Below are 138,152 nucleotides of genomic sequence, written 5' to 3'. Positions count from 1 at the left end.
AAGAGCTAAAACCAGATTACAAGTCTCAGAAATCAGAGAATCCTCACTTAGGGTTTTGGTGGCCAGTTCACACACTTTGTCTTCCTCACTCTCTCTTGTCTCTATCCTTCTCTATCACTCTATTACAAGTCTACACTTTTTTACAACTGCACATTATCATCATCTACACATAAAGTTTGCCCTAGCTCTACATGTTTATACATGGGAATAAGTTATTATTACTTGATAATAATAGCAATTAATTAGTCGACTGATCGACTCGATTGTACGACCCACAAGTCGACAATCCAGTCGATTCAACTAACCGACTCTTGTGTCGGCTATCCAGTCGGTCTAACTGGCAGACTTTGTCATCGACCATCCGGTCGGCCCGACTAGTCGGCCTAGTCTCTCACTTGGATTATGCATCCAATACAATCGACCTCCAAATCGTCTCTCTGTCTGGTCAATCAGGCCGATCGACCAGATTTTGACTGTCGATTCTCTCAATCGATTGCCGACTTCTCCCATTAGGAGGGACAAAATCTTAACAGATTTGTGGTTGTTCATTTTTGTTGTTGCTATTGTAACTCTCGAAGAGAATAATATAGTTACATACTATTGTGCCTACCTTGGTGTACTTCTTTTCTCTACCTTTCTTGTTGATCTTGTCTTATGACTCAATTGTCTTGTGTTGTCAATCTGTTTCTTTGTATTCACTAAAGATTTTCATCTAAAAGAGCGTTGAGTTTTTCCAACATCTTGAAGGTTGCCTCCAACATATGCTATTTACAGAAATAGCCTAATCTAGTTTGTCCAATGGGATAAATTAAATGTGAATATGTCCATTATATGATTGTATTCGACATCACTACCCTCTACCTCACGCTCAAGGTTGACAAATTCCAACTTGCACATGTAGCCACCCTCTACCTAAGTTTAATTTGAACATGTGTAACTACACTGAAACTATGGCTTTATTGATATAATAAAGTATAAATACCGATTGGAATCATTGAGAAGTTATCCTCCACATCTCTAATTATAACTTCATTTTTCTTACATATCTCAAACTTAATGTAAGAAGAACATATTTCTCATTATGTTACTAACTCCAAGGCTAGCCTTCTAGTACAGAATTCAGCACTCCAATTGGAGTCCATAGGACTCAATAGGTAGAATAACATTCAATCATATAAACGATCAAACACCCATGAATCATATGACACGGGCCATATCAATTGCATGACAAACCATATACAACATTGTTTCTTGATGGATGTTTAGTTTACTTGTATTGAAAATTCAAAGGATTGGACAAAGACATTATAAACATGGTTTGGTTTTCTCCTTTTTTTATGACAACATCAACCATAACCAACTAAACCTCAAATGCAACCAAGAAGTCTCAATGGCCATTCATTTTTCGTTTACAAATGAATATGGTACAAGGAATTCGATGTAATGTTATGAAAATCCTGTATAGTAAGGTTCAAATTATTTGAGCACAATATATGACTTTAGTAATAGCCAAGGCTTGGGCCAAGGAATTTGATGAAATGTTATAAAAAATCTATATAGTACAAGGTTCAAATCATTTAAGTACAATCTTTGACTTTAGTAATAGTCGGGGCTTGGGACACCGGCTTGGTAACTACCTGGGGCGACCCCAATACCGGCAGCGGCCGGGATGCCACTTTGTTTGTAGTTGGCAGTAGGCATTTGGATGTTGACATTGTTGCTTTGTCCAAATGAGTAATTGGTGGAGGATGAATTGGGGTTCGCAGTGATGTAGAAGCAAATGGCAGTGCCTGTGGCAAAAAGGCTCAATATGCCACCTGCCACAAGCGGCCATTTGGGGGGATAGTAGCAACCAAGCATACCATCAGTGTAGACTTCCAATCGCATGTGTAATGACCCCGAGTTGTACACCCCACCAAGGAACAAAAATATCGAGGACAATATGGTTAATACCCTACATGACAAGACATGATATAAGTAAATATGGGTAATATGTTGATTTAAGCATTCGCTTCTTGTTTTAGTCCTTGTTTTGTGGAGAAAATACATGATCCCAATAGAAGTCATCACTCAAGGAGAAAAGTGTAACTATTCACGTGTGGTCATCTTCGTGATCTAAAGCATTAAATCATGAGGACTTCTATGTTGTCACAAACTTAAAGCCGTTGTCTCAAGATTATCCTTCTCTTAGACTTGTTTTTGAGTTAGATCATTTCTCACTTTGGGAGGTGAGAGAGAAGGGATATTGAACATGGATAAAAATTACATACCATGAGAGGATAAGACACAAAATGGCAGTAGTCTTGGAACCCGAAATGAGAGGGTGCTTGATACAACAACAAACACAACCTCCCCCGATGTTGCTAATGATTTGTGCCGCAAGCATAAAGAAACATCCAACAATCCCAAGTCCTGTTGCTGGAGTCGAAAACCACGTACAATAGGAAAGATCGGTTGCAGGCAAAAACGGATCCGAGCTATCCTAGACCATGCCAATAGTGTGCATCAATATATAGCAAACACTTAATAAATATATTGTAAGGGTTTATCTATATAGATCATCATCCATGTCAAAATAAACACACTTGGTAGATTATGTAGTATGAATATATGTGCACAATGACATGACACGCTCAAACAAGGAGTTCACTTGATCTCAATCACAATAGATAAACATTGTTGATTTCTTATAACATACTATTACATATGTAACACTCCACCAAAACCCAATGAAATTCTCAACATATTATTCATCATGATAATCCAAACGATATAATCGAAAAAAAACTATAAAGAATTCCAAATATGTATGTGACATCTTTATTTACAATGATGATACCTGGACACCTGAAAAGTATCCTGCAACTCCAAATATGAATGCCAGGCCACCGAGGACTCCCACAATGCTAGATATAACCACCTTCTTCGAAACCATGTTATCTATATTATGTGAAACAATATCAACTTCGCTAATTCTTGATTGTTGATTATTAATTTGGGCGATTACCAAATATAAACTATAACTTAAGCATCAAATGTGAGAAAATCCTCTCGAACATCTACTTATATATGCTATCCATCACTTGAATGATGCCAACATCCCGTCGGTATCCTATGAGGAAAAGTCTCACTAAAGCTAAGCTCAAAGTTTGACTTGGAAATTAAAAATGGATTGCATATTAATATGTGTGTGTGTGTGTGCGTGTGCGTGATACAAAGCCTATAACAAAAGTCAACCAATTTGGAAATAGTCTGGCAACTTAATTTGTCTCATATAAAATGCTAGGAGAGTGGAAAGCATCACTAAACTTATTATTTGACAAATTGTAGTGTTAAAAATTTAAAATTGCTCGAGCTTAATAGTAGTTCACGAGTTTACATCTACTTCATAAACCATACCACACATTACATCAAGGATCCATCCTACAAAATGTTTTGTCGTATACAACATCTAGAGTGATAATTTCAATCGTTGAGATCAAATATCGTAGTAACAAGAATTCCACCAAACTCTAATACCCCTCTTGTTGTTGTTGAGATGCCTAATGATTTTGATTGTTCGAAGAAAGTACAAAAAGGGTTTTAATAGACCATGCATTATGAACATTTTATGTTAGCTTCATCAATATCCACTGAATCAAGGTTTAGGGTTTAGGGTTTAGCCTAAACCCTAAACCTTGTTAGCTTTGTCAAAAGACCACATCTAAATTATGGTATGCTACATTGTCAAATTTAAGGTTCATATTCTCATTTGAGAGCATGTGTAGCAATTTATCATATTCTTATTGGTAGTACTTGCTCTTGATGTGGACTATGTCTGGCCCAACCATGTTCATCCTATTGATAGGTGGTGGATATTCACATGGTAGATGAACAAACAATGCTATAATGGTGTTCTAAAGGAGAATTCCATGCATCAAATCCACAGTATTTTGTTGATGGCATTTGGGAGTCCCAACACATTTCTAACATTTGCATGTGGCCAAAACATGTCATAGACATCTTTTAAGCCCTTCTTGATTATTTGTATTGATCACTTTTAAATTTCAACCTCGTAACTCGAGCTCAAGGCCCACACAATTGCTATTTGCACACGTAACCACCCTCTACCTCAAGTTCATGGGCCACACCTATCGCCACCCTCTATGTCAAGCTCCAGGACCACAAATTGCAATTTGTAGACATAACCACCCTCTACCTTAAGTTTAATTTACACACATAGCTACACTCAAACTTTGGCTTTATTGATTTGCGATCATAAAATATATAAATTGATTGGAATAATTGAGATGTTATCCTCCACATATCCAATTATTAATTTATTCCTCTTACATATTTCAAACTTAATGTAAGAAGAAAGTATTTTAATATTATGTCACTAACTCCAAGGCAAGACTTCTAGTACAAATTCAACATTCCAATCAGAGTCCATGGGACTCAATAGGGACAATAACATTCTATCACATAAATGAACAAACAATATGACATAGGCCAAATCAATTACATGACAAACCATATGCAACATTGTTTCTTGACTGAAGTTTAGTTTACTTGTATTGAAAATTCAAAGGATTAAACAAAGACATCATAAACATGGTTGTCGTAATTTTCTCCTTTTTCATGATAACATCAACCATAACCAACTAACCCTCAAAACATCTTCAACAATAACATATAAGAACAAATCACACAATTATACATATTCAATTCATTATGTATATTATAAGGAAACTATGGGTTGGTATGATTGATTGTATTTATAAGCACTTGGATCACAATGCCGGAATGGACGCTTGGGGAATAATTTGGTTACATTCTAGTTGTAAGGTCATCATGATATGATGAAACTTTTCAAGTTATAACCAGTGAAGTGACTAGCATTATAATAGATGCCCATGTATGACCACAAAGATAAATATTGTAAGAGAGGTTTCTCCACGATAGCTATGTTGTTAAAAGTTAAAATGTTAAAGTTACATTATAACATCAATTGAGAAACAAAGAAGCACTTATTTTCTAGCTATATATTGTAATAAACTTTAATCAAAAAGCTAAATAAGATTGAATATTAATACACAAGACAATAGAAGATACTTGTGTATGCCAATATTGTTTTTTTCCCTTGCAAAATCATTACATTTAGATGGTTATGTGTCCACTATGCACTTCTAGTCTTGGAATGGATGCATAAGGAAGAGGGAATCAAAACTTGTTCTTTTTGTGGGTTTCATTTGGAATCAATGCAACATGACTTATGGAATTGTATGGTTGCATGTTCTGTTTGGAAACGTATGGTGCGCCTCATTGATGTTGCGTATGGACCTAATGTGCTTACATGGGGAAATGTCTTTTGGATGGATGTAAATGTGGATAAGAATAATTATGAAAGGGAAAATATATTATTTACCCTTCAAACTAGGGGAAGGCAAGTTAAGGACATACCATATTCAAGCTCAAATCGGTTGACTGTGGATGCCACAATATGGGCTACGATATCATAGGTGGTTCTATGGAATATTTGGATAGATCGATGCACAATTGTGTTTCAACAAATAAAGCAAAATCCTATTCATTGTGTGAAGGAAATTTGGTCTATGCTTATTTCAATTTTAAAATGTCAATATGACACCTTCACGGGTAATGAAGATACCATTTTTCTGAAACAACAATCCTTTAAAGGCAAGTGGAAGGATTTGTTCGTCTTGATGGCAATATGTACCCCCTCGATGGTTGTTTCCTCCATAGGTGGAGTTTGGTTTCAATTATGACATAGTGGGGGATATACCTTTTCTCTCTTATCTTACCCTTCACTAGATTGTATCATTATATGCTTTGTATACGCTTATTGGATTGGTAATGGAAACTATGGTGTAGTTTTTTGTTTTTAAAAAAATAGTTTTTTTCCAATTCTCAACTCGTTAGACTTATATACCAACTTTCTAGGCATTTATCCTCAATCTCGAAACAAAGAAACACTTTAAATCTCTTTGAACCACTATTCACCAATATATAACATACACAAACTTTATCTCCCCAAGAGCCACATATACACATAAATATGCTTTCTTCACCTTCTTTTTTTCCGAGAAAAAACCGCTTCCCAACAGTTGGGTGAATCGCATATACAAATCAACCTTTCATATATATTTGGCTATAGTTGTGTGACACCTTAGATAAAAATAAAGTAGGGCAATTGTTGTCCACATAACACCAAACATCTACCTTAGAAAACCTGTTATTTTTCAACACACCTCACGACACATATTGCAAGATTTTGAATGCAGTTAGACATTGATATCAATGATGATTTATTCGTCTCCTATTCAAATGACTATCTAGATGCATATGTTCCAAAGTCAACACTATTTCAAAACCATATTGACACAAATTCAACCATCTTAATTTCCGCATACCTTGTGATTCAGACCGACCCTTCTTATGATCTCCATAGCATTATCAAAATCTCATGAAATCATTCCAATCACTAGGGTCAAGCAATGTTACTCATTAATGCACTTGGATCCAATATGCACCAAATCCTCATATTGTTCCCTTGACTCCTCATTGTCATTGTCGTCATGTGTGGTGGGTGACTCTAGGTTTGTGATTAACCTAATAAAAAAGATCATTCCCTTTAACTTCCCTTTCTTCTCTATTGTGTAATTAACATGAAAAAATATTAATCTCTATTAGCTTCCATCCTTCCTCTAATATATCTCTTCGTATCTTCCTTATGCGCTTGTTTGAATATCAAGCTACATTTCATCAATTTGCATAACATCATTCACCAAATTTTCATATCAACAACAATGCCATTTTATGGCTTTTTTTATGTTACTCCCTTGGTAGTACCTTCCAAAACTACTTGCCACTTATAATTGTTATATGTTAGTGGTACGTTCACAAATTCCTTATAAATTTGTCGCCTAGATATATATAAATTAAGTCTTCCTTGTCTCCACAGAATGATTTTCCAACATCATCAAGCATTATTCTCCACATTTTTTATCTCAACCTACATAATATGACAATGCAACATATGATCAAATTTTCGAGGCTTAGGTTAGAGTTTTTATTCTTCAAAAACATGTTACTGACATGGCAGGTGTTGAAATTTGTCCCAACAATCACTCTTTTTTTTTTGTGTACCCCACATTATGGAGTGACAGATTTCTTTTTATTATTGAATCTATACAATTAGTAAAGCAAAAGTGTTATTGGTTTTCCTAGTCTTTTTCTAAGTGACACAAACCTTGTATATCAAGTTGAACTATGAAACCCATCTTGTGGCCATGAATGTGGAGATTGCAATCGAGGATGATTCTCGTTCTACCGAGTGTGGATAGTGTCATTGGATCATTAATTGTTGCGAGCATAAACGACACACAACGTACAAGAATGATATTGGATGAATAATTTGAACTTAGGAAATTAATCACTATGCACATAAGGGCAAGAGAGTAGCTCCAAAACATATAGTACAAGTATTTATTCCAAGAACCCTCTCTTCACATAGGCACTAAACCTTCACAAGGAAACATGGTTAGGATGGGGGGGCCAAAGATAAGAATTGGGAACCAAGCGATAAGAACCAGTTCACATGCAATGGCTGGATTTAGTACAAGACCGAGCGATAAGAATCGAAGGGCGAACGAACAACAAGGACCAGTTCACATGCAACGGCCGGATTTAGTACAAGACCAAGCCGATGCGACATAGAGGCTAAGTTGTTTCCATCCAAGCTTCAAGACCCCTCTCTCTTCACATAGAGAATAGCTATCACAAGTAGACATGTTAAGCAATAGGTTTGCTTGGAGTGTGGCATTCCCCGCGAGTGACACTTGAGTGAATCCATACTCTCTCATCTTTTCCCTCCAGTTGCCGAACTTTTCCTCGCCACTTCGTGCGGGACCCCCAATGGCTACAATGTTCTTGATCTCGCTCGAAAGGAGTTGTTGCTCGATCGTGTATCGGTCCTCGCAATTTGATAGCTCATAGCTAGCCCCTAACGAATCGAACAAAGCCGAATAATAGTGTAGAGCTTCCACAAACCTATGGGAAAAAGAGCCCCCATGGTCCAATTCTTGCTCCACTATCGTCACGATGTTTGGCCGGAGCTCCCGAAAGAGCTCTAGTGTCCGGCTATCTGACCCACTCACGTCGTACAACGAATGCTGGAGCCAATGTATGGCTAATGCATCCCCGTGTCTAACCTTGAGAGCATCTAATGTAAGGTTTCCTACTTTATCCGCCACTCCGTGGAACTCAAACGGCAAGCGAAGAGTAGTGGCGAAATCCGAGAGCCTCTTGCCGGTTGCATCCAAAGCTTCTAGGCATGTGCCGAGGCCTGTGATTCGAACATTCGGAGGGCCATCAGGACGAGATGCGAGGATATGAAACAATGCCGGCCATTGAAGCCCTTGCATTACATCGCAATCTATGATGTGGACACTCCGGTGTCCTTCGAAGGCTTCGAGTATAGCTTGATTTGCAGTGAAATGTGAGAATTTGACATAAGGGCAAACTCCATTGAAAAGCTGGAATGCCGAAGAAATGGCGTGATTTTGGAAGCTATGGGCGGTGCGGAAGGGAGCCGAGATACCCAAACATGTGTTGATGATCCTTGTGGCCATACCTTCGGTAAAATAAGCAGCTATCCTTTGGATAGGGTTCCCGTGGGGCGAAGAAACCTCGTTCAATAGAGGGATTAACGAATTCGCTACCCCTACATCGTCTTGTGACACGGCCTCGGCACATTGCAAGAGGAGAGAAAGAAGCTGTAGGCCTTCTTTATCGGAGGAATTTAGGTCCTTCTCTGGTAAATTGGCATTCACACATGGATCGTTGGTCGGATCGCATACCCGGGCTGCAATATCCACATAAGAGCCTGATGTAGAGGGGACATGGAACCCTAATCCTTGAGCCATGGATGGCAATGGAGGCATATGACAAGAGGATGGAGTATCCAGAGGTGTTTCATTCGCATTACTGACAATACTAAACACCCGATCTTCGTATGGATGGCTGTTATATGTTAGAAATCCACTCGAAAGGTGATCGATCGGCCCCACAATTTGTGCACTTGTATCGTGCTCGAGAGCGAGATCGGAGAGGCCGGAGCTTTTCGCTCCCCTGCTCATTTTCATTGCTCGATAATCGGAGCTGGCATCGCCGTCCTCGCTCATAATCGAGGCCCGCTTCCTACTTTCTAGCCTAATCTGGTCTGGAAATTCCTCACATTTTTCAAGCTCCAGTAGCAGCTCCCCATAGTCATGTTCTTGCGATGCAATGCTGTAGAAAGTGGTAGGGTTTTCCATGGTATGCTTCCTCTCCAAAGTGGCAGTAGGAAAGCTTAAGTAATGGCCATCGAGGGCATTACTGGGGTGTTCTAATTGAAGGTTCCATGGGGATGGATAGATGAGCAGATCAGAGAGCAATGGCATGTTAGGATCGATCTCATTCACCATGGAGGAGGAAAATGGTGCATGTGTTGTTAGATCCTCCATGGCATTTAGAATCAGATACTCAAAGTAAAAGGTCGATTTGTCACATCCATATATCGATGACTACGAAGGACGAGGAAAAGTGGTGTGCCTCTCCCTCTCCATGAAAAACAAAAGAGAGGTGAAAATATAAAAATAAGTTCAACACAAAGAGCTTTGCTTTATGTCAGGGGGGGGGGGAGGAGAGAACACAGGGATGATGAAAAAGCAGAAGACATTGATTTCGTATGATTTAAACAAAACAAAACAAAACAAAACAAAAAGGAGGCCACAATTGATGCCCATGCATTGATGATGATGATGGGCATTGTGGGCAAGAAGGAAGAATGTCTGCAAAGTGAACCCTAGCTTAAGGCTCTGATATGTATATCATATATGTATAGTAATACATGGGAATTCTAGTATTTATCAGAACAGGGAAGGGAGGAGCTCCATATGGTGATTGATGGATACATGTGCATGAGGAGTTCCATGCATGATTGATGATATATCATATATGTGAATTGTATGCATGGATGGGAACCATCCATCATACCATGCATGTGAGCCCTGGCCCCTAGCTTAGCTTTAAGGCCCATGTGATGTTAAATGCAACCCAGATTGATGCACACATTCATAGATGGATGGATAGATGTATAGATAGATAGATAAATCGATCGATCGATCTATCGTTTTTTAAAGGGGAGACCCATTGCGATTTATGAGATGGGGCCTAGTTGTCCATGTCCTAGGATCAAACTTTGGGTTCTCTCAAATTCCATGACTTTGGGTGGTGAACGTAGCAAATGTTGAGAAGAGAACATTTCGTCTCCGTTTTCTCTTTATTATTGATTGATTGATTGTGTGTGTGTGTGTGTGTGTGTGTGTGTGTGTGTGTGTGTGTGTGTGTGTGTGTGTGTGTGTGTAGAGATAGAGATTCTAACGGTATTTGATGTTGATAGAGAGAACATGAAAATCCCCATCCACACAACAAGAAAGGGAAAATAGAAACAAAACCCCAAGGATTGCCCTCCCCTCACCTTTTCAACCCCTTATCCTTTTAACGGTTACCAGAAATAACTTGTCCCATGTAGCCATCTTATAGGCTAAAGGGATACTATGGTAGATTTAGAAGGTCAAGGTGATGATATATTTTTCGTCCCACCATGACTTATTGGACCATACTCTGCGTCAAGAAAAGAGTCGAAATTGCTATCACATTGGATATTTTACCATAAAGTTCATGTGCTCCAAAGGAGAGAGCACCTTGGCTTGTGCCTAGGTGGTTGGAGAGCGGAGTCTATATGTATACAAAATGAGATGGAGATGAAATGTTTCGAGGATATAAGTTGGAGTTAGGAGATAATTCATGTGATCAAGAACAAACCTACAAGTAATAAATAGAGGAAGATGATTATAACATGTTAACATCATAGAAAAAAAGAATGAAAGATATATTATCGTCTTCAAAGACCAAATTTAGCCCATGAGACAATTGATACATCATACAATAATGGGATGTGTACCCAATCATCCAAAATAAAAATAAAAATAAACATAAATAAAAGAGTTATAGAGAGAACATGTATGTGAAAGAGAACTTAATGAAAAGCATGTAGCGCATATAGAGATAGACAACTTTTTCTACTTGCAAACTTCTTATTTCTTCGATAATTGACCGTCTAGAGTGACATTATATGAGCATTTATATCAAACTGTAGTTTGTCAAGCACTCGTTACGTTCGGTAGACATTTTTGAGAATCTCTTGCTGAATCATTGATTTCCTCTTTTTTGTATTCTGGTTTGCAATGATGTTTGTTTCTTCAACATGTTTACAATGTTTCACTACCATGAATGTTCCTCCACTTGATCCCATACTTGTGAAAAAATATCCTATGAACATTTGTGTGAAATCCTACCATTTAGGTGATTGCAAGTCTTCCCAATTTTGCCTATTCTCTATCTCTATGACATGATAAACCTAGTATACCGGCAAACATAGACATTCATATTGTCTCATTCAACCAAATCTACTTGGCTTGGTTTGCTAAATCAAATTTAAGATATCTTATCTTTCCACCATTTATCGTAAAATGATTTTACCATATAATTGGCAAATTTATTTTCCTACCATGTTGTATTGAGTAAAGCTTCTTTCAAAAGCATTCATAACCTGGGCCATTTTCTTCAATTGATATTCAACCATTTGTTTTAGGTCATCTTTTAACTCACATGTGTTTTCTCAACTTTCACCAATGAGGCAAACTTGATGTTTCGTTGTAATTACTTTGTGACAGACATTTACATTGCGAGTACTACAATGAGGGTAGATTCTTCCAACTACTATTCCAATATAGATGGGCAACTTTGTCGTGAAAAACTCTTTTCCACATTAACTCTTTTTTATATTTATTGTTTATGGGGTTTCAATATGACATTAAGGTACATGAGTATCTACAAGATTATAGGTATAGTGTAACAATAATTAGCATGGGATACTTAGCTTTAGCAATAAAGAATGGTAGAGAGCCTAGGTTTTACTGTAACCGTATATATTGTTTACACAATATTTACAATAGATGGTTGGGGCATGTTACTAGGCCAGGTTTCTAGGGTGACTTTGTGGAGTTTACACCATTTTTTCTTTTAGTTGGATATGTCTAAGGGGTTTAAAAAAGCTTAGGTATAATCGATCTATGCCATATAAGGGTATGCTATAAAGTTGTGTGGTTGCTTTCTGGGTCTACAAAAGGAAATATGAAATAGCTCTCACACATAGATGGACAAAACCCTTAACAAATCAAAGTAATGTATCACATCTTCAACGTATGCATGGTCCCATAGGTCTAGATTATCTCTACAAAAATGTATTGTATCTTACGCACATGCATCCTCAAACTTTATTTCTCTCTCCATTGAAGTTTTGTGCAACTGTTGATATTCATGAAACATATGTGCCCTCTTTGATTATGGAAAGTGGACTAGGTCCTCTTTGGTTACGGAACATGGATTAGTATAACATAACATGTTATAAAGTTGTTTGCCAACTTCTCAAATGTACACAATAAACAAGCAGTATGTTGAATTCATGTGGATGTTAAGTGAGTAACGCATATTTTTCTGTAACTTCACACTTTTCTTCTTATTTGTTGACAATCATGATCAATTGAATTCACCAACGATTCTTCTCAAGTTGCATTAAAGGATTTGTTATGAGAAAGTTTGATTGATGTGAACCCAAAAGCTACAGATAACTTAATTGATAAAATTTCTTGTCAGGGTTCAAATATATGCAAGCACTTGATTCTTTTCTGAAAAAGCGAGGTCCAATGGATGTATGCATGCTCTTCCCAAGTTCCACTGGACTACAAATTGAGTTCTTTTTCTTTACCTATATAAGCATACAATTGACGAACAATCTTTTCTCACTTTGTAACTAACCGCTAGTAGCACTTGAAAGTGTTCACTTGTTTCGTGTTTTTGATAAAAAGTCGACAATAAATCACATTGGTACGAATTCCTTTACCTGTATCGAACCAAGATAATTTAGTATCTTTGGATTTCTTTATTGTGCCTCTTATGTTTACAACAATTCATTGTCAAAGTATACACCTCTCGGCGCTCACCTTCCACATATGTTCAAGCCCATTATCACATTTTCTACAGTTGTATATTTCATGCCTTGTGGAGTTGCATTTTCCACCATTCATTGTTTAAATGAATGGAGACATGAGATGAAACGAGATGAACCGAATTCCATTCAACAACACCAATATGCAAGATTAGGACGACATGACAAATGTTGCACCATAATTTGTATCCTTACCACAAAATCTAAGTTCTTGATGACAAACCTTTTTTAGACTGGCCCACATTCACATGGGATCCTAAACATGATGTGTGTCAATTTGCTAATCAACACAACAATTATAATATTCAACCACATGGCAAGTTGCATCTACACCAATGCCATCATGTTATTATACATTGATGTATCTAGGATATATCATGTCAATGAACATTATAACATTATAAAAGGACCCAAATCAATCGAAGACTCATTCTGTTGTTGATAAGCCAATGGAAAAGCCAATATCTAAATACTTTTGTCATGAATCTTTTGTTGTTTAAATAAAAAACGTTCATTAAACAAGTATGTTTCTCTTTATCTAATTGAGCAATTGTCATATGACTTTTGATTGGAAACTACTACTCTACCATATTTGTTGGAATGCACAAATAGGTATTTGTTGGAATGCTCAAAGAAGACCTTTAGTAAAATTTTAAAACACATGCACACCCACACACACACACACACTTGTAAATGCTAGTAGCTACTACTCCATGTAAAGTGGTCTAACAAGTTCAAATCTTCCTAATAATGCTTTACTTTCTGGTATACAATAATTACTTGAAATACATATTGATTTCTTTTGGGGATGGCAAATAATGGGATCAACGAACCTTGGGGCTTTTTACCTTGAGACAATTGACAGTACCACATGAAAATGGTTTTCATACATCCAAGTGATTCCAAATCCCCTTAGATATTCCAAACCTTAATATAGAGATGAAATATTATTCCATACACAATTAAATCACAATTGTTGATCTGACATAAGTTAAAAGCATGAATAGGTGATATGGTCTTTCTAGCTTCAGGTACACTTACGTGTACACCGATACTAATTCATGCCATTAATATGGTACAAAAAAATTCAGCTTAAATAAAGGTAATATGTCAAAGTACTCCCAAATACAATCCTTTTGTTCCGTCCAATAATCAACATAAGTATGCATTGGTTCATATGACCAATTGCTTTTAAAAAGTGGATATGGCATGTTTTGAGGTGGAGTAGGACAAGTAAGATGAACGAATTGTTGAAATTTTTAGTATAGGAAGAGATAGAAAGTTATTCACATTAAATCATCGAAATCATTTCAAGAATATTCAAAGTTCAAACAAAAAGAATTTTTCATTTCGAAAAATAGGCTAAACACATGTCATTGTCCAATCAAGAGTTTGTTCCACCACAATAACATGAGGGGATTAGTCTCGGTAGTCGTCTTATAAGCTAAGCTTCACTTCACTTCGAGTAAACAACACTCACGTTAACAACTTAACAATGTAGAAAATTGCAACAAGTGGCTAACCCCCCGCCATATTCGATGGGCAATCCCACAAAGCGTGTCGTATTGATTCTACTACAGTTGCCACGTTGCCATGCTCCCACCGGTAGTGACTTATGTATTAATAGCCATTGGAACTTGGTAATTCGCCTCGCGTGTTGTTGTTTCCAGATTTTCACCCAAAACTTGGTGATAATTGTGTGAAGAACTTGATATGTGTGCCAGACCTTTGCAACAGCCGGCTCTCAGGTAGTTTGAGCAGTTAGGATGTGGCGACCTAATCTAGTTGTGAATTGGAAGAAAGGGATGGGTTTGCTTCCTTGCTCCGCATAAGGATCACACCATGTCCATTGCAAAGGGTCCCAACTAACCTTACGTAGCCATGTGTTTTCATGAGTACATATGTGCCAATCGGGTTGTACTTTGATCGGATCAGGATCTACAATCCATTTATGACTAGTATACGCGAGTACTCGAATTGCGTTATTCTGTGTTGGTGTCTCATTGTCTCGCAATTCAGAGCCTTCAATCCTATCTGGTGATCCCCTACCTCTCGAGATCAAAGATCCCTCCTCCTCGTAGCCTATCCATTTCTCCATTGTCGTCCGATGAGTAGCAGCGTCCCTGATCAGTAGAGCGTTACTGATTTATGATCTCATAGTCCATCCGCCCCTGATTCCATGGAGTATGTTGGCTTGATCTTGTAGTGGCAATGACATAAGTCGTCTCCAACATTCTATACTTTTTCCCGAACCTTCTGCAATGTATCGTCATGACAACCCCTTACTTGATCCAAGTAGTTGATTAGATTCATCCTTGATACATGGGTTCCATAGGATACGTTGACTGAGCCAAGCAAGTTCGGAACTCGGTTGATCGCACTTGAGCCCTCGTCTAATGTCATACCATGCCTTCCACATGGATGCATTGAATCTATCCTCCAATTGGCAGGAGAAACTAGGTTTGAGATCCATGTTTAGAATCCATCCCGTTTGGGGGTCCAATTAACCCCTTTTCGTGGCCTAAAGTAAGCGAAACGTAACCGCAGTAGCATTTTCCAACAATCATTTCCTGGTTGGAGTCCTCGCACCACAAATTTGGCAAGTAAGGCTTTTGATTGTGAGAGGGGATCAACAAGACCCAATCCTCCTCTCGACTTAGGTGTTGTGAGTATAGGCCATGCCACCTTGGCGCGAGTTACATGATCTTCCTTACCATACCAAATGTAGTTGCGTACCAGTCGTTCAATCTAATGTATACTGTCCTTGGATATATTTGCAATTTTTTCTTAATAACTATATGTGAATTGATGACATCTTTGTGAAGTTGGTATTGATCAAAGGCTAATACCAAAAGTATTTGGTCTTCCCTTTCTTCTTGTTCAAAATCAACACCCACCACTTTTGCCCCCACATCTTTGTAAGACATGATACACCCAATCCCATTAAGACCTTGAAATGTGAAAAAAGAGCAAGTGATAAGTCAATAAAGATTGTTGAAAAGAGAAAGATTGCCCTCATATCCTTTTTTCCCAAAAAGTTATCCTTTCATTAGTATAAACAATTTACAAGGTTTTGATTCCTATGTGATTGGCAGAGGAAACAATCATTCTAGTGGTTGAACTGCTAAAAAGAGTGTCATTCTTGGAGGTCATATGTGGAGTAGTTGTCCACAAAGTTAGAAACGGATGGCATTGAGCAGTTTTATCATCAGAATTTCCAACAATACAATCCTAGTGACCCTTCAAAGTATGCACCATGTCCAACCAAATACTTTTTACCAATTCGGTTGGTAAGGCTCTAACGAGTGTGCACCGAGCCTTCCAGACGTAATAAGCAGTAGTACTACTCAATATCACTCATAATGGTTGGATCTCCTTCCTTATCCCTAAAAACTGCATAAACACTAACACGAACACTTCCAAATTTGGTGTAAAAAACCATGGTCCATAGGTTCTGTCGGACTTCCGTGCTCGGCCACAACCGAGGAACAGGATCGATTCACAGAAAACGGGAAATACAACAATGCACGAAAAACAATAGAGAGAAAGGTACACTGGATGTTTTACGTGGAAAACCCTAAATGGGAAAAAACCACGGGAGTGCAAGACTCCAACTATCACTATACGCGGGAATGTACAATGGCGAGCTGCAAGGCGACGACCTTGAGCTCGCTGTCCTCGCCACAGGCGGCGGTATTACACAGAGGCGTCGACCTCTTCCTTCCTCTTTCTCTCTCACTCTCTCTCGGCTGCTCTCACTTCGCTCCCTCTTAGTGGAAAACAGAAAAATGAGCAACAACATAAACTGTTTGCCCTAAGTCATATTTATACACATATGACTTTCGGGCTATTTACAAATATAGCCTCAAGGGCTCTTGGCAAACATATTCACAAATATGTCCCCGCATCCGGATCTCCCTCCGGGTACATTCGTCATCCGGCTCCGTAACCGGGGTCTTCAGCATCCGGCTCCGTAGCCGGGGTATTCATCATCCGGCTCCGTAGCCGGGGTCTTCATCATCCGGCTCCGTAGCCGGGGTCTTCATCATCCGGCTCCGTAACCGCAACCGGGCTTGCCGTCATTCATCTCCGGACATCCCATCCGGAGGGACCGAAATCCCAACAAACTCCCCCTTCACTTCGGCATGGGATGTCTCTCCAATCCGACCCTCTTCCGGCACGCTTCCAGCTTGTCGGGTGTGAGCACTTTGGTCAGCATATCTGACCCGTTCTCTTCCGTGTGGATCTTCGTCAGCATGAACTCCTGGTCTTCTATCCTTTCCCGGATCCAGTGATATCTTCGCTGGATGTGCTTCGTCCGGGAGTGATAGGCCGCGTTCTTCGCAAGGTGGATGGCACTCTGACTGTCGCAGTAGAGTCGGTACTCCTCTTGTCGGATACCGAGCTCTCTAATGAAGTCCTTCATCCATATTATTTCCTTGCCGGCTTCAACAGCCGCCATGTACTCTGCCTCCGTGGTTGACAACGCAACCGTCTTCTGCAGCCTCGACTGCCACGAAACAGCTCCCCCTGCATACGTCATCACATACCCTGATGTGGACCGGCTGGTATCTTCATCAGCCGACATATCCGAATCGGTAAAGCCGTCGAGTTCGGGCTTACCGGAGCCGAATCGGAGGCACACGTTTGCCGTGCCCTTCAGGTATCGGAGTATCCACTTGACCGCGTTCCAGTGGTCTTTGCCGGGATTGCTCATGTACCGGCTCACCACTCCGACTGCATATCCTATGTCCGGTCTTGTACACACCATTGCGTACATTAAGCTTCCGACGGCAGAGGCATATGGTACTTTCATCATGTCCTCCTTCTCAGCCTTTGTCTTGGGGCTTTGCTTGCTGGACAACTTGCAGTTTCCCGGGAGGGTTGACCCGACCGGTCTTGCTTCCGACATGTTGAACCAGTGAAGCACCTTTGTCACGTACTTCTCCTGTGACAGCCACAACTGCTTCTTCTTCCGGTCCCGGATGATGTGCATCCCTAGTATTTGCCTCGCCGGACCCAGGTCCTTCATTGAGAAGGTTCGGTGAAGCGCTTTCTTCAGCGTCCGTATCTTGACCTGGTCCCGTCCGATGATCAACATGTCGTCCACGTACAGGAGGAGTATTAGAGAGTCTCCTCCTTCGAACTTCTTCACAAACACGCAGTGATCAGACTGCGTTTTGTGGTACCCTTCGTCGGTCATGAAGGAGTCGAACTTGCGGTACCATTGCCGGGGAGCCTGCTTCAGTCCGTAAAGGCTCTTCTTCAACCGGCATACCAGGTGCTCCTTCCCTTTCTTCTCGAATCCTTCCGGTTGCTGCATGTAGATCTCTTCTTCGAGGTCACCGTGAAGGAATGCCGTCTTCACGTCCATCTGTTCTACCTCGAGGTCCATGCTTGCCGCTATGCTCAGCACCGTCCGGATGGAGGTCATCTTCACTACCGGGGCAAATATCTCGTCGAAGTCGACGCCCTTCTTCTGCTGAAACCCCTTCACCACGATCCTGGCTTTGTATCTCGGGGGGTTTCCGGCATCTCCCGGTTTCAGCTTGAACACCCACTTGTTTCGAAGTGCCCGCTTTCCTTTCGGCAACTCCACAAGTTCATATGTGTGGTTCTCATGCAGGGAATCCATCTCGTCCTGCATGGCACTCAACCACCTGCGGCTCTGGGTGTCATGCTTTGCTTCTTCAAAGCTCTCCGGCTCCCCTTCGTCGGTTAGCAGCACGTGCTCTGGTTCCGGAAATCTCCGGGGGGCCCTTCTCTCTCTTAGAGGATATCTCCGTTCCGGAGCTTCGGTAACCGGTTCTTCCGATTCTTCTTCATCCGAATCCATTTCGGGATCGGGGCCGGTTCCGGTATCATTTTCATCTTCTTCGGCCGGTTCTGTTTCTTCACCGTCTTCGGCCGTATCCTCGAGTGCTAACCGGTCCCTTGCCGGTCGGGACTGCTCCTCGTAGAGTTGATCCTCACCGGTCGACTTGGAGCTCTTCATCTTCTTCTCCGACTCCCAGTCGGCGAGTGTCTTGTTCTCCATGAAGATGATATCTCGACTCCTGAATATCTTCTTGTCGACCGGGTCCCATACTCGGTAGCCGAACTCGTCGTCGCCGTAACCGAGGAATATGCATGGCCGGGTCTTTGGATCTAGCTTTCCTCTCCGGTCCTTTGCCACATGCACGTATGCGAGACACCCGAACACCTTCAGATGCCGGTAGGACACTTCCTTACCGGTCCACACTTTCTGCGGCGTGTCTCCGTCCAAAGGTACTGAGGGTGATCTATTTATCACATACGTCGCCGTCGACATTGCCTCAGCCCAAAACCCCTTGGGTAATTTCGCATGCGCCAGCATACTCCGGACCCTCTCCATTATGGTCCGGTTCATCCTCTCGGCCAGCCCGTTCAGTTCCGGCGCCTTCGGCACAGTAAACTCGAGCCGGATCCCCTTCGAGCGACAGTACTCCTGGAACTGCCCCCAGTATTCCCCTCCGTTATCCGCTCGTATCGCTTTCAGCTTCTTGCCGGATTCTCTTTCCACTCTCGCGTGGAGTTCTTTGAAGACGGACAACACTTGGTCCTTTGTCTTCATCGGTGCCGTCCACAGTCTTCGGCTATGATCATCTATGAATGTTACGAAGTACTGGGCTCCGCCATGTGACTTCGTTTCTACCTGACACACATCGGTGTGCACCAACTCCAATGGTGCGCTACGTCTCGTCGGTGGCCTTGAGTGGAAGGAGGTTCGGTTCTGCTTACCGGCCAGGCAATCGGTGCACTTCTCCAGATGCACATGCTTCACTGGAATGAGGTTGTCTTCTGCAAGCCTCTTCATCCCCTTCTCGCTCATGTGGCACAGTCTCTTGTGCCACAGCTCACCGGCAGTGTCGGCTGCCACATTCAGCTCTTCCGGACATAGCCGGGAGTTCATCAGGTACAGTGTGTTGACCTTCCGGGCCCGAGCCACTATCAGGCTCCCCTTGCTGAACTTCATGACACCGTTCCGGATGCTACCCGTGTAGCCTTCATCATCTAGCCTCCCGGCCGAGATCAGGTTCAATCGGACCTCCGGAACGTGTCGCACATCCTTCAGCAGCATCTTGCATCCGGTTGATGTCATCAGCCACACGTCTCCTATGCCGGCAATCCGGCATGTGCCTTCATTTCCCATCCGGACACAGCCATGCTCACCGGCTGTGTAGGATGAGAAGTATTTCTTCTCCGGGGTCAGGTGGAACGACGCTCCGGAATCGACCACCCAGGTCATCTCTACACCGGCAAGGTTCAGCTCCCTCTCTTCGGTAATGAGCATTATCTCTTCTTCACTTGCCGCGAGTGCCGTCGTTCCTTTCCGGTCCTGCCCTCGCCGATCCGGACCTCTCCGGTCCGTGGCTCCCCGGTATGCACCGTTTCTCTCCGGTGACTTCTTCAAATCGGTGTCGTCGGCTCCGTTGTCTTTTCGGTAATGCCGACAATTCTTCCGGAAGTGCCCCGGCTTCCCACAGTGGAAGCATGTGGGTCTTCCTCTTGACTGCGACCGGGTCCCCGACTTCTCCCGTCTTTGCGGACTCCGGTTCCATTGTCTTCCCCGTTCCGATTCGGTAAGCAGCGCCTTCGAGTCGGAGGCCGGTTCTTTATCTCTCCGACGCGCTTCTTCGTTCAAAATACTTGTCTTTACCGTTTGTAGGGACAAGTTATCTTCGGTGCAGGAGGTGCTGAGAGTCACCACCAAGTTCTCCCAGCTGTCCGGCAATGTACACATCAGGATGATGGCTTGCATTGCATCCTCCAACGGGAACTTAATCGCCGCAAGCTGGTTCACGAATCCCATGAACGTGCTTACGTGTTCCACCATACTCTCGCCGTCCCGGTACTTGAGGTTCACTATCTTTCTCATCAGGGAGGTCCGGTTCAACACATTCTTCCTTTCGTAGAGGCCCGACAGCTTCCTCCACATCTCATATGCGTTGGTGTCGTTCGCCACGTGTTGTAGAACGCTCACGTCGACGTATTGCCGAATGGTTGCAACGGCTTTCCGGTTCAGAAGCCTCCACTCCGTCTCAAGTACCCCCTTGGGTATTTCCGACCTGTCGATCGGTTCATACAGGTCCCGAACAATGAGCAGATCCTCCATCTTTATCTTCCAGTCGGCGTAGTTCTGCGCATTCAGCACCATCATCCCCGGCTGCCCGCTGCTGCCGCCTTCCATTTTCTGTGTTACCGTCGCTCTGATACCACTTTGTCGGACTTCCGTGCTCGGCCACAACCGAGGAACAGGATCGATTCACAGAAAACGGGAAATACAACAATGCACGAAAAACAATAGAGAGAAAGGTACACTGGATGTTTTACGTGGAAAACCCTAAATGGGAAAAAACCACGGGAGTGCAAGACTCCAACTATCACTATACGCGGGAATGTACAATGGCGAGCTGCAAGGCGACGACCTTGAGCTCGCTGTCCTCGCCACAGGCGGCGGTATTACACAGAGGCGTCGACCTCTTCCTTCCTCTTTCTCTCTCACTCTCTCTCGGCTGCTCTCACTTCGCTCCCTCTTAGTGGAAAACAGAAAAATGAGCAACAACATAAACTGTTTGCCCTAAGTCATATTTATACACATATGACTTTCGGGCTATTTACAAATATAGCCTCAAGGGCTCTTGGCAAACATATTCACAAATATGTCCCCGCATCCGGATCTCCCTCCGGGTACATTCGTCATCCGGCTCCGTAACCGGGGTCTTCAGCATCCGGCTCCGTAGCCGGGGTATTCATCATCCGGCTCCGTAGCCGGGGTCTTCATCATCCGGCTCCGTAGCCGGGGTCTTCATCATCCGGCTCCGTAACCGCAACCGGGCTTGCCGTCATTCATCTCCGGACATCCCATCCGGAGGGACCGAAATCCCAACAGGTTCAACGTTGTAATGGAAAGGAGAGCAGATAAGCAAGGTCCAAACCACCATGCCCCATGTGAATACCAATGGGGGAAAGTAGTTAGCAAATATTCTATGGAGGTGTTTCCGTACCAATAAAGACTCAATGCAATCCCATAGACAACGTTTCTGAGTTTCAACTTGTAAATGACAGCAAGCACAACTAGAGGATATGTCCATCTTATGCAACTATCATAATTGAAAGTAGAGCCGATAAGCAAGGTCCAAACCACCATGCCCCATGTGAATACCAATGGGGGAAAGTAGTTAGCAAATATTCTATGGAGGTGTTTCCATACCAATAAAGACTCAATGCAATCCCATAGACAACGTTTCTGAGTTTCAACTTGTAAATGACAGCAAGCACAACTAGAGGATATGTCCATCTTATGCAACTATCATAATTGAAAGTAGAGCCGATAAGCAAGGTCCAAACCACCATGCCCCATGTGAATACCAATGGGGGAAAGTAGTTAGCAAATATTCTATGGAGGTGTTTCCATACCAATAAAGACTCAATGCAATCCCATAGACAACATTTCTAAGTTTCAACTTGTAAATGACAGCGAGCACAACTAGAGGGTATGCCCATCTTATGCAACTATGTGCCAACAAGAAATGCTCAATGTACAAATAACCACTATACATGCAATATTTGTTGTGGTTGTTTTCTTGCCCATAGGTTAACCCAAAACTTAGCAAGAAACTTCGAAGTAATACTGTGTTGACTCCAATATTGAAACGTAGTTGGTAATACATCGCGTCTATTCGAGAGCACATGTCTTCCCAATTGTACAAAATATTGGAAGAAATTAAAATTGTTAACAATAAATGGATCTATCCACTGATAATCTAATTTGAACAAAGGTTGTTTAGCCAACACCCACAACTTCCAATGTGACCATATATCCTCTATTGGTGGATCAATATATCATTTACAATCAACATATCTGATTACCCTTATCTTGTGTTCAATAGCATAAGGATAATCGATTACCATTTCCTACAACTAAGACAATTGATTTGCGTTATCCACCTCATATTCTATTTGCTACCATTGGTGAACTTGCTACATGTGATCATTAAAGTTAGAAAAACATAGATTGTTCTTATTGAATTCCACTTACCATCATTTAGTGAATGAAAGGATCGAAACTTTGCTACTTTATTGGTGTTGCATGAATTTTTTGATGCATTCTAGGGTGGAACCAAAGTGGGAGAAGTGTGGAATAGAAAGTGATGATCGTGGAATTAGACAGAAATTAAGGTTTTCATTAAGGGTGGAACCAAAACTATTAATCAACCTAAGATTAAATTAATTGATTCAATAGAGGTTAAAACAAAATAATGTAAATCCCTTGATTAAATATTAGAAGCTCCAAAATTAGAGGTTCTTCACACCTTGAAAAGGTGAGAATACAACCATTGACCCCTAAAACAAAACATTCATTAAAAAACTTCTTAAAATAGCTCCCTACCAATCATACATGATTAATGTGGTGCATAAAAGCACTTCCCTCCCCTTTAATTAACCTTTAGCCGAGATTCTTACTCTTTCCATACAAACCATCACAAGTTGTATATTTGGCTTGGTTTATACATTTTACATATCTTGCATTAAAAGCATTGTGACATTGGTGAAAGTAAAAGAAATGTTGAAGATGGAAAACAAAAATCAATCAAGGTGCCCACCCTTTACAATTAGTTCCTTATTGACATTTGTGTTTCGATCCCACATGAACATTGTTAAGTACACCTCTACACTATTGTTTCCATAGAATCCAAAGAGTTATTGGGCTGACCAATTCCAACACAACTTGAGATTTGGCATTGATAAGAGTTGAGTGGACATTGTCGATGGTGGAGAAAAATACCTCTTGTGCTTTTATAACCAAAGTCATTCCCTCTTATTGATGCTCATATCTGTCAACTGGGACCTGCCATGATAGCCAACATACATTCCCCCACTTGATTGAGCCTTGCACCTGGCATAATTGCAATAAGCAGCCAACCCCCCGCCATATTCGATGGGACTCTGGGCAGTCCCATAGAGCGTGTCGTATTGATTCTACTACAATTGGACACGCTACACAATTAGGAGAGTTGAGGTTCCCACGTTGCCATGCACCAACCAGTAATTACTTATGTATTAATAGCCATTGGAAAGTGGTGATTTGCTTTGCGTGTTGTTGTTTCCAAAGTTTCTGCCAAAACTTGGTGATAATTGTGTTAGGAACATTATATGTTTTCCAAACCTTTGCAGCAGTCGGATCTCGGGCAGATTGAGCGACTATAATATGGCGACCCAATCTAGTTGTGAATTGAAAGAAAGGGATAGGTTTGCTTCCTTGCCCCGCGTAAGGATCACACCATGTCCATTTGAAAGGGTCCCAATTGACCTTACGTAGCCATGTGTTTTCATGAGTACATATGTGCCAATCTGGTTGTACTTTGATCAGATCAGGATCTACAATCCATTTATGCCCAGTAAATGCTAGTACTCGAATTGCCTTATGCTATGTTGATGCCTTGTTGTCCTGCAGTTCAGAGCCTTCGATCCTGTCTGGTGTGTCCCTACCTCTTGGGAGCAAAGAGCCCTCCTCCTTGTAGCATATCCATTTCTCGGAAACGTGAACTTTGACCATATCAATGATGTTCTATTTCGTTTGAATGTACCTTCACATATGCATCTCCACCCAATGCTCCACATCTCACAATTAGAACCCTAAACCCTTTTGTTTCCATTTCAGGTCAGGTTGTTTTTGCCCCCACCCAAACTTTCATCAACAAATCTTCATAAGATGAGTTCTAGTTTGCGCATCGCAACTTGAAATTCACTGAACATTTGTGGCTTGGCTGATTGTTTCAACTTTGGTCTTCCCACTAATACTTTGCATTGAATTTCAAGTTTTCTATTGGAGAAACGACATACTATGAGGTCCTTACACTTTCGCCTCATAGTACTTGAGGTACACTATCAATCATTAACTAAATACTTAGGTGCATAGGTGGTCACCTTTAGTCCCATAAAGCGACCAGAATTCAAACACGCTATCCACACTTTGTAATGGTAATGAAATTTGTCAAGAAATATCCATGAGGCTATTACATTCTTTGACCAGACCTTCCAAGTTTTTCACAATTCCTTGAGGAAGGGAATGGGTTCCCACCCATCCCTTTATTGCAAGTTCTCCCTTGCAAGGGGCTAGAGAAAGCGGGCCACCTAGGACTCCTTCCCTTTTCTTTGCCTAATCCACTTTCATTTGCTACAACTAATAGAGTCGTAGTCAATTTCCTTCAATTTAGCTTCAAGGTATAATATAAAACATAGTAAACATAAATATGATCTTCCAACGATCTCTAAGTAGGGAGGGGCAGAGAGATCATTAATGTTATTCTCACTAACCTCAAAATCACGACTATGCATAGTCATGAAGATTAGCAAAAATGTTCAATGCAACTTATGAAAGCTCTTCAAGTATGGAGTGAGTCTGCTAGAAGCAGCTCTGCACAACAGTTAAATAATTAAAAGACTTGGCTAGCTACGTTAGACGCAAAATTTTGGAATCACAAAATTTAAGAGAATGCAAATTAAGGCATATCTTAGGGCCATTTAATTTTCTCCACAAGTAATGCTATTTCTGTGAGGCACAAAAGAATGTAGCGAAGAATGAGTGAAACTGGACACAAGCTGCAACAATGTAGCGAAACCGCTTCTTGGTAATTGCCTTGAACAATACATGGGATGTATACATACCTTTCGAGCTGTGAAATCAATGCTCTTTCTTAGGAGGTAATATACAAAGAATGGAACCAAACCTGGTTGCAAATATCCTTTCTGGCTTTCGTTGTCTTGCCTCAAGGATATATGAAGTATTGAGGGAATAAATTTATTCGAATATTCAAACTTAGAAGACAAGACGGATCAGATATAAAGATGCCAAAACTCTCCTCCATAGCATCACTGAAGATAATGTGATTATTTACTATTGCTCCAATATCAAGATGCCAAAAACCCTCTTTATAACATCCTTTTACAATAGAAAAAGGTGATTTCCCATTGTCAGCATCTAATCCCGATCACTTCATGGAAATTAGATTTTTGTGTTATACATCCTCTCCATTTCATGCTGTCAAAAATCTTTAATGCATTTGAAAGGTCTCCTGCAGCATGAAGAGATTTGAAAAACATTCTTTGGGTTTCGATACTGATGACCAACTTTTGTTTTATGATATACTTAGAAAGCTCTACAGCATCATATAGTAATCCTGCATTGCTCAAGTAGTGAAGAAAGAAATCACATATCTCGGTGTCCGCCTTCAATCCGGATAGGAGCATTTCTTTGTAAAAATGGACAGCTTCTTTTGATCGCCCATTTTGGCAAAGTGCACGAATAATTAATGAATATGAATCAATATTCGGACGGGGTCCATCTGGTAAATTGCCATTTGATACATGTGCATATCCTAAACCCAAGAAAATAAACATAATTTAGTACCTATGCAAAATAAATGAATAATGATGCCTTTTTTCATGTGTGGCTATATCCCAAATGCAAGCAAATAAACATCCTTTGGAACCTATACAAAATATACATAACAATGACACCTTTATATGCGCATTACCCTACATGTAGGAAAATGAGCATCATTTAGTACCTATTCAAAATATATACAATGATTTCTTCATATCTGCACCCCTTACATGAAAGAAAATGCACATCTGCACATGACTTCGTACATATGGCCAAAAATATAAAATGATGATTCATGTATAAGTACGTACCCTAAATGCCAGAAAGTGTACATCAATAAAACATGCCCAAACACACACACACACACACATATATATATATAAAGATGGTGCATGTATGCATGCCTACATTAAATGCAAGAAAATGTAAATTTTATTTAGTACATATGACATATCCAATAATGATTTGTGTATTCTAAATGCAGATAATTCCAAATATATAAATGTTTAAGGATTTACGTGTGAGTATACTAAATGCAAGGAAATAGATATCATTCAGTATCTAAATAAAATATAAAACGATGATGCCTTTATGTGCATGTACCCAACTACAAAATGCACATCATTACAACCTGTATAAAATGAGCATGCATGTATATGTGCATACCGTAAATGCAAATCATATGCCAAACATGTAGATAAATATGCCTCCATGAAATAGAGGAAATTATCACCTGAAAATCTGCCAAAGATTTTGATCGCCTCGGAAAGCATTTGCTTATCTAGGAGGTATTGAAGCAAGTTATTGTATGTGAAGACGCTGACAACATGGCCTTTAGTCTCTATATCCTGCAAGAATCTCTCTATTTGTTCCATTGAGCTCATCCCATGTAGGGCACACCCCAATTCAAGTCGCGAGAGGACTTTTGGCAAACAATTGTTTCGTATCATTTCAGCACAAATACTTTTTCCACCTTCAAAGTTTCCTGCTATAGCAAAAGCGCGAATAAGGCCAACATATGTGACAGTATCAGGAAAAACACCATGTCCTTGCATCTCTTTAAATAGACAGAGAGCATCTTCAATCTTTCCCGCCCTTCCAAATCCAGAAATCAGAAGTCCATAAAGTTTAACATCGGGCTTTAAACCGAGTTCCCGCATCTTTTTATATATTCTCCGAGCTTCCTCAAGACGATTATCCTTTAAGATAAGCTGAAGAGCTGAAGTATATAAAGGAACAGTTGGGATGACATCAAGTTGCTTCATGCTATCGATAGCCTTGACCACTCCATCCACCATTTTTGCACTTTTCAGCCTATGTATAAATATGCTAAAGGCATAATCCACATGAAGTCCATGTTGTCGCATGAATTCTAACACATTCCATGCAGCAGCAAAATCCATGTCTTTGCCAAGTCTTCCAATCACCTTGGTAAAAGTGCCCTCTTGGTGTTTATAATTCTCTTGGTTTCCAGCCCACTCCAAGAAACCCATGGCCACTTTTGCATTCTTCAGTTCACTAATGATATTGTTCGCGAGCTCTGGTGTTATTAGACCAGAAAACCGCTGGACCATGTTTTCAGTTTTTGGGCTCCATCCATGTTCATTTAGCATAAATGATATTAATGAAGCATCGACAAGAGGGGAAGCATCAGAATCAGGTCTTTGTTCTATTTCATGCAAGGCATCTGAACTTGGCATTTGTCCATGTTGAGCTTCATGCATGAAAAGATGATCTTGAGGATGTGTGATATCTGGCACATGGTCACTTCTATCAATGGCATTGGCATTTGGCATTTGTCTAGGTTTAGTTTCATATGTAAGAAGACTATCTTGAGGATGTAGAATGTCTGTCATTTGGTCAATTCCATCAACAGCATTAGCATTTAGCATCCTTTCAAGTTTACCTTCACACATAACACTATCCTGAGGATTTGTAATGTCTGTCATTTTCTCATTTCCATGAACAGCATCAGAATCGAGCATTTTCTCGAGTTGAGCTTCACATGCAAGACTGACCGGATGGTGTAGAATGTCATCAAAAGCTACATCATGAATTTCTGCCTGAGCACTTCCTGATAGATAAGCCACTGGTGTTAAGCTACCATCTGAACATCTCTTAATCTCCTCACCGTGTGAACGTCCCTTGAACTCAAAACCATGCAAGCATCCCTTAACATCACCATCGTGTAAACATCTTTTACTCTCAGGACCATACGAGCAACTCCTTAGCTCCCCTACATATGAACATCCTTTAAGATCACCGCCAGGTGAATATGCTCTAATCTCTTTCCTTGGATTTACTTTGCATTCTATTAATGGGAGCTCAACTTCATTCACATCTTTTCTGTCTCCAAATGCATCAATCGCATAAAATGTGCTTCCATTTTCTGCCAATCAACTTTCTTTATATCATTAAATCAATTACCCTAAACAGAAAAAATAGTGACCAGTCTAAAAAAACTAAACATTACATTCCTAAACCAATACCTCAAACATGAAAAACTAGTGACCAAAAAACATTCAAAAAACAAATTTGAACCAAAAGAAACCAACCTTTTTCTCTTCCTTCACAGTAGCATCTGATGAGCCACAAGCCTTTTTGAGAAGGAAATAACAACTGTACAAGGACAGAGAGATGGAAAAATGAGCTCTCGGAAGCAGAGAGGCCTCTGCAACCCCTTATCCGGGACTGCTGATGATTGCAAAGATGGATGAGGTGCCTTACTGCACGATGCATTCTACCATACGAACAGAGGCATCTCTCTGTTTCTGTCTGTATCTGTATATAAATATAATACACGTGTGTTTTGTTGAGCTAAAAACCTTAGAGCCAGCCGGTATTGTTAAACTTAGCCTTACTCTTTCTTTGCCTCCAATTGAAAGTGGGGGGATACATATGTGGAGCCAAAAGATTTATATTATGGTATATCTCTCTCCTTTGGTATCCGCCACGAATCGGCAACGGCTCGGCTCAAGCCTGAACCGAACCGTTAAACCGTTGATAATGAAGATTGGTTGGAACTAGACTCACTAACCAAGCATGTCAACAATCCACCCACATCTCGCTCACATATGTCTATTTCTGAGTCTTCGATTGTGAACATCAGATCAAAAGGTTTGAGGAAGAAGCTCAACGACATAGGCAAGAAAAACATTGCCCCAAACAAGGTTTTTGTTATTTTTGTTATGAGGATGTTGTGTGAGATTTTGATGAAGGAATCCTACCTAGTTGCCACTCATATCAATAATTTTGGCACCAACATTTATGTAGTGGTTGAAGGGACTAAAAGATGAGCTTTGAATCATGAGATACATGTCATCGTGCTCATGTGCAAATGGCCCAAGCCGTGGGACGCATTTAGCATAATGCTCGCCCTAAGTGCAGCAAACGTGCTTACATCGATGCATGTATGAATTCTCGAGGTAGCTAGAGGTTGGTGGTGAATGCACAAGATGATACAACATACAATGTGCACAACTCTCGTGGGAAAAGACCCAAAACAAAGTCAAAGTAGTGGAAGAGAATACTCACATTTGAAGCAAATCATGACCAATGATCATGGAGTGTTTTTTGAGGCACGTGTGTTAAAATTCACTATTGACTTTATTAATAGGATATGCCTTTGCATTGACTGAAGTGAATGTTCAATTATCTCACTCACTCTCACACAATTATTAGATTGATCTTAACTTCGACGTGGAACGAAGTTCCCCTCTTTTATAAAGTGACGATCCTAGATTGAGAAAATAATATTTATTGTGTATGGACCCAATGCTTCATGATCCACTATAGCGATGTACTCTCACACAATTATTAGATTGATCATAACTTCGACGCACTCATGTCTTTCATAAATGAAGTTCCCCTCTTTTATAAAGTGACGATCCTAGATTGAGAAAAAAGTATCTATTGTGTATGGACCCAATGCTTCATGATCCACTACAGCGATGTACTCTTCTAAGGAGAAGATACATCAAATGCTTGCCAAAGAAGAGGCAATATGAAGGGTTATTTATACAAACCATCCGACCGAGAATCAAGATCTTCTACTTCAAATAGGAGCTACAAACATTGATGCCCTAATTGGTATAGAGTAAAAGCAAAATGTCGAGAATGACCAAATGAGTAGGCCAAATGGTAAGCACTTGAGAGTTTTGAATAATCTCAAAGTAATTGTGTTGAAATGGCCTATAGTATTGTATCTTGACATCATAACAACGAAATGGAGAAAGCCATGGTAACACCATGGAGGATTTTGGGGAGTGCTGAAACAATGGGATCAAATGGGTTAGAAGAGATCCAAGTAGACGATGGTTGTTTAGTTAGCTAGTTGCACAAAATATTATGTAGATGACTAGAACTATAAGATAGAAATATAAAAAGGGCATTCTTTGTAGTAATAGAATTAACCTACGATGGGTATACTAAGGGTCCACATTAGAATAAACATCCATTTGAGGGTCATTAATAAGTTGCATATGAAGTAATGATGATGAAACCACGTGCATGATGATGGAGGCATGATCTCCCCTCCATCATCTTTGGCTATAAAACTTACAAATCAAATGATCCTCCAATAGGGGAAGAATAAGATAATTAATTTAATGTTGCTATTATATCGTGTTGACCACCTTCCGTCCACTACTATTTAATCTAAATAAAAAGATTTACAATTTGATTATTTGAGTGATTATGTGTTAATTTAATATATAGATGTAACTATGTGGCTAGTCGGCAAAGTAAGACGAGTAGCGATTGACCTTCCTATACCCTAAGACAAAGTAACATTTCATTATTATGGCCCTTGCAATTGATTGAAGCAAACTATTGTGATGTGGCATCTTGCACCCTATGATAATAGTGTGATGCCTTGGGTTACAAAGAAAAAGTCATGATTTGACAAACCCTTCTAATGTCAATTAGATAGTCACCCTAGGCATACAAGTTTGTCCTAGACAAGGATCATGTGGTGTTGATAAATGTAGAACTCTCTTACTACAAATAAGCCACGGGTTTCAAAGATAATGAAATTGAGTTCTTCCATGAAAAGAAAAATGGAATTGATTTGGAACAATCACATTTGAGAATTGATACCCTTACCCAATGACAAGTGGGCTTATACACATCAAACAAGAGGAATCTGAAGTGCATAACATGGCTGATACGACATGAAGCAAGTACCTTGATAGTGGTACCCAAAGTTCAATCTATTCATGAATTCATTTTGATTTTATTTCCGACATCAAGGATTTATGCCTACATAAACAGATCAGGGATGTTAGTATAACCCTCCTTGTCGTGTATTTGGATGATATGTTAATCATGTTGAAATGCATGGAGGATCTTCAACTCATTGTGTTCGGAGTAGCCATCGGATTCATGTCAAACCTCGGCAAAAAACATTAGGAAACAGTAAAAGAAATTATGCATTACTTGAATAAGAAACCAAGGCTTGGATGAAGTGATTGTAATTGAATCCTTAGATTTTGACTAATCTGGATGAGTGAGCAACAAGGAATCTACATTGGGATAATAGATTTCAATTTGTGGGAGGAATGATATCATAGAGATCAAGATTTAATGAGTGTACAACTATATTGACATCTTGTAGCTCACCAATTATGGCTTTCCCACTTGGTAATAATCCGTGTTATAGGCATGCCGCATAACCATAAGGACCAATTGTAATACATATACAATGCAAATGAGTTTTGGTTACTGTATTTGTTGCATATTGTGTATTGTGGTGTCTTTGTTAAGCATTGTTGTCAATTCCCTACACCGATATGAACCTTCTTTATAATATACCTTTCAAGTTTTAATAATTTTATGTGGCATTTACAACAAAATTATCGAATTTGTTTGTTAAAATGGTTTTTCTCCAAATTTCAAAATTCAATTTAAAAATTTTAAATATTTCAAAAAGGTTATTCAAAAAACCATCAAACCGTTTAAATCACGGTTTCAAACAGTTTGAACCGAACCATTGACCCCCAAACTAGATCGAACCGAACCGAACCGAACCGCGTAAACCATTAAGTCGTTAAACCGCGGTTTTGCGGTTCGGTTGCCGATTGCTAGTTGCTTTATGCTTATGGAAGGAACATGGTGTTATGAAGATTAAGTCATTTTATGCTGAAGTGGGTTCAAAGCACCCAGTCCAATTCAGTCCTACTCTGTTTCTTCCAAGAACTGTGTAGGACGCAACAATTATTGTGAGGTCTTCTACAGAGGATAAAACAGATTTCACCACAAGGAACCCATTATCATTTCCCTTAGAATTCATGTTCAAGCTTTCCATTTCCCCGCAGGGGATGTGCAGAGACTGATTACCATTATGGGTCTCATAGAATCAGTTGCTCGAGAAAAATTTCATGTAAGATACTGAAGATCTCAGAACCTTTTTGTCTTTATTTTCCTGCTCTGATTTTGGTTTCGACCTATTACTGCTGAGAAAAGGAGTTCACTTGATCATGATATTTCATCTGTTTTGAATCTCGTAAACCACCCGTTTGTATTAATGTTTTGTTTCTGCTTATTATAATCGTGATGATAATGCATATGATTTGAATGTCAGAAAATCCACTTATATCAATGTTATCTTTTGCATAGATCTCTCTGTTCTGTGCTCCAATTCATAACTGTTTTGTGAATATGTTTCGCAATATCGGATATCCACTTGCATCAAACACTTGTTTTGCATAAATCTCTCCTTTTCCTTAGACCCATCAGTGATCACTAACACATACAATGTGGAATAACCTTGAGTAGATTGATGTTCTGGTGTTCTAGGCGAACATGTACACGTCACATATAACTGCAATATTTAAACTCCACTCACATTTTGCGGCCTGTTTTTTACATACCTTTTCTTTAGGAATGATCAATACACCTCATGTAAGTGATCTTGAGTAGATAATGCTATGCACGTGATCTAGAGGAATGAATCTACCTTAAGAACATGGCCAAGATAGCGTTTCGGTGTCTGGACATACAAAGTACACATGACATGTATTAATGGTATGCTTCACATAGATGTCTCCTTTTCTCTGGACCCATCAGTGATCACAAATAAATAGTATATTGATGACCTTGAATAGACAGGTACGATTAGCCACCCTTTCCAAAGAAAGAAAATCCATTGTGTCTCATAATGCTTTTTATTACAGGTACACAAGGGAGTCTCAAATGATTAAAGCCAAAATTTGCTTAATGAAGGAGAAATCTGCATGTAAGTGCTTGTGGATTGCATTAGAAGAGTTACATATATACTTATGGAAGCTGGTCTTTGCGCTAATTGTTGATCTGTACACCAAATTTAATATCTTGCTAGGAACATTATAGATTTTGTTATGTAGATTATAGTAATGACTTGAAAGTGTCTGCTTCCAGTTCTATGGGGCAAAATCAGAGTGTTGGGAGTGGAAATCAAAGCTGTCAAGTGCAGAATAATCAATCATCAAATGGAAGAGAATGCAATCATGTAGTGCAAAGACATGCAGTGGACAGAGTTTATGAGCCTCTAGTTTTTCAATCTGTATTGCCACTCTTACCTTACCCAGTACATTTGTTTCCTTCCTGGGCAATTGGGTTGATTCAAGCTGGAGGATTTGGAAGAGATGATGGGATAGAGGATTATCACGATCTTCATATGAGCATTTCTCAGCGAAGGGGCCTACAGGAGGTTCCGGTTGATAGGAAAGATGAAGGTTCTTCAAGGAGAAGAATGTATAGAAATCATATGAATAATGAGATACACACGAAAGGTGCTGGATTTTCAAGGGGAATAGAACATAGGAATTATTTGAGAGAGGAGATACACATGAAAGATGAAAGATTGTCATGGGTAATAACACATAGAAATCATTTGAAAGAGGTACACTTGCCATCGGGTAGTTCCACTCAATCTTCTGCTTTGTCAGATATTAGCAATCACAGGTGGTTTCAGACAAGCATGAGAGAAATTGAAGGTAACGATGTAGAGGAGGAAATTCTACAAAGAGCAATTGAAGCTTCCATCATAGAGAGGATGAGATTGGTAGGAGTTGAATGTGGACATTATAGGTGAAGTTTATTTATCAAGGTGAGTGAGTTCCATATCCACTAATGTTATGGCTGGTTTGCCACAGAATGCTGCTAATAAAGAGGATGATCTTGAACAGGCAATTGCAGAATCCTTGAAGGTTTTTTGAAGTCTCGTTGCTAGTTTATATATAGTATTCAAACTTTTGTGTTTAGTGTATAATGTATAGAACCCTAATATTTTGAAATGGAAAACTTGTCTCTGGCAGACTGCACAGATAGAGAAGGAAATCCGTTTAAAGAAAGCCTATGCTGAGATGCTTGAAGATGAGATCTGGAATGGGGATCTTAATAATAAGAACAGTATTGGAAACAGGTGATTTCAGATTTCCCTTTTTATATTTTCACAAATTTGGTTACAGCCTTAGGCATCTTCAGTTTTTCTTTTATTAAATTAAGTTGTTGCACATGGGAATATGTTAACATTATACATGGAACTGTACTATCACTCTATAACCAGGAATGGGGCTATTCCAGAAAGTTTTGGCAGAAGTTATTTGCAAAACACTTCCGATACACTAGCTGGTTTTGTTAACGTAGCTTCAAGAAGAACTGAAGAAGATCATGAAGATTATGAAGTTGAACATTTAATAAGGACGAGATTGGCTCACGGTCACACACATATGGTTTCTGTATCACCTTTATCAGAACCTGATGATGTCAGTAATGTTCTATAATTACTATTGTATTATGGCAAGTTAGTGTAATAATTATGCATCTGTTAAGTCAGTATAAGTGAACTTGTCAGCACGTTAATGCTGATCTTAACGTGAAGAATTCAGTTGGCAAATGCTAAAGACCTAATTGTTAAGTCATGTGTTTTCCAAACTAAATAGACTTCCAGTTAAGATGACAATTAAGGTGCCAGTGCTTTTTTAAATATTGATCTTCTTGGGTGGAAAAGGAAGTTTGTGTTCTACTTTTGTAGTGGGGAGGTCTTTCAACTGAAGAACATCAAGATGCAATCATGCTTGAGGCAGCTATGTTTGGGTCACTACCAGAAGAAATAGCTCTGAAGTTTGGCTGCTTGTCTGGAGAGCACATTCCAGCACCAGCACCAGCACCACCATCGCCATCACCCATTGTTATTGCTTACCGGCAACTACGCGAAGAACAGGTATCATGTCAGATATTCACTCTCAAATTCTATCCACAATACTTGTTATTAACAAAATATGAACAAATTTCAATCATTTGCACAAGACCCATGTAAAATATCTACAAAAATAGTTTCAATCATTTGCAATGCCAAGAACTATGAGACATGATGTAATAGCCATCGTGTGCGTCACTCTATGATGCATATGGAACCTTCACTATTTACACATTCTTTGTGTTGAGTCTTCTTTTTCAGACAAGACATCGTAGCACTTATGGACTAAGCTGCTCCATGATCTTTGGGGTTAATTTCTTTTCCTTCTTGGGTTGTCCAAGAATGGAATTACTATATCCTTGGACGCGAGTCCATAGAGGAAGGACATTATGCTGTCTGTATGCATTGGCAATTTGATGTTCTTGTAACTGATTCCTCTATATGAGCTATCCTGATGGAGTAATAAATGTAAATAGGATAATGAGTATTTGGCTTCATTGCAAGCTGATCTTGAAAAAGAGGCAAAGGCAAGAATTGATGAAGAGGCACGCCTGCTAAAGGAAGCTGAAGATAGAGCTGCTGCTGAGGCAGAAGAGAAACGTCAGCAGCAAGAAGCTTTGCACAAGCAACTTGCTGAAGAGGTCTGTTCTTTTGCTTCTATGATGTGTTAAATTTGTTTCCTCACAAGTATATTATTCAAGTCATAGTATGAACCACACGTGCATTCGCATTCTCGAATGTTTCAATCATTCGAGTATGGTAAACACCCTCGAAGTATGGTAAATACTCATTATTTATTATAAGGTTTTTTTTTTTAAGGTAAGAAAGTTAAGGTAAAAAGTGTAAAAAAAAAGCATAAGAATGTTTTGATAACATACACATTCGTTTGCATTCATATGAAAAAGAATGTTTGCCAATGCATTCGAGTATATTATGTACTATGATTCACGTTTGTCTGAAATATCTTACTTAAGCTTGTTGGAATTTGGTCTGTTTATTTGTCTGAAGTATGCTATTTTGCAGGAGCTAAAGAAACAAGTGGCTGCCAAACAAGCCTCGCTTCCTCAAGAGCCTTTGATGAATGATGAGCGTGCGATTAAAATCATGGTTCGCATGCCAGATGGATACCGGCAAGTTAGAAGGTTCCATGTATCAAATCCACTTCAGGTATACCTTGGCCCACAAACCATTACCTTTAATGACATGAATATATCCCATTTTGTTATATCCCAAGACATCCAAGTGGGCATCTTCAGTGTCCGGTCTAATGCAAAAGGCCTGTACAAAGAGACGGGACATCTAGCATGTGAAAGAACACATAGGTGGAGAGAGTATCTCGTAGGCATGTATCAAGTGATGGCACTTCCAGTTATGATTTCATGAGGTAAGTATTCAGAAGAGAATTCAGCCTTCGGGAAGTCTAAAGGTGGGTTTTGTCTAAAGGTGGGTTTTGTTAGGCTTTTATTGTGTTTTGAACCTTTAGCATGTGAAATCACTCTCCATTTTAGGAATGGAATGGTATTCAGAAGTGAATGCACCCTTGGTTGAATCCTCAAAGCAAGTTTCATTAGGCTTGTATCATGATGTGGAGCCCTCAGCGTGTGAATTCACTTTTATTCACATGCTAGAGTTATGAGCACACTTCAACATTGGGTGGAGATGGCACATGCGCATCTGGATGTCTGGGGAGGCAACACATTCTCCGTCATTAAATACAATCCTGTGTGTGTCATTGCAGTGCTTATATGATTTCATGGATGTTACATGTGGACTTGTGCCTGGTTCTTACAAACTGGTCAGTTGCATTTACCAATGGGGCAGTATTTTCTTTTAATTTTGATATTATTGATTTCAAGGATAAGAGTATTGGTGATTTACTAGTAGATCAATTGTGCAGGTGAGGGCATACCCTCGGAAAGTGTTCAGTGTTGACGAACGTTTTCTCTCTTTCCATGATCTAGGATTGAGAAACAAATCCGAGGCGCTTTTCCTAGAATTTGTTGAGTGATTGATTTGAGTTCTTCTTTTCCTACCCAATAAGGGAAAAGGGAACATGGAAGGATGTGTTGTATGTATGTGTAAATGTACTGTCTATAAATGCTTAAACTTTGTTTGTATAATACCAGAATTAGCTCTTGTGGAAGGATGTGTTGTATATATGTGTAAATGCACTGTCTATAAATGCTCAACCTTTGTAGATATCACAATTAGCTGGTTTTACTTTGGAAATTACTATTATGTTCCTAGCTTTCTGGCCATTAGATTAAGAGAAGTGAATTCGACCCCACGTATGTAAATTGTGAACAGGAGACATCAATCTTTGAACGTGACAGCAAACTATACTATGATTATCAAAATAAACCATTGTGACTGCTTACATAATGGTTGTGTGACTCTTTTAGTAATACTAGATTATTTATAACAGCAATCCATTGATAGATCACACGTATACTTTGATCATGAAGACATTGCTTCCTTAGAGAATGAATTCAAATTGTGTGTGAGCTGACACCCATTGCATTGGAAAGTCTTAGTGTAGTTATTTGAAGATAAATGTTTGTAAAGTGACAACCCCTATGTAATTGTAATCCTATTCAACACTTGCTTAATGTTATCATGCAATTGTATATTTGGAAATCATGTGTTATCGAAGGACTGAATTTTGGAATTGATCAGTTTTGGCCAGAATATTGCAAGCTGTACTAAGAATGATATGGTTTGCTTGGATTGAGCAAAGTAGAGCTCCTTTGGGATTTTGATTTTGTATGTAACCTCATGCATGCATATTATAAGTTTTTGTACACATGTTGAGCTCCTTATCAAATGAAGACTTCATGAATTTGAGGAAGTTTAAATGAAGTAGGCCTTAATGAAATGTCGATTTTGTTATTGATACTAGGTCTTGAGACATCATACACATAATGGAAATATCCATGCATATGCTTCCACACACAATATATATGCATACATGAAGTTAGCTTCTTTAAGAAATCCCTTAGGCAATCTCTATTTGATTGTCTACAACTTAGAGACATCACATTGCAACTTTACACTCTTTACTTTTGAGTGTTTCTAAGGTCATTAGTGTCTAATCTACACTTGTATACTTCTCTTTATTCTTTGTGGGTTTTCATCTAACTTTGAGGTTTTCCACTAGTAGTAGAAGTGTTACTAAAAAAAAGCATACATATTCCATTGAAAAAAAGAGCAACAAAATTATTTGTAATCAAACTAGAAAGCCAAACTTTCATTTTTAGTTTAATAGGACTTAAATCATCGGTGACTAAACTTGAGGGTATTTATGAGAATATGCCCAAGGTTTTAAAATGAAGACACAAAATACGCCTTTCTTGAGGAGTAGTCGTAGCAACAGTAATAGTAGCAAAAAAAAAAAAAAACGCTGACAGGACTACAAAACAATTCAATCGTGTATTTACAAGATTGCTTGCCCCCTACGGATTTTTTGAAAAAAGGACCATATGATACAAACCCACCCTCATTCGTCTCTTCATCAAAATCGAATGCAACTACGAGTTGCCAATTTATACAAGAATTTGGGGCGATTTCGTTTATCCACATATATATGTATGTATATATCTGATATTTAGAAAAAAAAATGATCCGAAAAGCTTGTTGGAGGTACAAAAGAAGGACAAAATTTGGTTTGCTATAGGACCTAAATTGGTGTGAAGGGTTGGGATGGGGGGGGGGGGGGGCATCGCCGTAAAAATATCAGAAAAGAAGTAGGGGTATGTTTCAGAATTTTGGAAAAGAACAAAAAACAGGGCTCTAATTCCTTAACCGTATGACGATGGAGAAACGCTTCGTAAGACTTTACACCCAAATTCTCCACAACAACAGAGCCGCAGAGAATCTAGACTTGATCCTGAGAATCTACGCTGAGAATCTACTCTGATCGAGACCCGTTTCTTCCGATTCTTCCTTCTGGTAAGCGACCCCTCCCTCCCTCCCTCTCTAATTTGCTTTCGAAAAAATTGTCCCCATGGATTCCAAGTTTTATCCCATGATCATTTTCTCCATTTTAGTACAGAAAATTTCCAAAACTTCTTGTTCTTGATTTTATTATACATGCAGAGAATTTTTTTTGTTTTCGATGTACAGAAGATTGTTGGGAAACACAAAAAGAAATAGATTATGATGTGATGAATCGATTTGATTGAATTGAATAGATAAACTTGAATAGACTGGATTCCATTGGATCAATCCATTGGGTTCGATTAGATGGATACAGTGATAAGAGTTCTAGGCTACACATTTAACACTTTCCTCGTACAATCTTGCACATCCACGCCCTCAGGATTACTGGCTTTGAGAGAACATTATCCTGCCCTCTATTAGTTACTCAATGGCTTGGTATTCTTCTTGCTTGTAGATATGGAAATTTATGTTCCCTTGGAAGAGCAGAGGAAATATTTCATAGATTAAACCATCATATCCATGGAATAAAGATTTCTTCAAAAGTTTTTCCGAGACATTTAGTGACGATTCATGTGGGCTCACGAAAATTGAAAGATGTTTCCGAGGGTGGCAACATAATGCAAATGCGATGAATTTTGCGCCTTGTCCCCAATGTATAATATATGTGGTATCTAGATTTCATTGAGATTCTATTCTAACATCTAGATTTCATCTTTTGTAAGGAAATCATAAGATTTTCATGCACATTTGGGCATTTGATGCATATGTACATTGTATGAACACATAAAATTTGAGGTTTTCTTGTTTACAAAGAGAACTGTAGACATGTATAAGGAATTAAGACATTTTGATGCGATGTTTTAAGCACTCCAGGTCAACCAAGCCATTTACAACGGATTCTTCATCATTCTCAGGCAATTGTGAAGGAGGTTTTGTACCAAAAGTGAGGTGCTATTGCAACTGTAAAAGAATGAGAATGCCTAGAAGTGAGCTTGAGGAATATACGTTAGAGATTATACAACGTGCTTTTCTTTCTCTATCTATACCCTCTTAACTCCAACATGTGCATGTAATACTTACCATTATAGGGAAAAGCATCATAATACCCCTAACTTAGTGGATAATTTATAAGCATACATCTTATGTTTTCGAAAATAGTGGAATACCCCTCAATACTAGGACTAAATTTTGTTCCTAGTGGGGCTAGTGGGGTACTCTAATTATTTTTTGAAACCTAAGGATACTATTATAAATACTTAGCAATTTTATGGTATTTTGGTGTCTGGTCTTATTAGAGGTATGACACTGTTGTGTTGCATGATTTAATTCGTATGTTCATTACATCGAAGCATAGACACATTTCATATACTCAATTAATGTTAACATTTTTCTTCTTCAAAGAATATTAACATACATTGTAAAAAAGAAACTTTTTGAAACTTTTTTGGTGATAAAATGATCCAATATTTGTTAAAACTTAGCCAACTTTTTAACGATCCTTAATAGGTATCGATGATCTTCGAGAGAAAAGAAATGAGCTTGCTAGCATGTTACAAGAAGAGGAAGAAGAAAAGGCCCGCATTCAAAATGACATGGTTGTCCTTACTAAAAGGCTTGCAGAGATTGATGAGAATTTGACAAGCAAATATGCATACATTAATGAATATGACAAAACCATTGAAGATGTAGAGGCAGCCTATGGAAAGGTATTGCCTGACTGGTTTTATCCATTTTATAAAAAGCATGAAGAATTGTGGTTAGTCACAATGTGATAATTAGCAATGTGGTTATATTGCCTTGTTACAATGCTATACCCATAGTGCTAATTACCATATTTAGAGCTAATTATAGCATTGCTGATTGTAATTAGCACTAATCACGTTGCTAATTTCTTTAGCTAGCATTAATTTCTTTAGCTAGCTTTTGTAGTTAGTGCATCCCTCCAAATGGATGAATGCTTTTGTGGATTATTAAATTATGATTTTAAGAATGTGGGGTATATCTACTTTTTTACCAAGGGCGCGAAGTGATACTTCTGAAAATACAAAGGGTAGGACCAGTATGACCCCCTAATATTGGAAGGGTAATATTGATATTTTCCTTAATTTACATTACTTCGATTACCATTTTATTGACGCAATCTATACATGAGCTTGACTGTTCTTGTAATGACTTTTACATATTTTGTGAGTTTCACAGATAGTGGAAAGCTCTCAAGTTTTGTTGCATGTTTTGAAGACAGATAGTTTGCAAATAGGAAATAACAGATGAAAGTCACACCTCACAAGCATGTATTATTATTAATGATTGGTAAAAGCTCGCAAGGATATAAAATGGATCGCTCTTTTGCATCAAGGATCTGCAAAAGACTAGATTTTGTAGATATAATCCCCATGCACTTGATGAAGTTAAACATACATAACATCCTTGATTGTAATTCTAAGAATGCAACGCAAATCATTTCAAACAATCAAGGAAAAAGAGAGCATTTGTATCCAACCAAAGTTCATTCTAATCAATTAGAGCTGTTATATGCATGCTTATTGATGGCTATGCCAAAGAAAAGGAGGTTTGTCTACAACTATAGATATCAAAATATGGATATGTATAAGAGAACCATAACTTAATTTGCTTAGACAACATGACCCACAATCTCTTTCTATATATCTCATAATCAAATCCCTTCTTTAAGAAAATTGTGCAATCTTATTTGATTTTGATCCAATCTATACAATATTAATGTTTGGAAAGTGATGGAATTAAACATTGTTTCACATATTGTGGAAGATAAAGTTGAATGAGTAAACAAATAGTGCATTTTGTGAAGAATTGTATTTTAGCCAATGTGGGGAAAGTGTTATAAAGGATCATTTATCCCAATTTTATATCCTCAAGAATGTTAATGCTGGAATGAACGTTTTGGCAACATGGTTTTCATGTAAGGAGGGATGTCAAACAACTAACATGTGGAACTCTAATTTGTATGTTAAAATTGGACTTGTTCCTCACTAATGATTACTATGTGATGTGGGCCTTGCATGGTTAAATATGCTAATAATAAACTGCCATTCCCCTTCTAGGCTCTCTTGTTTGCAATCATATTACTATGTGGTCATGGTTTTTGCTTCCGCGAGGTTGAAACGTGGTCATCGACAAGAATGTGTAGCAAAGAGAGATGATGATGATATGGGGTGATTATTATGACCGATGGGCCCAAAAGGAACACCACAAGAGTCTCCCAAATGGGCAAAGGTTGTATGCATGTGTGGCTCATGGGGTTTCCTTATTCATAAGTAGCGAGCATGTATATGTGCCCAACTTGGAGTAATGCAAGACTTGATTCATATACCCATCTTGACCTAAGCCCACCACACATGCATGTACGATACAATAATTAAAAGGCGCAATCAAGAAGTTGATACAAGACCAAAGGCGAAGAAACAAAAGAGAAGAAAGATGTAGAGTTTCCATATCATTTCAAAGGGGCCATTGACTAGTTGCATTCCTACCAACCACTTGAAAAACACAAATCTTGGGACAAGCCTTTGACATTCGCAGACCTCTATGTTTGGATCTTTTGTTATTGTAATTGATGTATCTACACTATAATCGAGAAATCTCTCTTCCTTTAGATGTTTATTTTTGCCTAATCTTTACTTTTTTTTAATGATCATCCCTTTTGTTCCTCTACTTGTATGTGAATTGATGGTAGGTGTTTAAATATGTAAGCGAAAAGTCACCAAATTTGCAACAGTTCATCTTTGCCTTTCATTGTATTGGCAACGTCAGATAACGATGAGACTTGCAAGTAATTATTGAAAGGACCAAGGTAGGGGAATGCTAACTAACGAAGTCCAAAGTTCCACTATATATATATATGTCTTGCCGAAGAGATGATGATGAAACCATAGAGAGTTGAAATAGCCCAAACGACAAGCAAAGGAGGCAATCGATGCTATGAGAAAGAAAGAAAGAAAGAAATTTTAACGTCTTCTAAGGCCAAAATTGGTCCATGAGAAAAATGGTTTACAAAAAATGGGATATTTACCCATTCATCGAAAGTAAAAAAATCAAAATAAGATAAAAATAGTGTTTACACTAAATAGGTCTAAGAAAATAAAAAAAACATGTTCTATATAAAAAACATGTTCTACAATGAAAAGATGTTATACTAGGCCTAATTTCATTTCCATCCAAATCTCTCGAAGAGAAGCGGGAGGTCAAATAATAACAAGAGTGATGGGACATTGAGTATTTATATGTATGTGAGGACAGGGCGACACGATTCTCATAGAGAAATAATATGTACATTACACATGTCACAAAGAATATCCCCAGGAACTACACACGAAAAAACAAAAACAACACAAATATGTATGTATGAACCTATGTATGTATACATGTATCATGTATGTATAGGTAGAGTAGTATGTATGTATGAATGTATGTATTGTAAATTTGTATGTATGTATTATGTTGATGTATGGTGTATGTATGTATGTATGTATGTTATGTATGTATGTATGTATTATGTTGATGTATGTTGTATGTATGTATGTATGTATGTATGTATTATGTTGTATGTATGTGTATGCATGTATCATGTATGTATGTATTATGTATGTATGTATTATGTTGATGTATGTTGTATGTATGTATGTATGTATGTATTATGTTGTATGTATGTGTATGCATGTATCATGTATGTATGTATTATGTATGTATGTATTATGTTGATGTATGTTGTATGTATGCATCATGTATGTATGTATGTATGTATGTATCATGTATGTATGTATGTATGTATGTATGTAATAATGTATGTTTCATCCAATTATTAATAAAATTTAGTTGCGGTTAAAGAAGAAAGAAATATGTGGGCGGCGGTATGGAGAAGAAGAACATGGTTTCTGCTTCCTTCCTCCCTTCTTTCCTCTTCCTCTTCCTCTTCTTCTTCTTCTTCTTCTTCTTCTTCTTCTCTGTCCGTCTGCGAGAAAACCTCCTCATTTCTCTGCATCATAAGCATCAGCCTAATTTGGCTCTCTCTTTTATTCTACAGGTATGTTTTCTCACACCACTCTCTGAGAGAAAGACAGAGAATCAGTGATTCTCTGTTTATTGAATGATGAAGCTAATTCAATGCATATGAAGAAATATGTAGTAGATGCGCATATAGACGTGTGTAGGTAGGTGTATGTATGTGGATGCCTGTATGTGCGTGCATGCTACATATAGATGCGTATGTTTACCGACGTATGTATATATAAGTATGTGGATGTCTATGTACATATTTATGCGCATGTGGATGTCTATGTGTGCATGTATGTAATATATACACGTGTGCGTGAAGGAGATTCTCTCGCATTGAACAAAATAAAGGACCCCTGAACCCAATGTTACCTCACCTAACTGAATAACACTTCGTTGAAATGTAATGTAGAACCTTTAAAGAGATAGCTACACAGAATTTGTATGTAAGCCGAGTATAATTGGGATGATATGATGAATGTGAAGCATGTGCAATGACAGATTTGATGATAAGAGTTCAGGTTCTCATTTAAGAACTTGGAAACATCCATATGATGATTTCAAAGTTGTGTTATGCATGTGTTAGATGACCCTGATAGAATTTATAGGTAAGAAGAGTACAATAAATTGGGTTATAGGAATTGATGATAATTATGAAGCGTGTGATAGGATGCATTGTATTGATAAGTGTTCAAGTTCTCATGCAAGAAATTGGATGTCAATACTCTCATGGTTTAAATTATCTTATGCATGAGGTCAACTTGGATGAGAAATTTTAAGTTCTCTTATGCATGGCATTCATTTTATTAGAGGTGAAAGGCTTCCGGAGAAAATAGCGTTAGAAAACTTGTGCCTATGGAAGTCGGTTTGAGAAATGTTCATATGTAGATACAATCCTATGGACTACATATGTAGAAGAAAGAAGTGGGTTTGATGGGAAATGATTTTAATATGCAAGCTTCCATGTTCTATGCATCTTTCATTTGTTGATGTATGTGTGTGGGTACTGTCCCCTGAGTATGCATGTATATATGCTATTAGCCTATACCTTATACATGCATATATATGGGATTAAGACTCGTGAATATACATCTGTACGTATATGTGTGTCTGTGTAGATACAAATACGCATGTATGTGTATGCCTCATAATGCAGAATTAATGTATCATTTTAAGTTGTTGAAAAGGGAAATGGTAAATATAGAGTACCTCAAATGTAGCTTGCAGTGTGAAATGTTATGATAATCTTTTGTAAGTGTTCCCATATACATTTGCTGTTTGAACAGTGTGATGGTTCTTCTATTACTTGCAGGAGTCAAGAAACTACCTGGACCAAAATAGCAAATTCAAGATCAACAGAGGCCGTTTAACTGAGACATCAGACGTATTTGACTGTTTAATGAATTGTAAGGTGTGGAAGGTCTTTCCATGGGCACGAAAGGTATAACATCTCCAATATTTAATCTTTTGTGCCTAAAAACTATTTTATCTCAAAAATATTGATTTTTTTTTTGTGTGATGATAGTACTACCTTTAAGTTCCTTTTTGATGTCTTCTAAGGTTGCTTTCTGAATTATTTATTTAATCTTGTTGTAAGCTCTCTGTTGTCTGGGATGACAGCCACTTGCTTATGTTGTAAAATTCAGGAGGTAGTAATGTTTGAAATCTGTTTCTGAATTTGCTCAAAACATAAATTTCCTATAGCTGAAGTTCTGATACAGGATCATGCTGATTGCAATGATTAACAAATTTAAGGATCACCTTAAAGTTTGTCACCATAACTCCTGACCTTATTTCCAATTTGTCAACAGTTTACTTTCTTACTTCCATCATGTGCATAGGTGTCCTCGTCGGTTGACATTTTTATGTATGATCAACGTGGGAAACAAACCCCTGCCTAATTCATTGAAGATTTAAGGAAATATGTGCTATTATTGTTCTATTGATGTAAAAGTTCATTTACAAATTTCAAGAAAAAAGAAGATTTGTTTGCAATCTTAACTGTGAGTTTTTACAGTGATTCGGAAAGTTGAGGAAAAGAGACATGATTGGAGCATCAGAAGTCATGAAGGATGTTGTTAAGTCCAGTATAAGATTTTACGGGGACGTGTCGGAAGAGGGACTAGCTCGAGTGTAGAGTACCGAAATCTGGCTTTTTGGGAATGGACCATTCCTTTGATCGTCCGTTAGGGGCCCATCTTTGTCAACAAGTTCACCCTCATCATCAAACAACAATGACACATTTTGTTCAGTATCCTTCATGTATACATCATACAAAAGGAACTGAACAATTTCTTGTAGATAACTGCAAAGCCAGCTCTTTCTACAACAATGAAAAGATTTTAGAAATAACCTATAATGATGATGATCACGGCGACAATGAGGATGACGATGACGACCAACCAAGTAATTTGATAAAAGAGGAGAAAGAACTTCATGATGGCAATGGACGAATAATACAAGAGGCTGCTGCATGGCATCGTACCAAATGGACCAATGATATGGTTAAACTTCTTATTGATATTGTGCATTTTGTTGGTGAGGATGGATCCAATGTTGACAACTCCTTGTTAACAGTAGCTGGGAATAAAAGAAAATTATCAAGTTTGCTTCAGAAAAAAGGAAAATGGAGGTTGGTTTCAATCAAGATGAATGAAGGAAAATGTTATGTATCTCCTCAACAATGTGAAGATAAATTTAATGATTTGAACAAGCGTTACAAGCGGCTTAATGATGTTCTTGGAAAGGATATGGCTCTTGAGATTGTTGATCAGCCTAACCTCTTAGAGAGCATGAGCAATCTTTCTTCCAAGGACAAGGAGGATGTGAAGAAAATCCTTACCTCAAAACACACATTTTACAAGGAGATGCATTCATTTTACAATGGGTTTGATTATCATAAGCCTTGTTTGCAATCTACGGTACTAGATGAGCAAGGAAGCAGAGGTATAGATGCCAGGGAGGAGGTATTAGTAGAAAAGAACAATAAAGAGTGTAAAGACAACACAAGTGTAGAGAAACATGATGAGAAAAGTGACAAGGTCGTACCAAATTTGTTATTCGATGAGTCAATTCTAACCAAGAAAATAGTTGTGTCCCGAATGCTGGAGCTACAAAGACAAAAAGTCGATATTCAAGTGCAAGCTCTTGAGCTTGAGAAGAAGTACTTCAAATGGCAAAAGCATTGTGCTGGGAGGGACTTAGGACTAGAGAAGTTGAAGGAGGAAAATAGATTGATGAAAGCAGACAATGACCGGCTGGCACTTTTGTTGAAGGTGAAAAAGATTAAATCTGAGCATACTTTTGACGGGTCAGTATCTTCGACGACCTCCGATTGAGGTTCCTTTCATTGTTACCATGGATCTTCTTGATGGATGAATGAATAGATTCTTCAATGTCCATGGGGGGCTGGAAAATATGCACTCTATTCAAGTATCATATGAAAGCTAACTTGGTCTTGTACCACCATCATACAATGTCCTTGCATGCAGGCTTCTTCTTGAGCTATATTCCGAGAGGTTGATTTGGATTTTCTCAAATGCTTTAGGACATCATCCACAGACCACTAGTATCTCATTTTAGAACTTTTCTATTGTATTATACCTTTTGATCTGATATCGGAACATCTTATTCTTGAGATGCAGATTGAAGGGATTTCGAGCAAGCCTGAAATAATGATTGCATTCATATTCTTGAGCATTATTATTATGACAAATTCTTTCATTTCTATGTATGTATGCTCTAAAATTACAGAGCATTGTCATCTCGAGTTTTGAATTTTTATCAATGATTACAATAATCCATTACATTTGCAAGGAATTTACCAAACCTAAAACAATGCTGAATGTGTGTGATAGATAAAGGAATATGATATGTTGTGTGGTTTTCCATTAAGTAGGAAGATGGTTTGTCGAACTCTTATTTGGAGACGATGTTGAGAACTTTGTAAATTGCATGCCCTTGAAAGTCCACTAAATATATTATTTTTCATGATGTGGCTTTGATTATCAGTATGGATAAATTTTTTGAAGGCAAATTCCTAAGAAAATCCATTACAGCTATGATGTTCCTTGGCATGTATGTTGAACAAGGTCTTCTCCACACAACAAATCTAGATGAATTGTTGTGATAACTTTCATTGAGATCTTGGTTCCCTTGATTGTCAACATTAAACAAAAGTGCATTGAGCAACATAATGCTATAGCGCAACGTCTCAGAATTAGAAAAGGATCAAGTGGAAGAGGACATGAGCTTGCGAGACTGATATCGCATATATGTGATCCTAAATACATTGCTTGCTATTATTCGATCTTTGTCTGCCTACTTCTTCGTCCATTGATCTTCTTTGTTCCTTCGAAATCTCGTGCAATGCAAAGATCAAAGCTCGGCAACCATGTATAGGTGTTTGTAGTTGACTCTTGACACAATACTATCAAGACAATTCACGGATACTATCAGTACAATTCGTAGGCAAATCAAAAGGGTGGACTCTCGATTGCTCATTCCATGAATGGGCGAGGCAATGGACACGATCATTCATTTCAAACACGAAACTCGATCGATCATTCATTCCGATTTGTGATGCTTGGGGACGTGTATGCTAAGTTTGGACCATGGAGAAGAAGCCGGTATCTAAACCAATCTCTGTGTCTCTCTTAAAGAGGTAAGTTGTAAAATAACTTCAGAATAGGAAAACGGCCCCCCTAAATCTTTGAAACGGTCTCAGAGCAAAGCGCGTTTTTTGAAGACTTCTTATTATGATCGGGTTTTTTCTTTCGATTCGCTGAATTCTCTCATTTTGACTAAAGAAACACATGAAATTGTTGTTCTCTGTTTCCGTTTTCCTTTACTAATCTCTCTATTCCTTTTCTTTCTTCTCAGTTCTTCAGATCTACCTAATCCCGCCTTCTCCTTTATTCTGTTCTCTCTTATCAATCCGGGAATCCCTTCCTTCCTTTTTATTCGATTCTATTTTTAACTAACTGGTACAACAGAGAGATGGGTGAATGCCGCCCTCTTGGCTTCCTTCTGGGTCTCCCATTCGCTCTCCTGTCCATCCTCCTTTCTCTCGTGGGCTGCATTCTATGGATCGTCTTGTAAGTCATTAATCCATATAAATTATTAATCCATCCATCCATCCATCCATCCATCCATCCATCAATGCTATGTAGTATGGATTGATCGATCCATTCATGGAATGATGGGCCGATTCAATACATAATTGCAATATATAAGATGGATGGATCAAACCACAAATTGATGGGATCAATCCAAAAAATATATAAATTAAATACCTTTGCTAAATTTCATTTATTGATAAGAATACCGTTTCTAACGCTTTGTTCAGAAGACAGAAATAATATTAAGAATATGTGGATGAATGGAATTAAAGAACTGGTTGGGGCTAATGGCATGATGGATATATATATGTATGTGTATGCAGGACCTTGGTGAGTTGCATATGCCCATGCTGCATATGTGTTGCTGGCCTTGCCAATGTGGGCTTGGCCCTAATCAAAGCCCCCATCCATGTCATCAAATGGTTCATCTCTACCATCCCATGTTAACTTCAATCCTTCTATTAATCAGGAGAGGCCTCAATATATTGATCCAATCCACTCTCATCCAATACAAATACAATACCATACAATACAAATAATAGATGCAGCCCATACAATAGATACAATGCATACGTTTCATGCATGCTTATACACATATATGGTCACAATGGACATACAGTATTTTACATACCACATATTAGCATATGCCCTCCCCTTACTGTGACCATTGCCTGGACTTTGTAATCAATCTCTATTACCATATTATATCAATGATCTCTTCATTCTTTTTATCAATAACTGCTTGATGCCAGACAACATTGTTTGGCAACATTGTTTCTGAATCTTGTTGAGAACCTTTGCTAATGCTGGAACACAATGTATTGTACATACATCAGTTGAATCAAGGCCCAAATCTCATTAGAATAATATGATGTTGGTTTGACATTTTGCCTTTTATCTAGGTATTCAATCAGGCTCATGAAAGGTAATCCTCCTTATGAATTAATCTCATTAGAAGAATGAATATATTGGGTTGACATTGTGCCTTTTCTCTAGGTATTCAATCCTCATGAAAGGTAATCCTCCTTAAGTTCTACATACCCTATACTTCTCCACTTCCTACATCCATGCAAAGGTAGCACAATCAATGGGACAAGAGCATAAAAGAGCTTCCCAAAAAATCACCCATTATTTATGATCTCTTATCATACAATCCCTTTCTTTCTTTGATGGTGTTCTTAAAAAGCAATACAATGGTCTCATAGTTTCATCAGAGTTTTTACAATACCATGGTTTCAAAGATTCTACAATACCATGGACACATTGTTCCACGCCTTGTGTTATTGTTTATTAAACTATCCAAGTTCCATCGACCACAAGTACTTTTTATTCAAATCTCCCAATCTTAAGTTAAGTCTTTAAACTCCTATTGAACTTTTGCCAATGGAGGAGGGTTTCCATAGTACCAAAGTTAAAAACAACACATTGAAGGAAAATTTCGCGTCAATCCAAATATCTCACGCTAAGGTTGTACAATGTTTGATTCAACAAACTTGGAACTTGGTTTAGAGTCCCATTGGTTAATTTTTGCTTCAATCAATATCTCATACTAAGGTTGTACAATGTCGATTCAACATACTTGGTGCTTGGTTTAGAGTCCCATTAACTTGGATCTCTATCGAGAGAATAGCTTATACCAATTATTTACTTTGCTAAACACTTAATTGACGCATTTTTCTTAAACCAAATGTAAAAAATTGGAAGTAGCCAACATAATCATAGACCCATTCCTATTCTAGAATTTTGGTTAGGAAGATTGGTGCAGTTCTTGCCAAACAAATAGCAATTTGGGTCAATATTATGGATTTGCCAAACAAATAGCAATTTGGGTCAATATTATGGATTGGATGTCTTTCATTTTGGTACTACTTTCTTAAAAAGATCAAAAAGTTCACCTAGATAAAAAAGTCAAACCAAACCAAAAGTTTTTGGCATTGGAAATATTGAAAGCCCCAATCACACAAAAAGTTCACCTAGAAAGATTTATTAGTGTAAAGAATTGGATATGATTCTATGTGGTGAAAGAGATGTATGTGCGTGTGTGTGGAAAGGAGAGGAGAGGAGAAAAACACAAGATAGATAAAAGGAAATGAAATACTCAAAAGAAGAAGATGTATATCAATAAGGAAAATAATTAATAAAAAAATGTAGCATTTCAAGGAGCAACAACCCTCACTCTTCATTAACTTACTACAACAATCACTTTCTCTCTAAAACCTTGAGGAATGTGAAGACTCATTAGTCATGGAAAATATGGAACTCATTAGTTATGTATCATAGAACGATTCTATAACACATGGTTAATGTGTAGAGAGTCATGGTGTGACTTTTGACCTTTGAGTGTTCATAGATTCTCAAAGGATGTGTTCATACTAGGGATCGGCAACAGCTTGGCTCAAGCCTAAACCGTTTGGCTTAGCCGGCTTAAAGCGGCTTAGCGGCTCAGCTCGGCTTGTGCCTCGCCAAACCGTTTAAGCTGTTGATAAACTTTAGAGAGAGGGAGGGAGAGAGGGAGGGAGGAAGACAACAGACAAGGGGAAAGAGAGAGAGTGAGGGAGGGAGAACTACACAGACAAGGAGAGAGAGGGAGACTACACAGAGGGGGGGTGGGGGAGAGAGAGAGGGAGAGAGTCGAGACCACAGACGTGAGAGAGAGAGTGGGAGGGAGAGTTTGTACAATGTATACTATATAGTATATAATATATAGTGGATCATCTTAGAGAGAGAGGGAGGTAGGGAGAGAGAGGTTTCCAAGCCGTTTACCAAGCCGGTTTAGCCTAAACTGGTTTGTGAACTGGTTCAGTTCAGTTCAGCTTAGGTTTGAAATCCCGTAAACGGTTTAGGCTTAGCCGGTTTGGCTTGATCCAAGCCAAACCGAACCGTTGCTGATCCCTAGTTCACACACTCAACTAGGTTGAGCTTGATTCTCAACAATTAGCCTAACCCTAAGTTTAGTTTTACATGAATGCAAACTTATATACAAAACGAGAGCTTCTTACAAGACAAAAAGATCCAATGAGCTCAAATACATAATGAAATAATGATTCCATGGCTTCTGAGACGGATGATGATGTCCGACGTCTGTGGGCCACATATAAAATATCAAGGGTTTCCAAAAAAGAAGACAAAGCCCTAGGATTGATTATGTGTATCCCACAACTGCCTCACTTCTAATTTAACAGACTCGGCTTATCACAACATTATTCATTAAACTACTACCCTATGTTACCAAGCACTAAAGCAAAGTTTTTTGAAAACACAAGGTAATCTCCAAAATTTTACCTTTTGTGGGTAGTCACTATATATTTCTCGGAAGTTTGATTCAATCACTTGGGGGAGTTTTTATAAAAAAAATCATTCCACATGATTCATGGAGTTAAATTTTGATTGAATCACTTTGGGGAGTTACAAAAAAAATCATTTCCATGATTTCAGGGAGTTGAAATCATCCTATGGAGAATCCAATATCTCGTTAATCTCATTATTGTCGGTTACAAAAAAATTAATTTCGAAATATTGTTGGATCTCATTATTGCAGTTAAAAATTAACTTCGAAATACATATTATTAGGGGGAGTTAATAATAATATGTATTACTCGAACCCACCATCTTGTTAATCTCATTATTGCTTTTAAAACTTAATTAAGTTACAAATAATATTAAAACCATTATGGTACGGATGGTGTTTCTTTGCACAATCATGTGCTCCCAAAATTAAATAAGAATTTAGAGTCAACTACCCATCGGTGTTTACTCGGGATGGAAATCCCTTCCCAATTATATAATTGAAGTATAATCGATGGAAATTAAGACTCACACCACCACAGTCTTGATATCTCGATTATGTAATTGAATTATATTATATAATCGATTGAAATTAAGACCTAGCTCGATTACTCGGGACGGAATTGATTCCCATCTCGATTATATAATTGATGTATAATCGGATTGAAATTGAGAGTTACACGCCACCTGAGTTCCAATAGCTCGATTATGTAATTGCATTATATTATATAATCGATTGAAATTAAGAGGCCATTTTTATTACGGAAACCACAGGATCAAAGAATGACAGGGCTCTATTATATAATAAGATAAATAATTGGAATTAACACTCCTTGATGACAAACTGATAAATAATTGGAATTAACACTCCTTGATGAAAAAACTGATAAATAATTGGAATTAACACTCCTTGATGACAAAACTTATAAATAATTGGAATTAAAACACTCCTTGATGACAAAACTGAATCGGATCATATATATTAAACAAGGATTTTACATTCGTTACATGACAAACCCAACCAGTGCACTCTATTCAGAACAAAAATAAATACATCCAGCTCCCAACACACTCAATTCAGAAACAAAAATAAAATCAATCCAAAAAAAAACCTAAAACGCTTACAATACTGCTGAAAATATACATACAATTACCATACAACTAAATATCTCGGGCATATTATTTTTTCTATCTATAATCATATAAAACAGAATCGAGGGAGAGGATCCATGTGCCGCTACATGTAGAAGATTTTCCCCCAAACTACTATCAGTACCATAAAAAAAAGAACAGTCCCAAGCTCCATCCAGAATATCCTGATCCCAAGATTCAGATTCCGGTATATGTACATATATAAAGGGGGATGTATCAAGAAATTCATTGATCTAGGCAGTGCCAGTGACGCCCAGATCTTTGGTCTCTGCAGATTGCTGGGCTTGAAGCTGAGTCTGATCTGCAGTGGGCGAGGGTTCGGTAGTCGGGGAGGGCTCTTCGAAGACGACCGGGACAGAGGGGGAATCTCCGGTGCTATGGCGGGGATCTTCTCGGGCGTGGGGGTAATGCTGGGGATCTTTGGGATCTTTGGCCATCTCGTAAGTGGTAGCCATGTGGCTCCCTTTGGGCAGAGCACCTTGAGCTCCAGACATGGTGCTGATGTGATGCTACTACTGACAGATCTTTTAGGTTTTCCAGAAGTAAACAAAAAAAAAAAACCCTAATTACTCTGGTGCTAATGCTACTACTGATCTATTAGGTTTTCTAGAAGAAGTAAAAACCCTAATTACTCTCGTCTCTCTCTCTCTTTACTGTGGAATTGCAGTAAATGTTTCTGTCTGACGATGATGATGACTAAATTAATTAAGACTAATCAGACTCTTAATTACTATTCTTAATGCACTCCCTAGGTGTCTTTTTTTATCTCAAATTTTGTTTCCTAATGTGGTAACTTTGTTTCCTTTGTTGCCACATTTAGTAACTTTCCTATTCTAGCTTCATTACATATAAATTTGGGTTTATTGGAAGGCATCCAAGCTTTTTTTACAATGGGCTAAATGCCATCCTTTTTTTTTTTTACGTCCGTTCACACGGCCGAGCCCCGTTCAATGCACTCTTTTTTTAAGTTCTCCGATCGAGTCCTTTTGTCGATCTTCCGAAAGAAACCCAAACAGGAAACACTTCGTACAGTTATTTGTTTATGAACCTAGGAAGCCCACAAGCAATCCACATATGGCACCGAGAATCGTTTGTTCGTGATATAACCTAACCATATCTAAGGCTAATCCCGACAAACTGAAACCTCTCTTGAGCATGAGAGGTTCAACACTTCTATTATGTCCTCCTAACAACACCCCCTCACTCAAGAAAGACCTAAACCCGCGTCACCATGGATCCCCACCTCATGTTGTTCCCACAAACATTCCGAAGTCTATTTCATGAATGTTGTGAGAATTGGCGAATCTAATTTTGCTCTTAGCTTATGTACCATTTGTGGTACTCTACACTAAATATAATCAAAGCACACCAATATCTTTCATACTTCAATTGCACCATACACTAAAAAACCTGCCGTGGTCAAACTCGAATTTCTATCAAGGCATCAACCACAACCAATATACATAGTAAAAGCATGTCCAATTTTGGAATCTTTGTGTGCGTGTATTAAAAACATGTGAGGTTATGTTAGGATTAGGCTTCTTGCAATTAAACACATGTTGGAATTTATTTAAGTTTGTACTCCTAAGTTTATTCATGTAATATGACAAATATGTATAAAGCAAGCTTTGCATAGAACACATTACATGATTCCACATGTTCAACGTCATGCTCCAATGCTTTGGAAAGTATAGTTAGCTTTACACGGTATAATATGAGCAATTGTAGTTTTCTCAACTTTGAAAAAAAAATCTTGATTTGTCTTTTTTGTTCTGTCTCAATCATATTTCGGAACAATAAATATATTGTTTTATGTGTAAGAGATAATATGGATTGTCTCACATTAGCTCCCTATTTTTGATCATTTCCTTTCCATGACTAGTATGAGACGTGACCCTTATTGGTTGGTTCTCTTACAAGTAATGTTCTTAGGCCCAATGAATTATTGATAGTCAAGAACGAGGCCCAAAAAGACAATAAAAGTGCATTGCAAGTTGCAATATAATGAGGAAAAAAACAAAATAAGTAAACGAAAGAGTGTACATCATTTATTCCTACGGTAATTGTGTCAACATGGATTCTTGTGTCAACATGTATAAGAGTTGAGTGAGAAAATCATCAAGAGTGAACCTTTTAGTGCAGGAGTAAATGTTTTTCCCTTAGAAGTCCAAGGAGTAGACATATTATCTTTGTAATAGTTTGTCTAAAATATAAGAGTAATGGCAAGAGTAATAGTTTGTCTAAAATAGTTTGTGTCAACATGTATAAGAGTTGAGTGAGAAAATCATCAAGAGTGAACCTTTTAGTGCAGGAGTAAATGTTTTTCCCTTAGAAGTCCAAGGAGTAGGCATATTATCTGTTGTAATAGTTTGTCTAAAATATAAGAGAGTAATGGCAGGTGGGGGAGGCGCAAATTCCTCGGTGGACAATGTGCGATTACTCTACAGCCCAACTTGGGGCATCGCTCTCGCGTGCTTTGTCTTCATCCTCGGTTCCCTTCTCGTCGAAAGAGCCATCTTTGCCATAGGACGAGTAAGCCATTGAAACAATGGGTTGGTTATTGCATTTCGATTTGGTGTATTAATTTGTAACCCTAATGAATTATATATTGTGATAGGCTTTGAAGAAACACAAGAAGAAGGACCTTGAAGAAGCACTAGACAAGATAAAAGAAGGTAATGGTGGCTGGTTGCTAATTAAGTAATTCGATTGTATTCATTTGGCCTCTATTAAGAGTAATTAGCATCGATGTGTATGGTTTCCGATCTGATCATCGTAATACCCATGTCATGCTTTCGATTCGAGCTTAACTAATCGTGTAAAATTTTAATGTTTTAAAATGGCAGAGCTTATGCTAGTGGGTTTCATCTCACTAGCACTAACTGTGGGCCAAGGATCCTTCTCTAACATTTGTGTCCCCTCTCCATGGGTCAAGATAATGCACCAATGCCACAATGCCACCATAAGTGAGGAAATAAAGAAGATTGATTATGAAACATGTAAAGATGTAAGTTATATAGAGATTCCAAATGTTTTCAATTATGTTATACTATTGCTTATTAGATGAATCCTTCTTAGTGTAAGGATCTATCAACACTTAGTGAGGCATCACAATCAAGTGCGTTCCTCTTCTTTCATCGCAAGGAAGTGTCGATCGAAACTTCTTAGTACCAGCTAACATTGCCATGTCACTATTTTTGAGTGATCATTTCCATGATGTTTTCAATAGATTCCTTATAATTATAAATTTCTTTATAATCAGGGTAAATCGCCATTTATTTCCATCACTGCATTGCACCAGCTTCACATCTTCTTGTTCATCTTGGCTCTCGTCCACGTGTTTATTTGCATTGCCACGATGGCCATTGCCAGATGGAAGGTATAAACATTCACATCATGGATCTGAAATATATGAGACTTTTTTGTTTTTTTCTTGTGAATCTTTCATTGATCCATGATCTATTGTTTGGCATTCAATTATTCCGTGTGTTTCAAAGGTGAAGATGTGGAGGGCATGGGAGGAAAGGTCAATAGAGAAAGAAGAAATGGCTTCACGAAATCCTAGTATGTGTATACTTAATGGAATCCATTGAAAACCCAAACATTTCATTCACTATTGCCAAACATGTTGTTTCTTATCTCTTTTCTATTCTAACAAACATTCCAAAAACTGCGTTAAAACCCTAATTTCTTATTGAGATGGTCATGAACAAGATATAATTCACGATTCACCATACAATTTTCTCAATATATGTATAATTACAAAGCAAGATATGGTATGTTTTTCAAATAGGGGAAAAGCCCCAAACAACAAAAAGAAATAAATATGTTCATGTGAAATACATGTAATGAAAATTCTGTACACTTTGAAGGCTCCCAAAAATTATAATTATATGCATCAATGATTATTGTAACTATTATTCTCCTAAAACAATAAAGAAGAACCATAATTCCAGACCTTTGCTCATCAAAAGTTTGATGGCTAATGTTCTCTCAATATTGTCTTCAACATTGGTAATAAATATAAGCTTCAAATCAATAGAAATTATGAATTGTATGCTCATTCTTGGATTTGATTAAATAGGCTCCATTATACCATTACACCCATTTGACAGGAAAATATCAAGAACCAACTTTTTGTAGCTATATCACATTCACCATCACTCCTATGTAAACACATACATTTGTGATATGATAAAACAGTGTAATACAATGTGGGACATTATGAGATTTTGGGGTAATGGGTGCTTTCTAGTGTTGCACAATAGATTTTGAATTCTTTTAAAAGGTTTCTCTATACAATGAAATCCTAAAACTTTGGCTTATCTATAACTAAATAGTGTCCCTCAACTTTTCAAAGTAAACCAATGTTCTTATCTTCCTTAAGAATGCTAAGCCTTGATCCATGTAAAGTATGTAATTTGATTTGCTATTTTTTCTTGACTTGAAGATATCCGTCTTTCGAAGGAAACAACTTTTGTACAAGATCGTTTGTGGACGACAAACACCATCTTGGCCTATGTGGTATTATAAATCCATTATTCAACTTTGCTTTCATTGATATATCTCTAGACTCTACACTTAATTGACCATTGTAGTATTTATTCCATTATGAGCTTTTCCTTGTTTTTCTAGCATGCATTCTTTAGAATGTTTTTCAATGCCATCTCTGAATCAGATTACCAGACATTAAGACGTGGATTTATCAAGGTAAATCAATCTTTCAATGTAGATTGTAGTAATGTCACCCATTTATAAGCTACGTTACAAGTTCTAGCCTCGATGCCATATATTTTTCACATCCCAAATAACTTGGTATTATATCTAACATGCCTACATAATACAGTGTCATATGAAGACACCTCAAACTGCCTTCAACTTCCACAAATATATGATGAGGACATTGGAAGTTGATTTCAAACATGTGGTAGGAGTGGGGTAATTTTTGCATACACACACATTTGATCGATCAACTTGTTAGCCAAGGTTCTATAGTTTTTTCTTGTGAACTATCATCCCTTTCTTCCACTGGGGGATATAACACATCTTACACGCATAATTGTGGTTTTTCTCTTGGGTTTACATTGGACAGTCCTCTTCTATGGGGCTATAGTATTTTCTTGATGTTGGTGAATATTGATGGTGAGTTACTTCTACATTTTTCAATGTTGTTGATGTATATTTAATTAGGATCTTCCATTCATTTGGTAAAACTTGTATTCAAAAACATAGAAGATAAAACATGGTTCTCACTATTTACATGTAAGCATAGTGATCAAATTCTAAAGCATTAATTTCTCCATTAAAATGAACCATTTTGCATAACTTCAATTGAAAATTAGGCTTCTACAATGAGGATAATGATTAGAGTTCCAATCATTTTTATGAGCATTGGTTAGGAATAGGTTCCAAAGCTCCAGAAATAGGGTGTTAATGGAAATGGGGAAAATAAATCTATCTTATATAGGTGGGGTTGTGTGAATAGAAATGGGTACACAAGATAAAAAGCGCCAAGGTCTAGGAAAAGACCTAGAGTTAATTAGCTTAGAAAAGAGTAGACTTGCTATTGTGTGTCATTTGCAACTAGAGATTGCTTGTCACAAGGGCAATACGTACAATTATGATTGAGAATTTCCATTTTCAGTAACCCTTTACATTACTGGTGGTAAATTTCAAGATGGTTTAAAAACCGTGAAAAAATAATAATGTAGAAAGATAATTTTAAAAACACTCAAAGAAAATTTGGAAATTGTCAAGAGAAATATTGCACAACTGAAGACAACCATAGATTGTTTGTCTCAAAGAGTGATTGAAGAAGTAGAATTCATGAAAATCGTGGAAGAATGTGCAATGATCGAAGACTATGTGGTTTTGTGAGTGCTACATTGAGGTTGGGAATGAACTAACTTACCTATATACAAACTACAGGCTGGGAAACATACCTATGGACTTCTATTCTACCAGTGGTTGTAAGTCGTGATATTTCTCACATTTTCCAACTTAAAACATTAAGCGAAGAAAGGTTAATTATACGCAATATTATTACATGGTTGATCACGAGTTTTACTATGGCATTCTTGTGTGAGCAGCTAGTTCTTATAATTGGTACAAAACTAGAACGCATCATCACAAAGATGGCCGCTGAATTAACTAATAAGGCTTCAGTGACCATAGGCTTGCCAAATGTGATGCTAAGCGATGAGTTGTTTTGGTTCAAACGTCCACAACTCATCATCAAATTCATTCACTTCATACTCTTCCAGGTTGATTTATTTAGTATGTGTGTGTATGTGTACCAGGTTGATTTGTTTAGTACGTGTGTGTGTGTGTGTGTGTGTGTGTGTGTGTGTGTGTGTGTGTGTGTGCGTATGTGTATGTGTATGTGTATGTGTATGTGTATGTGTATGTGTATGTGTATGTGTATGTGTATGTGTACTTTTAAAGTCTAATATGGTGTGCACTACCACATTTTCTTATGAATATTTCTCAATTGTATTGTTGAATCCAGAATGCAATAGCAATCTCCACTCACCTATGGGGCACTGTAAGATATGGAATTTTTACACTATGATTGAGTAAGACAATACCTTTTCACTAAGATTAACCTTTCAGGCACTTTTTTTACAGTTTACTTTTAAGGAAGATAGTCATTCTTGCTTATTTCGTAGCAAGATTTCAATTGGAGTTTCTCTAGCCCTTGGGTAAGATTCCAAACTCAAATTTGCCACGATAATTTTTACAAGTGTGAATTTCTATTAACATGCATGATCATTGCTTTCAGAATTATGTCATTGATAATTTGTGGCTACGTTACGCTACCGATCTATGCACTAGTTACACAGGTACGCAAAGTATACAATAAAAGAGGCAAAAACCTAGCATGTTCTCATCAACTCTCCAAATAAGGCATATATATTTTCAAATATCACATTATTTTATGTTGAGAAAAGGTTTAGATTGTTTATTATGGTATGCTCAACTCAGTTCAATTACTACGAAAAGATAACCACAATATCCCATGCACTAATCATCTGTGGACACACTTTGACCCCAAAATACAATTGAGTGCTTACACTAAAGTTAAATGATGTTTAAATCTTCATCAATCTAAAAACCGTTCAAATATTTTCATATTATCAATATAATCACGTCATAAGTTTGAGCATGAAAGGGTAGCAACATTGGATATTGTGCACTTCAATTTGGGATCTGACATGGGCACCAAATGGCTAGCAACTCGTAATGCTTTATCTAGTCCTTTAGCATTGTTGGATAGTGAAAGAGTACCCTCATAAGTTTTGTGCTCCAAATCTCAGATTAATGTGATTGTGTGTGTCCCTTGCTCAACGTTTGGAGTGCCCATTATCTATGGGGAAATTAGAAATTTCTACTTTCTTTGCGTGAATTGGTTACTTCTAATCAACTAATCAAATTAATTCTATCATTTACTAAGCATGCCTCTCTTTTTCTACTCTATTTGGGTTGGGCATGTAAATCCTCATTTTAGCTTACTTTATTTAACTCTTGTATTTACATTGGTCAAACGAATAATTAAAATTGTCTTTTCATTTTCACACCTATTGCGGTACAATATGATGAGTCTAAATGAACACCCATTTGTTGTTCCAACCATCCGAGTGCTTCTTCTGTGTTATGTGGTTCCTTATTTCCAATGGCCAGAATATAGGATAGTTCAACGACCCGTCCTTCATCAACACAATTACCATATATATTGATTTTACACATGTTGTCCTTCTTCATCTCACTTCCACACATTTCCTTGAACCACTTTTGGTTGTCAATTTCAAGTTGATCCGTTGTCTAATATTCGATAGGGGGGTTGCTTTGTATGAAGGTGATGTGTATGCCTTCCTAAATGAAGGTGATTTGTATGAAAGTTTGGCTAGAGACCCATGCGAAAGTGTAAGATAAATAAGTGAGATCACTCATTAATGATAGGATAGTTTAGGCAAGGCCTACTTGATAAAGGGATCTAAGTTGTGTATATTTTAACTAATGGAGTATATTCTTTTTTGGTAAATTGTAGATGGGGAACAACTTCAAGAGTGCCATATTCGAAGAACATGTTCACGAGGCCATAATGAAGTGGCGTCGACGAGTTGGTAATCACAATGAGATGGAAGCATAGAAAATATCAAGCACAACAAACCAATTAAGAACATGAGATTCTACTATTAGCAATATTCTTAATTGTAAATAAAATAAAGAATGAGTAGGATACCAACGGAATGCTAGATTTTAGCGGTAGTTGAAGTGAAGCATAATATGAACCATATGTGCATACGTATTTGAGAATGTTTCAATCATTCGAGTGTGGTAAACACCCTCGAAGTATGCTAAATACCATGCTTTTGTGCTCATTATTTACTAGAAGGCAAATTATTTTTAAGGTAAAAAGTGTAAAAAAAAACATAATAATGTTTTGATAACATGTGCATTCATTTGCATTCATATGAAAAAGAATGTTTGCCAATGCATTCAAGTATATTATGTACTATGAAGTGAACTATGTATAAGCCATAACTATTAACATATGACCAAACTCCAAGTTATTTATCTCTTATTGAATAATATTACAGTTATAACCCTTTTATGTTTAAGTTAGGAAGGTTTATGGTAACCCTTTTAACATGGCACATGTGAGAGTTAAATAAGGTAAGTTAAAATAATAAGTCTTTACATTCCCAACATCACGATTGATAAGAGAGGTGAAAAAGAGGGAAAAACTTTAGTAATTCAAATATATCATTTTATTGATCAAGAAGAAGAGTAATTATATCAATCCGTTGGCGAATATTCAAGAATTAATAAAAGAAAGTAAATAGTCCTACTTTTCACTTGAGTACTATGATCACAAAACTTCCTAGGTGTGTTAAAACTTTTACATAACCATTTTTACAACCCAAAATGCATTTTTTGAATTTGGTCACTAACTAGTTTACGTAATAGAAGAGCAACCTAACAAAGTTTTACATCAGATTACTAACTATAAAAGGGATCCTGATTAACTCAAGTACACATTTAAGAGCTTTAAACGTGCAATTTTTCAAGTACAACACGAAAATCAGGAGGCAAATTATACTAAAACAAGAACACAAAGATATTGGAGCTCGTAAATTTTGGATACAAGAGGGCATTAGTGAAAGGAGATCAGCTAAATTTTGGAAAATGATATGGCATGACAACAGTGACCGCAAGATAATGATGTGCTTATGGTTTATTGTGCATAGAGCCTTGCCACTAGGAGCGTGGGCTAAGGGCCCCGATGTAGTGCATGTGGACAACTAGAAAGCATTTCCCATTGTCTCTGGGAATGTCATGAGGCTACGGTTGTAAGGAGAAGGGCATTACGATCGCTTTGTCATGCCTCTAGCTCATTTACCCTCAATTGGGGACATGCTTGTTGGCATTGTCTTGATGACGATGTAGAGAAATTTGATAGCACATGTACAACTATGTATAGAGGGGAGAACATAACTATTTGATTGATCGCTGGTAATAGTGCACCTAGAAGTAATGTCCAGAAGCAGAAAATTGAAGATCTATGGATGTTGCTAGCACACATTATCATATAGAACATTTGGATCGCAAGATGTAGCAGGGTATTTTCAACAAACAAACGGCCTCCAACAGAATCTATTAAGCTAATATGGCACACATTAATAACTACATTGAGGGCCCAATATGAGCGGATTGATGGAACAGATGATGCTTCAGAATTAATGAGGCTGAATTTTAGAAAATGATGGTGTACTACACCGATGGCTGTAGAAATTGGAGTGGATATACGATGGTAGTACGTAGTATTGAGATGGCTGTTCCCCCCCTTCCATTAGATGATAGAGGGGCATGAATGACACGAGAAATATGGAGAACAAACATGTGGGCTATTTAGTGTAAGATAAATAAGTGATGTAGCCCAGATGGAGGTAGGTAATGTCTAAAGTTGTGTATTGTATGTCGTTTTAACTAATGGAGTATATTCTTCTTTGGAAAAAAAAGAAAGAAAGAAAAGGGTAAGGATGATTTTCAAGTTGGCACAATTCCATAAGACTACCCATCTAAGACAGTGAATCCCCTCCCTCCCAAAAATATAGCTTAATACATGTCCTATATCTTCGCAATCTATACCAATGCACTTTGAACATTAGGAACGGGACACGTCCGATTACCTATCAATTGTCTCATTAACAACGCAAGTTTTGGAGTTATAAAACTTTCAAGAGTACATTGTCATGAGATCCATCAATATTGAAGGAGATGGAAAAGTGTGTTACATTGTTAGCCATTCAATCCTTGGATCGTATATCAAATTTAGGTGTTGTTCCACCCAATGGCACCATCCTATAAGGAGTAATGCATGGTGAGTTGAGAGTCGAGACTATCCTTTGGTTTCTAGAAATTAAATGTCATTGGACTCTCGGGTTTACGTATAAATTATATTTCAAGGCTCTTGTCTACTCAACATGCATGGGACAAGATAGTTGTCATCCAAGTACCTAATTAAAAACTCTAGCAATACATGACAATAAACCTAACCCTTTTTTCTATATATGATTATTATGGAAATATATGCTTTTGCGTGGAATCTTAAGTTGAAACCAATGCATAGATTGGGAAAATACATTTTGCATACCTGTGAAACCAATGTATAAATTAGGAGTGTAAGAAAGCCACACACGATCAATGAGATGACTCTAAAAGAAAAGATCGCCACATGTGATAATAAGTTTAAACTCACAAGTTTTACTACAAAAAAATGGGTATTTCTCTCTCTAAAATCTTACTCTAATAATGGACTTATTATGATTGAATAAGTTTCATGGAATAAACAAGAGTCTTCATTTTTCGAGAAAGTGACCTGAATTATAGGAGCAAGAAAAGTTAATATTAATAAGAGGTATCATACATACATACATACATATACCGTATATGTATGTATGTATGCATGTAGAGATATAGATATAAATATATGAAAGTATAGGTTGAGTATTCAAATTCCATATCTTACAAAGCCCCATATGTTGATGGTGATTGTGATTGCATTCTGCATCCATTAATACAATTGGGAAATATTGAAAAAGAAAAGAAAAGTTGTAAGCACTACAAATTCAACAGAAAGTATAACATACTCTAGTGGAAATTTGGGAAATTTAAGAAACTTCTTCTAAATAAGAATTTATGTGTAACTTTTTCATATTGGAACAATATCAGTTAATAATGCATAAAATTAAAGAATACTTAAGTAAAGGCATCCATCCTAATTTATGGTTTTATACCATGAAGATAAAGATGGTTAACATTGTTAATTTTACTTTGATTTGGAGTACACAAATCACAATTTCTTGATTGTGTATGTACATGTTGAGAAATTATTTGATTACATCTAATGGAGTTTTGTGGAAACTACATTGAACAATATGGGTTTAGCCTTAGAATGTTAAATGTTCTTTACTAGTTGTACACCAATAGCTCCACTGCATATATATTTAATTGAGAAGTCATCAAATTATGGATATTTTGTAATTTTTTAAGGCAAGATTTTTCTATGCAATTTCCATCCTTTCGTTGTTATTACATGTGTATAATCTTATGAAATTCAAACAATTACATTGATTGCAATTTCCCAATGCGAGGATTTGTATAGCTCGAGCCTACCCTTGAGTTCATATGATTGGCATTCACAAGTCATCAAATTATGGATATTCTGTAATTTTTTAAGGCAAGCTTCTATGCAATTTCCATCCTTTCATTGTTATTACATGTGTTATACTCTTATGAAATTTAAACAATTACATTGATTGCAATTTCCCAATGCGAGGATTTGTATAGCTCGAGCTTACCCTTGTGTTCATATGATTGGCATTGACAAGTCATCAAACTATGGATATTTTGTAATTTTTTAAGGCAAGGTTATTCTATGCAATTTCCATCCTTTCGTTGTTATTACATGTGTTATAGTCTTATGAAATTCAAACCATTTCATTGATTGCAATTTCCCAATGCGAGGATTTGTATAGCTCGAGCTTACCCTTGAGTTCATATGATTGGCATTCACAAGTCTAGCTTAGGGCATATGACCAGCCCAAGTAGATGTCCATTTGGTTTGAATGTAACATGCAAGAAAATAGTAGGACGGGTTTTACGAAAAGGTGAATTACTATCTAGAACATAACCAACAATGTAATCAATATCGGATGGTTATCGACAATATTGCTGATATGTTATTGAGTGGATCAATGTTTGGATTCAAGCATATTTGACGAGGTTTAAGACTTCGATTCAAGCAAAATTATGCACACATCAACTTTTTGTTGAATTAAAAAATTACTTGATTGAAAGGAGCATGTGGGCTAGGTCTCTTGTGGAGTGTACATCTAAAATCTCCTATATTTGGGGGTTTGAGAAGTCTCTTATTTGGGACTATGTCTTTAGCAAGTTTAATTGTCATATGAGGGTCTCCCTTTAGCACCAAATTTGGAAAAAAAAGGAAGTTAGTTCCATCAATCTTTGTTGGAATGGAAAAGAAACATATGCATGTCGATGGTATCTCCTTGAGATTCATTAGTCTCCTTTCAAGTTCTATTTTTAAATATAACCCTTTAACCCATGTGGAGCCATACAATGCATTCTTCATAGCTAAACGAGGTGGAAAGCTTAATCTATGATGTGGTTAGTGATGCTTGGGCATGTGCAAAGCTTTCAAGATGAAACAATGTGACATAACCTCAATATGCATGTGGTTAATAGCAATTACCAGCCCTTACCCTTGCTAATTAAAACAATTATTTGTTTGGGGAAAAAAATTAAAACAATGATTCACTTCTTTCAAACTCATCCATGAGGAATTTTTTTATCCTTTTAGGGCAATCCATGACTAATTTCCAAACATGCAATTTCGAAAATCATTTAGTTGTTTGACTAGGTCTTTTCTAATCATTCATACGGTAGATATTGTTGTTATACATTCATTACACATTATACATTATACATTCTACTTTCTACATTACACATTACACATTGTACATTGTACATCGTACATTATACATTGTACATCGTACATTATACATTCTACTTTCTACATTCTACATTACACATGGACGTATGTGCACAAAGTTTTATGTAATGCAAAGTGTATGAATGAATGCACAAAGGACCATTTTTTTAAAGGTTGTATTTATTATGTTGAGAGAGAGAGAGAGAGAGAGAGAGAGTTGGATGTGATCTATGAGAAACAAGAGGCCTCACCCTCAAAACTTTTGGTTAAAATTCTCTCCGTTTTTATGACTTTGATGCTGTCGAGTTGTTGAGAATCAAGATCAACCTAGCCTAGTGTGTAAACACCCTTGAGAGTGTATGAACACTCAAAGGTCAAAAGTCACACCACTACTCGTTACACATTAACTATGTGTCATTGACACATAACTAATGAGTTTCCACATTCCCCATGACTCATGAGCTTTGGTAGTTAATGAAGAGAGAGAGTGATTATATAAAACACTCTTCGCCTACTTTGTAATAGGGCGGTTAATCTCCTTTGTAATATACATGTTCTTGAGTATTGTCTATTGTCTATTGCCTATTCTATCTATCTCATGTTTTTCTCTCCTCTCTCTCTCACACACACACACACACACACACACACACACACACACAATACACATCTCTAACCTATTCCGCACCTCCGTAACCGACTCACACTCTTCCTTCATTACGGAGATGGCTTCTATCTTTGCCGAAGACGGTTTCCGACCGTAGGGCCCGCACAGGTGAGCGACCACTAGGATCTCCGATTGGCCGAACACCGACTTCTCTCCAGAGAAGGTGAGCCGCGCGTCCTCCAGCCTTTGCAGCACCTTCTCGCAGTCATTAATGTGGTCCGCGACGAACCTCCGGTATCTGTCCGGCCCAACCGCCTCGTCCTTATCCTCCACCAGACATCCTTTGATCGTGATGTCGTTAAGGAATGGCATGGTGATGTCCGGGATGCAGTCCCTCAACACCTTGTTCATCGCGTTCACCATGTGCGCTACCAAGTTTGTCCCTCATTGCGGCAGGGTACACATCCGCACTAAGTCGAGAGGTGTCCGCATCGTCGTGATATCCCTGCTCTCCACGGCTAGTTGGAACTGATAGTACCCCGAGTATAGATCACCGACCGAATAGATTGGCCTTCCGGCGAAGGCTTCCGCGAACTCGTGTATCGTTGGTCCAATATCTGCATTACGAATGGTCACCATGTTGACCGATTGCAGGTCTTGAATGAAGCGCAACGTGCCGTTCTTCTTCGGCACGATAAACCACTGATTCAAATATGGGGCGCTCGACTGTTCGAGGATGCCCATCTCCACTTTCTGCTTCAGTAGTTCCATCAACTTCGGGATGTGAGCTTTGGGTACCGGAATTGGCTTGAGATTCCATGACACATGCGGCACCGTGAATATCACCATCGGTTCCACGATCGTCGGGTCTACGCACCCAATCTCCTCCGGCGAGAATGCGAAGGCTTTCCCGTGCCTTTCGAGCATCCTCCGAAACCGGTCCTCCTCCGTCGGTAGTAGAAACCCACCCCCACCGACGTTGAGCTCCCGTAGCGTTACATCGGTGAATTGGTGCCCTATGCCGACCGGTTGCCGTAAACTTAGGTATGAGGCGACCTTCTTTATCCGCTCTCCGCTGCCCTCCGGCAAGGGTGCTGCGACTGGCCTCACCTTCTGGTCCAAATTCTTGTACTTGGTATCCATGCGGGCCATCCGACCGGACCCAACCTTCTCCCTGAAGTCAGCGATGAATTCATACATCTCTATTGAACCAACTGGAACTGCCCGGTCTTCACTAAGGCCTCCTTCGACAACCTCGCGTAATTCCCCCAAGGTGTCATCGAAGGAGACCGCCTCCACGGCACTATCAATCTCTTCGCCAAGGCCGAGGACTGCGTACGGGCTGAGTCTTTCTTCCACCCGCTTCTTTTCCCGGCCACTGATGCCGGCTATAGTACAACCTCTGTTATCGGAGAACCAAAATTTCCTACCTATGGTACATGTGTGGGGTTCTTCCGGGGTGTTCGGACTATTGCGGCCCCACGCCTTGATAGCCCTCTCTAAAAATCCCCTCGGCTCTCGCCGCCGAGGGTCTCACGGTTACGCTCATGGTTCGGCCTCACCGTCCAAAATTGAACGGAGCGTTGTCCGTCCTAGCTCTTCACGCGCGCGTACGCCGATCCGTTGTCAAGCACCTTCATTTCCATCCGTGCCGCCGTAATGTATAGCTCGCCGAGTATCACCGGGTGCGAGGAGGTCTCCTGCACAAAGAAGTGTTGATCTATCTCAACGTCGCCGATCTTTACGCGTACATTCGGGCATGCACCATGCAACTCCTCCATAATGCGTGTCGCCGCGCGTATCTTCCACTCGTGCTTGGTATTGATCGGCCACTTCCCCTTTTTGTAGAAGTCCATGGACATCAGGTTGATCTCCGAGTCGTGGTCTATCAATGCCACCACAGGCTCCTGCACGTGCCCAACCTGGACAAGGGTCTACGTAGTAGCTTTGGCCCAATGCGGCCTCGCATAGTAGCTGTCCGCCAACTCATCCTCTAGGTTCGTGTCTTCTAGGTGCATCGTCTGCACCTCTACGGGCTTCTCCGGCTCTAGCTCCGTCGAAGTCCACAATGGAGTCGTGGAACTCCTTGTTGGCGATTCCGAGCACTTCCCTCAGCGATAGCTCCACCTTGTTGTCGAGAATCCGCTCCTCGAGGACCTTTTGCAGGTTCGTCAACCTCTGAATCTCTGTGCTCAGCCGGTAACTGGCCCATTTCGTTTTGTCTGGCACCCCGGTGTTGCTGGCATCGTTCTGCTTTGGTCCAAACCGGGTCTTGTACTGTTGTGAGGGACCGGCCCCTCCAACCCTTCCCGCACGCTTGTCTTCTACCAGGACCTTGTAGTTCTGGCATGCGGCTTCCACGAAGCCAATCTTTTCTTGAACTGGATCATCCCATCCGGTGACCTCCCGGATCCGCTGTTCCGCGCGGTTCGTCTCCTCCTTCTTTAGCCGTACCCCGGAGAGGCCTTCCAGCACTAGCGGCTAGAATCCGGAGTCTTTCGCCTTCCAGACCTCGTTGCCCCTGACCCAGATACTTGCCGACGCAGAGTAGTGGACGGCCTCTACATGTCGCACCACCGCTTCTTCCATCAAGCGCTTCATCGCGCCATGCCCGATGTTCAACTCTAGGGCTTTCCGTGTGTTGCCGGCATGCACCCGCCCATTCCAAAGGTACACCACGTTGGTCCGGAGTGCCTTTGCGAAATCCACGCATTCTTTCCGAATGTGACCGATAGCGTCACACCACATGCATCACTGCCCCGTTAGCGGCCTCCGGTCACGAGGTTGATCGCCGTTGTCCCTCTGTGCTTGTGCGATCTGGAGGTTGCGCACCATTTGCCTCAGCTCTTCCAGAGCCACTCCTCCGGAAGAGCCTTCAACCACTCTACTCGAGGCTGGGCTCGTCTCGAGCCAATTCTGAGTCTCTTCCTTCCCAGTCGGCACCGATACCGGCTCCTCGAGCTTCCTCGTCGGGACCGGCCCCGACGCGAATGAGCCCTCATCGCTCCACTTGTGCCGCTTGTCAAAGTGGGCGCAGACTCCTTTGACCACGACCCAATCGGCCGTGAGGCCTTCATCTGTCTCCAATAGGAGACCCACCTTCTCCGGATCCAGCGCGTGCACCGAGTTAACGAACAACAAGACCCTACTCGTGTCAAGCACGATCCGATCCAGCGCCGACAGCCGAGCGAACCGTTGTTCGAATTCCTGGAGGAGCACCGACGTGTTCCTCCCCTTTCCAAGGCTCTCAACCCAAGCCATGAAGTCCCGCTTCGACAGCCGAAGCGAATCGTTGTACCCTTACTTCTCGAGGAGCCGCCCCTCGAGCTCCACCCAAGCCTGGCGTCTGGCCAACACCTCGAGCACCTCCGCGTGGATGCTCGGGGTAATCTGGACAATCGTCTGTCCTTGGGGGTGTCCCTCATGATCATTTCGGCCCGATAGGCCTCCAAATTGCTCGTGGCATTCTTCTCGCCGAATCGGCCTATGGTGCCATAAATCGATTCTATGGCCCTATCGAGGGCACCCGTTCCCTCGCGAGCACTCACTAGCCGGTCAACGACTACTGCCATAGCTTCAGCAAGCTCGGATCCCCTCATCTTCAACTCCTTGGCCACCTTTGTTCACGTCGGGTTCACTAAATATGTCGTGTTGTTACGCTCTCGTGTGTGAAACGAGGCGGGACCGCGGGGGCCCTGAACCAAGGAGCGGGAGAAAGAAGAGGAAGAGTGATTCGCTAAAACACACAGAGAGAGAATGGAACGGAAGATTCAATTACAATGCCAACAACGATTACAACCGACAAGCCGGAAACAGACCCAAAACGGAGGTCCCACGCACACACACGAACGACACAGAGAACGCACGAAGGAGCCTTTACTAGAAGCACACGGGCTTACACGCAGCAGAGGCAACTGGCACAGAAATGTAGTGGAGAGCAGCGGTTGAAGAGGAGAGCTCGGTTCCCAGTCCAGCAACACTTCCTCCTCGCCCAAAATGCCCCCCCCCTCTCTTCTTCTTCTTCTCACCTCCCTTTTCTAGGTTGCCGAGGAGGCCGTTACATCAAAACATATCAACTTTATTCTCTATCCTTTCAGACAGAGATACGCATCGATTCCCTAGACAATTAATACCCTCCCTAGTACATATGTACATCGGCCGATCTATTCCTAGCTATGTACAATTCATAAACACACACACACACGAAAAGGATTGGGTCACGCCTCCTCCCTTCGATTCCTCCTAGGGGCGGTTTTCTCCACGACACCGCTCAACAAAGCCGTGGATACTGAAGACACTACGCAATAGCACATGGATTCCGTAACATCGCAACGAAGTCACAATAACGTGTTGTCGCGTTACTACGCGCGTGCGTGGAGAAACGAGGCGGGACCACCGGGGTCTTGAACCAAAGAGCAGGTGATAGAAGGGGAAGAGAAAGAGAGAGACGCCCGGTTACGTATGAGCAAAGAAACACAGGGACACGGCCCGTCAACGCAGAAGACACGAATGGACATAGAGACAGAGAGACACGAATGTTTGTATATTAACGAATGACAAATAAACAACAGAGCACGCGAGCGGTTACAACCGAACAGGTCGGCGAACAAATGCCGATGCTTGCTCGTCTGCGCACGAAAGGGGATAGGATGGAGGTGCTGCCGGAAGCACACGAGCGTTCCTCGAAGCGGCGCGAGCCTCCCGAAAACCTGCAGAGAAGAGCGATGGAGAACGAACAGAGGAGAAGTGTTCGGTTTCGGTCCGACAGCACTTCGTCCTCCTCAATGCGCGATCCCTTTCTCCCCGCGTCTCCCTCTCTTTTATAGCTTCAAGAAGGGAGCCGTTTCCCTCATTAACTTCCTACCTATTGAATCTAACTACCTAGGATATACCTTTGTACCTTACTCTCTATTATATACATTAAAGGGCGCGCACGCGTGAAGAGCCGGTTTACGTGCTCTATGCACCGATTGCGCTAAGGGACGGTTTTCTTCACGACATCCGCCCCCACCTAACCGCGCATCCACCGGTATGCGCCAAAATTGGGTTCTGGTTGGAGAAAACCGGTCCGGGTTCCGGTTCCTCGTCCATCGGTTCGTCCTCCGTTTTGGACTGTTCGTCGTCGTTATCCAGGCCTCTTAGATCCGGTTCGCCGTCGTGGTGCTTCTTGAACGCTTTGATCCGCTTCCCTGCCACCGGTATCACCATCCTCGTACCGTCGAGTTCCGCCAGGTGATACGTCCCGTTGTCGTTGGCGCTCGTTACCACGTAAGGCCCGAACCACCGCTTTGCAAACTTCCGTGTTGCCCGTTGCTGGTTGTCGAGGCTGCTGTCGTAGACTAGCACCTAGTCGCTTTCCTCGATTTTCTTTGGTCAGAGCCGGTGCGTTCGGTCAAACCGGGCTTTGTTCCTCATCCTCGCCGTCCGAAGTCTCTCCGTCGCTTGTTCCACGTCCTCTGGCCTCCGCTTGAGCTGTCGTATACGCGCCGCTAGCAGTTCTTCCCGACTCATCTCGTCTCTCCAGTTCACTGTCGCCCAAGAGGAGATCGTCCGTTCCATCGGCATGATCGGCTTCTGTCCGAACATGAGCTCTGACGGCATGAACCCGGTTACCGAACTGTGCGTTGTCCGGTCCGCCCACAAGGCATAAGGTAACAGTCGTGGCCAGTTCCCAACCTGGCCTCCGCATGCTTGGACTAGCGCTTTGACGATCGGTCCGTGTCTGCACTCCACCTTCCCATTCGCCTCCGGATTGTACGCTGTGGTGAGCGAGAGCTTGACCCCTAACCGGTCGAACAACTCCTCGGCCTCTTCGGCGTCCAACTCCCCGCGGTCAGCCACGGTCTTCCCGACGCACCCGTACCGGCATATCACGTCCTCGATCAGGAACCGACACACGGCCGCGGTCGTTTTGTTCTGCAGGGCTCGGCCTTCCACCTGGTTCGTCAGGTCCTCCCGGGCCAACACCAGATATCGCATTTGCCCCACACCCATCAGCATCGTCACCAAATCTACCATCCATTTGAAGTGGATGGCCGGAGGGTATGTAGGGTGAAGCTCGTCCCGATGCCAGACTATGGAGTGTATCTGACAGCTCTCACAAGTTGTCACGAACCGATGCACGTCCCGGTACAGTCCCGGCCACCAGTACTTCCCCTTTAGTTTCTTGAACGTGGCCCATGAGCCACGGTGTCCAGCCAAGGGGCTGTCGTGGTAGGCCTTCAACAACTCCTCCTGTTCCTCCTCCATCGCCACTACTCGGAGTGGGATGCTGTTTCTCTTCTTCGGGTGCTTCCACAAGTATCCGTCCCGGAGAAAGAATCGGTACGCTTTCTTCCGGATCCGGTTGGCCTCGTCCTTTGTCCATGACGCGTCCGGCGTCATCGTCCTTAAGAATCCCCCAATTTGCAGCCACTCCCCGTCGTACTTGCTCTTGTTGAAATTGTTAAGCGCCGGAGTGCTCCCCCCCTCGGTTGTTACGTAAGTTGCCTCGAAGAAGTACACGCCGACTTCCTTGTCCTCCGAAACCATGCCGCCCTCGTCGTCGAATCGCGCCCTCGAAAGCATGTCGGCCATGGCATTGTCTTTCCCGGAAATGTGTCGTATTTCCGGATCCAAGGACTTGATGTACGCTATCCACCTGAGCATTGCCAGGTCCGGGGTTGCGCATCCGGAAACCATGCCGAGAATCGGCAGGCAGTCCGTCTCGATAATCACCTCGGTCCCGATCAGATAGTCTTTATCGGCCTTCACCGCCGAAACGATACCCTAGAGTTCGCGTTTAACCTGGGCGTATCCTCGTTGTCGCTCGCTGAGGACCTTCGCGCTGAACTGGATTGGGAACCGAATGCCGTCCTCATCTTCTTGGTTGACGACCCATCCGATCCCGGTCGGACTTGTATCTACCGTCATGTAGATGGGAGTGCCTTTCTCGTAGACAGCCTTCCGGAGTGCCGGAGCTACAGCAAGAGCCTCCTTCATCTTTCGGACCGACTCCGTATGCTCGTCTCGCCATTCGAATTTTCGCCCCTTTTTCAGCAACCCGTATAGCAGCTCGGCAACGTGGGCGTAATGCGGGATCCATATGTGGTAGAACGCTCATGCTCCCAAGAACCTCCGTGCCTCCATGACCGAGTTACAGTCGGGCTTCATTGCGGAGATGGCTTCCACCTTAGCCGGAGACGGTTTCCGGCCATACGGTCCGCATAGATGTCTGACGACCATGATCTTTGATTTCCCGAAGGCCGATTTCTCCCCGGAGAAGGTGAGCCTCGCGTCCTCTAACCTCTGCAGCACCCTCTCGCAGTCGTCAATGTGTGTCGCCACAAATTTCCGGCATCCGTCCGGTCTGATCGTTACGTCCTTTTCCTCCACTGGACATCCCTTGATCGGGATGTCATCCAAGAATGGCATGGTGATGTCCAGGATACAATCCCTCAGCACCTTGTTCATCGCATTCACCATGTGGGCCACCGAGTTCGTCCCTCCTTATGGCAGCGTACACATTCGTACTAGGCCGAGGGGAGTCCGCATCGTCGTAATGTCTCTACTCTCCACGGCTAGTTGGAACTGATCGTACCCCGAGTACAGATCACCGACCGAGTAGATCGACCTTCCGGTGAAGGCCTCTGCGAATTCGTCTATCGTTGGTCCGATTCTTGCGTTCCGAATGGTCACTCTGTTGACCGGTTGCAGGTCTTGAATGAAGCGCAATGTCCCGTTCTTCTTCGGTACTATAAACCACCGGCTTGAGTACGGGGCACTCGACGGTTCGAGGATGCCCATATCGACTTTCTGCCTCAACAGCTCCATCAGCTCCGGGATGTGAGCTCTCGGTACCGGAATTGGTTTGAGATTCCACGCCACATGCGGTACCATGAATATCACCATCGGCTTCACGACTATCGGGTCTACGCACCCTCTTCCGGTGAGAATGCGAAGGCTTTCCCGTGCCTTCCGAGCATTCTCCGAAACCGATCTTCTTCCGCCGGCAGTAGGAACCCGCCCCCACCGATTTTGAGCTCCCGTAGCGTTCTGTCGGTGAAGGTGTGTCCTATGCAAGCCGGATCTCGTAAACTGGGGTCCGACGCGACCGCCTTGATTCTCAACTTGCTGCCCTCCGGTAAGGGTGCCACGACTGGCCTTATCTTCCGGTCCACAGTCTTGTACTTCGTGTTAACCCGGGCCGTCCGATCCGACTCGAACCCCCGACTGAAGTCCGCGATGACTTCGTACATCTCTTCTGAACAAACCGGTATCGTCCGGTCCTCTTTAGGGCCCTCTCCGACCACCTCTCGCAGTATTCCCAAGGTATCGTCGAAGGAGACCGCCTCCACGGCTCCGTTGATTTCCTCGCTGGGCCCGAGAACTCCGCACGCCCGAAGTCGCTCTTCCGCCCTTGTCTTTTCTCGGCCAACGACGCCGACTATCATACACCCTCCGTTGTCGGAGAAACAAAACTTCCTACTTACGGTACAAGGTTTCTTCGGTTTCGCTTCTATCGTACATTTGTGGGGTTTCCCGGAGTGTCCAGACTATCGCGACCCCACGCCTTGACAGCCCTCTCTAAAAATCCTCTCGGTTCTCGCCACCGAGGACTCGCAGTTTCGCTCGCAGTTTCGCTTGTGGACCGAATGACGCTCGTCCTGACTCTTGACCCTCGCGTAAGCCGACCCGTTGTCCAGCACCTTGGTCTCCATCCGCGCTGCCGTAATGTACGGTTCTCCCAGTATGACCAGGTGCGAGGACATCTCCTGCACAAAGAAGTGTTGGTCTATCTCGACGTGGCCGATCTTGACTCGCACGTTTGGGCAGGCCCCGTGTAGTTCCTCGGTGGCGCGCGTCGCCGCCCTTATCTTCCACCCGTGCTTGGTGTTGATCAACCATTTCCCCTTTTTGTAGAAGTCCATGGACATCAGGTTTATTTCTGAACCGTGGTCCACTAGCGCCACCACCGGTTCCTGAACGTCTCTGATCTTCACCGGGGTTTCCGTGGTCGCTCGGGCCCAAGTGTGGCCTCGAATAGTGGCTCTCCGCTCACTCGTCTTCCAGCGCCATGTCCTCTATGTGCGTCGTTCGCACCTCCACCGGCCTTCCCGGTTCTGCCTCCGTCGACAGCCTCTTCCTCTTCACCAAGTCTACGATGGAGTCGTGGAACTCCTTCTTGGCGATTCCAAGCACCTCCCGCAACGACAGTTCCACCTTGCTATCGAGGATTCGTTCTTCCAGGACCTTTCGTAGGCCTGTGGTCCTTTCGATCTCCATGCCCAACCAGTATCCGCCCTTCTTGTGGTTATCTCGGGCATTGGTCTCACCGGCCTCGTTCCGTTTCGGCCCGAATCGGGTTTCGTATCTCTGTGAGGGTCCGGCCCCTCCGGTCTTACCTACCCGTTTGTCTTCAACCAGAGCCTCGTAGCTGCTTCGACGAAACCTGTCTTTTCTTCGACCGGGTAACTCCTGGACCCACTTCTCCGCGCGGTCCGCCTCGTCTTTCCTTAGTCGGGCACCGGCGAGGCCTTCTAGAATCGTCGGCCAGAGCCCGGCTTTGCTCTCCTTCCGGGCCTCGCTGCCTCCGACCTGAATACCGGATGACGCCGAGTAGTGGACGATCTCCGCGTGCCGGGCCGCTGCCTCTTCCATCAGCCTTTTCATTCCTCCTCGCCCGTCGTTTCGGTTCAGGGCCCTCCGGGTATCGCTGGCGTGCACCCGACCTTCCCACAGGTACACTACCCAGGTTCTCAAAGCCTCCGCAAAGTCCCCGCAGTCTTTCCGGATGTGGCCGACCTCGTCGCACCACATGCACATATTTCCTACCGGAGGCCGTCGGTCACGAGCCTGTTCGCCGCCTTCCCTCCGAGCTTGGGCGATCTGGAGATCCTTTACCGCCCGTGTCAACTCCTCCAAAGCTGTTCCCCTGGACGAGCCTCTTGTGGTCCGCCCGTGTCAACTCCTATCTCAACCAAATTGAGCGGACCACAAGAGCCTCCAAGCAACCAAAGCATATCTTGACCAAGTCCAAAGATGGACAAAGGGAAGGCCAAAATGCCGGAATATGAAGACGATCACTTCGACGACAACGAATCGACTCACTCACTTGATAGTGAGTTCGATGGCTTTGATGTGCCTCTTATGAGGTCGCCTGGAGTAAAGAGAGCACTCACATCGGCAAACAAAAAACTTCGTCGCTCCACCCGTGAGAAGAATCCTGTTAGCAGATTCGGCTACAACGACTATATGGCATAACACTATGCATTTATGATGAAGGTGGCAGCAGTTCGAGAACTAGAGAGCTTTGCCAAAGTCGCTAAAGATCCGCGATGGGTTGAAGCGATGAACGAGGAGATGCAAGCTCTTAGCAAGAATGAGACATGGGATCTCGTCCCTCACTCACCGCACAAGAAGGCAATTAGCTACAAATGGTTATACAAACTGAAGTATAATGCCGACGGTTCCGTCAACCACTACAAAGCTCGACTCGTATCAAAGGGCTACGCACAAAAACATGGAGTAGACTATGAAGAGACCATTGCCCCGGTGGTAAAGATGAAAACCGTGCAGACCGTGATAACACATGTTGCAGTGAAAGGGTGCCACCTCCACTAGATGGATGTCAAGAACACCTTTCTTCAAGGCGAATTAGAAGAGGAAGTGTACATAGTACAACCACCTTGCTTCGAATCCAATTTTTCATCCGAAAGTCGTCTGCCAACTCAAGAAGCCTCTCTTCAGTCTTAAGCAAGCACCACATGCTTGGCACTCGACGATAACACAATATCTTCATCGAATCGGCTTTTGAATGACAAAATCCGACAATTCTCTCTATATAAGAAGCGATTCCGAAAGTCCCATTGTCATCATCCTATACGTGGATGATCTGGTCATTGGTGGTGACCATCTAGTTGACATCAACAAAATCAAGTCCCTCCTCTCCAGCAAATTAGAGATGACGGACATGAAAGAGCTCCATTACTTCCTTGGCATCGAGGTAATTCAGACTCCGACTGGTATTATGATCTCCCAACGACACTACATCCTCAACTTGTTATACAAGTTCGGGATGACCGAGTGCAAATCTGTAGCAACCCCTCTCGACCGAAATCTCAAACTGGATGCCAATTCTGGCACCATAGAGAGTGAGCCGACACACTATCGACAACTTGTTGGTAGTCTCATCTACCTCATGATCACTCGACCCGACCTAAGCTTTCCGGTCAACCTCCTTAGCCAATTCATGCAAACTCCACGACATATCCATTTCGATTGTCCCAATCAATCAATCAATCAATAGGCTTGACCAATATATAATTCTTGAACCTGCAAATCATCTCCTTCACTTGAGTACAAAGTTCCAAGCAATCAGATTAATATACATACATATATGTACATAAATCCGGTCTTTCAATCTTCATTCCTGTCCAGATTTTTGTGACTGTGATTGAGGCGTGAGAATCATGAACTGTTGAATGGATGAATCATATACATACATCATTTGTATACCATTACCACACACAAATCTATCACATGATCATATATGTGATTCGTGATTTCCACGCTTGAAATCTGTGATAAGAATGTACATATACATTATATACAAGTATAGGAAACAAGAAATAGAAAGAGAGGGAGAAAGGGAGAGAGAGAAAGAGAAGAAATGAATGTTTTGTGTCTCTCTCTACAACCAACCAACCACAGAAAGAGAGAATGTGGTGGTTATAGGTGCACCCTATTTTTGGGTGCACCTTTTCATATTGTGTGGCTTTTCGTTTTTATACTTTATTTTTCTATTTACTTATTCAAAAGTAATTAGTTTATTACAACCGCCTCCCATAAACTAATTAGTTGTGAATCGTTGTAATCCTAAATTTTCACAACAAGCTTCAAATTTGTCCGAATGGAGAGGATTTGTTAGAAAATCAGCCCACATATGATTTGTCGATGTAAACTCTAAGGTAAGCTTGTTTTCTTCGGCCAACTCTTGTATAAAGTGATATTTTAAATCCACATGTTTTGTTTTCTCTGAGTGCTTTGGATTCTTCGTTAAGTAGATACATGATATATTGTCACAAAAGATTTTCAATTGAAGTGGTTCACACAGTTGGAGTTCCTTTAACACTGTTTGCAACCATAGTCCTTCTTTAGCTGCCAACACCACTACTACGAATTTGGCGTGAGCAGATGAGAGTGTCATAGATTCTTGTTTTTTCGATTGCCACGTCACTGCTGCTCCTGCCATTATAAAAGAAAAACCAGTAGTAGATCTTCAAGAATCAACGCCCCCCCCCCCCCCCCCCCCCCAATCCGAATCAGACCAACCAACAAGTGATTTGATTGGTCTTTTGGATTGGGATCGTTTTTATGTTAATCCATAGTTAGATGTGTGTGTTAGATATCACATAAGGCCAGGGTTATGCATAAAGCTTGAAAGATAATTAATTGCAAAATAAAGGTCAAGACGAGTTCCTGTGACTAAATATCAAAGTCTTCCTATTAATTGTTTAAAAGGAAATTGTTGCATAAAATTAATATCTCTTTTTGTGGTTGGACCATCAGATATGCTCAAGTTACATGTTAGTGGTAAGGGAGTAGTGCAAGGTTTAATGTTCAGCATTTCGAAGGATTTCAAAATTTCATTAATGAATTTATTGTGATGAATTATCAAAGTGCCCATACTACGATTACGCATAACTTGCATACCTAGGAAATAAGATAGGGGACCTAAATCTGTTATTGAAAATGCTTTGGAAAGCTCTAGGTTTTCTTGAGTAATTTCAGATCGTGTTCCGACTATAGGAATGCCATATACATATAGTGCTACCACTAACAACCGATTAGATGTATGATTATGTCTAATGTATATATTTGGTTCTGATAACAATCTAGAATAGCCATGTGAGCATAAAATTGCTAAATTTTTGAAACCATAACCTAGGAGATTGTTTGAGTCCATAAAGTGATCGATGTAATCGACACAAATAGTTTGATTGAGAGTGTGACTCAAACTCGGGAGGTTGTGACATGTAGATTTCTTCTAGTAAATCACCATGTAGAAATGCCGTTTGGACATCCAAGTGATGTACTTCGAGGTCAAGAATGGTGGCCAGGGCCATTACGAGCCGAAAAGATGTCATTCGAAGAACGGTGAGAATATCTCAGATGGGTCAAGGCCTTCAACTTGGGAAAAACCACGAGCTACAAGTCGAGCTTTGTAACGTGCAACAATAGCATCAAGGTTTAGTTTTTTGTTCAACACCCACTTGCATGAAATAGGTGAGCGTCCTATTGGGAGTGGGACTAGAGTCCATGTTTTGTTGGCCTCAAGAGATTCAAGTTCTTTTGCCATGGTAGCTTGCCATTCAACACGATCTGGACTTTGCAATGCCTCATTGATAGTTAAGGGATCATCAGAAACGTCTGATGTGTTTGAGGGAAAACCAAGTGCCGAAAATGCAAACTCGGGTTCAAATTGATGGTCCGCAACAAGGGCATCTATTTTTTTTGTGTGATCATAAAGATCTTGAATAGTACGAACTTTCTTTGGAGTGGATGTAGCACTAAGTGAACTAGGTGATTTGGGAATGTCAAAACTATTTGTATGTTCTACATGTTGATTATTAGTGGAATATGAAATATTTCTACTTCCTATTTTAATTACTTTTGCATCGTTGGGACCAATGGTTTTCCCCTTGCCATTAAGGTGTGAGGATCGTCGTAATGGGATAAGGAGATTTTTAATAGGATGGGAACATGAATAATCAATGTGACTTAATTGTGTTCCATCTAAAGGTTTTTCCTTATGAGTGCTAAGGTGATTATTAAGGCTCTTTTTAGTTTGGGTAGGGTTAGTGTTTAAAATTGGGGTATGTACATCAGTTTGTTGTGATTGTTTGGTTATTAGAGGCCATAAGTTGGAGTTATTGGTTGAACCTGGGACTTGTGGGCGGACCTCTAGAGATGAGGGCATTAGTGGGGGAGGGTGGTTAATTGGCATATGGTCAAGTGTGACTTGTTAAATTTCCGAGAACATTTGTGGAGCCCGCCAAGAATTAGTAGGTGATGATATTACTTCTTTATTGGATTCACTGTTAGACATGGTAGTCGCGTCTTGTATCTTTTCATAGCCATGATGTGGGTGAGGATTAGATATCAGTTTATCTTCATCAAATATAACTCGTTGACGAAATATAAATCTTTTGGATTTTGGGTCGTATAATCGATAACCCTTATAGCCCTGAAGTTCGCCATACCCAAAAAATATTGTGCAAATTGCGTGATTATCTAATTTTGATCGAGTTTCTAAGGGTACAAATGCATATGATGGACATCCAAAGATTCTTAGATTTTCATAATTTGGATTTTTTCCTAACCACAAGGAAAATGGAGTTGTTCTAATTGATCGACTATATGTTCTATTGAATATATGACAAGCGGTTGAAACAACCTCTTCCCAATATGTTCGGGGAAGGTTTGCAACGGCGAGCATGCAATGAGTGGCATCCATATACAACCGGTTTCGTTGTTCAGCCCTTGAATTATGTTGGGGTGTATATCGGATAGTAAACCGTTGTTGAATCCCATGGTTTTGGCAGTAAGTTTGGAAGTTTTGGGACTTGAATTCTCCACCATTATCTTATTGGAGTACTTTAAGGGGTAAATCTTGTTGATTTGTTACAAGTTTATTGCAGGCTTTATATTTCTCAAGGACTTGATCGCTACATTTTGTCTTGAGAAACGTGACCATTGTGAAATGAGTAAAGTCATCGATAAATGTTAGGAAATATACATTTCTAGATAGGGATGAGGTAGACAAAGGACCACATATATTTGTATGTACTAGTTGGAGGGGTTTAGTGGTCGTTGTAGGATGGGATGGAAATGGCGAGTTAGAGAGTTTTCCAAATATACACCCTTTGCAAAGGGATAGTTTCGATTTAATAGGAAGAGTAAAACCAATTGCTATATGTTGTCGGGCCATGTGAACCATTGTTTGATGGTTTAAGTGACCTAATCGATAGTGCCATCGTAAGGTGTTAAGCGCTTGGATTGCACCACGACCGATCATGAAGAAGAGTGCATCAACAAGGACGTAGTATGGCTAAAGGACCTATGAAGATGAAATGGCAAGAGGAAAAAGGGCCAAGGGACATCCAAGTGTTAAATGGCCATACCCTAAATGTAAATGCTATATAAACTACATTGTGGTGGCTTTGTAAGGGTTCTTCCATTTGTAAAGATCTCCCTATTGATTAAGAGCTAGAGCTTCCTCTCCTCCCTCTTGTAACCTTTAAGCTTAAGAGAGATTAGTGAGGTGTTTAGTTAGAGAACATTAATCTCTCTTCCTTGTTGGTGCTAGAACTCTTAGCAAGAGGGTTAATAAACATATTCATTACTCTTATTGTCTATATTCATTACCCTATTGTCTATGAGAGCGAGTTTGACAGAGTGAGAGAGATATCGTGCTTAATCATCTATTAATCGTTGAGTGTGAGGCTCAAGGGTGTTCGACAACCATCTCCGCCTGATTCTCCATCAAAAGGGTATATGCCGATTCGAACTCCGCAAACGACATTGATTAGTTAACCAAGTCGATACATAGATCCTACACATCTATTTGGCGTCGTTGCCGGGGATACGACCGATGCTTGAACAAGCACCCACCTCATGTTGATCCACAAACATTTCGAAGACTATTCCATGAATGTTGTGAGAATTGACGAATCAACATTGTCGTTAGCTTATGTACCATTTGTTGTACTCTACATTAAATATAATCAAAGAACGCATCTGTCTTTCATACTTCAATTGCATCATACACTAAAATACCTTGTGTGGTCAAACTCAAATTTTTATCAAAGCATTAACTGTGGATCGCAACAAATACACAACAAAAGCATGTTCCCTTTGGGAATGTGTGTGTGTGTGTGTGTGTGTGTGTGTGTGTGTGTGTGTGTTAAAAACATGTGAGATTCTCTTAGGATTAGGCTTCTTGCAATTAAAAGCATGTTGGAAATGATTTAAGTTTGTACTCCTAAGTCTACTCATGTAATGGGACAAATATGTATAAAGCAAGCTTTGCATACAAACAACGCATCACATGATTATATATGGTCAAAGTCATGCTCCAAAGCTTTGGAAGTTACTAGCTTTACACGGTATAATATGAGCAGTTGTCGTTTTCTCAACTTTGGAAAAAAAATCTTGATTTGTCTTTTTTGTTCTATCTCGATCGTATTTCGGAACAACAAATATATTGTCTTAGGCTGGATTCTCTCACATTAGCTCCCGGTTTTTGATCATTTCCTTTCCATGACTAGTATGAGACGTGACCCTTATTGGTTGGTTCTCTTACAAGTAATGTTCTTAGGCCCAAAAAGACATTAAAAGTACATTGCAAGTTGCAATATAATGAGGAAAAAAACAAAATAAGTAAAAGAAAGAGTGTACATCATTTATTCCTATGGTAATTGTGTCAACATGGATTCTTGTGTCAACATATATAAGAGTTGAGTGAGAAAATCATCAAGAGTGAACCTTTTAGTGTAGGAGTAAATGTTTTTCCCTTACAAGTCCAAGGAGTAGGCATATTATCTGTTGTAATAGTCTGTCTAAATATAAGAGTAATGGCAGGTGGGGGAGGTGCGAATTCCTCGGTGGACAATGTGCGATTACTCTACGGCCCGACTTGGGGCATCGCTCTCGCGTGCTTTGTCTTCATCCTTTGCTCCCTCCTCGTCGAAAGAGCCATTTTTGCCAAAGGACGAATAAGCCATTGAAACAATGGGTTGGTTATTGCATTTCAATTTGGTCAGCAGAGAGGTGTTGCCATGTGAAGAGATGGTAAATTGGGGGAGGAAATTCCTGATGATGGTGGTGGTGGTGGAGGTGGTGGTGGTGACGAGGTAGATGTTGAAGAGGAAGATGAGTATGGTGAAGATGATGATCAGGACGATGGATATGGCGAACAGATGGGGATGTGGAGGGTTCGAGGGGGATATGATTTATGATGTATTTTGAGAAAGAAAAGTGGTATAAATTGGTCAAAATAGGTATATAGTGGCATTATGGTAAATAAGTTTAGGTTTAAGGGTATTTTGGTAAATAGGGCTTGTAGATTTGAGTGTATATTTACTTTATAGAGTGTATTTTTTTGGACATAGGGGTAGTTTGGTAAATTTGGAACTTCCAGGGGCATTCTGGTAAATAGACAAACTTCCAGGGGTATCCTGGTACTTTTCCCTAAATAATATTACAATTATAACCGTTTTATGTTTAAGTTAGGAAGGTTTATGGTAACTACCTTCATACCCCAATACAATGTTAGGTTCTCTCTCTTTATTGCCTTACTTCTACAAGGAGTCTTCAATTTATCCTTAACAATAGCATCACATATCAGATGTCTAGTGGATACTTAACACACTACCCCTATCTTATCAATACCTTTAGATACTTCTATAAATGTAAATGGGATGTCATCCATTTGTTTTGTATACAAGATATGTTGGTTATCATATAACACTAGATTATAACATGGTCATGTCAAGAGTTTCAGTTTTGACATTATTCCCTCTCCTACACCGCCTTCCCAAATCGGCTGCTGGTTTGTGGGGATATCGGTGATGAAAATCCTTAACCACCTCCAGGGCATTTTGAATATTTTCCGGTGGTTCCCACCTGGTGTCAGACATGGGGTAACCCTTCCACAAGACGAGGTATTGCAAGTGTCAACAGTGCCAACACGAGTCAAGGATTTGGTCGACCATGTATTCCTCCTCTGTCGTCAATTGCACAGCTGGTGGTGGTGGGTCCTGGCATCCTGGGCGTTGCAAAGCATAATGGGTTTCGAGGAGGGAGATATGAAAAACATCAGGAATACAAAAGTGGGATGGAAGGGCGAGCCGGAAGGTGACGAAATTGATGCACTCGACAATACAGAACAGGCCCAACTTCTTGTAATCAAGTTTCGCGCATGGACGAGTCGTGGAGATGTGCCGTTGTAACATCCAGACCATGTCTCCGGCGAAAAAGTGTGAAGTGGTAGATCGATTGCGATCAACTTGCTTCTTGTATCATTCACCAACGAGACTAAGATCCAAGGATAAATCATGATGTAGCTCTTCTAAAACATGGGCGTGACCCCCCGCCAAAGGTTCACAGAAGTGGTAGGGAGGGAAATGTTGAAGCGAGGATGTAAACCATAGATTGCAAAGAAGGGAGCGATGCCAGTCGATGTATGGAGAGAATTATTGTAGACGAATTCCAGGAGTGAAAGTAAGTTGACTCAATCATCTTGTTGGTAACTAACTTAGCACCAAAGATACTGTTCAAGGATTTGGTTGACACGCTCTGTTTGCCCATTAGTTTGGGGGTGATAGGCGGAGGAAAACTTGACAGAGATGCCTAAAGTTTGTAGCAGGCGCTACGAGAAGTGAGAGACAAAACGGGGTCCACGATCGGAGATGATATCGTCGGGGAGTCCATGCAAGCGGACCACATTGTTGAGGAGTAGATGTGTCATTCCTTCGCCGGAAATGGTTTTGGAGCAAGGAGTGAAGTGAGCCGTCTTTGTAAACCGATCGGCTATGACCAACACCGAGTCATAGCCATTGACCAAGGGTAGATCAGTTATCAGGTCCATAGAGATAAAGGCCCAGGGACGACTAGGGCATGGAAGCGACTGGAGTAAGTCGTATGGCCAATGATGAGCGGCTTTGGAGCAAGCACAAACCTCACAACTTTGTTGGGATACAGGTCCCTCCGGATGGAAAGGGAGAAGAACAGTGCCGACGAACAAACTAGGCCGACAGGCCGAGGCCGACCCGGTATGAACCGGATGGGGAGTACCCGACTGCGGAGAGTCGGATGGTGCAGGCCCGGTATGAACCGGATGGGGAGTACCCGACTGCGGAGAGTCAGATGGTGCAGGCCCGGTATGAACCGGAGGAAGAGACATATTCGTAAATATGTTTCTGAGAGCCCATCGAGGCTACATTTGTAAATAGCCGAAAAGTCATATTAGTTTAAATATGACTTAGGGCAAACCTTTAGTGTGTGTGATTTCAATTGTTGTTATTCTTTCTTGTTGGTGCAAGAAGATAGAGAAGAGCGCGTAACTGTACAGAGAGAGAGAGACGAGGTCGTTGCCTCTGTTGTAACCGCCGCCTGTGGCGAAGATCTGAGAGCACGAGGTCGTTGCCTCAGTGATCTCACTGTTGTACATTCCTACATAGTGACAGTTTGCAGCCTGTGGGCTGCGGTGGTTTTTCCCTTATTTTGGGGTTTTCCACGTAAACCTCCTGTGTACCATTTCTCCCCTTTGTGTCGCGTTACATTACCTATTTTTCTGTGTATGAAAAGAATCTCGGTTGTGGCCGAACGTCGGACATAAGGAACGTCGAGTTTCCATCACTCTTGATGTATTCTTTGACCAACTTCCATGGTTGTGGCGACCAGTACCTCCGAGAGATTAGCTCGATGGTTTTTGCGACCCCACAAGTGGGTCATCGTGGCACTCCCGCAACACCCGAGTGCGACACGGGCTCTCTGGGACATATAAGAGATGATCGTGGTATAGCAAACCATCTTGTATGGTGAAGTGGTCAAGGTCCTACCTTTTGGTCTCCTTGGAGGGGTGTTGCAGACGATCTCGAATCCCATTGGTGAACGCATCGATCGTCGATGCATCGGTGATCTATTGGAGTAATGAATCATCCTGCAACATACAAGTGGCAAAAAGATGCAATTGGTCAGGTTTCAACAAGCATCTAGATTGTGCAAGGTCAGCTTGATGAGAAAGGGCATCGGCCTTCCCATGTTGCCCATTAGGTCGAAATACGATCTCAAAATCGTAGTCAGCGAGAAATGTCAACCAATGGGCGTGCATTCGATTCAAAGTGTGAGTGGTAGAAAAATAAACTAAATTTTTATGATCAGTCACTACCTAGACACGATGTTTTGCGCAGCCAAGTAGGGTCGCCATTCTTCAAAGGCGGCCATGATAGCAGCCAGCTCCTTGTCGTATATGGGATAATTGATTTCGGATGCTGTGAATTTTCGGAAGTAGTAAGTCATTGGGTGCATTAGGTTGGTGTCATCTCCCTCGGATAAGATGGCACCAATGGCGAAGTTCGAGGCATCGGTTTCGACTTGGAAGGGTTTTGTGGGGTCGGCATGTAGCAGCACCGGGGTAGTGATGAATACATATTTGAGTGAGTCGAACGCATTTTGTGCCGTTCAGGTCCATAAAAAAGGAGCACCTTTGCGGGTGAGGGCAATAAGAGGTTGTGCTAGGGTGGAAAACCCCTTGATGAAGTGACGGTAAAAATTTGCGAAGCCGAGGAAGGATTGCACATCTTTAAGTTGACTTGGAGTCGCCCACTCCCGAATGACAGAGACCTTCTTCATATCCATGGTAGTGCCAATGGGCGAGATGATGTAGCCTAGGAATTCGATCGAGGTACGGTCGAACTCACATTTCTCGCCTTTGGTATAAAGGTCGTGCTCGCGAAGTTTGGCAAGAACTAATAGGACTTGGAGAGTGTGCTCCTCCATGTTTGGCGAAAAAATCAGAATATCATCGAGGTAAATGACAAGAAAATGATCGAGATATTCCCGGAATATATCGTTCATCAGATGTTGAAAAACTGTTGGGGCATTAGTAAGACCAAAAGGCATTACCTTGTATTCGAAATGCCCATACCGTGTTCGGAATGCGGTTTTCCATTCATCCCCCCGCTTGATGCGTACTAGATTGTATGCTCCACACAGATCAACTTTGGAGAAGACACGCGCAACGCAGAGCCGGTCAAGGAGTTCTGGGATCGGCGGTAGCGGATAACGGTTGCGCACAGTAAGTTTGTTGAGACCCTGGTAGTCGACGCATAAGCGTAGAGAGCCATCCTTCTTCTTCACGAATAATATGGGGGGCCTGGCCGGTAACTTAGAAGGTTGAATAAATCCTTTCTCGAGGTTCTCATTGAGATACACACAAAGGGCCTTCATCTCTGGTGCAGACAACGCATATAGAGAACCAAAGGGTGGACACACACCTTCTTGAAGATCAAGCGGACAGTCGTAGAGCTAGTGTTTGAGCAAACAATCTACATTACATTTCTCAAATACTTCGGAGAAGTATTTGTATTTGTCGGGAATAAGGTGGAGTGTGTTAGAAACGGCACCACAAACGACCCCATTCTCGACCGAGGGTGGGGTGGCCGAGTCGGAATCGATCTTCTCCGAAGGATGTGAAACTGAATTGACCTTCATAGTTCTCTACGAGCATCCTGGCTCGCTAAATTTGATTGAGCGATTGCACCAATCCACTATTGGATTGTACGCCTCCAACTACGTTAGTCTTAAGACGATTGGATGTCGAGGAGATGCGATGAGGTAAAAGGGGAGCTCCTCCTTGTCGAAATTCCGTGCTCGGCCACAACCGAGGAACTGGATCGATTCACAGAAAACGGGAAATACAACAATGCACGAAAACAATAGAGAGAAGGGTACACTGGATGTTTTACGTGGAAAAACCCTAAATGGGAAAAACCACGGGAGTGCAAGACTCCAACTATCACTATACGCGGGAATGTACAATGGCGAGCTGCAAGGCGACGACCTTGAGCTCACTGTCCTCGCCACAGGCGGCGGTATTACACAGAGGCGTCGACCTCTTCCTTCCTCTTTCTCTCTCACTCTCTCTCGGCTGCTCTCACTTCGCTCCCTCTTAGTGGAAAACAGAAAAATGAGCAACAACATAAACTGTTTGCCCTAAGTCATATTTATACACATATGACTTTCGGGCTATTTACAAATATAGCCTCAAGGGCTCTTGGCAAACATATTCACAAATATGTCCCCGCATCCGGATCTCCCTCCGGGTACATTCGTCATCCGGCTCCGTAACCGGGGTCTTCAGCATCCGGCTCCGTAGCCGGGGTATTCATCATCCGGCTCCGTAGCCGGGGTCTTCATCATCCGGCACCGTAGCCGGGGTCTTCATCATCCGGCTCCGTAGCCGGGGTCTTCATCATCCGGCACCGTAACCGCAACCGGGCTTGCCGTCATTCATCTCCGGACATCCCATCCGGAGGGACCGAAATCCCAACAAACTCCCCCTTCACTTCGGCATGGGATGTCTCTCCAATCCGACCCTCTTCCGGCACGCTTCCAGCTTGTCGGGTGTGAGCACTTTGGTCAGCATATCTGACCCGTTCTCTTCCGTGTGGATCTTCGTCAGCATGAACTCCTGGTCTTCTATCCTTTCCCGGATCCAGTGATATCTTCGCTGGATGTGCTTCGTCCGGGAGTGATAGGCCGCGTTCTTCGCAAGGTGGATGGCACTCTGACTGTCGCAGTAGAGTCGGTACTCCTCTTGCCGGATACCGAGCTCTCTAATGAAGTCCTTCATCCATATTATTTCCTTGCCGGCTTCAACAGCCGCCATGTACTCCGCCTCCGTGGTTGACAACGCAACCGTCTTCTGCAGCCTCGACTGCCACGAAACAGCTCCCCCTGCATACGTCATCACATACCCTGATGTGGACCGGCTGGTATCTTCATCAGCCGACATATCCGAATCGGTAAAGCCGTCGAGTTCGGGCTTACCGGAGCCGAATCGGAGGCACACGTTTGCCGTGCCCTTCAGGTATCGGAGTATCCACTTGACCGCGTTCCAGTGGTCTTTGCCGGGATTGCTCATGTACCGGCTCACCACTCCGACTGCGTATCCTATGTCCGGTCTTGTACACACCATTGCGTACATCAAGCTTCCGACGGCAGAGGCATATGGTACTTTCATCATGTCCTCCTTCTCAGCCTTTGTCTTGGGGCTCTGCTTGCTGGACAACTTGCAGTTTGCCGGGAGGGTTGACCCGACCGGTCTTGCTTCCGACATGTTGAACCGGTGAAGCACCTTTGTCACGTACTTCTCCTGTGACAGCCACAACTGCTTCTTCTTCTGGTCCCGGATGATGTGCATCCCTAGTATTTGCCTCGCCGGACCCAGGTCCTTCATTGAGAAGGTTCGGTGAAGAGCCTTCTTCAGCATCCGTATCTTGACCTGGTCCCGTCCGACGATCAACATGTCGTCCACGTATAGGAGGAGTATTAGAAAGTCTCCTCCTTCGAACTTCTTCACAAACACGCAGTGATCGGACTGCGTTTTGTGGTACCCTTCGTCGGTCATGAAGGAGTCGAACTTCCGGTACCATTGCCGGGGAGCCTGCTTCAGTCCGTAAAGGCTCTTCTTCAACCGGCATACCAGGTGCTCCTTCCCTTTCTTCTCGAATCCTTCCGGTTGCTGCATGTAGATCTCTTCTTCGAGGTCACCGTGAAGGAATGTCGTCTTCACGTCCATCTGTTCTACCTCGAGGTCCATGCTTGCCGCTATGCTCAGCACCGTCCGGATGGAGGTCATCTTCACTACCGGGGCAAATATCTCGTCGAAGTCGACGCCCTTCTTCTGCTGAAACCCCTTCACCACGATCCTGGCTTTGTATCTCGGGGGGTTTCCGGCATCTCCCGGTTTCAGCTTGAACACCCACTTGTTTCGAAGTGCCCGCTTTCCTTTCGGCAACTCCACAAGTTCATATGTGTGGTTCTCATGCAGGGAATCCATCTCGTCCTGCATGGCACTCAACCACCTGCGGCTCTGGGTGTCATGCTTTGCTTCTTCAAAGCTCTCCGGCTCCCCCTCGTCGGTTAGCAGCACGTGCTCTGGTTCCGGAAATCTCCGGGGGGCCCTTCTCTCTCTTAGAGGATATCTCCGTTCCGGAGCTTCGGTAACCGGTTCTTCCGATTCTTCTTCATCCGAATCCATTTCGGGATCGGGGCCGGTTCCGGTATCATTTTCATCTTCTTCGGCCGGTTCTGTTTCTTCACCGTCTTCGGCCGGATCCTCGAGAGCTAACCGGTCCCTTGCCGGTCGGGACTGCTCCTCGTAGAGTTTATCCTCACTGGTCGACTTGGAGCTCTTCATCTTCTTCTCCGACTCCCAGTCGGCGAGTGTCTTGTTCTCCATGAAGATGATATCTCGACTCCTGAATATCTTCTTGTCGACCGGGTCCCATACTCGGTAGCCGAACTCGTCGTCGCCGTAACCGAGGAATATGCATGGCCGGGTCTTTGGATCTAGCTTTCCTCTCCGGTCCTTTGCCACATGCACGTATGCGAGACACCCGAACACCTTCAGATGCCGGTAGGACACTTCCTTACCGGTCCACACTTTCTGCGGCGTGTCTCCGTCCAAAGGTACTGAGGGTGATCTATTTATCACATACGTCGCCGTCGACATTGCCTCAGCCCAAAACCCCTTGGGTAATTTCGCATGCGCCAGCATACTCCGGACCCTCTCCATTATGGTCCGGTTCATCCTCTCGGCCAGCCCGTTCAGTTCCGGCGTCTTCGGCACAGTAAACTCGAGCCGGATCCCCTTCGAGCGACAGTACTCCTGGAACTGCCCCCGGTATTCCCCTCCGTTATCCGCTCGTATCGCTTTCAGCTTCTTGCCGGATTCTCTTTCCACTCTCGCGTGGAGTTCTTTGAAGACGGACAACACTTGGTCCTTTGTCTTCATCGGTGCCGTCCACAGTCTTCGGCTATGATCATCTATGAATGTTACGAAGTACTGGGCTCCGCCATGTGACTTCGTTTCTACCTGACACACATCGGTGTGCACCAACTCCAATGGTGCGCTACGTCTCGTCGGTGGCCTTGAGTGGAAGGAGGTTCGGTTCTGCTTACCGGCCAGGCAATCGGTGCACTTTTCCAGGTGCACATGCTTCACTGGGATAAGGTTGTCTTCTGCAAGCCTCTTCATCCCCTTCTCACTCATGTGGCACAGTCTTTTGTGCCACAGCTCACCGGCAGTGTCGGCTGCCACATTCAGCTCTTCCGAACATAGCCGGGAGTTCATCAGGTACAGTGTGTTGACCTTCCGGGCCCGAGCCACTATCAGGCTCCCCTTGCTGAACTTCATGACACCGTTCCGGATGCTACCCGTGTAGCCTTCATCATCTAGCCTCCCGGCCGAGATCAGGTTCAATCGGACCTCCGGAACGTGTCGCACATCCTTCAGCAGCATCTTGCATCCGGTTGATGTCATCAGCCACACGTCTCCTATGCCGGCAATCCGGCATGTGCCTTCATTTCCCATCCGGACACAGCCATGCTCACCGGCTGTGTAGGATGAGAAGTATTTCTTCTCCGGGGTCAGGTGGAACGACGCTCCGGAATCGACCACCCAGGTCATCTCTACACCGGCAAGGTTCAGCTCCCTCTCTTCGGTAATGAGCATTATCTCTTCTTCACTTGCCGTGAGTGCCGTCGTTCCTTTCCGGTCCTGCCCTCGCCGATCCGGACCTCTCCGGTCCGTGGCTCCCCGGTATGCACCGTTTCTCTCCGGTGACTTCTTCGAATCGGTGTCGTCGGCTCCGTTGTCCTTTCGGTAATGCCGACAATTCTTCCGGAAGTGCCCCGGCTTCCCACAGTGGAAGCATGTGGGCCTTCCTCTTGACTGCGACCGGGTCCCCGACTTCTCCCGTCTTTGCGGACTCCGGTTCCATTGTCTTCCCCGATCCGATTCGGTAAGCAGCGCCTTCGAGTCGGAGGCCGGTTCTTTATCTCTCCGACGCGCTTCTTCGTTCAAAATGCTTGTCTTTACCGTTTGTAGAGACAAGTTATCTTCGGTGCAGGAGGTGCTGAGAGTCACCACCAAGTTCTCCCAGCTTTCCGGCAATTTACACATCAGAATGATGGCTTGCATTGCATCCTCCAACGGGAACTTGATCGCCGCAAGCTGGTTCACGAATCCCATGAACGTGCTTACGTGTTCCACCATACTCTCGCCGTCCCGATACTTGAGGTTCACTATCTTTCTCATCAGGGAGGTTCGGTTCAACGCATTCTTCCTCTCGTAGAGGCCCGACAGCTTCCTCCACATCTCATATGCGTTGGTGTCGTTCGCCACGTGTTGTAGAACGCTCACGTCGACGTATTGCCGAATGGTTGCAACGGCTTTCCGGTTCAGAAGCCTCCACTCCGTCTCAAGTACCCCCTTGGGTATTTCCGACCTGTCGATCGGTTCATACAGGTCCCGAACAATGAGCAGATCCTCCATCTTTATCTTCCAGTCGGCGTAGTTCTGCGCATTCAGCACCATCATCCCCGGCTGCCCGCTGCTGCCGCCTTCCATTTTCTGTGTTACCGTCGCTCTGATACCACTTTGTCGAAATTCCGTGCTCGGCCACAACCGAGGAACTGGATCGATTCACAGAAAACGGGAAATACAACAATGCACGAAAACAATAGAGAGAAGGGTACACTGGATGTTTTACGTGGAAAAACCCTAAATGGGAAAAACCACGGGAGTGCAAGACTCCAACTATCACTATACGCGGGAATGTACAATGGCGAGCTGCAAGGCGACGACCTTGAGCTCACTGTCCTCGCCACAGGCGGCGGTATTACACAGAGGCGTCGACCTCTTCCTTCCTCTTTCTCTCTCACTCTCTCTCGGCTGCTCTCACTTCGCTCCCTCTTAGTGGAAAACAGAAAAATGAGCAACAACATAAACTGTTTGCCCTAAGTCATATTTATACACATATGACTTTCGGGCTATTTACAAATATAGCCTCAAGGGCTCTTGGCAAACATATTCACAAATATGTCCCCGCATCCGGATCTCCCTCCGGGTACATTCGTCATCCGGCTCCGTAACCGGGGTCTTCAGCATCCGGCTCCGTAGCCGGGGTATTCATCATCCGGCTCCGTAGCCGGGGTCTTCATCATCCGGCACCGTAGCCGGGGTCTTCATCATCCGGCTCCGTAGCCGGGGTCTTCATCATCCGGCACCGTAACCGCAACCGGGCTTGCCGTCATTCATCTCCGGACATCCCATCCGGAGGGACCGAAATCCCAACACTCCTGGTGTGAGCCCACATGAATCCCTAATGGCATCATAGTTTTGAGTAATTGCTCCTGACGAGAGGACACACCCGTTGTTGGCTTCAATGAGAATGAGTTTTGAGAGGCAAATGACGGCTCCACCATGTGCTTGGCGAACGCGACGTCGATGACGCAAGAAGACGCCCTAGAATCTAGTAAAGCGACACACTAAATGGACCTGGAGTTAAAAGAAAGCCATACCTCCAATCTGAAACTGCCTGATGGTCCGGCAATGGAACCAAGAGAATCTGGGTGACGGGAGACATCCAACTGCATGGCTCCTACTGTAACCGAACAATGTCATTTTCCGGATGTTGGGGCCCGTTAGGTCGATGGAATTGTGGACGATTAGGTCTAGGAAAATGGCGAAGGAGATGACCTAAGGGACCACAATACATGCACAAGCCATTAGCCCGCCGATATTGTCATTCGACATGAGTCAATGGCCGAAATCGGGCTTGATCAATTTCCATGGGGATTGGAGCCTCTACCAAAGTAGGGGAGCATGATGCAGTCGGCGGGAATGATACTTGGGGATGTACTACCGGGGCGTGTCGTGGAAGTGAATGAGTCCCCCAAGTCCCACGCTCTTCCTGACGAAATTCAAAAACATGATTGTCACAATGGACTGATTGTGAGATCGCTTGGGATAATGAGGTGAGCTCGGGAAAGTTCAAGAGAAGATTCTTCACATTGCTCCGAAGCCCCGCCGAAAATGATCAACTAAGGCTTTGTTATAGGTTTTAGGGTTAGGGTTAACATTTATGATAATCAGACGATTGATGATAAAGATAGACATGGTGGGTGTGATGACGATGGAGAGTATGATGGTGAGAGAGATCATGACGATGTTGACAAGTGATTGAGAAGCATTACGGGATGGGGGGTGGTGCCTAGAATGGCTCCACCCCCCTCCCAAGGGGGTTCAACGTAAGGGGGACGAGAGAGATTGAGAGAGAAATGGTTATTGTTGTATTCATTCATTCCCCATAAGGGGTTAAATAGGTACAAAGGGGTAGATCCACAAGGGTGCAAGCCCCTTGGGCATTCACACCTCTTTGTATCCACCACACTCACACTTACATTCACACTCATAATCGTATAAGATTACACATACATATCAACACATTACATCTTTCACCCTCACTTATCACACTTATCCATCACACGTATGTCTCGTATAGTAACAGGCTTGATCATCCTAGTTGATGTCACATGCTAGTTGTTGGAATTCTGAAGCATAAACAGAAGTTGCGTGCGAACCTTGTTCAAGGGCATAAATCTTGGTGAGATTTGTATGTCGTCGGTCTGTCTCTCCAAATGTGACCTCTAACTCGGCGAGGAAGGTGGGAAAGTCCTCCAATAGAGGTGAAGAAGTTTCTACTAATGGTGCAAACCAAGCTTGGGCCGGACCGGAGAGGAGGGTGTCCACAAGGCCAACTTGTCCAAGATCATATGAATATCATTGAGTTTGTAGTCGAATGAAAAGACAAATTTGGTTGATGAACTCCCGAAAACATGACCTCATTCCATCAAATTTTTCTGGGAGGCTAACCTTAGGCTCAAGAAGATGAGAAGAATCGAGGCTAGATGTTGGTGGAAGGTTGGGCTCCGGGCTCAGTTGCGGTGGGAGACTCCGCGGGTTGTGAGTATAGGGAGGCACCTACTTGAAGTTCTCGTAAAGAATCCCGAAGAGCTACATTTTCAAGCTGGAGTTGTTGTAAGGCTGTCATTATTTGGCTTAAGTCAATAATTGGGTCGGGCATAGCTATGGCTAATGAGAGGGAGAGCTAGAGGATGGAAGGTGAACAAACTGTCACAGATAGATCATAAGCTCAAGAGACTAGAAAGAAGATAACCAAATGGATGGGTGGTATTAACTGAAAGCCTCCATAACTGGTCTTGTTCAGCTTGAATTCCTTCAAGGTGATCTCAACTATTTATACAAAGCGGCATGCATACCTATTGCACACATGTGATACAATAGAGCATGTAAGTATGCATGCATGTGCCAAGTGTAAATAATACAAGGGAGAAACAATGTGCATGATGCTAGCTAAAAACTACAACGAGCAATTATACACATGATTGTATACTAGATATAACACGTTCGCGTTCACAAGTGGAAGGCTTGCGCATTCCACTTGTAGATTCTTCTTGAAAATATCCAAACATACCCTCTCTACAAAAATTGGATGCACTAGTATCACATGTTCCACAACTTGATTAGAAATTGCAAAATTAAAAAAACATGATAGGTCTCCTAGTGGAGAACATTTGAAATTCACTTAAGTTTGGATGTGTTAATATGTTAATGCTATTATAATAAAGTTCAACAATGGCTCAAAATCACATTATTGTGCGACATGACAAACACTCAAATAAAGACTTATATTTTTTTGGTAAGTTTTACAAAATTATGAGGTGTACTTGTAAATATACTAATAAAAATTAGTTATAATTTATACTTTGACCCATATACTCATATGTGTATAATTATAGACAATGTAAGATAATGAACTTTAGGATAATGTGATTGAAATAACAAACTTATTAAGGCTTTCAATACTTGTATTTAAAGTAGATCTACTCTATTCCTTAGGTCATTCAGATGGGATCGAACTCAGAAGGATAACACTAGTGGGACAATGTAAGATAGTGAACTTTAGGATAATGTGATCGAAATAACAAACCTATTATAGTTTTCAATACTTGTATTTAAAGTTGATCTAATCTATTCCTTAGGTGATTCGCATAGGATCAAACTCTGAAGGATAACGCGGTTGTAACTACAAGTGTATAAAACATGTGGATATTGATGAGAGTTGTGATCCAATCTCGTACGTGATTCGCATGGGATCAAACTCCGAAGGATAACACTAGTGGAACTACAAGCGTATAAAACATGTGGATATTCCTGAGAGGTGTGCTCCAAGGTCGTGCAACTAATGGAGTATATTCTTCTTTGGAAAAAAAAAAAGAAAAAAAAGGGTAAGGATGATTTTCAAGTTGGCACAATTCCATAAGACTACCCATCTAAGACCGTAAATCCCCTCCCTCTCAAAAATATAGCTTAATACATGTCCTATATCTTCGCAATCTATACCAATGCACTTTGAACATTAGGAACGGGGCACGTCCGATTACCTATCAATTGTCTCATTAACAATGCAAGTTTTGGATTTATAAAACTTTCAAGAGTACATTTTCATGAGATCCATCAACATTGAAGGAGATGGAAAAGTGTGTTACATTGTTAGACATTCAATCCTTGGATCGTGTATCAAATTTCGGTGTCGTTCCACCCAATGGCACCATCCTCTAAGGAGTAATGCATGGTAAGTTGAGAGTCGAGACTATCCTTTGGTTTCTAGAAATTAAATGTCATTGGACTCTCGGGTTTACGTATAAATTATATTTCAAGGTAAATTTCAAGGCTCGTCTACTCAACATGCATGGGACAAGATAGTTGTCATCCAAGTACCTAATTAAAAACTCTAGCAATACATGACAATAAGGCTAACCCTTTTCTCTATATATAATTATTATGAAAATATATGCTTGTGCGTGGAATCTTAAGTTGAAACCAATGCATACATTGGGAAAATACATTTTGCATACCTGTGAAACCAATGTATAAATTGGGAGTGTAACAAAGCGACACACGATCAATGAGATGACACTAAAAGAAAAGATCGCCTAATGTGATAATAAGTTTAAATTCACAACTTTTACTACGAAAAAATGGGCATTTCTCGCTCTAAAATCTTACTCTAATAATAGACTTATTATGATTGAATAAGTTTCATGGAATAAAGAAGAGTCTTCATTTTTCGAGAAAGTGACCTAAAAAATGAGAGCAAGAAAAGTTAATATTAATAAGAGGTATCATACATACATATACGTATGTATGTATGTGTAATGTATGTATGCATGTAGAGATATAGATATAGATATATGAAAGTATAGGTCAAGTATTAAAATTCCATCTCTTACAAAGCCCCATATGTTTTTTTTTCTTTTTTTTTTCAAAAAAGAATAAATACTCCTTTAGTTAAAATATACATAAAACTCGATCCCTTTCTTGGGAAGGCCGAGCCAAGACTATCCTATCCTACACAAGAGATCTTGCGTATTTATCTTACACTTTCACATATGGCTCTAGCCATCCTTTCATGCACATCACCTACATTCACTATCCCACATGCCATGTCTTTCACGCCCCTCGTTCATCTAATAAGAGGGGGGAACAACCATTTGGGTACTTCATACTTCCATAGTATATCCATTCCATTTGTTGCGGCCATCGGTGTAGTACACCATCACTTTCGAAAATTCAGCCTCATTAGTTCTACAACATCATTCGTACCATCAATCCACTCATATTGAGCTCTTAGTGTAGTTATTAATGTGTGCCAGATTAGCTTAATCGATTCAACAGGGGGGGTGTTTGTGTGCTGAAAATACCCTTGTACACCTTGCTGTCCATATATACCATATAGTAATGGAGGCAAGTAACATCCAAATATCTCCAAGTTTTTGATTCTATGCACAAGTTGTAGGTACCCTGTTGTCAGTGATCAACCACACAATGCCATTCTCCCCTCTGTACTTAGCATCGCATGTGCCATCGTATTTCGCCACATCATCCTTAACACAAATCCAGCAAGCATGTCCCCAGTTGAGGGTGAACAAACTAGAGGCATGGCAAAGCAAACATAGTGACCTTCCCCATACAACCACTGCCTCGCAACATTCCCATAGACAATGGGAAATGCTTTCTATCTGTCCACAAGCAATGCATCTAGGGTCTACATTGGGGCCTTTACCCCATGTCCCTACCGGCAAGGCTTTATGTGCAATAAGCCATAAACACATCATTATCTTGCGGTCATATTTGTCATGCCATATCATTCTCCAAAATTTATCTAGTTTCATCTCACTAATGTCATCCTGTATCCAAAATTTCCTTGTTGCAATCTTGTCGTGTTCTTGTTCTAGAATAATTTGCCTCCCAATCTTCGTGTTATACCTGAAATTTTGAACCAACTTTTCCCCATTAGTTCGTCCTTGAGTTCTCCAACAATACATCGTTGGGTCCCATGATAACCAATCCAAATGCCCTTGTATAGGCCAACACATTGTCGCCGGTGTGATTTTCGTTGGTTTAGGGTCAATAATCATATTCTTGCCATTTTTTGCGATTAGCCTAATCGGCCTTTCTATTTGAAAGGCTAGTTGCTCAACTCTTACCATGTCGTGCTCTAGTTTGTAGTAGAATACCTCATTTGATTCTACTTTCATTCCCTTAATGCCAATTAAACAATTCTCGGCATCTATAAGTTTTGTCCACGCAATTTCAGAGGTTGGTACTTCTTTCTTGTCCGCGGTATTCCTGTAGCATGCAATGGCATCTGTAATTCTCTTGAGCATGCCTTTACCACTGCTTATTCTCCATAGTCTAGCCTTTTGAGTGCCCACCTCATTGGACAAAAACCTCTCCCACTCCACTAATGCATTCCCTTGGGCGTTGATTAACTCAACCCATTTGAAACCTGCTTTTTGGCCTATCATCAGCCCATCCATATCTCTAATCAATGGGTTCCATACAATTGGCATGTACATCCGCGCATATGCATAATTTCTCCACCTACATGTGATCCCCTTTCTGATTTCTTGCCATGCTTTCATAATTCCAATAGAACAGCTACTCTGCATACTTCCCCAATATTTGGGTCTCATTTCAGGTACAAAGCCCCAAAATGGGTTGCTTGGCCAGCGTCCACCTTGTCTCGGCAACCACATCTTCCATCTAAGTCACCATAGAACTTTCCAAGGTGCTTCAGGAGGTTGTAGGCTCCTAACCACTAGTTTGCCTAGCAAGGCCTTCGTTTGCACCACGGGATCTATCAATCCCACCACCCCTTCACTTTTCCTTTTTATAACCGTGGTCCAAGCAACCTTTGCACATGCCTGTTTTTCCTCTGTGCCCCCCCATAAGAAATTTCTGATAACCCTTTTTATCAATTTCATCGACTTGGGCACAATTATCCAGCATGTGGCAGTATGCCAAATAGTGGCCATTAGAATCTGATTTGCAATCACAATCATGCCCGCAAAGGATAGTTTTCTTGCATTCCACCATATTAACTTCACTTTTATTTTGTCCACAAGTAGATTGTAATGTTCTGCTTGATCGATGTCCATACCAATTTTGAAGCCCAAGTATCTAATAGCTTCTCCTTTCCTCAACCATCTAAAATTGGGGTCGTGGTGATTGTGATTGCATTTTGCATCCATTAATACAATTGGGAAATATTGATAATAATAATAAAAGTTGTAAACACTACAAATTCAACAAAAAGTATAACATACTCAGGTGGAAATTTGGGAAATTTAAGAAACTTCTTCTAAATAAGAATTTATGTGAAACTCTTTCATATTAGAACCAATATCAGTTAATAATACATCAAATTAAAGAATACTTATTTAAAGGCATCCATCCTAATTTATGGTTTTATACCATGAAGATAAAGATGGATAACATTGTTAATTTTACTTTAGTTTGGAGTACACAAATCACAAATTCTTGATTGTGTATGTAAATGTTGAGAAATTATTTGATTACATCTAATGGAGTTTTGTGGAAACTACATTGAACAATATGGGTTTAGCCTTAGAATGTTAAATGTTCTTTATTAGTTGTATACCAATAGCTCCACTGCATATATGTTTAATTGAGAAGTCATCAAATTATGGATATTTTGTAATTTTTTAAGGCAAGATTGTTCTATGCAATTTCCATCCTTTCATTGTTATTACATGTGTATAGTCTTATGAAATTCAAACCATTACATTGATTGCAATTTCCCAATGCAAGGATTTGTATAGCTCGAGCTTACCCTTGAGTTCATATGATTGGCATTCACAAGTCATCAAATTATGGATATTTTGTAATTTTTTAAGGCAAGGTTGTTCTATGCAATTTCCATCCTTTCGTTGTTATTACATGTGTATAGTTTTATGAAATTCAAACAATTACATTGATTGGAATTTCCCAATGCGAGGATTTGTATACCTCGAGCTTACTCTTGAGTTCATATGATTGGCATTCACAAGTCTAGCTTAGGGAATATGACTAGCCCAAGTAGATGTCCATTTGGTTGCAAGAAAATAGCAAGATAGGTTTTACAAAGAGATGAATTACTATCTAGAACATAACCAACAATGCAATCAATATTGGAGGGTTATTGACAATATTGCTTATCTATTATTGAGCGGATCAATGTTAGGATTCAAGCATACTTGAAGAGGTTTAAGACTTCGATTCAAGCAAAATTATGCACACCTCAACTTTTTGTTGAATTAAAATTACTTGATTGAAAGGAGCGCGTGTGGGCTAGGTCTCTTGTGGAGAAAGAAGACAACTATTATGTTTGTACATCTAAAATCTCCTATATTTGGGGGTTTGAGAAGTCTCTTATTTGGGACTATGTCTTTAGCAAGTTTAATTGTCGTATGAGGGTCTCTCTTTAACACCAAATTTGGAAAAAAAAAATGGAAGTTAGTTCCATCAATCTTTGTTGGAATGGAAAAGAAACACATGCATGTCGATGGTATCTCCATGAGATTCAATAGTCTCCTTTCAAGTTCTATTTTTAAATATAACCCTTTAACCCATGTGAAGCCATACAATGCATTCGTCATAGCTAAATGAGGTGGAAAGCTTAATCTATGATGTGGTTAGTGATGCTTGGGCATGTGCAAAGCTTTCAAGATGAAACAATGTGACATGACCTCAATATGCATGTCGTTAATAGCAAATACCACCCCTTACCCTTGCTAATTAAAACAATGATTTGTGTGGGGAAAAAAATTAAAACAATGATTCACTTCTTTCAAACTCATCCATGAGCAAAATTTTTATCCTTTTAGGGCAATCCATGACTGATTTCCAAACATGCAATCTCAAAAATCATTTAGTTGTTTGCCTAGGTATTTTCTAATCATTCATACGGTAGATATTGTTGTTACTGATACACACAAACAATAACCATAAAGACTAACACAGATACTTATAAGCAAAAAATGGTATTTGCCAAGTTATCCCACCACTTTAAGGTAACTATGTATTATGTAACTATTAATTGTTGATGTTAAATTGGTTGTTGAAAGTAGTGGTTATGCATGTTGTTGCAAAGAGCTCATCAAGTGTCAAATGTTTGTGCCAAAAGTCATAAGACATAACAAAAATCAATTTGAGATTGGTACTTTGCACACCACCTTTTACTAGTTTAGCACCATGTAGATGTACACAAAAACATATAAATGATGTGAAATTAACCTGGAAAAGTATGACGTGAATGAATTTGATGATGAGATGTGGACGCTTGAACCAAAATAAATCATTGCTTAATTTCACATCAGGCAAGCCTGCTACTACCGCATTAGCATCAAGGAATTGAATTGCCATCTTTGTGATGGTGTGCTCTAGTCTTGCACCAATTATGATGACTAGCTGGTGAATCAAGATTTACACATTAAAAAAATAAATAATCAGCCTGATAATAATATTAGATAAGATAAATGCTTCTTCTCTTAACATTTCTAATCAGAAAAGATGAGAAATATTACAACTTACAAGAAATTGTGGGATAGAAATCCAATATAATGTTGCCCAACCTGTAGTTTGCATATATAGGTTAGTTGACATACAGTTCATGCCAAAGTATGTCTGAGTAAGACATATATTATCCCCGCTATGAGAAAGTGATATATACGTGCAAATGACACAAAATGGCAAGACCACTTTATTTCTAGAGCATGGCCATCAATACTTTCTTTTAAAATTCACATGACAAACTTCTTATAACTCCACCTATAAGATATACATTTTTTCCCATTTTTCCTAGTTTTCCTATTTGCAAAGTTTAGAAATCTAACTCTAGCCTAAATGCCCTACATTGATGTCAAGAATATTGATGTAAGGTGAGATGTATGCATGTCATACCATAGTTTTGAATCCTAAACATTATCCTCACTAAGAAAATTACATTCTTGTTAAATATCTAAGTTTTTAGATTGAAGTTATGCTAAATAGTGCATTATACTACATACTTGATTGTTGAGAATCCTAATCATTATGCTTGTATGCTAACCAAAATGAGGCATGGTTAAATTTAAGGTTTTTAATACAAGTTCTACCCAATGAACCAACCCCTCATAGGATACACATTAGAGAAACATGGAGAAAGAAGGTAGAAATAACTCACCATTAACATTCACGAACATTAAGATAATGCTATAGACCCATGAAGCAGGACTATTCAATGTAAATCCATGATGAAAACAATTATCATGTGAGTAAGATGTATTATATGCCCCCATTCGAGAGCGGGGATAATTTGTAGGAAAAAACACACTACAACCACAAATTACCTCACTCCCACCACATGTTTGAAGTCATCTTCCAATGTCTTGATCACATATTTGTGGAAGTCAAATGTAGTTTGACTTGAGGTTGACACATGAGTCTATTTAATGTAGCAATGTTATGAATAGATATACAAAATAGTGATTTGTGATTAGAAAAAACTAATGCCAGAGGGGCTAAAACTTTTGATATACGTATAAATGGGCGAATTTATCATTGTTATGACATATATAGATGGATCGATAGGTAGATGATTATCGATATACCTTGATAAATCCACGTCTTAATGTTTGGAAATCCAATTCAGACGGGCTTTTGCGAAACATTCTAGTGAATGCATGCTAGAAAGTCAAGTAAATATTAGTGTCAATTACTATGTAGTAACAAAAAAGTATAGTCGATAGGTCAATGTATATACATATAAGAAAGCAAAGACAAATAACATAGAGTTCTCATAGTGCACAAGCCAAGATTGGGTTGGTAGTCTAGATGCGATGTCGTGCAAAAGTTGTTTCCTTTGAAAGACGAATATCTTCAAGTCAAGAAAATTTGAAGTTAGACCTAATACCATTAATCAATATACTCTTCATGGTTCAAACTATTGTGATCTTACCATTAAAAGATAATAACATTGGTCCACTTCTTTAAGTTGATGGAAATGATTTGGTCATACATATGTTTAATGTTTAGATTTAGTCTATAGAATCTTTGTTTAATGTTTAGATTTAGTCCATAGAATCTTTGTTCAATGTTTGTATTTGGTCATAGAATCTTTGTTCAATGTTTAAATTTAGTCCATAGAATATATGTTTCATGTTGAGATTTAGCCATAGAATCTTTGTTCAATGTTTAGATTTAGTCCATAGAATATATGTTTAATGTTTAAAAGGTTTGATCGTATTGCAATATAATCTTCAAAATAAAACTTTTTAATCCAATTTTGAATATTGTGAATTATAAAACTGGAAAGGTCTTCTGAAATTTTGAATCTCCTATTTTCTACCATTATCAAATCAGCAATGGATGCAGTGTCTATAATAATTAACATTGATGAGCTGAATGTAATAACAATTACACAAACTTGGTGGAATTCCTGGTTCTCATTGGTTTAATTATGCAGCGAAATTTCTTCTTTATAATTGCCAACAATACCATACATAATGTTTTGGATCATGTATAAACCAAGCAATATCTTTAATCCAAGCAACTTAGAAGCTAAACAGAACTAGGGAATTCGAATTAAACTCTGTAATTAATTCCTTCCTAATACATATAGAAGAAATTTGGCAAAATGATTATTACCTGAAGTCGACCGATCTTCTTTCTCTGATGCTCTCTCCTCCCATGCCCTCCACTTATTCACCTTCAACCATCAAACACCATCAAATGATTAGTGTTCATGCAACGGATAGATTAATCAACCAACTAATTTGGGGATATCATACAATTAATGTTAAGGTCCAACATGAATTAAGACATAATTAGCACCAGATCATGCAATTGTTACAAATTAATTTGATCCCTGAAAATAAGATTAAAAGAGATTTTATACCTGCCATCTTGCAGTGCCCATAGTCAGAGCACTGATGAAGACATGCAACATAACCAAGGCAAACAAGAAGATGTGAAGTTAGTGCAGGGTTTTGATTCGAGATGAAGGGCGATTCGCCCTAACAAAATCAGAAAATTTAGATCCCATGAAGGCTCACACATACTACTGAAAGATGCAGAGAAGTAATCCAAAGGCTGAAGAATCCTTTTGATTAATCTCACACATTAAATTATGCAGGAAAAATTAGAGACATTCAGTTGAATCTTGGGTGCTTACAGGGCCACATTTATCATAATCCAGATCGCTTATTTTCTTCTGTGTGTCTGCATCATTGCATTGGAGCATTATTTTGAGCCATTTGGAAGGGACACAGATTTCAGAGACAAGGTCTTCACCGGCTGTGAGAGCTAATGAGATGAAACCCACAAGCATAAGCTCTGCCATTTCAAATAACATTATAAACAAAATCACAATCTTTTCATTCATTAAATCATTGTGGATTGTGAATAAAAAAAGATTCAACCATCCAATCCATTCATTAATCCTTTTTTCGCTTCTTATTAATGCAGGGCAGACCAATTCAATTTAAAAGTAGAAAGAATTAAAGAACTCATTAGGATTTAGAGCTGAATGCAGAAGAAAAAGACAGCCAAATGCAGCTTTTTTACCTTCCTTTATCTTGTCGAGTGCTTGGCCAAGGTCCTTCTTCTTGTGTTTCTTCAAATACTATGATCACGATTCACAAGTATAAATTATTATGGAGCATTGGAAACAATTATTATGGAGCATTAATTTACAATGAATTATGATTGAATTATATATATAAAGATGGGCCATATGATCAGTATGTATGTATACAATTTAATATATTGGAATCAGAATGGATGGTGATGGTAACGGCAATGGCAATGGTAAAGGTTTACCTGTCCAAAAACAAATAATGAATCAATAATCATAGAATTATATAAAATGGGTCATATGATCAGTATGTATGTATGTAGTGTATTGTATGTACGTATGTATGTATACAATCTAATATATTGGAATCAGAATGGACGGTAATGGTAATGGTAACGATTTTCCTGTCGATTAACAAAATAAGAATTATGATTGAATTACATAAGATGGATCATACGATCAGTATGTATGTATTTATGTATGCAATTTAATATATATATATATATATATATAATGAGAATGGATGGTAATGGTAATGGTAATGGTAAAGATTTATCTGTCCAACAAATAATGAACTATGATTGAATTATATAAGATGATGGCTCATATGATCAGTATGTATGTGTGTATGTATACAATTGAGAATATTGGAGTCAGAATGGATGGTAATGGTGATTGGTGATGGTAATTAAAAGGCTTATTATTACCTTTCCGATGAGAAATATGTCCCAATCATTCAATCAATGAATAGGCTTGAGCAATATATAATTCCTGAACCCCCAGAGCATCTCCTGCACTCTGAGTACAAATTTCCAAGCAATCAGATTAATACACATAAATATATGTACATAAATTCGGTCTTTCAGTCTTCATTCCTGTCCATCTTTTTGTGCCTGTGATTCAGGTGTGAGAATCATGAACTGCTGAATGAATGAGTCATATACATACATCATACATCATATGTATACCATTACCACACAGAAATCTATCACATGATTATATATGTGATTAGTGATTTCCACGCCTGAAATTTGTGATAAGCATGTACATTATACAAGAATATCATAGTAAAACAACCGAGTTACCCATGTGGGAGGTGTTCTGGCACCATGGTCTTCTGGATGATATTATAAGTGATCGTGGTCCCCAGTTCATCTCAAACTTTTGGAGGCATATGTTCAACCTTCTTGCAAACTCTCTTCCAGTTACATCCCACGTTGTGGATCAGGTAAAGTCTTTTTGGAACTTATTAGTACATACAGTTAAAGGTGAGTATGACAGTTATAAGGGCTCTGGAAACACATCTATTCGAAAAAGAAGGAGATTTCGACGAGTTTGGTCAGCTATTCCTATAATGTTAGATGCAGGCTCTAAGGTTTGGTGGAACTAGTACCACCTCGTTGGTTGTTCCCGCCACTAGTACCATTCTTACTGCGAACAACATGAGCCAACATGGAGGAGACGGTTGCGGCATGTAGGAAGGCTATTTTAATGTATAAGGTGTTGATGACAATTGAAGATAGCCATATGGTGGATGAAGACATGAGGATGAGGGATGATGTTGTGGGTGCTGAAGTAGAGTAGTATAAGAAGGATTTTAGTGGTATGAGGCGAAATTCCTGTGATAATCGGAGACATCAAGATGGTGGATGTGGACATGAGGAAGTTGGTTTTCTGTTTTTGTGATCAGGATGATTGATGTTGGTGGGGGTTGTCACAAATTATTATGAGAAGGTGAGGATTTTTTCCACTCATTTGTTGGTTGTTAGTGTAACAGGATTTTCGAGGTAATCGGTGATATGGCAAGAAGGTCAACGAGATGCTTCAGATCAGGGCTTACTTATGAAAATGTTATGGTTCTGATAGGTTGAGGGATGATGGCGATGGAGTTTGAAGCATATTTGTCATCACAAGAGGATGAGTGTCGATGGGGTGAGGGTTGTAGTAGATCATGAGGGGAGGACAAAACATTTTTCACTTATTTTTTGTTATTTGCACAGGACCTCAGTGGATTTTAGCAGTAATAGGCGGGAATCCTGAGAGAATCGGAGATAGCGAGATGGTGGATGGGGACATGACGAAGCTGGTTTTTTGTTTTTGGGATCAGGATGAGTGATGTTGGTGTGGGGGCTGAAGCAGATTATTATGAGAAGGGGAGGAATTGTTTTTCACTCATTTTTGGTTGTTAGTACAGGATCACGGTAATCAGTGAGATGGAATAAGGTCAGTGAGATGCTCCAGATATGGGTTGAGTTAAGAAAATATTATGGTTCTCATAGGTTGCGGGATGATGGCAATGGGATTTGAAGCATGTTTGTCATGGCGAGAGGATGAATGGTGTTGGTGTGAGGGCTAAAGAAGATCATGAGGGGATGAGGAATCATTTTTCACTTATTTTGTTGTTAATTGCATAGGACATTGGTGGTATTCGGCGAGATGGTGGATGTGGATTGAATAAAGCAATTTGTCTATTTTTAGGAGTGATGGTGGGGGGGGGGGGGGGGGGGACCGAAGCAGATCATTAGGGGATGAGGAATCATTTTTCACTTATTTTGTTGTTAATTGCACAAGACATTGGTGGTATTCGGCGAGATGGTTGATGTGGACTGAATGAAGCAATTTGTCTATTCTTAAGAGTGAAGACGGTGTGGGGATCGAAGCAGATGGTGTGAGGTGTGGAGGACATAGTTCATCTTGTTTATAGGGAGATTATTACAAGTACATTTCAATTTTCATGGAGATGGACATGGTCGTTTTGATTTGGGAGATGATACATGGGGGCTATCCATGGCAGCCCATCACGTTTTACCCAAGCGTCAGGTGCATCATGGACTATTTTGGTGTCTTCAACTGTTGTGTACAAAACATTTGTCAAATAGCATCACCCTAGTGGACAGTCAAGTGATGGTGAACAACTCCAATATTGGCAGAATCAAAGGCATATATGGAGTTTTTAGTCTACTAGCCAGGGTGGACAAACCGGGCTATGTTGACTAGGATTACCACCAAGATATGTAAAGATATGTATTCTCTTGGACCACAAGAATTTGTTTATAGGTTGAGAATGGGTCTTGTTGGCAAAGGCTGAGAGAGTTTTCATGGACATAATTAGCCTTATCTTGCCAAAGGCCATCGTTTATATTTGGTCTTTTTTATAGACACTTGTGGAGTGGAAACTATTATGTACAAATTGTAGATTGCTTTTGGCATTGTTAAAATTAATACCAATGGAGTATAGTTTTTGTGGGAAAAACACACACACACACACACACACACACACAACAATTCTGAAAGTAGGCAAGGTTTTTGTGATCACTAAATACGGTGACTTGATGAGAAGATCCTTCTAGAAAATGCCTCCATTGCGTAAAAGAGTCCACTATTGCTAATAGCTCCTTATCATGAATTCCATAGTTGATTTCGGCAGCGTCAAACTTGCGTGTCAAACTGGAAAGCCACAGGATGTAGCTTTTCATCATCACCTTGTTGTGACAAAATGCTACCCAAGGCGAAATCCGACGTGTCTACCTCAATGATGAATGGTTTTTCTGGATCAACATGAGCTAGAATAGGAGCTGATGTAAATGCCATCTTAAGACTCTCAAAAACCATGTCCGCTTCTTTAGACCAAACGAACGATTGACCCATTCCTGGTAAGCTATGTGAGAGGCAGAACAAGCTTTGAGTAATCCTGTATAAACTTGCGGTAGAAATTGGCAAAGCCTAAAAAGCATTGCACATCTCGCAATTAAGCCACGGTTTCTCGGTTTGTTTCTGTTCAAACCAAACCATTGCCGATTTGTTAAATGGATCCCTTGTTAATGTTAAGGTTACGACACTTGCAAAATTGGTAGGGGCATATAGGAGATAAAGGATAAATGTGGGAGGGCATTTTATGGGAATTTGATTCCTTCCGACTGTCTGTCTGAGTGACGATGATGCCATCCATGGATGTAATCATGTATGTATGTATGTATGGGAAGCCCTAGAAATAATAGATAAAGAGTTTTTGGTAGTATCCCTCTGTTCTTTCGTCTCTCTTTTATCTTGTCTTCCTTTCTTTCGTTGTAACACAAATCTTCGATTCTTGAGGATCATCCATCCATATCAGACAGAAAAGGGAAAGGGTAAATTTCTTTTTAATAATCTAGAGCTTCTAGACTTCGTGATTTTTTGCTTTTTGTTTTTGGTTTCTTTTCTTTTCTTTTCTTAACCCGAGTTCTAGAATCCTTATAAGGATCCATTAAGTAGGGAAAAAAAGACTAATATTACTGCTTAGATCTCTGTTTTCCCACCAGTTCTCTGTTTACATACCCAAGGTAAATTCCTAAGGTATAGAAAAAAACCTAAAATTTTTCCTGTTCATTTTGCTAAATTCACTCTCAATCTCGTGGATATTTAAGATTACAATACTTGTAATGTTTGCCACCAGGTAGAGCAAAGGTAAAGAAGGACAGAAATTTTGCTATTTTGCTGTTTTTCTCTTGCTAGCCCAAAATCCATTTACTTATTCTCCGCATCTTTTGTTTTTTCTGTGTATTTCCCCTATTCCAACTGCAATTCGTACTTAGCCATCAGGTAGAGCAAAATTAAAAGAAAACATAAATTTTGCTATTTCTCTGTTTTTCTCTTGCTAGCTCAAACTTCATTTATTTAAGAGAGCGAGTCTAAAATTTTGTACTTTGTCTTTTTCCTTGTTTCCACTGCCCAATTTCTATTTCTTGAGTATACATCAAGTAGAGAAATTAAATTTAAATCCTAAAGTGCCATTACATCGAAGAGCTTAATTTTAGCTCTACTATTTTTGTCAACCCAATCTCAAGAAAAGAAGGTGAAGTTTTTTGCTGATCGTATTTCTAATATAGCTTCTCAATTCACTTTTTAGTCCCTTTCAGGATTTAGCTTCACATTAAGGTGTTCAACCTTGCCTAAATTCATATTGAACTGGAGACAAGAATGGTGAGATCTTCTGAGCTAGATCAAGTGGTCATGGGAGAAGAGGAGATTGAAGATATTCTAGATGAAGAGGAAGATGATGCACATGGGGATGGAGATGTAATGGAAGTGGGCAATAAGCACGAAGAAATCGAAGTAGCAGACGAGGTATTGTAACAGAATGTTAGAGAGAGAGAGAGAGAGAGAGAGAGAGAGAGGATGTTATGTCTTCCATAGGACAAAAGAACCTACGACCCGGATCTTGTTATGTATGTGCTCTGGGCATGAAAAACAAAACATAGCAAAAATATAAACTTGGTAAGGGGTAGAAACTGATCAGATACAAACGACATCAATAAATAACAAAGGTCTTAAAGAAGGGGTAAATCAAGTCGGAAAACTAGAGAATAATATGCATTCTTATGTGTGTCAAGTATACAAGTTTTGATATCTAGTTATATCATCTCAGGATGTGAGTTGATGTGTGGTAATGGAACCTCCAAGTAATGGGTATGAAAAGTTAAGATCTCCTGAACCTTTTTTTGGTTAGAGATAGAGTATTTGGTGTATGTGTCTGTATTCATAGGAGTGTTGTTTTATCTCTTGGGTAACTCAAGTTTGAAAGCTAGAGAATAATATTCTTTGTTATATGTGTCTCGTGTACATGTAGTCAATGTGTGGTAATGGATCCTCCAATGATGATTATGAAAAGTTAAGACAGGTCTCTTGGACCTTTTTGGGGTTAGAGATGTAGTGATCTCCCTTTCCTTTGAGTATTTGGTGTTTGTCATAGGAATGTTGTTTTGTCTCTTGGTACAACAACAGCAGCAAAACCCATAACCCAACATAAGCATGTTAGTTTAATTAAATCTTATTTACGTTTATGAAAGACATCTGTAGTAAAATAATTACAAAGTCATCATTGTGAAGAACTAGAGAACATAATTCCATGGAGGATCAAGTGTATATACGCAATGAAATCGATTAGGTAGGATGTGTATTATGCATTGCATATTATGTGCGTGTGCACAAGAGGGAAAGAGCATAACATAGGCAAGAACATATATTAACAACTGGAGAAACGTTACAATCATAAGAGTATTCTTAAGAGAATGCTAATTATCTATATTATTGACTTTAATCATAACTATATATAAGAAGGAGCTTGTTTTATACAACTCTACCTCACTACTGTGTAACTACTTTCTCAATACCTGTCATGATGAGAGTGGATTGTATATGAGATATCGTGTAGATTGAATACAACAGTAAGGGCGGTGGTTTCCTCACCATGCATGTGAATGAGTGAGCTTGGATCATCCTTGCTTGTGTTTGTACTCCCCTGCAAACTGGGCAGATGAAGTAGATGTGGGCCAAGTACTGAAGTAATTGTCTGAGGTTGTCTGTTTCAAGTGCTTTTGGTGGAAATATCTGCCATTTATCGATTTGTCAGAGTATGTTGGAGATCTACATCTTCAGTTGCAATCCCCTGTCTGATGTAGTGAAATGAACCTCAATGTGTGTGTGCATGGAACGCCAGGTTCTGTACTAGCTGTAAGTTGCTGAGGTTATCACAGTAGAGTTGTATGGGCCCCATGCTTCAGAAGAGCCACAATAGATTGCTTTATGTGACTCTAGCTGGTGATATTGCTTCCCAAAGAGAATGTGAAGCCCAATGTCAAATCCTCAAATCTGTTGAACAATTGGTCAAAATTGGCATATGTGTAACCATCAAGTTAGATTAGTACTCCCACTTAATAGACTATGCCAACATCCACGATGTGCCTGTCACACAATGCTTGCATGAATTGGTTAAGGTCGATCGTATAGTGAAGGTCGGGGGCATGTTATTGATAAGTAGATAATGCTTTTGATTATTTGCTGAACTATGTTAGATCGTGAATAATTGGGCATCCTTATATCACATCTATTCTCCTTGTGATTATCTTAACTTCCCTAGACACCTAAGGTCGATCGTATAGTGAAGGTCGGGGGTGTGTTATTGATAAGTAGATAATGCTTTTGATTATTTGCTGAACTATGTTAGATCATGAATAATTGGGCATCCTTATGTCACATCTATGCTCCTTGTGATTATCTTAACTTCCCTAGACACCTAACTCATTCCAACTCTCGCTCGTATAGTGCGTATATAGGCTTCATCATGTCAAAAGGAATTTTGAGTGCACAGAGTCTTGTGGGAGGCATTCCCTTGGTATAATATCAAGGGTGTCACAGAAATATACTAGCATCAATACAATCACTTCTTCTGTGCTTTTGCCAATCAATGTAATGTAGAGATTTCGTCAATGGTAGAGAAGGCTCTGCGAAATCCAGCTTGTTCTGGGGCTTGTATCTCTTCAACCTCAACGTAAGTGTTGAAGTCCTCTTCAAGTACCACTCCATAAAATTTGGCGAATGTGTGGCCAATTATGATAATGCAATTGTTCTGTAGTTGGAGGGGGCTTATGATTTATGAACAGGCACAGCCATGTGCATACTTCTTGTGTTGGGAAGTTTCTCTATGAAGGCCATATTGAACATGAGTGCAAGGATAGGCAACACTTGCTTATCATGTATATGAGGTGTTTGCCTGTAGTTCATGTTGAAAGCGCCAAATGGCCTTCTCAATGTTGTATGAGCTGAATCTCTGATGATTGTGGTAAAGGGGGTTGGTGAGGGACATGGTACAAGCTTTCGGCATAAGAATGCCATAGTTGTGGATCCTTGATTTTGGTCAGGTCTACAGGTTCTCGTACACATCAATAGGCAATACCCTAGTCTTTTCTCTTAAATATGTGGTATGAATCCCAACATTGTGCTTCCTCATAGGCATGTCTTTATTTTCTCCGGACATTGATGTCTCTCAGTGAGGAGCATACCTGGTACCACCATTACCTCAATCATGCTTCCCAAGGTGTCCAAAGTGCTCCACTGCAGATCCAAACTGCAATGTTTTATTCCATTCTATTGTCTCAACGGTCTACGAACTTCTATGTGATGGCGTTGCTGTTGATAACATGACCATCCTTTTAGACAGCCCTCTTGTTGCTTCAAATTGCAATGTGCAGTTCTGATTCTATTGTCTCGCAAGTCATGAATCCCCGTTCAATGGCCTTGCTGTTGATAGCAACACATACATCCTGGTAGAGGGCTCTTTTACCTTCCTTGCGTGTTTGTATGATCTGTGACATACATTGTTTCTATGTTCAATTTGCATCTATCAAGTCATCATTAAGGAAAATCGGGGGCATCTAACCCTCATAATATAACTTGCTTTTGAGGAAGACAATTCTTCCTACTTCATTGAGAAATTGTAATATTAGTGCTCGAGCTTTAGTTGTGTCTCTTCCTCTCTAAGATTCAGTAAATGTGGCTGCGTCTTCCTTGCTATACCTGAGCCTGGTACATAATGCCTGTCCTTGGTCAGGGGTGGTGTCTGGTGACTTGGAGAGAAAGAATACTATGACGTAACGAGAGTTCCATTTGGCAATCTTACAATTATTTCAAGAATGATCGATTAATATTTTGTAATTTGTGGGTGTCTTCAACAGGATGATGAAGAAGACATAGAAGATGAAGAAGCCCAAGAAGGCCTTGATTTGGATATGCCTGAGGAGGATGATGGTATGGGTATATACCATGATGAACATGATGATGAAGATCCTGGATTCCGTGAAAATGGCCGACTAGGAACATTCGAGAAAAATAATTTTGCCAAAAGGTAACTAAAACTTTATTGGTTGAAATTCTCATATTCGCATGTCTTGATACTTTTAGGGCTATTTTAAATACTTAAACATCTTGTATCTTCAAAATTTGAAGTTTTTATTCTTATAAGTTATCTAAAACTTTTGGAGGTATCTATGTCTTCAAATTCCAAATATGAAGTGCGTCACCAATTTTCTTATTCTAAAATAACTTCAAATTGGACGTATCCATGCTCTAAAACATCTTGAAAACTGGATGTATCTGTACTTTAAATTCCAAGATTGGAAAGCTGATTCTCAACATTCTTTTTATTATTCTAAGACATCCCAAACTTCAGTTGTTTCAATACTATGTTCAACTTAAAATATATAAAGGTGATTTTTGAATACTTCAAATGCAAGCTATTATACTAAACTCAAGTTTTTCCCTGTACATTTTGCAGCAATGGAGGTATCAGGTATCAAAGTGGGCCTTATACAGAGTCTGTTCAGAGAAATGAAGAGGATGTGGAGAAGGATAATGCCTCAGGCATAAACACTTATGATATGAGTACCAGAGATGCTCCTTTGAAGTCGTCTGACAGGAGTGGTAATGAGGAAATAGACCAAGCCCAAGAATTTGAAAGAGATGCCAGACATACTGAATATGCTAACAAAGAGGGAGGGGGGTGTTCCCGTGAAGAAGGGACATTCACACAGGAACATGAGTCTCGTGATAAGATCGAGGAAAATAAAGAAGACCCCCTGGCTCGGCCACCACATGGTTCAGAAGTGTTTGTTGGTGGTATCACTAAAGAAGTACTAGAAGATGAATTAAGAGAGCTTTGTGCCTCCTGTGGAGAACTTTTTGAGGTGGATTAAATCTTTTCTCTTCCTTATGATTATTCAATTATTGTCTATGAGAAAAGGGTGGCATCTGTAAGGAGCGAGAGTATATAGGTTTGCATATCCCTGAAAATGCATTCCTTCTGTAAAAAAGGAGGGAGTCAATGCATACTTTTTGGCATAAAATTGATGTTATGTAACTGTCATGTATAGCCTAAAATGGCAAATGTCCCGAGAGATAGAGATTATTCAAACCTATAAACTATGTGAGGATAGAGAATGTATATCGGTGAAAAGGTTTCTTCTATAAGGATTAAGAAAATGCAGATCTTTTTAAAAATCATTGCTATAAGCCTTTTGGCATTGCTCTGAAAAAGGGCTTCATTTGTAAGCATAGTGAGTTTAAGGGTTTTGCATGTCTCCTACAAACTTCTATTTATAAGAATAGAGAGTTTACATAGGTTTTGGCATAAAATTGTCATCATGAGCCAAAAGCTGTTTGCTGTTTGACAGCAATGATGATTAATATTGTTTTCAATGAGAGCAGGTGCGTTTGATGAAGGATAATGAGAAGGGCGATAACAAAGGTTTTGCTTTTGTGACTTATACAAACAAAGAAGATGCAGAAAAGGCGATCGAGACATTGAATGGATATGAATTGAAAGTAAGTTTTTAAAGTACCTGACCTTTCTATGCATCAAAGTGGGCATTTTCTTTTCTGTATTTATTTCTGTTTGAAGTCATCTATTCATTTCAAACTTTTACCTGAATAAAACAGGGTCGGAAACTGCGTTTTTCGTCTTCACAAGCAAAAAATAAGCTGTTTATTGGCAATGTGCCAAAAAACTGGAGTAAGGACGAATTTCAGAGAGTTTTATTAGAAAGAGGTCCTGGGATAACCAACTTGGAGCTGCTCATGGTATGTTTATAGCCATTTCGTCAAATGTCTTCTATTATTGTATAAATTATTAAGCAGGCAATAAATGAAATCTCAATCTATATGGAGAGGAAATATAATCTACATGGATGGATCTGAAATATGAATACCCAGTTATGATGGAAATCCCCTGGATTTGAATGATTGCATCATATTTCTTACTGATTTGCTTATTTTACTAATGCGAACTTGTTATTCTTCATTTACTTTTCAATATTCAACTTCTGCTATATCTTTAAGGGAGTAAGATATTTGAAGCCATGTGTAGTTGAGGGAAAGTAATATGGCCATTGGATGTGATGAATGTTAATGATGATATCACTATCATCAATGATTTATTTATTGTCCTTAAGTATGCGATGTTGTTTTAATGATTTATTGTCATTATGGTTACTTTGTTTCCTTTTCAGCATGCAACTTTTATGCTAGTTTTAATTCAGTAATACACTTGAGGGTGTGTATTTTGTTTTTTGTTGAGGGAGTGTTAAATAGGCATCAAAAGCAATGGATGTGGATGACTTTTTTCTTTTTGTTCTTTGCTTCTCAATATGCAACATATATGCTAGCCTTAAGTCAATAAGGTACTGGGAAAGATTCCTAAGCATTGAAATTAATGGATGTTACAACAATGCTTGCCGATATTTTATTGTTCGTACATGAACTTGTTTATTTTCTTTGTTTTCTTCTCAATAGGCAACTTCTGTTCTAGCTTTAAGTTGGTATGGTTCTTTAGGGTGTGCATTTGGTTCTTTATTAATGGCGATTATTGTATACATTGAAAGCAATGGATGTTACTAATTATATCTTGATTATTATTTATTGTTCTTATGCTAACTTGATGCTATTCATTGTTTACTTCTCTGTGTATAACTTTTATGTTCCTTGATCTTTTCTCCAGCAGCTTACAGGAGGCAGAGTATTTATATCAGCAGCAAATTCAGCATTTTGATTTTCCCAATAGTTTAACTCTTAAGCTTGAAAAATAACTTATCCATCCACTTTCAGCTTACACAGCTTTTTCTACACTAACCTTAGTGTTTCAGTCATAAATTCTCTTAAGTTGTTACCAAAAGCATCATTTTATATTGGATTCCAGCCTCTATTAAGATAATAGTATATCATACATAAATTATAAATATTTTCCATCATTATGTTGGACCCGACCGTAAATTTTTTCCTAAACAAATTTCACTACTTACATTTAGGCATTGCCAATCCCCTTATTCGTATTTCAGTACTTAATGGGGCTTTCACAAACATGTCATCTCCTTATTTCTGTACCTCCATTTGGGCTTTGTCTATCCTCTTTTTTGTACCCAATGCCCATTTGGTCCTATGCTTACACAACAAGTCTACATATCCTCAGGACATATTTTTAAATAATATAGACAATGGCATTGTCTTACCATTGGAGAACATATTAGCTGAAGCTGAGAATGGCATCACTTGACAAAGTTGATTGAAAAAGCGAAGAAAATCACCATAAACGTTGAGCTCTGCGACAGGATTTCCTTGGCAGGTTGAGGTCTTCCTATATTCTACCCTTGCTTTTGTGGTAGGTTCCCCTCTTTCTTTAGCTTCTTACTCTACAAGTGGGTGTTCTATAAAGTTGTTCCTAACTTGGAAACATACCAGGAGCGCGAATCCCAAGTTGATAGGATGAAGCTGGGAACTAGAATGTTTTGGATTTGTTGCATGTCCTTAAGAAAGGAATGGAGTGTGCTATAAATATTCTAGGAAGTAAGGATTTGCCCTTGATGCAATAAAGTAGTTCTTCTTTTGCTTAAAGTGGACACCATTAAGAAAAGAAAGAAATCTCTCTAGACTCTCCCTAGAATGCCAAATTCAGCCTTTTTAGGCTACCTAGTTGTACGGTCTTTTGAGCAGAAATAGTTGTGTAATTGTCCCAAGATTTTCCAGATACCTTTGTCCAAACTTTCAGCTTCAGTTTGAACATTTTTTCCTTGAATATTCAGATATCAAAACTGTAAGCTTCATTTGAATCTCTATTTGTATTCTCAATTAACTATGGACTAACCCTTATTTGGAGTAATTACTTCAGAGTAATCGTGATCCAAGGTTTTCTATTCATCTATATGAGTATGGAACTCATAGTCAAAACCCTCAGCCTCATTCAAATGTTCCACTTTAAGCTTAATAACTACAGAAAATACTTCCCTTCGCTCACAGCTAATCATGATGCAATATTTTCTATATACTTCTTCAATTTTAGTCCCTAAACTTTCAGCTTTGTGTATGTTTCTTCAATTTTAAGTAACTACAGACTAATGCTTCTTTTGGAGTAATTACCTCAGAGCTATTAAAAACCAATAGATTTGTGTTAGTTTGGAACGAAGGCTTTGTACTAGCACTATAACTATTATCTGTTATATATACCACTTGTCCTTGGCCAACCTTCGAAGATCATTTCAACAAATGGGTACGGTCTCTCACCTGGTTTTCTGCAACGAGGTTGCCTTTGAACTAGATTGTTGGTTTGATAAAAAGATTGGAACGAGATCTAATAAAAAAATGTTTTAGTTATAGGCCAAATATAAAGCTGGTTTTCCTTGATTATCTTTACAGGATCCTCAGAATAATGAACGGAACCGGGGGTTCTCCTTTGTCGAGTATTACAATCATGCATGTGCAGAAAATGCCAGGCGGAAGCTGTCAATGCCTGGGTTCAAATTTGGGACAAATACACCAACAGTAAATTGGGCTGAAGAACGTGGCAGTGGCCCAGAGAGCTCTATTGCCATGTCTCATGTAATGCTAAATATATTTTACGTAAAACTGCATCAAAATAAATAAAAATCATACATTAAAAGTAGGGTTAAACCATACCAATACCCTGTTTTTAGATGTCTACCTTGAATTAATGTTTATTCTGATAAAAATCCCAAATATTTTAGAGGCATTTCTTGAGGATAATAGTTTGCACTTTGCTTGCAAAATGGTATCAGGTTAAGGTCTTGTATGTACGTAATCTTCCAGAGGGTGCTACACAAGAGCAGTTGGTTAAGCTCTTCGAGCCCCATGGGGAGGTGAGCAAAGTCATTTTACCCCAATCAAGACCCGGGCAGCCCAAGCGTGATTTTGGATTCATACACTTCGTCGATAGGAGTAGTGCGTTGAAAGCCATCCAAAAGGGACAAAAATACATGCTTGAAGGTAAAAAAAACAACTTAGCATGGAGTTGATGAACTACAATCAAAGTAGGGGTATGCCATATAGATATTTGGCCCTTGTGATTTGTCAAGATAAATGTATATATCATAATCTTGTTATAATATGATGACCGTCATTGTAATAAACTTATAAATTATTAGTCTTGTGAAGCAATTCCAAGAGTGACCTTATGATTGTTTAGCACATTATTTTAGATCGTGAACTTGAAGTAAGCCTAGCAAAGCCACAGCCTGAGAAAAGACCAAGCTCAATGTATGCACCTGTGGGGCCTGGGATTCTACCACAACTCTATCAATCTAGAATCAGCACTGACATGTATGGCATGATGGATGCACAAGGTTTTGGCTTCAACAAGGCATATGGACAGGTACAGATGCTACTGTTAGCAAACAATAACACCAAAAGGAATAAAAAAAAGTAAAGAAATGGTTTTCCATTAGAAACATTGGCTCACTTACCTTTTCATGCAAATAATATGAAGAAAACAAAAGAGATTTCTGCTCTTTTATGTCTCCATGAAAAAGAACATTGTCTCGGTGATTTTTCCATGTTTATTCTTAACAAACCTAAATACCCCTTGTATTGTTAAAGATTTTCGAAATGATTAACAGATTTCCTCGACATGAACTCTTTCTCTGTAATCTCATCTTAAGACAAAAGTAAAACTAAGCCTGTTTCTGAAATTCACTGTCTGGATCTTCATGAGTTAGGTTATATGGTCAAGTAGACAAGCAATGTAGACAGCCATGGCTCCATCCTTCTTATGAATTCAAAAAAGCAGCTACATCCTCATTTGGAGTTCCCAAAAGCTAGTACAACCTTGTAAGAGCAACTGGAAACCAAACCGGAAATGCACATATGTAGGGGCCAGGGCACTCCAAAGTGATGTGTTCTTTTGTTTCTTGTACACTGATGCAATTTAGATCCCACATTTTCTTTTTCTACTTGATATTCAGCCAGTCCCCAGTTTCTACTAGCAGTACTTTAGGAAATTCTGAAAAAAGAGGAAAAGTTACCATTCCATAAATTTAGCAGTTTTTGTGGTTCCATGATAATAGTAGCATTACTTACACGACAGTGTTTTGAACTGTTATAAAATGTTTTTAGCAAAAACTTCCAAAAGCTTGGAATTTTCAGTAGTAGAAGAGACTCAAAATTCTCAAACCTATGGGTGTTTTTAAATACATTTTCTCTTTTTTGTCCTAATTTTGTAATGTTTAATATTAGAATTAAACATTTAGGAATTTTTTGTAGCAAAAGATTATAGGGTTATTTAAATGTAACTGAAGGGTTAATATGGGTGTTGAATGATTTCAGCCTGTTATTTATGGTAGAGGACCAGCTCCAGCAGGAATGGCAATGGTTCCAATGGTTTTACCCGATGGACGGATGGGATATGTCTTGTAAGAAGCCAAAAATTTCAAAAACGAAAATGAAATTTCCTATAAATAAGATTACAAACAATTATTTCTCTTAAATTAGTTTAATAATACTTGGCTTTTGGCTTGATAGGCAACAATCCGGCATGCAAGGGATACCTGCTCAATACAGAGATCACCGAAGTTTTGGTCGAGGTTCACAGTCTCAGAGACATGGACATGGTAGCGGAACAAATACTGGTGGAAGTTCACGACGATATCGGCCATATTAGTTGCAGTCTTTCATGACAATAGCCTAAAATGGGTATATTGAAAATTAAAAGCAAAACGTACCACATTTTCATATGCTCTTTTACCTCAGATCCATTGTTTTCCAATTACGTCAGTATTACTCTGGTGGTGGAGAGAACACAGTTCCAGTGTTTCAACTGTGTAGTAATATATTGATACTGGTACCCCAGAGAGATATATGTATGGTAATTTATTTTTGCACGCTAATATGGAGTCTTTCATGTTGAATTGAAATGTTGTAGGTACCATGTCCTTGGGTCTATGGTGGAGTCTTTGAACTCTATAGCCCAAGTCATTAAAACTGTAGTTACAAATGTATTGAGTGCTTGGTCTCTCAATAATTTTTAGATGTATGATCAATATTAACTTGGAAAGATACAAGATATGTGAATCTTGCAACCATACCACTCTTCGTTCAGAAAATATTGTCATATTTTTCAATACAAATGCCTTCAAAAGTTTCATTTAAGATATTACATGTGGTCTCAAACGTAAACAGGCAACATTGTTTTATGTGCAAGAACTAACCCTTTTGTACAAGCTTGATATTTTTCATTTAAGATATTGCACCTGGCCTCTAACGTAAATAAGCAACATTGTATTAAGTGCAAGAACTAACCCTTTTGTACAAGTAATCATTAGGCAATAGTTGTCAATGCCCATTAAGGTGGAAGTGAATTGTAAAAGTTTCCAACTTATATAGAAGGGTAAGAGTCTCATTGCCTAAAGTCTACCTTCTAATGCTTTCTCTCCTTCCCTTGACTCCTCCATACATCACTTTTCTATGTTTATTGATTAGTTGATGGGGATTACCATGCTTCTCATTGACTAATGAAATTAATTGACAAATATATACATTTCTTAAATAGTGTGGTGATTAGCTTATATTGTCCTTAGTTGCATGGAGTTGAGAGGTAAGTGATTTAAGTCTTGAAGTATGAAGTAGTCCTTTCCACTCGGGGTTGATGTCTCGAATCTCATGGTTAAGCAAACCCTCGAGGCGCAACAACAATGCTTGGAGATGGGAAACAACAATTGAAGTTAAGAGCTATGTAAGCCCCTTATTAAGTACCTATCATATGTAGCACAACCCATGAAGATATTAGCATCGGTGAGTACTACAATGAAGGCAAGACAAAACATTAAAAAGATATCTATCTATCTAACTACCTACCTTCATCATATTAATGAGTGATTAGTGTTAAGAGCTTTCAAACCAAACATTAACCACTCTCTCTATTGTATGTGTTGTGATAAGTTAATGGTTCATTAATATGGGTATTTTTGTACATGTCTTCATATAGTTAATGATTAAGCCTCTGATAGGTTTTAGTTCACTTCTCATTAAGGTTGTCTCTGTGAGAGAGGTAGGTGGAATTTTAGAAAATTAGTGTTATGAGGTTAGCAGCTCAAGAGCGATTGACAATTGCTCTTGCTCGGTGTGCCACCATTAGAATACACGACATCTTGGACTCCTTGACCAACAATTGTGGAACATAGATGTGCACTCAGTGTGAGACACCAAGAGGCAACACACTCCTTGTGGGGAATACATCAATTTTTGTTAATTTTTAGTCCATATGACTTCTTCCATGGTACATTTGTGTCTTTCACGATCTAGTTATTTGAAATTTTATTTATAAGAGTAACCATTGTTTGCAAACAAACAATGTCTTATTTGTACTTGCTACCAATCAAATTTACAAAGTGCTTCATGTTTTAGATTTTTATGCCCGATATATACATTAGCTTTCTTAGCATAACTTTGTTAACAAACATTAGAAACCTCACACATGTACAAATATTCTATCTTAGCTAAGACCATTAAACTATGATTGTAGATCATTATGGAATTGGGAGTTCAATAAAGTGTCGCCATGATCTTTGGGTTCATTCAGCCATAATTCAAATTTTCAATGTGTTGAAAGTTCCACGTCTAGACATGTAGGAATTGATAATACTTTAGTTTGGCTTCAGAGTTCAAGGATTCTATTTGAGCTTTACTCAACTCAACTATTGTAGTTTAATGTTCCAACTTCAAATCGTGAATTAACAATTCAATTGTTTGAGGGAAATTTTCAGAATGTTTATTTAATATGCGGATTAACTTTATAGATTATGTAATGTGTATTACGAAGTTTTAACTTTGAATGTTGACACTTCTTTAAGTTCTAGTTTATTTTAAGTTTTAAAGAAATAACCCTTTTTAAGTGTATAATCATTAATAACTTGGTTTGAGCCAGATATGAACCTTGAAACCACAAGTTAATGGTTTTAGATCTCTTGAACAAATTATTTCAGTTTAAATTTCAAAATTTGAAATCGTTTCAAACTCTTGAACTAAATCTTTGAGTTTGGATGAGGGGAGTAGTGCCATAACCTATCGACGTTGATTCTTGGATGTACTCAATCAAATGTATAGAAAGGGCATGGCTTCTATGGTTGAGAATGTATTAGGAAAACGGTGAATATGTACCCTAACCTTGGGGTTGGCATTGATGACAAAAAAAGAGTTTTCCACATTCGATGTGTTGAGAATCATTGATTTTTTTGTTTTAGTTTATGCATAAGCTCTCATTTCCCTCGTGTACATTTCATTTCTTATTGTTTTCTTTAAGTCCTTCTCTTGCTTGCACACCCATTCTCTCACACGCACAACACCTTTGCACACCCCGACTTTATAAGCATCAACATTCTTTTACATGGTATCAAAGTGCAAGGTTGAATTCTTCATCAAAGTCTACCATTGAAGTTGTGTGAGTAATTGGAGATGTTGTTTCACATTGGCTATTGTTGTTGTAGAGTTATTATTGCATGACAATGGGTGTATGTTGAGGAGAGGAGCTAAATTAGCAAGATGAATGCACATTTGGGTAGCGTACTTCCAATGGAGAAGTTGGACATGCACAAATATACATCTTGGGAGTACAAGATACAATAGTACCTAGTCATGCATTATTGTTAGAGTTATATCGAGGGTGCTCACGAAGTATCCCATTATCTCATAAACCCTAACTACTCAACATGGCAGCAACACACCAAAGGGGTAATGTTCTTGGCAACAAGTGTCCAATATCACATGTTAAGCTATATCTAAGACACTTAAGCTATTAGAGTCTAACTAATTATTTAAGCAAAACATGAGGAATTATGGACAAAGAAAGGAAAGAGGTGTGCCAAACCACCCCCTAGCCACAACATGAGACAAACCCCAACCTTTGTGAAGTTCCATACCATTGAGGGTTAATGTGAGTCTTACCTTGAATTCCACAAGAATCGTATATGCTTTGCTGACAAGAACCATACTCACACACGTTGTCTCAACATAAGTCAAATCTCCCCTAATAACAAGGTAGATAGCCATCTTATATAGGTAGAAACCCTAGGCCATCGTCAAGTGATAAGTACATATGTGTTAATTTTAAAAAGAACGAAGGTATGAATTGAATAACAATTCAATGTTGTGTGATAATTTTTTAGTGTGTTCATACTTGACTACTTTATATGAAGTGGTCAAGTGATAACACATTTAATAGTTATCACACATATAAAGTAGTCAAGTATGAACACACTAAAAATTTATCACACAACATAGAATTGTTATTCAATTCACCTTCGTTCTTTTTAAAATTAACACATATGTACTTATCATAAGAATTGGAAACGTACCAAAAACATATCTCATGCTTAATTTTCGTTATGCACATAACAGAAGCCCCAAAGGGAGCATGGGAAAATTGGAAGTAGTTTTTCACAACTACAACCATGGCATGCTAGCTAAGGAAACAACACATGCATCCATTCCCGAGCAAGAGGATTAAGGTTTGTTGGATGCAATCCACTCAAACATTTGGGGGTCAAATTGGAACAAGACATGTTGCAAGTGTAGGTACTTTGTTACCTTTCTCAAAGATTATTTGTAGCATGCTTGGATATGCCTAATGATGACAAGAAGTGAGGTCTTCCCTCACTTTCTCAAGTTAAAAGGACACATTGTGCAAACAAGACAAATTGCAAGATTTGATGCCTATCTAGAAGAAAAGGGGATTCACTGTGAGTTCTCTTACCAATACACATTACATCAACATGGTGTTGTCAAGCAGTAGAAACACACAATCGTTGAGATGGCACATGGTATGGTGCAAGAGAAGAACATGCCAAACATCTACTAAGGAGAGGTAGTAGTCATGGTCATATATCTCATCAATAAATCCACATCAGAGGCATCCACGTCATGACTCCTCATTTTGGGAGAAATTCAGACCTTTTGCACATGAAGGTTTTTGACAATGTTGCATGAGTACATGTACCCAATTAGAAGAGGAGAAAAAGGGAGATAAGTATTTAAACTTCACCACTTCGAACTTGTGAATAAGCCAAGATATGGTATTTTACTAAGCGGTAGTGTGGCATGCCCCGACACTAGTATTAACCCATGCTATATCCCTAAGACAAGGGGATTTGATGTAGATCTCAAGGCCAATGGCCATTATGGGTGGAAACCCAATAGAGAAGGCATGCTCACCCCAATTTGATTGGACCTCAAGTATCTTTGAGTAATCAAGTTATTACTTATCATGAAAGAACCTCTAACAATGTGTCACCTCAACAATACACTCATACAATAAGAAGAAAAGGCGATATGCCTAAGCACAAGCCCAGAAGTACAACCTCAAGTGATAACTCGAATCGGTCACCCTATCATAGACACACCAAGCACGGACTAGGACGGAGCACAGATGATGGGGCTACGAACGACAGATGAACTTGGAGCTGGATGTGACAAGGCTAGGAACTCTAGATGTTGTGAGTGACATGAGGGCATGAAGACAGAAGTAAAGATCAAGGAGACAAAGATGAGGTGAAACGAGAATATTAGATTGATGTGTCAATGACTGGTGTTGAATCCCTTGAAAAGGGACCAAGGAGGTTACAAGTATTTATACTGTGAGTCAAAGTACATACATTTGAATATTCGAGAGAATATTCTAGAACCCTCTAGAACCTTCTAGTTCTAGAACTTTCTAAAAACTCCTAGAACTTGAAATAGATAATCTACTAATAATCTACTAAGATATACATAATATGACCATATATTTGGATGTGTTGGTTAGAACATAACACTTTTCTATATACAAGAGGTCAAGAGTTCAAATATTGTCGTCATGTCTGTGACATTATCCTCCCCTTTACGACCACCTTTTCGAAAGTGTGGTGTAGGGATGAGCTGAAAGAGAAAACCAAAGTACGTTGAGGTTGAGTGACCACGAGCGGTCCTCACCAGAAATAGGAGCACAGGGGAACGCGGGCAACCATGTGTGGTCCTCACCGAAGACTAGAAACCAACGTGAGCGTGAGCAACCATGTTCGGTCCTCACCGGAGACTGGAACACCAACGTGAGCATGAGCGACCATGTGCGGTCCTCACCAGAGACTGAACACCAATGTGAGTGACCATGTGCAGTCCTCACCGAAGACATGAACACCAACGGACGTGAGCGACCATGTGCGGTCCTCACCAGAGACATGAACACCAACGGGCATGAGCGACCATGTATTCTCGTTTCGCCTCATGTTTGTCTCCTTGATCTTTATTTCTGTCTTCATGCCCTCATGTCACTCACAACATCTAGAGTTCCTAGCCTTGTCACATCTAGCTCCAAGTTCATTTGTCGCTCGTAGCCCCGTCATCTGTGCTCCGTCCTAGTCCGTGCTTGGTGTGTATGTGACAGTTTGAATCCCTTCAAAAGGGACCAAGGAGGTTACAAGTATTTATATTGTGAGTCGAAGTACATACGTTAGAATATTCGAGAGAATAATCTAGAACCCTCTAGAACCTTCTAGTTCTAGAACTTTCTAAAAACTCCTAAAACTTGTGTTATCGCTAGGGCCGGACATGGCCTAACACAGGGTGTCCCTTGAGACACTTCACCAAAGGGGTGTTGCGGTGAGATAAACTTAGACCGAATCTTAATGAACCCTAATTAGTTACTAATTTGCAAGATCATTAATCACAATACACACGTAAGATGAATTACACTTTAGCACAAAATGGTAATTAAAAATGAATAAGATCCAGAACAACAACACTCTATTAATTATCCGCTAATGATTACAATCTAACCGGGCCCTTTTATAGGTCTCTGGCTCTAGGTACAAACCGGTGCCAACCGGCTACCGGCTACGAACCGGTCCGGATCCGGATCGGCATACCGATTCTGGGTCCGTCCGTTCACTTCTCAAAATCATAATAATTCTATATTATATATAATCAGCTCCCAATTATTAATTATCCCCTTCTTCCATTCTGGACTTTCCTTGCCGGCCGGTTAACAACTTGAAATAGATAATCTACTAAGATATGCATAACATGACCATATATTTGGATGTGTTGGTTAGAACACAACACTTGTCTATATACAAGAGGTCAAGAGTTCAAATCTTGTCGTCATGTCAGCGACACACCCCAATTATCAACATCGAGTATGGGTTGCACCTTTGAATAAAGAAGGACCTAAAGGTGGCCAATGAAAAACTATACCAATCAAGGTTCTCGTACATGATGAAGGTTGTGGCAAATGAAGAATCTAAGACTTGCATGGAAGCTGCCCAAGATCCCTAGTGGATTGAGTCAATGAAGGAGGAGATGGGAGCATTGGTTGACAACAATACTTTGGATATAGCCCTAGCCTCTAAACTTGAGAAAACCTTATTAGTTATTGGTGGGTGTTCAAGATCAAGCACAATGTAGACGGCATGATCAACTAAATTAAGCGTAGACTCGTCAAGGGATACATACAAACCCCTGTTACGAATCTGTCCCTCCTATGGAAGGAGTCAACAATCGAAGACAAGGAGGGAGTTGACAGTCGCAGCAAGTCGACAAGATTGTCAACTGGTTCTTGGAGGAGATAGAGAGCCGACTATGATAGTAGACCACATTGATGGATGCCCCAAGTGAAGACAGAGCCGACAATTCAAGCCGACTAAATAGTCGACATGAGGGTTGGCTAGTTGGGCCAATTGGACAGTCGCTTTGTGTGTCGGTCGTATAGTCGAATCGATCAGTCGACTGATTAATGACTATTATTATTATCTAATAATAACAACTATATTTGTAAATAACTCATATTGTGTATGAGTATAAATACACCTAGGGCAAACATTATGATGATGATGCAAGTTAGAACTCGTGTAGGCATGTGTAGAAGTGGGAGAGTAACAGAGCATGAGTGGCACCATAGTTGTGAGATACTAGACATCAAGAGCCTTGTGCGGTTGATACACTCTACACAGAGTGTGTTGTAATCTGTTCTTCCATATATATCTCTACTATAGTGATTCTCGTAAAGTGTTACCCGTAAGAATATACGGGGAGGCATAAGGGTATGTGTAATGATGTGGTTGATGTGTATGTGTAAAGTAAATGAGTATGTGAGGATGAGTATGTGAGAGCACATGCACAATTATGTGCATGTGACAAGAATGTAACGGTCTTCTTTTTGTAACGGTTACACTATGTACTATATAAACCCCTAATGGGGCATGTAATGGAATATACATTTTTTCCCTCTCATTTTGTGTCATTTTCAATTTGTCTTTCTCTCTAGCTCTCTCACTATCATAACCCCTTGGGAGGGGGGTGAAGCCATTCTAGGCTTCACCCCCCAACCCAACAACATAAAGAAGCATGGGAGAATTTGAAGAAAATCTTCGCCGCCAACACGACCGCCCGCAAGCTTCAACTCCAACAAGAGTTGAACAACATTCAACAAAAAGATATGTCCATGTCCAACAGACGTTTGGGTTTTGAGCCAAGCGTTTCCAAGCAATAGCCTAAGCTTTTTTCGCGGCTTGGGGGTGTTGAATCCTATCTTATGAATCACTTTTGTGAATGTTGGTAGGGATCGGAAATGGTTCGCCTCAAGCCAACTTAGCGACTCAACTCGGCTTAGGCTTGAGCTTGGCTAAACAATTTGAGCTCGGTTCGGCTTGGCTTGAGCCTTGCTAAACCAGCTCAAACAAGTTAAGCCGTTTATGTGGTTTATTAGTTAGGTTAGAGGAAAACTTCAAAGTTAGAAATTAGTTAGAAACTTGAAAGAGAGAGAGACTAACTCACCGAGAGGAAGCCATAGCCAAAGGCAACCACTGATGAATCAGAGACTACAGAGACATGAGGGAGGGATACTACACAGATGAGAGAGAGAGAGAGAGAGAGAGAGAGAGAGAGAGAGCATGTATACTACATAATAGATTAATTTGTGGGAGGACGAGAGTAGGGAGGAAGAGAGAGAGATTCATACAGACAAGGCCGAATAAAGAAAGCCATGTCCATGTGCTAGCAAGCAAGGTGTCTTGTAGAAGTAGGGAAATTGGCATGCATGTCTCCATAGCTATCAAATATTTGTATCTAAGGTGGTGATGGTGGTAGTGGTGTTGATGATGATGTTGCTAGAGGTTGACGGGAAGAAAAATAATGAACTGGTTCCCAAGTTGGTTCCCAAACCATTTTAGGGATCGGTTTGGTTTGGTTTGAGAACCCCAAAACGGTTTAGGCTTAACCGGTTTGGCTTATCGATAAGCCAAACCAGTTAAGCCTAAATCGAACCGTTGTCGATTCCTAGATTTTGGTGTCTAAATTATCTACGAGTAATAAGCATATAAATGTCTAGTCTCATTAATGATTACATAAATTCTTTGGAAAACAAAAAACATAAAGGTAGTGTTTGTTAGACGATATTTTCTATGTAGTTAATGGGTATTCTTTTACGCGTATATAATCTATATTCAAATTCCATTCCATAGATTGGAGTTGTGAACTGAAACTTTGTTCGTGCACATCTAGATTCTACATAACAACGTAAAAAAAGGTAATATGGTAATAACCTTTAAAAAATATTGAATACAAGTGTGGTTTTTTACCAAATATCTAGTTTGGGAGGAAAATAAAGCACATAAAATACACTTGAAGTACATTAACATTTCAAAAAGTGTTGAAGATTTAGGTACATCCTTGTTAGGCTTAGGAAAGGAAATGCCTAAGACTTCTATTACCACTCTTTGGTACACATATTTGAAGGAAAAACTATAATTTTGATTGTGACATTTACTGAATCCAAAGGGAGCATATCTGCAATCATAACATGTGTCTAGGGTGACAATTTATTTAGTGAGCTTTATCGAATAGTGATCTTTTTTGTCTTAACTTATGATTTGGTTCAATACCGAGGGAGGGGTCTAGGTTAACCCATATCATAAGGTAAAAGAAAATTGGTTGAGGCCTTTGGTTTGTCAAACTTTTACCTTTTTGCCCTATATTTACCCTTTGGTAGTTTTTTTTCGCATTATCTTATCATCTTTTGCTTTGTTTGCATAATGATATATGCTAGAGTTCTTCGCCTTTTGTCGTGTGTCACCCTCAACTGCAAAAAAAATTCTTCCATTGCTCCTAAGGAATAGTAAATACTTAATCAATTTAGATGACAATATTAAATAACAATCATCCACATCTAATTACTTATAATAGATCTAGATAACACTTGACTCATATGGGGAAACAGTCAAGATAGCAAACAAGCAACAAGTGTTGAAACACTATACCACATAGACGTTTTCAAATTTTCACCCTTCTCGGCTATTAGTTGCATTCAAATTCAACTTTTCAAGTGTTTCTTCATGCAAATTTCTCAAGGGCTTCGTAAACACTCATTTCGAGCAAAAGTAGTGTTGAAACACTATACCACATAGACGTTTTCAAATTTTCACCCTTCTCGGCTATTAGTTGCATTCAAATTCAACTTTTCAAGTGTTTCTTCATGCAAATTTCTCAAGGGCTTCGTAAACACTCATTTCGAGCAAAAGTTTATTGGAATGGAATACAAAATATGTCAAGTAGCTTTTCTCCAATGAGGGAGCTACAAACAACAATATTGTCCACAATAGTTCAAGATTCTAAAGCAACACTCGTAGTACATGTGAGCACAACGGATCAACCAACCTCAATTTGAAGACAAGAAAAGGGTTAAGTTCCCAAAATGATTCGAATTTGTTTTTTTATGTTTCGAGGTACAGACACAGTTAGATCTTAAATAGAATTAACAAATTTGTGGTGATCAACTCCACACGGTTCTAGTTAATGTGGGGGTGATTTTGCTACCTTCCCCTAATCCAAACAAATGTTTAAATCTCTTCCATGTAATTCAAAAACACCACCATGACAAAAGATGATCAAAGCCAAAGCCAAACTCTAATTAATCCCCTCCTGTAGCTTCTCCTTTGTTCATTGCATTATATCTATCGTTTCTTTTGTTGTGAATAAAGAAAGCACATCCATGTCTAGTCTGCGGCGGCACGTCGCGGTTCTCCTTTTCGTCGACTACCTTCCCTTCGGAGAACATGCGTCTGTTTACATGTCGACGACGACTTGTTAGGAAGGACTTCTTGTAGAGTCGAGTTGGTCTGCTTTTCCTTTTTGCTTTTGCTTTCTGGGGCAGGAGGAGGAGGGAGCGGGTTGATTCGGCATTCCTTTTGCTTTTTGCTTTTGCCTTCGATTTCCAAGGCAGGAGGAGTTTTGGTTTCCTCGATATGTTGTTGTTGTTGTTGGACGGGGTGAGACTCTTGGATCACTTTCCTTGGCCTTCCTCTCTTCCTTATCATCGTTGGGAAGGCATCATCGTCCTTCTTTTCCTCTTGAGGGTCGGTAGTTACAATGGCACCTTCACCTTCACCTTCACCCTCATCTTTTTCTTCCTTCATGATATAATGCCTTTTTTGCTTTTCAAGATTGGTATTGACCCTCCAAACAATGGTGTAGTATCCCTCTCTCTTCCCTTTTGGCCAAATAAGTAATAAATGAAATTAATTACATAAACAATGATTAAACATCATATATATATACATATTGTGGTGTACCTTTGATATATATATATATATATATATATCTTCAATAATTTAGGAAATTGTCCACCAATGATATAGACCTAAAACTATCTTGAAACTAATACTCAAAAATATCCCCCAAAGCCTATCTTGAAATCACATATCTAACCCATTGTTTCATTCTAATGTCTTTCTTCTCATTTCTTTGCTTAATTAATTACACTCAATTTGTTTTTCCATGGCATCATCAATGAAAAGAAGACTTTGAAATGCGTGTGATGAATTCATGAAGAGCTTGAAATATACAGATGGAGAATCAACAAAGAGCCTGAAATATATATGTGGAGAATTCGTGAAAAGCATGAAATATAAAGAAGGAGAATACATGAAATATACAGATGGAGATTTAATGAAGAGCTTGAAATATTCAGGTGGAGAAATAATGCTAGAATTTCCCAAATCTGCTATGATAAAAAAATTATTCTGAATTCATTAAAATGGATTGAGCTAGACTTCGGATTACCTAATGATACTTTTTCTATTATAAAGGAACTGATACATTATCTGTTAATTATTGTTATTATCAGTTTAATACACGTTTCTGTATACATAATAACAATTGTGTGTGTTTAAAATAATGAATCAAAATAGAAATCGGTTTGAACTGTTTTTATTTGATTTATTTTTACTCTATTTATTAAACATTGGCGTGGGATGGGGGAAAATTTTCATAAGGAAATAACTGAAAAACAAAAAAAGAAACAGGGGAAAATAACAGATGGAAAAACATCAAAGGGGAAAATAATTCAAAGGCTCCACATTTGAAGATCTATTACTGTATGCAATTGAAATGAAGCAAATTATTGAAGACAAAAAAGAGAAGGAGAAATCAATTAAAGAGAGCGAAAGAGAGGACTTACAAATGGATTGATGGGATTTGATCACAAGACCTGATTGAGAAGGATGGATGGTTGGATTGATCACATTGTATGGAGAGGATTAAAAGAAAGATTAGTAACTAATTGTGTGTGTGTGTGTGTGTGAGAGAGAGAGAGAGGGGGGGAGGGAGGGAGGAGTGGTGACAATTACACACACATATATATTGTTACAAGATAAGGAGAGAACAGAACAACAAAAGAGAAGGAAAAGAAAAGGGAAAAAAACACAGTATAAAGCCTCTCTCTCTCTCTCTCTCTCTCTCTCTCTCTCTCTCTCTCTCTCTGCTATTATTATTGATAAGCCCTCTCTCTTTTCTCTCTCTCTCTCTCTCTCTTGGCATATGATCCCCCCTTCACTACTTTTTGTTATTTACATTAATAGCTCTCCCTGCCCCTCTTCACTTTTTTAAATTGGGCCTACCTTTGTGCCATAAGCTATATTCACTCCATTACATATTATTAATTCCAGGTCGTTGGTTCGAATCTCTATTTTCACGCGTCTTTCGTCACATGGTTACTTATTTTTCTCCTCATCTTCATGCCCACATCAATGTATTGAACCCACTCCTCCGAAAGCTTACATTCGATGCTTTGGTATGTGTCAAGCTAGGTGGTCGATCTCCTTCGAACTGTTTGATTGACACTTTGGTGTGTTGAGAGCTAGGTGTTTTGTCTCTGAATCATTTGACACCTTGATGCATCAGACTAAGTCTCCAAAGGGTTGACATTGGGAACATAATTATGCCCACCTCCCCCTCCTTTGCTCATCTTTTATATGATATATAAGTGTCCCTCATCTTTTGCTATTTACCTGAATGCCCCTCTCCCACCATTGTGTTCCTTATAGCTAACCTTTTATTACATATATAAGTGATAAGGACTCTATCTACATAACCCCCAAACAAACAAAAATGCATGCATTTGCACAAACGCATGGCATTGACTACAATGAGATTTTCATGCTCGTCAAGAATATGACGAATGTATGAACTATGCTTGCTTTTATTTATGACCAAGGGGTGGTATTTCCACCAAATGGATGTGAATAACACCTTAGCAAGTAGTGTATACGGTAAAACTAGTTGGATTCATGTCAAAAGCTTGCCCCACACGACCAATCTCAACTCAAGAAACCAATTTGTGGGTCTCATACAAGCTCCTAGAGTGTGGCACTTGATGATAACATAGTATCACTCTCATGTTTTGCATGCATTAGTTAGACACGCCATTCTATGTGTGACACAATTCCAATGACACAACATTATCCTCTCATACATCAATGACCCAGTGGTTGGAGGAGAAAGCTCATTTGCAATCAATAAATATAGAGACTCTACTCGTTGTCAAGTTCAAAATGAAGGATATATGGACAAACTTTGCCACTTTCTTAGCATTTGACATCAACATGGTTTTTGTTTTTGGGTTTGTGACGGTGAAGCCATCATCTCGTAGGCATGCAATGTGTTGGCTCAATATGTCTCAATATATGTCAATTTTGTATGCATCCAATGGAGACTGTTAAGCAACATTATTTTGGGAATTGTGATTTTGCAATGGAAATATAGAAAAGATTTATCCGAGATATGGTATGATGCAAAAAAACAACAATACCCTTGAATCCACGAATAGTTATTGGTAAAACTGGAATATGACAATTGAAAAGTAGTTTTATGATTTGGTATATATTGGAAGGCCATGTGGTTCAAGCTATTCTAAGCTGTGACAAAAAGGTCCGCTAAGATAATTATTGGGATTTAGACTTAGATCGTGCATAATCTAAGTTCTTTGGGTAACATAAAGAATAACACTCAACATGCATAATTGCAATGTTTGGAGCATGCCATATGGGACAAAGGTATAATTTATAAGTGGGGTTATTTTACACTATACCGAAGTATTTATTTAAGTTGAAAGTTAGAACTTAACCTTGGTAAAAAAACATGGGTAATTACCAATATATTCATATTCCATGTACACAATCTTAGGTTGTTCCTTAATCTAATGTAGTAACTAAATACGTGTTGTGTGATGTATGTCCTAAGTGATTAAGCAATATAACTTAGAATGTTGGACCTAATAGTATGTTCTAATGGCCTAGCTCTTTCTTGCCCACACACATGTCTAACTACATGACAACTAGAAGACAAAACATCTTCTGCTTCAACTGGTTTATGACCAACCTCCTTAGTAGTTGCACTGTTTAAGGGTTGCAAATAGTCAATTGAAGACAATCTAACACATAGCAACTAAAGCTTGAAAACTAGAAAAAAAATCACTCTTGTGGTTGACATAGTTGACTACACAAACCCACAAGTAACAAGCATTAATTCATGAACAAACAATTGTCTATTTATGAAGCACATACCTTGCAAAAGGCACCAATATATGTAGCTAAAATATAAACAGTTTTGAAAATGAATGTCAAAAGTCTTAAAGTATTTAATGCAACCAAATATAAAGAGAATCATTGAACTTACATAAATACTTGTTGTAGGTAGAACTGAGTAACATAGGAGGAGCGATGCCTAAAGAGGACATCACTCCTCAAGTGAGTTTATAGTTACCCACTTTGTGGTTTCAAGACCATTTCTAGAAGTTAACCATTGAATGCTAGACATTGTTGGTCCAACTTAAGCATTTTCCAATTTTGCTGTTAAGTTCAATTTATTTGTTTATTCACACAATCCAATTTCCCATTTAAGTTCATTTGCTAATAGGCGCAATTCCAAAGTTGCTAATAGGCATAATCCAAATATCCATTAGGTCAAATTTGTTGTCAACCAAACTCACAAACACATGAGAGACCACAAGTGGCATCTAAAGCTCAATCTCTAACTAATTAAATCTATCCTAAATCATCAACCTTCTACTCTAAACCAACAATGAAATCTAACAAAAATGATAGGCAACTATTTTATTTCAATTTTATTTCAGAAACGATATTTTGGTTAAAACCATTATATTGTGACCAACCATTGATTTTTCGCTCGATAACTATCGGATTTCGAAACATATCTCAATTATGCTTATATTGATCCTTCACCTATTCTTTGTCAATGGCGAAACAATAATTTTAGTATTTAGCTACATCTTGCACTTTTTTTATGCTCTTCACGATACCATCAAAGTGATATTTCATCTATATGAGACCCATGGCTCCAAAGTGATAGTTCAACTATAGGACAGAATGTGCCTTATTGGTTAAGGCTATAAATCCATTACAAATCAACGTGTGTGTACATACGTGAACAATTATTTGTTAGATTCTTGCACATCTAATAGAGATTTTTTTGCTATGAAGAAGATGCAATGTAGATATTGTACCTATTTACCAGTTGTCACTTAAAAGCGATAATGTATATGACGTTTTATAAGATGGATAAGTTATATTTTGTCTCAAAGTCACGTCCTTCATTTTAGGGAACATTCTCATTCATAGCAAATTTTGAAGTGGTTGAGATGGGTGTTTTTTATGTTGTTCCATGCACATGTAATGTAAGTGATTATCTCACAATTCAAAAGAGGATGACTAGATAAAACAATTAATGTACTTAGAAATCATTAGAGTTTAGGCCTTTTTTAATCCTTGCCCAGAAACTCATCTCCAAAGGCAAGGAGGAGCTCCATTGCTCATAACAAGTTCATTTATATTATGACCACGTATTTTCGCAATAAATATTCCCTCAGAAAACAATGAAAATATATTGACCAAGGATAACGAGTAGGATATTGTCCATTCGTGTATGGACCACGATAGACAAAACATTGTTAATCACATTGCACCCACCCCAAATACGAAATATGAGCAAGATCGATAAAAAGTTGTATGTCCTTAAAATATTAATAGTCAATATTGGAGTACAAGGGTCCCACAGATAAACATATATTGCTACAACAACATGACACAAAATAATTTGGACTAGATCCTCATTACTTCAATAGCTTAAAAAAAACATTGGGAACTTTTGGTTGTCTAAACGACAAAACATAATGACCATCAACAAAGAGCACACCAAGAGATGGCAGTCACATTGCATCCCTAATTTGTGCACACACGCAAGGATAGAGAAGAAAATTGTATATGCTCTTTATACATCAACAAAGAGATATCGACGAGACTATTATTCCACAAAGTACATTAATAGAATAATACGCGTGGACATTCATTTGTCAAGAAGATGGACAAACACATATCTATGCAACCCGTTCATGCGTGTAATAAGAAACTATCGGATCATGGTTTTTCCATGCGATTTAGTCATCTCCACACCAGAAATCTATGTCATATCTAGACGTTGGAGTTTTTTTTTTTCCAAAAAAAAAACTCCTTCCATTAGTTATAAAATTTTACAAATGAGATGATTATGCACAAATCCCTGTAGGGACGCGATAGTTCCATCTTATGTGGATGCCCACTGACTCAAGAAAGGGAGAGGACGACCATTGTTGGATGAAGGCTATTCATTCGTTGTCTTTCAACTGCACCGGAGCCGCCCTTGAGGCCATCATATTGGCTCTTTTAGAGTGGCTACAATTTCACTCCATATTTCTTGCAGTAACCTTGTTGGATGCGCGGTTTGGTTGGAGAAGACCTTGGGAGTTTTCGGCTCAATAACATATAAAC

At 39.9% G+C, this 138,152-nt stretch overlaps 10 protein-coding genes across 19 annotated transcripts in view; 6 read left to right on the top strand and 4 right to left on the bottom strand.

Moving 5' to 3' along the window:
• Window positions 1–3,086, bottom strand: part of LOC147861417 (uncharacterized) — a 17,277-nt gene extending 14,191 nt beyond the window's left edge. The window contains exons 1-3 of one of the 3 annotated variants that reach the window (XM_087322738.1): window positions 2,840–3,068; window positions 2,271–2,482; window positions 1,382–1,954 (exon numbers count right to left, since the gene is read on the bottom strand). In XM_087322738.1, coding sequence (XP_087178864.1) covers window positions 1,597–1,954; window positions 2,271–2,482; window positions 2,840–2,935 — 666 coding nt within the window. In that variant the 5' untranslated portion in view covers window positions 2,936–3,068 and the 3' untranslated portion in view covers window positions 1,382–1,596. Of the gene's footprint in view, window positions 1–1,381; window positions 1,955–2,270; window positions 2,483–2,839 lie in introns of those variants that run through there. The other 2 variants (XM_087322739.1, XM_087322740.1) reach the window with 2 other exon arrangements.
• A 4,305-nt stretch (window positions 3,087–7,391) lies between these two features.
• On the bottom strand, window positions 7,392–9,594 carry LOC147861416 (scarecrow-like protein 23). The gene has a single exon (XM_087322498.1). The coding sequence runs from the start codon at window positions 9,504–9,506 to the stop codon at window positions 7,671–7,673; it is 1,836 nt and encodes a 611-aa protein (XP_087178624.1). The 5' UTR covers window positions 9,507–9,594; the 3' UTR covers window positions 7,392–7,670.
• Window positions 9,595–25,749: 16,155 nt separating this feature from the next.
• LOC147861415 (uncharacterized) lies at window positions 25,750–29,334 on the bottom strand. Its single transcript, XM_087322871.1, has 3 exons — window positions 29,078–29,334; window positions 27,256–28,911; window positions 25,750–26,514 (listed from the first exon to the last, which is right to left on the bottom strand). Exons 1-3 carry the CDS (start codon window positions 29,259–29,261, stop codon window positions 26,111–26,113), a joined length of 2,244 nt encoding a protein of 747 aa, XP_087178997.1. The 5' UTR covers window positions 29,262–29,334; the 3' UTR covers window positions 25,750–26,110.
• Window positions 29,335–32,707: 3,373 nt separating this feature from the next.
• Window positions 32,708–37,843, top strand: LOC147861414 (plant UBX domain-containing protein 8-like). Of its 4 annotated transcripts, XM_087322650.1 has the most exons (11): window positions 32,708–32,901; window positions 33,695–33,756; window positions 33,918–34,563; window positions 34,655–34,708; window positions 34,817–34,923; window positions 35,068–35,266; window positions 35,536–35,724; window positions 36,177–36,341; window positions 36,724–36,867; window positions 37,439–37,495; window positions 37,598–37,843. In XM_087322650.1, exons 3-11 carry the CDS (start codon window positions 33,922–33,924, stop codon window positions 37,706–37,708), a joined length of 1,668 nt encoding a protein of 555 aa, XP_087178776.1. In that variant the 5' UTR covers window positions 32,708–32,901; window positions 33,695–33,756; window positions 33,918–33,921; the 3' UTR covers window positions 37,709–37,843. The 4 variants fall into 4 exon arrangements, with proteins under 4 accessions (XP_087178776.1, XP_087178777.1, XP_087178778.1 ...); XM_087322651.1 differs by lacking the exon at window positions 33,695–33,756; XM_087322652.1 differs by having other exon boundaries at window positions 33,695–34,563; window positions 35,098–35,266.
• Window positions 37,844–39,504: 1,661 nt separating this feature from the next.
• LOC147861413 (microtubule nucleation factor SSNA1-like) lies at window positions 39,505–42,303 on the top strand. 3 transcript variants are annotated; one of them, XM_087322751.1, is made up of 4 exons: window positions 39,505–39,648; window positions 40,505–40,661; window positions 41,146–41,345; window positions 41,658–42,303. In XM_087322751.1, exons 2-4 carry the CDS (start codon window positions 40,610–40,612, stop codon window positions 41,667–41,669), a joined length of 264 nt encoding a protein of 87 aa, XP_087178877.1. In that variant the 5' UTR covers window positions 39,505–39,648; window positions 40,505–40,609; the 3' UTR covers window positions 41,670–42,303. The 3 variants fall into 3 exon arrangements, with proteins under 3 accessions (XP_087178877.1, XP_087178876.1, XP_087178875.1); XM_087322750.1 differs by having other exon boundaries at window positions 39,510–39,648; window positions 40,505–40,625; window positions 41,839–42,303; XM_087322749.1 differs by having other exon boundaries at window positions 39,512–39,648; window positions 41,839–42,303.
• Window positions 42,304–44,528: 2,225 nt separating this feature from the next.
• On the top strand, window positions 44,529–48,396 carry LOC147861412 (uncharacterized). 2 transcript variants are annotated; one of them, XM_087322748.1, is made up of 3 exons: window positions 44,529–44,698; window positions 45,980–46,108; window positions 46,685–48,396. In XM_087322748.1, exon 3 carries the CDS (start codon window positions 46,830–46,832, stop codon window positions 48,003–48,005), a length of 1,176 nt encoding a protein of 391 aa, XP_087178874.1. In that variant the 5' UTR covers window positions 44,529–44,698; window positions 45,980–46,108; window positions 46,685–46,829; the 3' UTR covers window positions 48,006–48,396. The 2 variants fall into 2 exon arrangements, with proteins under 2 accessions (XP_087178874.1, XP_087178873.1); XM_087322747.1 differs by having other exon boundaries at window positions 45,954–46,108.
• Window positions 48,397–49,542: 1,146 nt separating this feature from the next.
• LOC147861411 (signaling peptide TAXIMIN 1-like) lies at window positions 49,543–50,518 on the top strand. The gene is made up of 2 exons (XM_087322536.1): window positions 49,543–49,763; window positions 50,111–50,518. Exons 1-2 carry the CDS (start codon window positions 49,666–49,668, stop codon window positions 50,232–50,234), a joined length of 222 nt encoding a protein of 73 aa, XP_087178662.1. The 5' UTR covers window positions 49,543–49,665; the 3' UTR covers window positions 50,235–50,518.
• A 6,074-nt stretch (window positions 50,519–56,592) lies between these two features.
• On the top strand, window positions 56,593–62,469 carry LOC147861410 (MLO-like protein 6). The gene is made up of 15 exons (XM_087322806.1): window positions 56,593–56,756; window positions 56,842–56,899; window positions 57,071–57,231; window positions 57,487–57,603; window positions 57,722–57,788; window positions 58,675–58,748; window positions 58,860–58,934; window positions 59,071–59,162; window positions 59,317–59,366; window positions 60,153–60,193; window positions 60,314–60,487; window positions 60,733–60,768; window positions 60,852–60,925; window positions 61,006–61,066; window positions 62,272–62,469. The coding sequence occupies exons 1-15, from the start codon at window positions 56,616–56,618 to the stop codon at window positions 62,371–62,373; spliced, it is 1,323 nt and encodes a 440-aa protein (XP_087178932.1). The 5' UTR covers window positions 56,593–56,615; the 3' UTR covers window positions 62,374–62,469.
• A 2,310-nt stretch (window positions 62,470–64,779) lies between these two features.
• Window positions 64,780–106,721, bottom strand: LOC147861409 (MLO-like protein 7). Its single transcript, XM_087322374.1, has 13 exons — window positions 106,689–106,721; window positions 106,434–106,491; window positions 106,042–106,202; window positions 105,766–105,883; window positions 105,572–105,576; window positions 104,480–104,554; window positions 104,219–104,313; window positions 104,053–104,102; window positions 103,422–103,462; window positions 103,125–103,298; window positions 65,257–65,292; window positions 65,033–65,106; window positions 64,780–64,942 (listed from the first exon to the last, which is right to left on the bottom strand). The coding sequence occupies exons 1-13, from the start codon at window positions 106,719–106,721 to the stop codon at window positions 64,780–64,782; spliced, it is 1,083 nt and encodes a 360-aa protein (XP_087178500.1).
• Window positions 106,722–110,536: 3,815 nt separating this feature from the next.
• LOC147861408 (heterogeneous nuclear ribonucleoprotein Q-like) lies at window positions 110,537–122,152 on the top strand. Of its 2 annotated transcripts, XM_087322044.1 has the most exons (11): window positions 110,537–110,570; window positions 111,340–111,546; window positions 114,933–115,102; window positions 115,532–115,940; window positions 116,461–116,577; window positions 116,692–116,832; window positions 119,437–119,619; window positions 119,817–120,024; window positions 120,237–120,409; window positions 121,360–121,445; window positions 121,555–122,152. In XM_087322044.1, exons 2-11 carry the CDS (start codon window positions 111,400–111,402, stop codon window positions 121,691–121,693), a joined length of 1,773 nt encoding a protein of 590 aa, XP_087178170.1. In that variant the 5' UTR covers window positions 110,537–110,570; window positions 111,340–111,399; the 3' UTR covers window positions 121,694–122,152. The 2 variants fall into 2 exon arrangements, with proteins under 2 accessions (XP_087178170.1, XP_087178171.1); XM_087322045.1 differs by lacking the exon at window positions 110,537–110,570 and having other exon boundaries at window positions 111,339–111,546.
• Window positions 122,153–138,152: the final 16,000 nt, after the last annotated feature.

This window comes from Azolla caroliniana, unplaced genomic scaffold, assembly GCF_043228905.1.
Source record: "Azolla caroliniana isolate FFs.n. ecotype wild unplaced genomic scaffold, voAzoCaro1.0.p SCAF_7, whole genome shotgun sequence".
Lineage (NCBI taxonomy): Eukaryota > Viridiplantae > Streptophyta > Polypodiopsida > Salviniales > Salviniaceae > Azolla > Azolla caroliniana.
The sequence above is the reverse complement of the archived record's forward strand: the minus strand, read 5'-3'. Positions and strand labels throughout refer to the sequence as shown.

What these genes read in the sequence shown, in the direction of transcription:
- LOC147861410 (XM_087322806.1), top strand. Translation starts at nt 56,616, where the DNA reads ATGGCAGGTGGGGGAGGCGCAAATTCCTCGGTGGACAATGTGCGATTA. An exon ending in TGGCCATTGCCAGATGGAAG is followed by an intron (nt 57,604 to 57,721) that starts GTATAAACATTC and finishes TGTGTTTCAAAG; the next exon opens with GTGAAGATGTGGAGGGCATG. An exon ending in TAAGACGTGGATTTATCAAG is followed by an intron (nt 58,935 to 59,070) that starts GTAAATCAATCT and finishes TACATAATACAG; the next exon opens with TGTCATATGAAGACACCTCA.
- LOC147861408 (XM_087322044.1), top strand. Translation starts at nt 111,400, where the DNA reads ATGGTGAGATCTTCTGAGCTAGATCAAGTGGTCATGGGAGAAGAGGAG. An exon ending in TGAATGGATATGAATTGAAA is followed by an intron (nt 116,578 to 116,691) that starts GTAAGTTTTTAA and finishes TGAATAAAACAG; the next exon opens with GGTCGGAAACTGCGTTTTTC. An exon ending in ACAAAAATACATGCTTGAAG is followed by an intron (nt 120,025 to 120,236) that starts GTAAAAAAAACA and finishes ACATTATTTTAG; the next exon opens with ATCGTGAACTTGAAGTAAGC.
- LOC147861413 (XM_087322749.1), top strand. Translation starts at nt 40,610, where the DNA reads ATGAGAATGCCTAGAAGTGAGCTTGAGGAATATACGTTAGAGATTATA. An exon ending in TACGTTAGAGATTATACAAC is followed by an intron (nt 40,662 to 41,145) that starts GTGCTTTTCTTT and finishes GATCCTTAATAG; the next exon opens with GTATCGATGATCTTCGAGAG. An exon ending in TAGAGGCAGCCTATGGAAAG is followed by an intron (nt 41,346 to 41,838) that starts GTATTGCCTGAC and finishes TGAGTTTCACAG; the next exon opens with ATAGTGGAAAGCTCTCAAGT.
- LOC147861416 (XM_087322498.1), bottom strand. Translation starts at nt 9,506, where the DNA reads ATGGAGGATCTAACAACACATGCACCATTTTCCTCCTCCATGGTGAAT.
- LOC147861411 (XM_087322536.1), top strand. Translation starts at nt 49,666, where the DNA reads ATGGGTGAATGCCGCCCTCTTGGCTTCCTTCTGGGTCTCCCATTCGCT. An exon ending in TGCATTCTATGGATCGTCTT is followed by an intron (nt 49,764 to 50,110) that starts GTAAGTCATTAA and finishes ATGTGTATGCAG; the next exon opens with GACCTTGGTGAGTTGCATAT.
- LOC147861414 (XM_087322651.1), top strand. Translation starts at nt 33,922, where the DNA reads ATGGGGCAAAATCAGAGTGTTGGGAGTGGAAATCAAAGCTGTCAAGTG. An exon ending in TCATAGAGAGGATGAGATTG is followed by an intron (nt 34,564 to 34,654) that starts GTAGGAGTTGAA and finishes GGTTTGCCACAG; the next exon opens with AATGCTGCTAATAAAGAGGA. An exon ending in GGCAACTACGCGAAGAACAG is followed by an intron (nt 35,725 to 36,176) that starts GTATCATGTCAG and finishes AAATGTAAATAG; the next exon opens with GATAATGAGTATTTGGCTTC.
- LOC147861409 (XM_087322374.1), bottom strand. Translation starts at nt 106,721, where the DNA reads ATGATTATTGATTCATTATTTGTTTTTGGACAG. An exon ending in TAAGACGTGGATTTATCAAG is followed by an intron (nt 104,314 to 104,479) that starts GTATATCGATAA and finishes TACATTAAATAG; the next exon opens with ACTCATGTGTCAACCTCAAG. An exon ending in TTCACGTCATACTTTTCCAG is followed by an intron (nt 65,293 to 103,124) that starts GTTAATTTCACA and finishes TAATGGATGCAG; the next exon opens with AATGCAATCACAATCACCAT.
- LOC147861412 (XM_087322748.1), top strand. Translation starts at nt 46,830, where the DNA reads ATGGACCATTCCTTTGATCGTCCGTTAGGGGCCCATCTTTGTCAACAA.
- LOC147861415 (XM_087322871.1), bottom strand. Translation starts at nt 29,261, where the DNA reads ATGCATCGTGCAGTAAGGCACCTCATCCATCTTTGCAATCATCAGCAG. An exon ending in CTGTGAAGGAAGAGAAAAAG is followed by an intron (nt 28,912 to 29,077) that starts GTTGGTTTCTTT and finishes GTTGATTGGCAG; the next exon opens with AAAATGGAAGCACATTTTAT. An exon ending in AATCTTTGGCAGATTTTCAG is followed by an intron (nt 26,515 to 27,255) that starts GTGATAATTTCC and finishes TCTTGGGTTTAG; the next exon opens with GATATGCACATGTATCAAAT.